The sequence below is a fragment of the Pinus tabuliformis genome, chromosome 3_1 (genome assembly GCF_031772625.1).
Source record: "Pinus tabuliformis cultivar Carrire ecotype Pingquan chromosome 3_1, CPIR1, whole genome shotgun sequence".
In the NCBI taxonomy this organism is placed as follows: Eukaryota; Viridiplantae; Streptophyta; class Pinopsida; order Pinales; family Pinaceae; genus Pinus; species Pinus tabuliformis.
In genome coordinates, this window is record NC_142301.1 from 504,352,164 (window position 1) to 504,496,342 (window position 144,179).

A 144,179-nucleotide genomic window follows, 5' to 3' on the forward strand; every position below is an offset into this window, starting at 1 on the left:
AATAGTTCTGTTCTTCCTCTTGGCCACCCCATTCTACTATTGGTTATGAGGTGCCATCAACTCTCATTTAATTCCTTCCACTGCACAGAATTCCTTAAACTCTTGAGAGATATATTCTCCACCGTTGTCACTTCTCAAGGCCTTGATCTTCTTCCTTGACTCTTTCTTGACCAAAGCTTTGAACTCACAAAAGTTTTTGAAAGTTTGGTCCTTCTTCTACATGAAATAAATCCAGCATTTAAGAGAATAGTCATCAATGAAAATCAAATAATACCTTTGCTTTGTTGTGGATGCCATCAAGAATGGTCCACACAAATCAGTATTAACTTGCTCTAAGATAGACTCTGCTCGACTGTCTCGATCATGAAAGGAAGACTTGGTGTACTTTCCCAAGGTACAACCTTTGCATGTGTCAACTTGCTCAAGTTTACCTTTGGGAAGTCCTGTAGATATGTGTTGCATTATCTTCAAAGCCCCATGATGAAAATGGCCCAATCGCTTGTGCCACAACTCGCCAATGTCTAGGCTTTGCACCAATTCTGCTTTCATACTCAATGTTGCACAATCATATACCTCTAGTTTATAGAGATTCTTCACCTGAATCCCTATCCTCTTGGTCTAACCCATGGCTATGTGTCTTAGGAACACCTTTCCTTCACTGAAGACAACATCGTAGCCTTTGTCCTCCAACATCATGACTGATACCAAGTTCTTCTTCAGTCCAGGCACATACATCACATCTGTCAAGGTGAGAGGAGCTCCATGCTCCCTCTGAAAAGCAATCGTGCCCACTCCTGAAACATTATACCTTCTGTCGTCACCCATCTCTATGCGCATCTTAAGGTATTTCTCCTCCAAGCCAATGAATAAATTTTTATCACCAGTCATGTGGAATGAGGCTCCACTGTCAAGATACCAAACACAACCCATCATCAATGACACCATGCATGCGATGAGGGTAAAGTCCATTTTGAACTGAGAGGCTAATGCCTCACCTTCCGATCCTTCCGAGGATCCCTTCTTGGACTTCTTCGATGGGAAATTAGTCGCATAATGTCCCATCTTGTGACAATTAAAGCATCTTACTTTAGACATGTCACCCTTCTTCCCTCCATAAGAAGAATTCGATTTGAAATGGGAATCCTTCCCCTTCCCTTTCCTTGCCTTACTTGCTAAGGCTAGATTTTCTTCATCATCATTCTTGGATGAAGAACCATCTCGTGTGCTCCTCCTAATCTCCTCCTACATAAGATCTGACCACATTCGTTCCCAATCCGAAAGTTTCTCCCTTCCATTCACAAAGTCCTCTTAACTATTCCAACTCTTTGGAAGGCCAAGGAGAGCAAGGCTGACCATATCATCATTGGAAATAGTTATTCCCACACTGCCAAGCTCATCCCTGCAGGTGGTGAGCTTGTTCAGATATGTGGACATAGTATCACCCTTCTCCATCTTTATTCTTCGAAGCTTATCCTTGAGCGCCAATTTCCTCTAGTCGCTAATGTTTTGGTAGAGTTCCTTCAATGTCTTCCACATTGAAAATGGAGTATCCTTCCCATGGAGACTCAAGACAATATGGTCTTGAACTCCCTCAAGGATGATCTGTCTCACCTTCACCACACACTTTTTCCACTCAGCCAACTCTTGTGCATTATTTGAAATTGACTTTGGGATTTCTTGATCAATGAATTCCTTCAAGCCATTGTCTTCTAATACAACCTCCATTCTATATTTCCATGCTATGTAATTCAAGCTACCTTCCAAGGCATACTCGAGTCTGAAGCCATAGAACGCCATTGGCCAACCTTGAAGTATGATATGAATTCGATTTGCACCTGCAACCCCAAACTTCAAACTTTGAATTCTCTTCTCAGTATATTGTTCACAGCTCCGATACCATGTAGAAAATCTGTGATAGGTTAACCCAATAATGCAATATAAATCAAAGAAGAATACTATAACCTACTTCTACTATCAATTTGCGAAAGCTTAAAGATCGATCTGAACAATATAACCAGAAGAAGAAGAATCAATGGCACAATACACATGAAAATACTTTGGGGAAAGTCTCATACAAAAACCCCACACTATTGTATTATCATACATGGTGGAAATACATAGGAATTATACAAAGCCTTAGCTCTCACAACTAGCCAGCTCTCAGTACAATCCTCACAGATGATCATAGGAAACCTTGGCTTCTCTCCAGCCTTCCTCTCTGCCCTCCAAGCTCCTATTTCCTTGCGCTGTTCCTTGTGGATGATTAGCCTATTACCAAGTGGAAAAACAAGCCTTCAAAACTGCGCAATCCTCAAGAATGAATCCTTGACTGCATGCATGAGTTTTCTTAATGAGAAAACACAAGCAAATGATAGTACATTGTCCTTGAACATTAATCTCAACTAGGTCTTTCTCAGAATAGATATGCACGAGTTTCTGATGAGGGAATCTTCAGTTAACTGGAGTAGCACTAGTTGAGTGCATTAATGCATCAATTGACTATTAACTCACTATTAGTTCCTCAAACAGTTTGGAACTAATTTAGCTGGACTTAACTCAGTAAACTGAGTTAACTAATTACAACTCAAATATAACTCAATATTATCTACTTAATTTAAGGGATAACAATTGCATGACTTTGTAAAGACTTCTAACTTAAATTTCTCCAAATAATTAATTTAAAATTAATTAATTAATTATTTCCAAGTAGCTGTTAAGACTAAATTCGATTTTAATTCACAATTTAATTCAAGGAAAAATTAAATTGGAATATTCTTGTTGCCATATTTCAACATACATGATGAAGATTAAACAATTTAGTTTCTCCTAAGGTCCAAAGTTTGTAGGGATAAAAAATTGAGGACATCGTGGTTATTTCTTTGATATCCCCCCACGCGTGTAATATCCTTTGAAAGTCGTGCGGTTAAAGAAATGGATGACTCAGCAAATCCAGGGCCACTCTACACACTTGGAGCAAATTTCCTAACAGGGTCTCAATCCAGGACAACCGAATTCGAGTCACGCTGAATAAATGAAGCCCTCAATGGAATCATCTTGCCCAACTCATGTGCCATTATCATGCATGAACCAAGGGAAGATGGATTCAAAAATTATATATAAACATGCCATGGGAGAGCCAAAATATGAGACATTGTTATGCTGGCCAAATTGCTATTAGAGAAAACCACCATTCCATTGTTGAAGCCAAAGAAAGTAAGAGCACTAGCATGTTGGCCATATTTCTTCTAAGAAATCCATCATCTTAGTGAGAGAAGAGGAATCCACCATTGGAGAGTCTTCATACTTCTTTGAGAGAGAGGAGAAACTTGCAAAGAGATTGAGGAAAAGAACCCCCCTTGCTGAGGATTTTTGAGCACCACAGTTGAAGGAATTCTCTTCAAGTGCTTGTGATTCATCTATTTTATTCAACCTCTACTACCAGCAATCAATAAAGGGAGTTTTTTCCACTATTTTTTTGACTTGTTTGCTCCATTGAGCATTGTTTGTGTATTTACCTCTCTTTTTTAGTTTGTGTTTATTTATGCATTTTTTCCACTATTCACAATGTTTTTCTTATCTATGTCTATCCACTAACAACACCAATTCCACCTGTGATCATTTGCAAGGAACAACCAACTATTAAGGAGGTGTCTTTTGGTACACCTTTTCCACAAAAACACTACCACAACACCTATCCTACAGACCTTCTGAGACTTATGACAACATTTTACGTTAGCATGACCAACTTCAATGGGTCTATAATAGACTCAAGACTTGACATATAGACACATGATTACATGACTTCAACAGGTGACATCAATGGAAACACAAACAAGCCAACAAAGAATCGCCCTCAATATTATGAAATATGAAGCAATCAAAGGGACAAAAATACATAAAATCACCACCAAGCCATCCATGTTCCCATACTATGACATTGTAAGCTAGATAATCTCAAATATCCATATTTAGACATGTTTAATTATTGATCATAAGAAATATTCTATTTCTTGCTGGAGACCTAAAGTTCTACCATCTATCTACAAACTTAATCCTCCCAAGGTTTTCTTGAACAAAGATTATTTGACTAGTTTTAAGAACAATGTGCTTAACAAAAATAATATGGATTATGTTGAAAATATTAAAAAATGGCTTGAGGATCCTAAGGGTTTCAAAATGAAATCAGTAAAATCCCATCCAACATGACAATTTAAAAACCCTCAAATATTTATAACTAAAATGCTTTCGAGACTATATGGTGAGTCAAACCCTGAGCACTATGAATTGGGGTGGGTTCCACCTATTTTTGGCATTCTAAAATAATCCAAGGGGTTTAATTTGGAAAATATTATGTCCAAAAATCTAACTGAAGCAATAAAACTCTCTCAAGTTTCCCCTCCAGGGTTTGGACAGGGGTTTTTCATGTTAGCATATATTGTAGATATTTTCATTGCATCTATTCCTTTTATTTTGATGGAATGGAGTTATTCTCTAAATTATCAACAACCTATTCGTTAGTTATGTTCGATTTTATGGGAATGTAAGTATAAAGATCATTTTTATGAAATATACAACAACATTACTCTTCATTTTCATGAAGTTTTGTTTAGTAAAACTCTACCAAGGGTTAGTAAAGAAGTATAGTGTGCATTGAATAATATTGGTGATTGGTTTATTGAAGAAATTTGTTCCTATATTAGAGTTTATGGTAGTGAAGTAGGACCATATTCTATATAGACTTGTTTTACGGGAAATTTCAAACCAAACATAACTCAATGGAACTACCCAATTCCTGCATAAAGCTCAAAAGCAGTTATGGCCCAATTTTCCCATTAAAATTGGCCAGATGATGTTAAAAGACATAGGACATGTTATGGTAGACGCAGATGGTTTATAGGAAGTTTGGTTACATTATCTTCCCCATTTCAAATATGATAATAAAAATTTTGTTTTTAATCATTTGCAATTATTCAAGTATTCAAATAATCATGTTCATCAACAACTTCCTTTTGACTATGTTTTTGTAAATTTTGATCAATTTATCTCAAAGGCTCGCTTTATTGGTATGGAGCAAAAACTAATTTTGTAAACTCTTAGGAAAGATACTAATTATTATTATTATTTCAAGCAGAGAAGTACAATTGGCTTCATTCCTCTTGCAAAGTTACAACTCTTGGACGAAATAAGCTTATCCTTCACAAATATCATTACATAATTCGATGTTCAATTTGCATTTGAGGAGAATGTTAAGGAAATGGATGTATCAGAATAAATTTGATCATAATGGTTGATAAATCAAACTCATACTCAATCAAGCCTAGAGAGAATAGATAAGGAGTCAGGTCAAGCAAAATGTCAGAAAATATGTGAGTCAAAGAACGATTAATGGCTCAAGAAAAGGTGGCAGGCATTATTCTTAAGGAGAAAGTAATAATAGGTCGATATCCACTAATTTGGTCCATCTTATTAATAAATATATATCTATAGTCTTATTGAATCCATGGTTAAGATGGATATATACTAGATCAAATTGGAGAAGGAAATTATCTTGTTGATCAAATTATGATTGATCCTTCTAATACAGAGCAAGTTAAATAATCAATTCAAGCTCAGGAAACTATCCATGAAATTGTTCAAGAAACTAATAAGGAAAATGGGAAGAATCCAGAGCTTCAACTCAAGAAACTGAAATCATTTATCCTCAATCAATTACCAATCCTAAAGAAACAACAACTTCTCAATGTTAATTTTCCTCTGCTCTATGATATTTCAATTACTTTAGCCCAATTCACTTCCTCAATAAATAATATTTTTTAGTAACAATTTATTCTTCCAATTCAATTCAGTAACTAAAGATACTACACTAAATGTAATGGCAATAGGAGACAATCAACACATAAACAAGAGACATTGATTTGATCAAAGACTAGGGAAAACTCCCACAAGGGGGGAAACCTTTTAAAAATTCTTCTTCTATTAGATTGTTATAAAATATTCAATAGAGAGTACAATGGGCCCAAATCCATCAACAAGAGTCAAAGTCAAAGCCTTGACTTATCCAACAAATCAACCAACTAAAAAACTAATGTGCAAAAGATGAAATAGTCAAATTTGGTCAATTGTTATAAATCTACAATCTTGGTCAATGGTTAACAATAGTCAATGTACCCCAATCAGTCCCAAGTCTACAGTCAAATATGTCTTTTATAAGCTCGATCAACTATCCTCAAACTCGATCTCAATTGTTGGTCAAAGTCAAACAAAAACAATTCAATAATACTCAGTCAAACTCAATCAAAGGAGAGAGAAAATTTTGCGGTCAATTCTGCAATTTATCTTGCGGTCAAAGTGTTCCAAATGCCTCAGTTTTTGTACCCAAAAATGCATCCTAGATAGATAGAAATATTCCTAGAAAATTGAACCAAAAAATTAGCCGACAAATTCAAATTCAACATTGTTCAACCTGGTCAAAGTTGCAAAACAGCTTCATATTTCTGCCACCTATAAGTTTGTCCTTCTTAGCCATGTGTGAAGAGAATAGCTAACTTAGACTTGTACGAACAAATCAGATTGAGAGAGAAAAAGAGAATTTGTTGTGTGTTGATGTCCAAATGAGATTGAAGTCACTTGTATTTATAGGCATTGGAGGAGGGGAATTTTTTCCTTCTGCTAACGTGATCAAATGTGTCATTGTGGGCTTCACTTCAAAAATACACTTCCCCTTATCCAAATCCAATGCTTCAAAGGTCAATTTCGGTCCTCTAGGAATGAGGAATCTGGTTCAATGATTGGAATTTGTCACTGAGCTGCCAAATTAATACTCAAGGTATCCCAGAAGAGACAATTCAAGAGATATTGCAAACCCTTGTTTCATTTATTCAATTAATGGATAAAATTTCTCTAAGGGTACCAGTTACTCCCATTTTAATAAATATTCCATTTTTTTTCTATTTTTAAACCAGTTTTAGAAGTGGATCCAGTAGTAGAAATTGTTGCATCATTAAATGATTTTTTTATAATTTTCAAATTAAAACAGATGTTAAACTATATAAAAAGAGAAAACATGATTCCATGGAGAAAAGTTTAGAGTTAAGTTGGAAAGAAACAATGGGGGGGATAAAGATAAAGCAATTGAAGCAACCTTAGCCCTAGGGGATTTTGTTACTTATAATCAAATCACAATAGAAGAATTGTCTCAAGTATTTGAAACAAAATATAAATAGGATAGAAGAATTTGAGGTTGAATTAGAAAATATCATCATCTTTGGTGAAAAACAATGGCAATCCCATGTCATTGTTCTCAGGGAAGGATTTAATTTGGTAATGCAACAGATGGAGAAAAGGAACAACATGGAGAAGGTAAGGCTAGATCAAAGAAAAACCTTCTGCTAAAATGATGGATGGCTCAAAATAAATAGTTGAAATGGAGGATGAGAATTGAATGATCTGCCCAGTGAACAAAAGGATTTAGACAAATCAAAAAGATTTTATATGTTTCTTATTTCATGGAGGAAAATATTTGGATTTTCTATTTTTAGAAAAACAAGTATTATATTATTTATTATAATTTTAGTACTTATAGAATCCTTTATGATATAGTAAGTGTTGGAAATATTTGTACTTAATGATACTGGTATTTTGAATCAGAAGTTATAGCCTGAATTTTGAAGACCACTTGGAATTGAAGTGTCTGAGATATCTTTTGTGGAATACAATATGCTTTGAAATTTATTTAATGCATTGTTGATGTTTTCATTATTATTATTTTAATTCATTGTTCAATTCCTATTGAATGTTTGAATACACTTTATTTTCTTTCTTATGGAACAAAAAAGTGTAATGGAATGTTGATTTATTTAAAGGGTTAGGACTTTTTCAATGTTTTTATATAAATGGATATTTTATTTCTAATATTCAAAAGATAGCTTTCTGATTTTCCCTCATTTATGAGATAGGTTTTCTTTTTTGAATAAATAGATAAGTTTATTGCATGCAAGTTAAATTACGTAAACACACACAATCATAAGAGACTTTTTCCTAGGTGCCCAAATCTATTTAGCGACTAACTAAGCCCATATATTAGTCTCAGAGATCACTATCCTAGACATTTGCACTACTTTCTAAGTATTTAATTTGGGTGATTTCCCTCCCTTTTATTTAAATTACTTATGCTCATCTCACACACAACAACTGTAAAAATTGTTTATAGTATATTGTAAACATTTTATTATGTCATATGTTTTCCCTAGCTTCATTTAATTTTTAACATTTATTTAGGTTAGTATATTATAGGAAATAGGGCCTTTGCTCCAGAGAGTACCACCAACCCAAATGAATAGCAGTCTAACTAGGGACTTGAGTGGGTGATAACTCCCTGCAACATTTTTCACTTATCAACAATTGGCGCTAGAAGGAGGGTTGAATATGCATGGATGATTCCTCATCAAACACAAATATTTCTTTGACATTAATTGTTTGTAGTACCTCTCCCATTTATATTCACTAAGGTGAACCAAAATTTACTTTTTCCATAATCACACATGTCTCATAATCTTCTACTACTGTAAATTATCCACTTTCATCTGAATCTTCCACTTTAGATGTTGTATTTGCACCCATACATCCTCAATTACAAATTTCTAGAGAATTCACTCATTCTCAAAGTGAACATTTGGGTATATCCCTAACCTTATTTACTTTATCTGAAAAAAGAAAGCCTAAAAGGGAGACACATCCTGAATTTGTTTCCTCATTTCAAATAAATCCTAAACCAAAAGAAAAAAATTCAACTGTCACAAGTCATTTGCTTCCTTTCAAGAAATTAGATTGGGATACTGAGGTAGTGTCTGTGCAACCAGTGTGACCAAGTTGCATCTCTGTCGAAACCACTTCTATTGAATCACATTCATCCACCTCAGTTCAAACTTCTTCAACTCAAGTCACTCAACCAATAGTATTACCATTACCACCTCCTCCACCCCCTCTCATTGTCATGGCACACCCTTGGCTATCTATAGGAGTTATTAATGTAGTAGGACCAAAGAATTATTTTCCTAAACATATTGAGATATTTCTTCCTAAATCCAATATTGAAGGACCTATATCCTTAGAAGAGCATATAAATTAGTTTATGCTTCCTTTGAAGCTCTAGGGAGTTCAACATGAAGTTGTTGTTTGCAAGCTTTTCCCCTATAATTTTGAGGGAAAAGAAACTACTGGGCACTTTTCTTTATCAGATAATTCTATTACTAGTTGGGATTCTTTTCAAATCAAAATCCTTAAAAAAATGGTGAGGGAAAATCCCCAGCATCCTTAGTAATATAAATTTCAAGCATTAATATGAATCCAAGCAAATCCATTAAGGACTTCAATCAAAGTTTTTTTTTTAATAGAATTCTTGTTGGTTCTAGACCTAGTGAAGATGTGTTAAATGAAATTAATATTACTACTCTACCCCATCAATTGTTATAATTATTGTTTCCCACGGGGCTTTGGATTGACGATGAATTACTGCACTGTTAAGGCACTCCTTGTGATAGGTCACTGGTTCAAATCCCCCATGGGTGCTTACCTACCAAAAAAAAATTTTGTTATAATTATTGTTTGAGAAAACAAAACAACATTACCAGATAATTTTGATAAGTCTTGAAACTTTGAAAAACAATTTCTACATATAGCTTCTAAATAAGTAGCAATTCAAGAGAAAAAGTCAATATCAATATTAAAAAAGAAACTAAAACTAGTAAAACAACTAGTGAAAAGAAAGAGAAAGTAGTTGTAGACTTAGAAAGCCTTCAGAAGATTATAAACAAATATCTAATGAAATAACATATCTCAAGAATATCTCCTCATATGGGCTATCAACCAAAAGTCCATGGAGACTATTCAGAAGAAATATTGTTCCTACATCAAATCAACCACATACTGAGGATATAAACATAAAATATTATGCATAAGATGGCTTCTACAAAGCACACAATGCCAAACATTTAGAAAATACATGTTCCACATTTGTAAATATGTTTAAATCTTTTGTAGGTAGTGAATAAGTAGAAATAATAATTGAAGAAGAGAATGTTGAACTAGAACCCAATAAATATGTTAATGTATTGTGGGATGTATCTCAAGGAAGTATTATTGATGCTAAAGATAAGGAAGAAAATAAAGTTAACGTTGCAAAAACTAGAACTAAATCACAAACTTCTACCTCCACTGCTCCTTTAACTCTGAATCTACTAAATCCTTCGAAGAATACACAAACCATAGATAATTCTTATTCCTCATCAATTAAAGTTGTACAAATGGAAAACATAAAGTATCATTTAGTTGAGGATATGAAAAATACCAGGGCTGACATTTATTTGTTTGAGTTATCCAAACTAACTCAACAAAATAATAAATTGCTCAGGGCTTTAGAGGTAAATCCTCCTAAAAATCAACCTTCCACTATAGGTAATGCTCAAAATGTCTCATCAAAGAAAATTTAAAATATTAATGCAACATTAATTGGAGACGGGTAAGTTTCTCATACTTCTTCTTTTCTCTAGACTTTGAAATTTGCAATATAAATGTACATAATTATATAGTAGATTCAAGGGCTTATTCTAATGTTATACCATACTCTATGTATAATAAATGTTCATTCTTCTCTATTTTCCCTAATGATGGGTGGAGTCTCCATTGTTAACTTTTTTTCATGGCTATATTATTCTTTGATTTAGATAATTTCATTTCTTCATTTACATATTAATTTCACCCCACAACATAATGTTATTACATTTTACAACATTATTCAACAATAAATGCAATTATATTGAAAGAACAATATCACCATCAATGTAGTGTAACATAAAGGAACAACAGAAGAAAATCATTCACACATTGAGACACCGGGATTGGTCAGAGACTAGGGAAAAACCCCACAAGGGGGGAAACCCTTTCAAATTCTTCTTCTTATTATATTTTCATTGAATGTTTCAGCAAAGAGAGAGTAAAATGATCATATATTCAACCACAAAACTATATATAAAAATAAAATTAAAAACGTCCAAGACATGAACCCAACAATGTTAATAATCAAAGCCCTGATTTAGAAGCCCGCAGTCAACTGTCATCAATTGTCAGAATCTCTAGTCAACTACAATAAATTGTCAAAATAAAACCATAGGTTCCAACTGCACCAAGAGAGAGATGTGCATGCGATTGAAATCCTCCAGCCACACTCATGAGCCTATGTGCCTATGGTTGTGATGGAAAATACCTTTTAGCATCCCTATGGCCAAGAACCAAAAACTTTGATCGCACGTTTGAGCTTCATACCCTGCAATTTTGGACTTGAACGAACCAACTTCCATGGACCAACCTTAGACTTGTGTGAGCCAAAATAAAGAAATAAGAATGATTGATGATCTCAAAATGAGGGTCACTTGACTTGTATTTATACCCATCCCATGGTGTCCAATTTCGTTTTGGGCCAACCTGTGCTTTTTATGCACATGGGGGTTTCCATATTGAAATATATTTTTCCTTAACTAAATTAAATTTTTCCTTGATGAGGAAGATTGTTCAAAGGAAGGAATTTTTCCCTGAGCTGCCAAAATTAACACTCCCTCTTAGCTAGGGAGAATTTATCAACTACAACATATGTCCTATTATAAATATTTCGTCATCATCAAATTTCATTAATGCATATCTTAGATCATCTCTGCTCATGTGATCATTTGTGCTCATCTATGATCATTTGCCCATTTTTTCTTATATTACTTTTCTCATTATCTTTGCTCATATGTTGAACACTCTCAAATCTAAAAGAAGAAGAATTTGACATTGGATGGGAGTCCAAGCTACACCCTCTATTCATCGGGGAGCCATTTCTACCACCCATAATCACTTCCAGTGGGGAGCTCAATGCTACTACTAGTGAAACATTAGAGAGATTATCATCATGAAGTTTTTTTCAACCTGGAACCACATCAAGGAGCACATATCAACCTGGAATCAAATGACAATGAGGAAGGTCCTATGGGACACACTAGCCTCATGTCTTCTCATAGGGGAGCATACATCTTCCACACTTTGTTTATATTCCCAACAATGACCCTCAAGAGTCATGTGGTAGAACACCTTAAATCATAAGCTTGGGTGAGATACCCAACTTACCAAATGTAAGGATCACACACCCCCAATCCCTCTCAACCCATTGGCGAGATGGGGAGCAACAATCCCAACAAGCCCATCTTGTGGGTATGATGCAAACAGGGGTATAATTTGCTAGACCAAGATAGGGGAGAAACATCTTCCACCCTATGGGTGACAGATAGGGATGATATGCTATTTTCTAGAGATCCCTCAACCCTGGGAGCCCTATGTCTCAATTCCTCGCCCTGGGAGCTTAGACAAGGGGGAAGAGCTAGCTCAGTGTCCTTGATCAACCCTGCTCTCTGTAGACCAGAAACATATCAACATGCTCATATATGGTAACATCTTACTAAATAGCTCAATCATACTGCCTCATATATTACCAAGAGCTGTAATCCTTTGATTTCTTTTTCATGCAGTTCACCAGATAAAATATTGTGTTAAAATAAATACATGTCACAAAAGGATACCTTATTCATCCTCCCTCTCACAGAGGCAGCAACCACAAGCCTAAGCTTATCTCATATAGCAACATTGTCTCAACAAAAGGAAATATCTCAGCCAATATATGGGATTTTCTACCAATTAGATCGCACTTCTTATTGTTGCATTATATCACTATCATATCCATAACCTACTCAAACAACTCTCCAAAGAACTTCCGTAACCAAACTTCCCCAGAATTATCCATGCTAGCAACAATGTACTTGTTATACAACCAACTCACAAAATAGAAGAAGATATAGATCAATGGCTTCAAAATTAGCCTCTTTGAGGGGGGAACCTCCTTTACATTACACAAATGAATAATTCTTGGATGATCCAAATGAAAAAACCTCATTTCTATATATAGGAGCCTAAGGGGTCACAATATAATCAGGGTCGACATAAAAATAATAATGTAAGGGCACAACAATAACACTAATGGGCGTCTATGGGGAAAAATGATAACAATATGTGGACTACATTGGCACAAAAATAACAATAAGGGGGCTACACTGACAATAACAATGAGGGGATACACTAGTACTATAGGGACCTAACATGCCCCTCTCCTTCAAAAAAGTAGTGTCTTCAACGCTTGAGTAGTTATGGATGCTTCTATATAAAATTCTCATCCTCTCATGTGGAATCTTTTGTGGGTAAGTTCTTCCACTTAATTAGATACTCTGAAATTGATCAATTTTGTAGTTGTCGAGTTCTTATTTCCGTGACTACTTCTACTTCCAATATTATTTTTCCTTCCTCGTCAAGTTCTCACAATATTGTTTAAACTAGGCGCTTGTCACCTATAACCTTCTTTACGCATGAAACATGGAAAACTGGGTGCACTCGGGAAGATGCAGGGAGCTCCAATTTGTATGCCATAGTAACAATATTTTGCAACACCTTGTAAGGACCATAATATTTTGGTGATAATTTATTATCCTTCTTAGCTTGCTTGAGGGACATTTGTTTGTATGGTTGTAGTTGTAAAAATACCCAGTCACCTACATCAAAACTTCTTTCATTGTGATGTTGATATGCATGTTGTTTCATTCTATTATGTGCCAAAGTGAGGTTATCCTTTAAGAGTTGAAGAACTTTTTGTTGATTCTCGATGCGATATTCCACTACTTGAACCTTAGAATGATTGTCCAAGACTTTTTGGAGATCTGGAGAAGTAGATGATTTCGATGTTTGAATGTCTAGTGAACATAATTGTTCAATTACGCCCTGTTGTTATTTCTTCCTTTCCTTCCTAAAAAAATTTCAAGAAAAGTTCTCGAAAATTAAAAGATATCGTACCCAAATATTGTAACCATTGGACTCCTAGTACAACATCAGCACCACACATTGGAATTGAAAGCATTGGGCTATTCAATACATATTCTCCCATGGATAGCTTGATATTATGGAACTTTCTCAAGCAATTTATGGTTCCTCCATTTGCAACCATCACTTGACACTCTGGTGTTGGATATAAGAAAATATTCAATTCCTTGGCTATCTTACAATGAACAAAATTATGGGTACTACCCAAATCAATCAACACTATTAGCTTTTTCTTCTTGATATGTCCTTCTATCTTGAGAGTTTGAGGAGTGGTAATTCCCACCAATGCATTACAAGATATGTTTGGATTCATTTATTATTTATTTGGGGTTGGTTCCTAGTGTACATCCTCTTCTTTTGACGTTTCTTTTTCCTTTTCTTCCTCCTCTTCACAATCTATGTAAATTAATTTCTTCTTAGCACACTTATGACCTTTAGTGTATTTTCTATCAGAAATTTATCAAAACCCTTTTGCTCTTTTTTCTTCCAATTTTGTGGTGTCAACATTGTAGGTTTTAAAAATCTAGGGGAAACAACACTTCCATATTTATAGTTGTGAGTGGTAGGCTTCCTTGTTTCCATAATTTTGCTTTATATTTTTCTTGCCAACCTGAATGCCTTCTCCAATGAATCAGGTTCCCAAAGGCAAACCTCATGTTGGATGTTATCATTTAAAATCCATATGAAGGCATCCATCATATGTTCCTCTGGAATATCATTTACCCTTATATTCAATTTTTGGATGTCCTCAATGTGCTTCACCATTGAACCCCTCTGTTTGATATTTATCAATTGGATAAAGAAGGTGTTTCTCTTTGTATCCTCATAATGTACTATAATTTCTTCCGTAAAAATTGACCAAGTGATAAGTGGATTATGATAAAAAATCCATCGATACCATACAAATTGATGAGGTTCTAAATATAAAGTTGCAATATGAGTACCTTTTGTGTGTTTTTCACATTATGGAGATCAAAATATTGCTCCATCTATAGTATCCATGTTACAGGATCCTTGCCATCAAACTTCCTTATATTGATCTTTGGAATATGTTGGGTCTTCAATCCAATGCTAGATTCTATGAAATTATGATTAACATTTCTTTTTTTCTCATCATGAGTTTCCCATACTACCTTTTCACCATTAGGAAGTCTTTCATGTAGCAACTTTTTCAAACTTTCCTTCAAACCTTCCATGTCTTTCTTCAAATGTTCCATGTTTCCTTTCAGTTTTTCTTCTATACCATTGATCTTAGCTTCCATTCCATTTTTAAAACCACTTATAATATATTTGATTCCATTATTCAAACCATCCATATTAGCTTCCATTTCATTTGTGGTTACCCTTTGTGAGAGCGAAATTTGTTGCACTTGGTCTCATAATTTTGATATATCATGTTGCATTTCTTCTTCTTCTTCATGCGTCATAGTAGAGACTTTTGGTTGCTTACTAGGGTTTTCCATTTTCTTTCTTTGATTCATTTTAAAATCAAACAATGATATCTATGCTTCACTATGCCCTTTAAATCACTTCGAACTGATTTTTCAAACAAAAGTTATGCAATTTTTAAAAATATACACACCTTTTTTTTTCACTTTGTAGGCACTCGATATTGAATCTATTGTATCTCTATAATTTTGGATCTCAAAGGTATGAAATTTCTTTGTATTTTATCCCTCTTAGTCCTCTTTCCAACTCAACAAGTCTTATCGAGATTTGAGTCTTCAATAAATAGTTATGCCCAATCTTCCATGATGCCCTAATTATAGACTAGTTCAGTAGAGCGGGATTGTAAGGAGTGCCACGTGTCCCTTTTTTGACCTCAGGTCCTGTAAATGATACCCAAAAAACTTCAGCTCGTCCTCTTTCTGTCACCTTTTACTAAATTTAAATCCAATGCTCAAAGAAAAATTTATGATGAGTTTCCCAAGGTCACATGTTTGAGGTGGAATTCTGGAGCCTGTAAAAACCCTAACTTCCTTAGATCATATTTACAAAAATATAGCGAGGCAAAATCTAAAATGTGTACATGAAGTTCATCAAGATTTTGGCTCCACATGGTTTCAATTTAAGCTTCTAAAGCTTCATAGGAAAAACATTATAGCGAAAATTCCACAATGACCTATTTGAAGCAACGAAACCCTAGAATCCAAAGCTCCGATACCAAATGTTATGCAACCAACTTAAAAAATAGAAGAAGAGATAGATCAATGACCCTAAAATTAGCCTCTTCGATGGGGAAACCTATATTACATTACACAAATGAATAATTCTTAGATGATTCAAATGATAAAACCTCCTTTCTATATATACGAGTCTAAGGGGTCACAATATAATCAGGGCCGACATAATAATAATAATGTAAGGGCACAACAATAACACTAGTGGGCTTCTATGGGGCACAATAATAAAAATATGGGGACTACATGGACACAAAAATAACAATAATGGGGCTACACTAACAACTTAAATGAGGGAATAAACTAGTATTATAGCGACCTAACAATACTCAACCTCGGTCGCACTTAAATCTATGGACTTTGATTTATTGCTCATCAAAATGCCATGGAAGATCCCAAGCTAAAGAAACACCCAAATGTGTTATTTCTATAAATAATTATGTCCATCCCAATCATCATTAATGTGTCTTTGCATTCACACATCCCTAGAAGTATATATCGAACCAAGATTGATCGTCCCATGCAAATATCTCAAAAAGTGCTTGTCGACAACCCAATGTGTATGAAGCGACTTAATCACGAATTGAATTAGGTTTTTATCTATAAAATATATATCTAAATGGATTTTACAAGGAACGTAAATGCTTCAATAAATTGTCATTTTCCAAGTCGGGTCCAAAAATATCTCTGCATAACTTCTTGAAATTCAATTCTGTCATGGTGTCCAAGGATTTGTATGCCAAATAACTTCAAAACATCTTTTCCTTTCCAAAATTCTAATCTCAGAAAGTAGTGCATCATGCCAAGGTATTCCATATTGATCTCAAAGTACAACTCTCTCTTTCTTTGATCATCAGAGGCGTTTTACCTTCCAAGAATAGATCGTCAACATATAAAACCAAAATCAAAGGCATATCTTGGACCACTTTGAAGTAGAGGTTCAGATCGGCACATCTTCCAGGCTTCACTAGGTAACTGCCAATGTGGACATGTTAGGCTCAAAAATCTTGCTTCATAACATACAATTCTCTATGCAATCGCAATACTACTTAGCCTCAAACAAATTAATATTGCGTAATCAAATCAACTAAGTCTATTTATAAAGCCTTAAATTCAAAATTAAAACTAATATCAAAGTCATAAAATTTTATGCCTATATCACAAACTCTTCGGACCATGTGCCAGGAAGAGCTCACACCCAAATACCAGATTATAACCTTATCTATTTTCATGTCCACAACATGTTATTAAGCAATATCAAACCCCATCAGGCCATCCACATAATCATAATATGAATTCTTTTTTGTCATTATACATCAAGGATAAGTCATATAAGTTTCATCCATTCATTGTGAGATCACTGCATACTGAATCATGACTATTTACACTTGAATCAATGTGTTGAATGCTAATGATGTCAATATAGAATCAATATTTAATGCAAATATTAGTCATTTAAAGTCACTATGCCCACATACCACTATCATTTCACATCAATGAACATCACCATTATGAAATACCAAATCTGATCAAAATTCAAACTTGGTATCACTATGAATTCAGTCAATCCATAAGCCAAAATATATCTATGAATTATCAAGCATCATGACAAAATTTAAATATTACTCATCTATATTAAGTCAAGTCCATAAGACAAATCTTGCTAAACCCTTGAAATTGTTACGAAATATTGTCATATGCTAGCTCAAGTGATCAAGTTAAGGCAAACAACATACTGATATGCATATTTCAGTCCCTTTCAAACAAAAGATTAGCCAAGACATTCACATTCTCTATAATGAGTCAAAAATTATGTAGCTTTTAAAAAAGTCCCTACTCATAGAATTCTCCACCATCTGGTCCTTGTTTGTAGGTCTGTCGTACTCCTAGTGTGCTCTTGGTCTTGTGCATAAGATTTTAGTTTTTGAATCCTACAAGCTCAATCGCACCCATAGGCCTCTTTTGTGTTGTTGGGAGGCTTATTACCGCACCCTTAAGCCTTTCTCCCAGTAGTTGGGATTGGATTAGGAGAAACCTTCTCTTCTCAAATCAGAATTTGCCAAAACATCTTTAACAACATCAAATGGCTATTCATGACCAAAATTCTTCCTTCAGCATTCATGTGTCTTCTTTCCAAATAATAATACGTGTTGAGATATCATGGAGAGTTTCTCCCTCTAAATGGGAAGTCACTTTAGTCGTCATCATTAAAAACATCAACCTATCTATCATAATACTATCATTCATTAGAAAAATTGTTATAACATGAAATCAAACTACATCAGGTTCTAAAACATATATTCATCATGGTCATAACATGTTAGCATCAACTACCTCATCATCACATATTAACATGACATCAAACTTTCATCAAGTATTAATGTCATATAATTATGACAACTAAAAAAATGTATCATCATACTTCAATTAGGATCATAATCACTACATCACTTCTTTATCATATCAAGTCAGGGCATCCATTCATATTTTCTAAGATTTATCAAAAAACAAGGTCAACAAGAAGATATTGAGTATCCATCTTATTGTTACAATTTTATCATTAAGGTTACCATGCTTATCACAAGAAGTATCAAGTCACAATCTATAAAAAATAATGCATCTAGGAAACTCACCATGTCTAAAGCATAAAATACTTGCGAAATATCAAGAGAGCCAATATATCACATGTCCCAGAAATCAAACTTACTTCCATATGTATGCATGATTCATTTATGATGGTGGGATACCTTAGGGCTTATCTTTCCTTCCAATCTTACAACTTAATCACAACAATGAAACAATACACTATACATCCCTCGAAGTATTCAGATACGTGTGCAACTTGTAGTTCCTATTTTTCATTGGCAGTTGTAGCACTTGCATATTGTGATTTCTGGATGCTACTTTGAAAACTTCCAAAAAAATTATTTAGGTACTTCTTCCCTTTTGTAGCACTAACTCTTTTGTTCATGCATTAGCTCTCTTTTCTTCCTACGCATTAGATTATCCTCAATAAGGATATACTTGTCACACATCATCTATAGGTTATAAGCATTAAACACTCAAATGTTCATGTAATAAGCATAAGTAATAATCAAAAAAATAAACCCAAACAAGAATAGTATCACAAAGAGTTAACATAAATCTAAAAAGCACTTATCTTTCAATAAGAAGTGATCATCTCCTTCTTGAACCAATGTTCAAGAGTCAATACCATCCATTATCCATATAACAATGTTTCCTTCAATATATCCATCAACTTAGTCAATATCCAATGCCTAATTGATACTTAGCCCAACTAGGGTTACATCAAACCTGTCACAAGTGCTATAACATCTTCACACTAATCGTGTTAGGCTTTCTAGATTGCATATCTCAAACCTTTTTCATAATCTAGGATTTCTTCCAAACCCTAACCTCATAATATCCATCAAACCCTAAAATTATTTTAGGTCTCCTCCATCTTCTCATGCTTCCATAAATGGTGTCTATATAGGGGTGATATTCAATGATAATTGTTCTTTGCTTTATATAATTGCATTTCTTCATTTACATTTTAAATTCACCCCACAACACCATAACATTATTCAGAAACATATGAAATTATATAGAAATAACAATATCATCATCAATGCATCAGAACGTAAAGGAACAATAGAAGAAAATTATTCACACGGTGATGCACCAGCATTGGTCAAAGACCATGGAAAAACCCCAAAAGGGGGAAAACCCTTTCAAATTATTCTTCTTATTAGATTGTTATTGAATGTTTCAACAAAGAGAGAGTACAATGATCCATATCTTCAACCACAAATCTATCTAGCAAAATCGGCTCAACAACATCCAAGAGATGAACCCAACAATGCTAATAATCAAATCCTTTATTAAGAAGCTTGTGGTCAACTATCATCAAATTTAGGAATTTATGGTCAACTATGGTTAAATGTCAAAATCAAACGCTAAGTTCCTTTTGCAATGAGAGAGATTTGTGTGCGATTGAAAGCCTCCAACCACACTCATGAGCCTGTGTGCTTGCAGTTGCAACCAAAAATTCCATGTAGCATCCCTACAACTAAGAACCAAAAATCGTAATCACACATGCGAGCTTCGGACCCTGCAATTTCGAACCTTCGCAAACCAAATTTCACAAACCAACCTCAGACCAATGCGAGACAAAACAAAGAAAGAAAAATGATTGATGATCTCCAAATGAGGGTCGCTTGACTTGTATTTATATCCATCCAAGGGTGCCAATTTCCTTTTGGTCCCACCTATCCTTTTTGTGCACATGGGGGTTTCCATATTAAAATATATTTTTCCTTAACCAAATTAAATTCTTCCAAGGGCTAGTAGGGGTTTTCCTTGATGAGGAAGATTGTTCAAAGGAGGGAATTTGTCCCTGAGCTGCTAATCCATATAAATATAGATAGTTGATTGCGACTCTGATGTTCCTAGTGAACATCTGTCCAGACATATTCTATGCAATGAACACGTTGAGTCAATTCATGAACGAAGGAATGATCATAATGGAAGAGATGTAACATGATATGACGACATGATACATATGATTATCACATGATGAATTTGGAATTTCTCCCTAGCTAAGAGGGATTTTTAATTTGGTAGCTAAGTGACAAAATTCAACCATGGGACTATATTTCTTTTTTTGATAGGACCAATTTTGACTATTGAAGCACTCAATTTGGATAAGGGGAAGTGTATTTTTTAAGAAAATCCCACATGTGCACAAAAGGACAGGCCAACCCTAATAAGAAAATGGGAACCCTTGGAAGCCTATAAATACAAGTGAAATCAAGCTCTTTTGGAAATCACCAAGCATCTCCCTCTTCTTTTACTTAATAATTGGTTCACATAGGTCTGAGTCTGGGTTGCAGAGATTGGTTCGTATAGGTTCAAAATTGCATTGTTTGAAGCTAGCATGTGTGTTTAAGGTTTTTGTTTCCAACCACATGCTTGACACAAGAAAATTTTGGTTACAACCACAGGCATGCAGGCTCATATGTGCAGTTGGAAGCTCTCAACCGCATGCATACATCTTCCTCAATGCGGTTGGGATATATGTTTACAATTTGACATTTGATCGTAGTTAACCGTAGGTAGTGTTGTCACTCACTGCTTTTTTAGTCACCAATTTCTTTAAATGCACAATAGCAGTGAAGTTTGATGAAAAATTATGAGCCACATAAGCTACCAGAGATATATGGGACCCTCTCCATTACGTAGTGCTAGAAAACAACTTTCTGGTGATATATAGAAGTCTAAAAAGGGGTTCCTAGATCAGAAGTTAGACCATATTGAATAATTCCTTTGAAAAACTCAGAAAACAAGAAAAATGGCTAAGTCTAAGGGAAAAATTGCAATTGGGACGAGGTTCATCACAATCACATATCGACATTCAGCAGGTCTGGGAAGCGTATATATCGCAATCGGCCATCGACGAAGTCCCAGGGCACAAACTTAAGGATTATCGGCGATTCTTGATGCCGAAGGCCGATATCATAGTCTCGCAGTCACACGGTATCAGATATCGGTGGGGTTTCAACTTAAAAGACTCACAAACCATCGATCTTGTGTTATAATGGAACATCGTCGGGGAGGCCGAGAAACCAAATAAAAAGGAAAAGCATGGAAAAAACAAGGTCAAGCTACCCCCTTCTCTCTCCTCCACGTGGTGGTACGGTAGTATGGCAATTAGCAATCGGTGGCTTGGGGTTATTGGCTATCGGCGATTAGTAGGGGTCACAGCTCCAAAACAAGGTAAACTATCGATATTGCGATTTAGTGCAAAATCACCGGGGAGGCTGAAAAATCATTTACAAAGGAAATGTTTACGAAAAAAGGGTCGAGCAGGCCTTTTTCTCTCTCCTCCAGGGGGCCACGTGGCGGTATATGATTGGTCCTCAGAGTTGATGTGGCAGTACAGAGGACACATGTCAGTACGAATGCTGATATTGTGGGCGGACACGTGCCACTCACTTTTAGTGTTTTCAGGAGTCTTATGGGGCCATTTTTAGGTGACACGTGTCACCCTATGAGTGGTGAGACATGGTAGTGATGACGTCACCCCAGGATCGGCGATCGACGATCGTACGATATGAAATTTCCTTCCTCATTGATACTCCTCCTCGGTTTCGATTGTGATTTAAGGAAGAAGCCCCCAGATGCGATAATTTATTGAGGTGTACTATATAAAGATTTTGCGTCCAGGAGATCAGTCGATGCAGTGTAAGGGGCTATCGAAGTTGTTTCAAATTATAAAGGAAAAGGCCCCTCCAAATAGCAATTGAGAGCCTTAGCGCTAGAAAGGGGTAAGTGCTTAGTTCAAGCCCCCGATCACATGAAAGAAGATGCAGAAAGGGGTTGTGTTCATGAGGGTTGAAGGGAAGTCGAAAACTCGCTTGTTTTCTCGTATTATTCTAGTAATAAAAGCTCACACCTTCACTCGACCGATTGTTTGCTACACCGCCATCCATATCCCTAGGAAAATCAGGGCACCTATTGCGTTCAGCAGGACGTTTAAGGCTAAAATGACAAAGTCGATGCCAATGGTATCTTTAATAGTAAATCATGGGACGTAACATTCAAAATAAGTATGAGCGCATTCAAGGAAGGATGCAATATGCCTCCAAAGTCAGCACTGAAAGCATTTAAAGGAGAATAGACAGTGAACCACTTCAGCAGTAGAGAAGTGCATCACAGTAGGGATGTGGCTCAAACAGAGGCCTCCACTAAAGCAACAAGGGGACCCCCCTCTTTCCTCTCTAAATTTTCTTTCTCTATGCATTTATTTCTATATTTTTCCAAGAAATGGATTCGATCCCTGTTGTAATATTTAGGTAGGTGGTAGCAAAGCCTTACAGAGGTTGACACAACTAGTCTAGTATGGCAGCTGGAGCCCTGTACTCTGAGATATTTTGATTGTAACTCCTGCTCTCCCCCTCTTCCTATAAATATGGGAAAGAAATCTATAACAAGGGCTCCGGAATTTCTCACCCGGGAGGGCTGAACTCCGTGATGCCATTTTGGTTCTAATTTTCTTGTTCATGTGGGTTTCACTGATATCATTACTGATTTTATGGAATGGTTATTGGACTCTTGGAGTTAAATGGTATTTTCCTGTTGATTCATAACATTATTAATGTGCAGTAATTTTTCCCTTCTGTAACCTCATTTCACCATGTATTTCTTCCTTAAAACAATGTTAAGGCAATTGTTATGTTTTTGGCTGATAAATGGATTTGTCTTCACTGCTAAATAGAAGATAGTACATGTGTGAGACCACATAATTACTTATGTTATCTTTATGCTTGCATTACCTGTCATCCTTCAGATTTACTCATGTCTGTGAGTAGCTTATAGTACCTGTGGTGGCTCAGGCTTACCTCAACTGTTGAACAAAGATTGATACCCATTACTATGCATGCTTTAAACTGTAAAATCAGGTCCCTCTATTTCTATCATTTCATCATAAAACCATGGTTTAGGATTCTGTGTTGCTCACATCCCTATCCATCGAATTACACTTTCTGATGGAAATTAGTGGCTAAAGATTATGTTGTCACAACCCTCTGGACCTAATTTCCTCCTTCTCCTCCCCCTCTCCTTCACCACTTCAACTTTAGTTCAAGTTGTCTCATTTCCATGTGTAGGCCACCAGAAGAAGAAACCATTTCTCTTTGAGATTTCTCCATATACCCCCAGCATTTGGATCCATGAATTGGCTTGAATCTACCTCTTTGAAAGCTAATTGAACCAACCCCCTCCTATTAATTTTTACGTGACAATTGGAGTGTTGCAAACCCCTCACATATAACCTTACAAGAACTCCTCTATTTAAGATGTCCTAGGCACTAGTCTACAATCAACCTAGAGGTTGTCTCTAGGGAGCTTTCTTGTCTCATGTTGCACTTGTGTTGCATGGTGCAAGATTTAGCGACAACAAGCAGGAAAAGTTGTCTCTAATAAATATTGATGTTGGGAACATATTTCTGAATGTTTTTGGGTTAATTTTGATGGATGGTTTTGTATTGGCTCATTTTATTCTCTATTGAACATTTTATGACAATCTAATAGAAGAATAATTTTAAAGGGTTTTCCCTGGTCATTGACCAAAAATATAGTTTATCTTGTTGATGCGTTAATTTTCTCCTTTGTCATTCCATTTACTATTCTATCTTCAATTACTATTGATGATTGGAAATAACAATTTTTTTGAACTATTACTAATTGAAGAATTGAATTGGGCTAAAGTAATTGAATCATATGGACACCCTGAGGTTGCAATAGAAATGTACATAAGTTTATAGTAGATTCAAGGGCTTATTCTAATGTTATGCCATACTTTGTGGCTAAGAAATGTTCATTATTCTCTCTTGTACCTAATGATGGGTGGAGTGTCCATCTAAAACATTGGATGGATTATAAATCCTATTCATAGTTTTCTCCAAAAATATTCTCACAAATTAAATCTAGTTCCCATAAAATCTACCACTTAGATTGTGCAGTTAAACAAATCTAGTGTCAAATTTTTGGGGGAAGTCAAAGATGTTTTGATTAGGCTTTCATTCAATCCTAGAATTTATCAAAACTTTGATATGTTTTTAGATATTCCTTAATCATATGGACTTTGCGAAGTAGAGATTGGTTTTAGAAGCATAATGGGTACTTTTCAATAGATTGGTCGCACTTATGTTACCTCCTAATGGTAAGCATAATAGAAGTAAGATTGAAAGGGAAAAACATATGAAGTATAATTATACTAATTTGAAAAATCAAAACAAACCCATTATGTTCACTCAGACATCACTCAGTAACTATTCTTTCGATTCATATATTGATAACTTTGCATCTAAAGAATCTTCTTTAGAAGAATCAGATACGAAGAGTTTAAATTTTTTTACATTAGTAGTTCTAATTCAAATTATTCTTATTCTTTTTCCTTTAATGTTGTAAATACTATTTCTTGGATGTTGTACTTTAATGGTTCAAAATTAGCAGAAGGCGTTGGTGTCAGTTGTGTATTAATAAAGCCTCAAGGTAACAAATTATTTATCTTGTAGACTTGAATTTCAATGTACTAATAACATTGTTGATTACGAAGCCTTATTACAAGGCCTAATAAAGGCTATTGATATGAAAGTTAAGAATAGTAAAGTTATATGTGATTTAGAAATCATATTTAGACAATTCAATAACACCATTCATTATGTTTCTAATCACCTCAAAATTTACAGAGAGGAGGTTTGCAACTTAACTCAAAACTCTGAAAGTTTTGAATTAAATTTTGTATCTCGTTCACAAAATCTTGATTCTAATCTTTTAGATAATGTAGCTTCTAGTCTTTTTCCAGTAAAAGCTTTCTCAGGATAGATTTTTTGTGGAAATCCTTTTTAGGCCATTTGTTCCTAATAACATATCCAACTGGAGAGTGTTTGATGATGATGACCAAATCAATGATTTTCTCACCAATGATCTGTTGTTGAATGTTAGGTTGTGCTAATTTCAACTTCAGATTTATAAACAAATGTTTGTCAATTGCTTCATGTGCATAGGTTCCCTTATGGTGTTTGTGAATGAAAACAGGTAAATTTATCAAGTTTTATGTTAAGTTCATGAGAAAAATAACATGAAAAACAAGTGTTGAATAAAAACAATCAAAATGTACAGAAAACTATCAAATTAATACTTAACACAATGTTTTGATGAAGGAGTTCACCCCTCTTGGGCTACATCTCCTTAGTCCAAATTCCATGGCTTGGGCCTCTGTATTAGCTAAATAATGGAAAAAAGTATTGTTTACAATGCTCTACTACTCCTAAAACCTGCTTCAATGTGCTCATAATGCCCAAATCAGCAAGGAACACCTTTTTTTTCATCTCAATTTGGTCGAATTTTGCCCAAGTTATGGTCAAAATAGTTTCTCCTAGTAAACCTCCACTAAAACTGGAGGAACTCCAGTTAACTCCACTAAAATTGGAGTTTCCACTGAATTTGGAGGGTCCGCTAAACATGTCGCTGAATTAAACTCCAGTTTAATTAAATATAAGTGTGATTAATTAATCACTAATTGTGATTAGCACAAATCCGCGCAGTTATGTAAAACCGTTAGTTGGTGGCTTAAGCGGAGGAAGTCACATGGTGGCATTGAATCTTATGGTTATGGTCTTTGTAACAGCTGGATAGATAAGCCACTAGATGTTATTGTCACATATTTGGTGTGTTCACATGGGAGGGGGTTGGCTCGCAGGCTGTCTCCCTCCTAACCCCCAATCGCAACCATAATACAATTTAATATAACTTGAAACTATATATAGTTAAGACTCATGGTGTGGGTGTAACAGTAAGACACGAAGTTTGTTGGTGTGAGGTCAAAAGTTCAACCTTTGCTCGTTATTTTTCCACATTGTACGCTGATATATGTAGTCCTTTGGGGAGGGACATGTGGTGGCCTCTGGGCTTGCCACTTGTCCCCTCCTCGTTAGTCCACCTCAAACCAATGAAAGCTTTCCACATCACCACACCTGCAAACCAACCACAGGATGCCACTTGTCGAACTCTGATTGAGATTTGATCGACCTTTGACCCTGCTTAGTCACCTGCCACATCAGTAGTATAGACTGCTAATTGTACAGTGACTGTAGTTGTTTTTCAAAAATTCCTCTATTTGGCAAAGCGGATAGATCATGATATCTTCCTCATACAAGCTCGGTTTTCATTGAAACGAGTTGTGTTGGGATCGTATCGCCGAGACGGACGCAATAGTTCAGGTTTCAAGAGATTATGAGAACTACTAAGCATTATCCAAACTCAAACATGAACGCAACAAATTATAGATATAACCATAAATACAAAGATGCAGAAAAAATAACACTTCCTTTGATTAATATCAAATAATGAAATATGCTTACAAACAGTATGGAAATGAGACTAGCTCAGCGATGGTAGCTTATCTCTGAGAAGAGATGTGGTGGCTACATGCCTCTGAACTCTGTTACAATGAGGCTCAAGGGAATTTTTATTATTGAATAATAAGAGCAAACCCTAAACAACCAAAACCCTAACCTAAGGAGATGTAACACCAAGAGTTTATGGGCACCGTTAGGGTTAGTTGGGTAGTCAACTTCCTGGGCTCATGACTTGGTCATATTATCTCTGTTTGATGCACATGATGTCCCATTAGAAATATCTCTTCAAGGACTACGACAAAAAAATTGACTTATGTAATGTCGTCGGTGGTACATTGCCAAAAGAACATCGTCTAGGGCCTCAAAACGGCTCTCGAAGTTTAGGACCCGAAAAAACTCCTAAAAATAGTAAATTGTGCTACAATTAAGGAAACTAAAAAACTAAAAGAAATAATGGTGGGGGTCCAAGTGGAATTGGTGGATGGCCACCACTATCCACCTGGATCATTCCACCTCCCTTATAAAGAAATGGTCCCTATTGCATTGAGTGCCTCCATGAGATGGGGAAACTTCTGATGAACTTGGTCCTTGGTGAGTTGTTATGCAATCTCTGATGTGTCCAGTAATGGTAGGAAGCATGGTCGAGGGTGATCCACATTGAACACTCGGTGCAAGCCAAGGAATGGGGGAATGTTGTGTTCCAAAGCATTGTTTCCCACATCTTTTTTAATGGTGTAATGCCATATCAAAGTGGTATGAGCTTCTGATGGGCTCTGATAAGGAATTCTTTCTGCAAATGCAACCAAACTTTGTTGCGCACCTCAAACTTGTGTGACACCTGATGTTGATCATGTCACTGCTTGTACTTGGCATTTTCCAAAATGGAGCAGCGATATATCAGCCCATTGGGTAGAGGTGCTCCAGGAGTCAGATCGAATGAATGCTTGACCTAACAGTGTAGCGGTACCCCCGTCGGTGAGGAGAAGATGTCCATGTATCATTTCAAGATTGTATCCCCCTGCTTATGCTACATGGAGGAACCCTTCTCGGGGGCCATGGATGTGGCTACGATATTCCCCTTACTTTGAGAGTGATCCAAAAAGAAAATAAACTTCCTAGTCTAGGAGATAATCTTACTGCCTTTCTTAGCAGAGATCAAAGAAGTGGTGGTAGGTGGGGCTACCTCCAGTATCCTGTATAATGTATTACACAAATAAATAATAACAACACAAGGCCTTGACTCAGACATAGTATGTCTCTTCCACAAGTATAGTTGGCCTAATAATACATCGCAAACATCAAGAGGTGCAACATCACACAATACCTCATTTGTGAAGGGCTTGATGTTGTAGGGAAGGCAGCACTTCTGTCGAACTCGGAGATCTCATCCTTGTTGAAGCCACATGATGTTGTATGGTTGTGGGTGTGGTATGGTCAGTAGTCCCAGCCACTTCATGACCTCTGCTGAAATGAGGTTCTTTTGGATCCCACTATCAATAATGAATTGCAGCAGCAAACCCTTCACCCACATTTGTGAGTGGAAAAGACATTCCCCCTCCTCTGGATCTTCGAGCTTATTCTTTTGGATCTTGGTGGTAGCAACAGTGGTGTTGGGCTCTACATCAATGATTTTCTTCACTTTGAAATTCCTCTTGTCACGTTCTGACTCAGGGTCGAAACATGCATCTGATTCTGAAGCCTTCAATTCAACCACCAATGACTGCTTGGCCCGACACTCACTTGTGTTGTGAGTGGGGCTCTTGTGGAACTCACACCACTTTCTTGTGTCCTTCTTTGACTTCATGGTAGTGTTCTTTTCTTGCAACTTCGACGAGTTGTCTTGGGTCACACCGTCTTGGCTTTGTCCTTGGTTTTGCGGTTTGGGGAAGCTGTTCCCTTGCTTTGGATTTGCGAATCCAAAGTCTCGCTTCGTATGTTTAAGCTTCTTCTCGATCTTGACAGTGTATCAGTACGTTGTGCCGAGTGAGGAGATGTCCAAGAACTCCATCTCGTCATGGATGTATCTATGTAGGTAGTCGTAGTACTTGAGTACCAAATGTTTCATAGAATCCTCGATACCCAACTTCATGCTAAGGGTATGAAAAACATTGGTAAACTCCGACACATCTTGGTTTGCTCCCTATCGCAACATGGTCCACTTTATGTATTTGTCCTTGTAGTTCTCGACAGGGTAGTACTGCCCCTTGATGGCATCCCGGAATGAATTCCAAGTGGGAGTGGCTGAAAATAGTGAGTTCATACTTTCATCCTTCTGTTCACAATAGGTTTCCCACCAGTCCTTGACGTGGGGGGCAGCTTTGAGAAGAGAAAAGTAATCTTTTCTTGGCTAGAAAAATCATGAACATAAAAATATCCTTCTGGCAGATTCAACCATTTATCTACGACATCTACATCTATTTGACCCTTGAATATGGGGATTTCAAATTTAACTTGTACCTTAAAGGGTGTGGCGTTTCTAGAGTAGCTGTTGGAAGCAGTTGCGTCGCCCCTGGGTAGCCGTTGAAGGATCTGGGCAAAGTTGTCCATCATCACATTCCTTTGTCACTTGAGGGCTTCTTCGAGCAATATATTGATAAGATCTCCTACCCCCTCATCTTTCTTTTCATCTGCCATGGGAGGCCGTCGAGATTTGCGAGGCTGGTCTTACAAAGGTTCGACCAGTTCAATCCCACACTCCTTATATCTCGACCTCGTCGGGGACATGCAAAGAAAAACAGAGAAAGAGAAGACTGCTCTGATACCATTGATTTGAATTTAGACAAGAACACAACAAATTACATATATAGACATAAATACAGAGATGCAGCAGAAAAAACACGTCCTTTGATTAATATCAAATAATGAAATATGCTTACAAACAATATAGAAATGAGACTAGCTCAGCAATGGTAGCTTATCTCTTAGAAGAGATGTGGTGGCTACATGCCTCTGAACTCTGTTACAATGAGGCTCAGGGGCCTTTTTATTATTGAACAATAAGAGCAAACCATAAACAACCAAAACCCTAACCCGAGGAGATGTAACACCAAGATTTTTTGCACCCTATTGGTGTTAGTTGGGCAGCCAACTTCCCGAGTCATGACTTGGTCATATTATCTCTATTTGACATGCATGATATCCCATTGGAAAGATCTCTCCAAGGAATGTGACAAAAAAATGAATTTTTAAATGTTGCTAGCGGTAGATTGCCAAAAAAACGTCGTTTAGGGCCTCAAAATGGCTCCGTAAGTTTAGGACCTGAAAAATTGCTAAAAATAGTAAATTGTGCTACAATTAAGGAAACTGAAAGAAACAATGGTGTGGGTCCAAGTTGAATCAGCAGGTGGCCACCACTATCCACCTGGATCAAAGCACCTGATGATTCCTCCCCACTGCAAGCCTTTTGGACCCCAAAAGATACTATTAATTGTTCAACAGGTGAGGGTATAGCTGACTCACCTTCTCGATCTGCAACTATTTTGCCTTAGAAGGCTTTTGTCCCTTGAGTCCCACTCTAATGTATTCAACATTCCCTCTCTATGAAGTTCTGGTTCTTCTATCAAGTATGAGATATTGTTGAAGTTCATCAAGATATTCTGGCGAGAAATCATCTATTGATGGTAGCTGAACATGCTCTCCTTAATCATCAATCAAAGGAGGCTCAAACTAATCCAAGTGAATATTGGTGGCCACCCACCTATTTCACTTGGACCCCCACCATTTTTCTTTCAGTTTTTCAGTTTCCTTATTTTTAGCACAATTTACTATTTTTGGCAGTTTTTCAGGTCCTAAACTTCTGGAGCCGTTTTGAGGCCCTAAATGATGTTTCTTGGGAAAACCGAGAGCAAAATGGGTCCTGGACCAATGTTGCTCACTCAAAAGTTGTAGTCCTCGGATATATCTTTCTAATGAGGTATTGTGCGTGTCAAATGAAGATATTCCACTGAACAGGGTCTACAACAGGCCTGAGTGAAACCCCTTAGCAACAAAGGCATCCCCTTGAAGCCAAAACAACTTTGATTCCAAATATAGGTTTTAACCTCATACAAAAATTACCTGCATAAGAATTCTAATAATAGAAAATAAACAATGCGAGATCATAACACATAAAACACATATACATAGATATTTTTCCCTTGGATCCTAAAACTGGGACTACCAGCTTGATTTTTCATTATGTTCTTTTCAATGTTACAATACATATTTATACATGTCTAAGCATCCAATACCATGGACCAAAAACCATCGTGTCCAAAACCATGGACTGAAAACCATCGCGTCCAAAACCATGTGTGAAAACCATGCACAAAACCATAGGTAGGTCTGCCCAACCTAATATATGGTCCAAAAAAAATTTCCCTGGGGCGCAGCCCTGGACCCCGTAGGGGGGGGCTACCCACCCCCCTTAAACCCCCCTGTGACCCCCCCCCCACTGTGCAGCAACGAAGGGGGGGCTTCGCCCCCCCTCTAACCCCCCGGTTAACTACGTGGGCTAGTCGTGGAAACAATATAACACAACCCAACATTCTCCCACTTATTGTTTTCTTTCCATAGGGGGCCATAGGAGAGCTTAGTCATTTATCCAGCCCTAAAACACCAATTGTTTCTCTACACCAAGAGAACTTCTCAGAGCTCACAGATTTTGTCAATGCATCTTCAGTATTCTTCAAAGTTTCCACCTTTACCAACAACACCTTTTTGTCTTCTATCATATCCCTCACAAAGTGATACTGAAAATCAATGTGCTTTGTCTTTGAATGGTAAGCAAGGTTCTTTGCCAATAAAATTTCACTTTGGCTATCACAGTCTATCCTTATAGTTCCCTGTACTAACCCCATACTTGAACACAATCTCTACAACCAAATTGCTTCCTTGCTTGCATGAGTGGCTGCCATGTATTCTGCCTTTGTAGTTGATAGTGCCACTACAGATTGTTTCTTACTCATCCAACTGACTGCACCTGCAAATAGGTTAAACACATACCCACTTGTAGATCTTCTATGATCCAGATCTCCAGCCCAGTCTGCATCAACAAAGCCATGAATATCCAACACTCTGTCCAATCCTGGTCTTCCTTAGTAGCACAAACCATAATCAATAGTGCCACGCAAATACCTGAAAACCCACTTCATTGTTGTCCAATGCTCCTTTCCTGGTTTTGACATAAACCTGCTCAATACTCCCACTACATGTGCAATGTCTGGTCTAGTACAGACCATTGCATACTTCAGGCTACCGATTGCACTTGCATATGGAACACGGGAAATGTCCTCTTCATCTTCTTGTGCCTTGGGACACTGTTCATCAGATAACTTCACACCTACAGGAATAGGAACCTTCACTGATTTACTATCCTGCATATTAAACCTTTGCAGTATTGTCTCGACATACTTTCTCTGGTTTAACCAGAGCTTCCTCTTTGCTCGATATCTTTTTAATTTCCATGCCCAAAATATAGTTTGCAGCACCAAGATCTTTCATGTCGAATTTGGAGGACGATTGGGTCTTCAAATCCTAGATAATTTCTTTGTCATTTCCAACTAGCAACATATCACCCACATACAAGGCCAAATAAATAACATGATCACCAATTAATTTAAAATACACACAATGATCTACTTCGCTTCTGGTGAAGCCAAGTCCCCATATAAATGTATCAAATTTCTGATATCACATCCTTGGTGACTGTTTTAACCCATACTGAGGCTTCTTTAACTTTCATATCATTTCTTTCTTACCCTTCACTGCAAAACCTTCAGGTTGCTTCATGTAGATCTCCTCTTCCATATCCTTGTGAATAAATGTTGTCTTCACATCCATATGTTCTACCTCAAAATCAAAAGCAGGAGCAATAGATAAAAGTAATTTAATAGAATCTACCTTGGCAACAAGAGAAAAAATATCACCAAAATCAATTCCCGACACCTGGGAATAACCTTTTGCTACCAACCGCACTTTGTATTTCTCCACCTCTCCTTTTTTTCTTCTTCTTCTTGAACACCCATTTGCTGCCAATGGGTTTACTTCCAGCTGGAAACTCCACCAGATCCCAAGCCTCATTTTTGTGCAAAGATGCCATTTCATCAACCATGGCCTCTTTCCAGAGTTTTCCATCCTCTGAATCTACTGCTTCCTTCACAGTTCTGGGATCATCATCAGTAACTGATATAGAAAAATTTGAATAGAAAGTAGATGGACTATACCTTTTTGGCTGCCTTCTTTCTCAAACTCATCTTCTCACAACCGGAGTTTGTGGCTCTTCATCTTCAAATTCCTCTTCCGTTGTAGAGTCTGATTCTTCCTCCTTTAGCTCAAACTCTATCTTCTTAGGTTCCTTTGATGGGACTTCATGTTTAATAACATTTTTCACCTCTCTAAACACCACATCTCGGTTGTACACAACCTTCCTTGTTATTGGTTTCCAAATTTTATAACCCTTTAAACCATCCTTATACCCAATAAAGATGCACTTTTCAGATTTACTATCCAACTTTGTTATTTTCTCCTTTGGAACATGTACATATGCATCACATCTAGATACCCTCAAATGTGAAAGAGAGGGTTTCTTACCAGTCCATACCTCTTGTGGAGTCTTATCCTCCAACGTTGATGAAGGTGATTTGTTGACCAGGTAACATGATGTCTCCACCGCCTCTACCAAGAATTCTTGTCCTAACCTGGCACCACTGAGCACGCTTCTTGGCCTTTCCATCAACGTCTTGTTCATTCTTTCTGCAACTCCATTTTGCTCAGGTGTATATGGAGTAGTCTTCTACCGTGCTATACCACACTTCTAACAGAATTCTTCAAATTCCTTACTGCAAAACTCTCCACCGTTATCTGTCCTTAGCACCTTTATCTTCTTCTCTGTCTAGCTTTCCACCAGAACCTTAAATTCTTTAAACCTGTCAAAGACTTCAGATTTCTTCTTAAGGAAATATATCCATGTATTCCTTGAGAAGTCATCTATAAATGATACATAGTACACAAAATTACCTAGTGATGGAACCTTCACAGGTCCAAACACATCATTGTGCACAAGCTCTAATATTTGTTTCGCCCTCTTACCACCAAAGGGGAAACTCACCCAATTCTACTTCCCATATACACAATTCTCACATAAATCAAAATCCAGAGAGCTATTACTCATACCTTCTACCATACCTTTACCATGAAGTATTTGAAGGCCCTTCTCTCCAATATGTCCAAGCCTTTGATGCCACAACATGGTCTTCTCTCCAGAGACCACTATATTTTTTGCTCCACTTTCAGGAACCATAGAACTGTTGCACCCATCAACAACAGTGCTACCTTGCAGCTTGTACAGAGTTCCAATCTGAACTCCCTACATCAATACCAGTGCTCCCTGAACCATATTGTAGGTATCCTTCTCGAGCATTGTTTTTACACCTGTATCATCCAACTTTCTCACAAAAATCAGATTTCTGTCCAATGCAGGAATATGAAAAACACCCGGAAGTGTTCTAACCCTTCCACCTTGCAACTTCAGCTTTACTTTTCCACGACCAATAATTCTAGCCTTCCTGTCATCCCCCAAGAAGACATCACCACCATCATATTTCTCATACTCTCATAACCACTCTCTATGGGGAGTGAAGTGAAAGGATACACCTGAGTCAATCAACCATGCCTCATGATCTACATGTGTACTTGAAGAAGCCAAGTACACATCCCCACCTTCATCTGAGGTGGTTTTTGCCTCTGCAGAAGGAGCATCATCAGATCCCTTTCCTTTGTCAAGAGCTTTAGATTTACAGTCCCTTTTGTAGTGCCCTTTTTTTCCCCATTTCTAGCACACCACCTTTACAGGTTTTCCTGGAGATTTAGATCTCCCACTCAATGACTTATTTTTGTTTCTGTTCTGGGACCATCCTCATACAGACAAGGCATCACCATTTTGGTTCTCCATATTTTTCCATCTCATCTCCTTTGTCAGCAAGGATGAGACTATTTCATCAAACTACAAGGTAGTTGCATTGCTACCTATTGCAATAACCAGACTATCCCATGAATGAACACAACAAACTGATGCACTTAAGTTCATTTGAAATTTTAATATTATAATTGACTTACCACAGTATTAAATGCGTTCAAATGCTTTGTCACCGAGTCTCCATCTTTCATCTTCAAGTTATATTGTTTTTTTCGTAGGAACAAGTTATTCACTAGAGACTTAGATTGGTACAAAGTCCCTAACTTTTCCCACAAAGCCTTAGTCGTAGCTTCCCCTTATACATTCAGCAATACTGAATCTGAGACACACAATCGTATTGTGCTCTTTGCCTTCCTATCCAACTTTTTCCATTCTTCATTAGACACTCTCATTGGTTTAGTACCTAGATCTACCGCGATCCACTGATCTTTATCCACCAACAGATCCTCCATCTTGAGTTTCCATAACTAAAAACTCTGACCATTAAATTTCTAGATCTCTATCTTTCCACTGCTCGCCATCTTCTTTAACCACCAAAATCGATCCCATAGATCTCCCACTAAACAGGGTCTACCACAGGCCCGAGAGAAACCCCTCAGCAACAAAGGCATCCCCTTGAAGCCAAAACAGCTCTGATACCAAATGTAGATTTTAACCCCGTAGAGAAATTACCTACATACGAATTCTAAGAACAAAAAATAAACAATGCGAGAGCATAACACATATACACAGAGATTTTCCCCTACATCCCAAAACCGGGACTACCAGCATGATTTTTCATTATGTTCCTTTCAATGTTACAATACATATTTATACATGCCGAAGCATCCAATACCATGGACCGAAAACCATCGCGTCCAAAACCATGCGCAAAAACCATGCACAAAACCATAGATAGGTCTGCCCAACCTAATATAGGGTCCAAAAAAAATTTCCCCGAGGCGCTGCACTGGACCTCGTAGAGGGGGGCTAACCATCCCCCTCAAAACCCCTGGACAAGGGGGGTTGCCGCCACCCCTGTGACCCCCTTGCTACATAATCAGCGCAACGAAGGGGGTGCTCTACCCCCCCTCTCACCCCCCGGTTAACTATGTGGCCTAGTCGTGGAAAAAATATAACACAACCCAATACGGGTGGCCACCACTATCCACCTGGATCAGAGCACCTGATCATTCCTCCCCACTATAAGCCTTTTGGACCCCAAAACATACCATCAATTGTTCAGTAGGTGAGGGTATAGCTCCCTCACCTTCTCGATCTACAACCATTTAGCCTTAGAAGGCTTTTGTCCCTTGAGTCCCACTCTAATGTATTTGACATTCCCTCTCTTTTAAGTTTTGGTTCTTCTATCAAGTATGAGATCTTGCTGAAGTTCATCAAGATATTCTGGCAAGAAATCATCTATTGATGGCAGCTAAACATGCTCTCCTTAATAATCAATCAAGGGAGGCTCAAACTAATCCAGGTGGATATTGGTGGCCACCCGCCTATTTCACTTAGACCCCCACCATTATTTCTTTCAGTTTTTTAGTTTCCTTATTTGTAGCACAATTTACTATTTTTGGCAGTTTTTCAGGTCCTGAACTTCTGGAGCCATTTTGAGGCCCTGAACGATGTTTTTGGGGAAAATCGAGAGCAACATGGGTCGTGGACCAATGTTTCTCACTCAAAAGTTGTAGTCCTTATATAGATCTTTCTAACGAGGTATTGTGCGCGTCAAATGGAGATCATATGCCAAAGTTACGACCCCAAGAAGTTAATGTACCAATTTACCCAAACAGGGCCCATACTTTGGTGCTTCATCTCCTAGGGTTAGATTTTTTGATGTTTAGGGTTTTCCATTGTTTCTCAATAATAAATAGGCCTTGGAGGCTCATTGTAACATAGTTCAGAGGAATGTAGCGGCCACATCTCTTCTCAGAGATAAGCTACCATCGCCCGAGCTAGTCTTATTTCCATTATGTTTATAAGCATATTTCAGTATTTGATATTAATGAAATGAAGTGTTATTTCTATTGCATCTTTGTATGTATGGTTATATCTATAATTTTTTGTGTTCCTTTTTAAATCTGGATCACAAACAATCTCAAATTCTCAACATTAACAATAGAGTATATTTGCATATAAGGAGGAAAATATAGCTTAAATGCATTGTTACCAATCTTTTCCAGAATTTTAAAAGGACCATAATGGACTGGCTTAAGCTTTTTACCTTCCCCTTGAAGTCTCTCTTACCTAATATATAACCAAACTTTGTCTTCAACTTGAAATCTATGATCAAAACAATCTTTGTCATGCCTTACCTTGTAGCTACTCTGACTCTTTTCCAGCTGTTCCTGCACTGTGTGATGTATCAACTGAATTTGTTCTATGAACTTCCTTGCCTTATTGATGTCTCTATGACCATCGATGAAGACATCTTTCTCAAAGATTAAGTCCAATGGAAATTCTTTCAAGTACCCAAAACATGCCACAAATGGCGATGTATTTGTAGAAGAATGCTTTGCCCTGTTGTATGCATATTTTATGTAATGCAATTGTTCATCCCACAACTTGGGATGTTTGCTGCAATATCCGATAAGAATATGAATGATTGTCCTATTGACCACCTCAATTTTTCCATTTGTTTGCAAATGAAAGGTTGTACTCTTCTTCAACTTAGTGTCCATCATGTCCCACAAATTTGACCAAAAATTCCCAAAAATCAAGAATCTCGATCACTTAAAATGGAAGTAGGAAGACCAAAATGAACCCAAATATTTTGAAAGAAAATATGAGATGTTTGTTCAGCTATAATTTTCTTTTTACATGATGTTAGTATACACATCTTGTTGAACCTGTCTACAACTACATACAAGTAATCATGACCTTTCGTTGACAATGGAAGACCTCCTACCAAATCCATTGAGATACTCTCCCATGGACTTGAAGGTACTGGAAGTGGAGAGTACAATCCTAGTTTCCTATTTCTAGGCTTACTCTTTTCACACAAAGAACATCCTCTAATGAAACGAGATACATTATCAAACATGCATGGCCAATAAGAATACCTTTGGAGATTTGATATTGTCTTTCCTACACCAAAGTGTCCAGCAATTAATGAAGTGTGTGCCTCCCTTATGATAATGTTTCTTTCTCCCTGTGGAATACATAACTTGCCCAAGTGATACAACAAACTGTTATGTGCATGGTAATCTAACTCTTCAATTTGGTTTCCCTGCCTCAAGCTTGCATACACATCTTGAAATTCATTATCATATGCATATTTCTCAATGTAACTTTCATGTAAAACAGAATTGTGCTTGAGTATAATAGATGATTTTACAATAGGCCTAGAAATAATATCAGTTACCTTATTGTAGATTCCCTTTTTGTATTTGATAAACAAATGAATCTGTTGTAGAAAACCCATCCATCTGAAGTGTCGTGATTGCTACAAATTTGATTGTGACTGTAAGTACTACAATGTTTGATGGTCAGTATGGATAATGGTCTCCTTCCCCATTAAGTAGTGTTTCAATTTTTTGACACTTTCTACCAATGCGTAAAGTTATTTTTCATAAATGGGATAGTTAGTCACAGCACCATTAAAAATTTTAGAATGAAATGAAATAGGCTTACCATGCTGCATAAGAACTGCTCCCATGGTGTAATCACTAGCATATGTTTGAATCTCAAATGGCTATCTAAGATCCGAAAGAGACAATACCAATGCTGAACTAATCTTTTGTTTTAAAGCATCAAATGATTTTTTTGTACATCTCCCCAATGGAAGACTTTCTTGAAACTAGTTAATGCATGTAGTGGTGCTACAATGGAAGAAATATTAACAAGAAATTTCCTCCAATATTGTGCTACCCCAAGAAAGCTTCTTACCTCTATAACTGTATTGGGCTTGGGCCAATTCAGAATGACCTCAACCTTAGAGGGGTCGATCTCCAGCTTACCTCCTCCAACAATGTGTCCCAAATACATTAAATAAGTCTTGTCGAATTCACACTTTGACATCTTTAAAAACAATTGTTATTTTCTCAAGACATCAAATACTTTTTTCACATGCATGACATGTTCATCTCTGGATTTTCTGAATATGAGAATATCATCTAAGTAAACAATGACAAAGTCATCTATAAATGGTCTCAATACATCATTCACAACTCTCATGAAAGTAGCTAGATCACTTGTAAGATCGAAAGGCATAACAAGCCACTCAAATAATCCTTGTTTAGTTTTAAATGTGCTTTTCCAAATTCCCTCTTCAGCTATTCTAACTTGATGATAACCACTTCGTAAGTCTAACTTAGAGAAATACTTTGCATACCTCAACTAATCAAGAAAGTCATCAATTCTTGGGAGTGGATAACGATTCTTTACCGTGATTTTTTTCAATGCACAGAAATCCACACACATGCGCCAGATCCCGTCCTTCTTTGGCACCAAGACAATGGGTGAACCACATGGCGAAGTAGATGGGCATATGATACCTTTTTTCAGCAATTCTTGAATTTGCTTCTTGATTTCCATGCTCTCCATAATCGACATGCGATACATGCCAATGTTTGGAAGTGGAACATCCTGTTGCAGTTGTATCTCATGCTAAATTCCCCTCTTGAGAGGTAACCCCTTTGGTTCCTGAAACATATCTCCATGCTTTCTTACCACATCAAACAAATCATATTTTAACTTTTCATCACAACCTTCAAAAGATTCATAATCAATATCATTATTTTTCTTGATCATGAGAAGCACAAAAATTTTACTTGCATTTACTAGTCTCTTCATCTGCCCTACATTAACCAAAGAAATGTTTAACTTTTTGCGATGGGCTCTCACAATGTACTCCACTCCATTCTTGAGAAACAGATATTTGTTTTCATGGTGATAAAATACTACTTTCCTATCATACAAATAAGGACTTCCAAAAATGATTCATGAGATGTCAAATGGAACTACATCTAACTCAACTTCATAAATGAATTTTCAGTAATGGAAAACTTGAATAAGCATTTCCTTATAACTTGTAAATTTGCATTATTGACTATCCAACCCAATGGATATGGCTTATGATGAGGTACAGTTTCATGGTTAAGCTTTTTGACCAAGTCTTCTGAAATTAAGTTCAATTGTGACCCACTATCAAATAATGCATCGATCTTTCTATGATTTGAAATTACCCTTACATGAAACAACTATATTCTTGATTCTTCATTTGGAGTGTTGTTATGACTATGTGAGGAACTAGTTCTTGCAACAAGTTCTTTTCCTTTTGTAACCGTGGCTGAAATTTTGGTCTCATCACCAGAATCTAATCTAAGATCATGTTGTGTGGTAGCGGACGTCTTTTGTTTTCCCTTATTGTTTGGTTTCTTATGCCTTAGTTCGAGATGTAATTTCCAACAATGGGTTTCATCATGCCCAGCTTTGGAAAAATGTTGGCATATAATTTTCTCCCCTTCTTTCTTCACACTTGCATTCTTCTTTCCCTTCCATTTTCCTACCTTCTCTTTCTCCTTACCCTTGAATGGCTTCTTCTTACTGCCCTCTTCCTGAATGTTATTTCCCCTTGCTTCAAGGTGTGTGGCTTGCACACATACCTCATCCAAATTGGTTGGATTGAACATAAGGATAGTATGTTTTAAATAGGTATTTAAACCCCTAATATATTTCAACAGTGTATCTTGGGAATTCAAGTTTACTCCTAACAACAAATCCCTCTTTCTAAACCCCTGGGTATAGTCTTAAAATGTTTGGCCCTTGAGTTTCCTAAAATTTTGCTAACTCATAATGGCTTTTTTCATATAGGCTAAAGGATAAAACTGGCTTTTAATTGCAAAAACAAATTCAACCCAAGAAATGGATATCTTACCATGAATTTACATTTCCTCTTGAGTCTTTGCTTCCCACTAGACTAATGTTGCTCCTTCTAGCCTCAGTGAAGCCAACTGGATCTTTATGTCATCTTATTTAAGGTTATGAATTATGCAATAAACCTCCAATTGTCGAATCCAATTATCTAACTTTTCTGCATTCACCTCACCATTGTACATGGGAAGTTCAAACTTAATGTCCAATTTGAGTAAGGGAGTTTTTTCCTTTGGGGTTTTTGAATGAGTATGAACAGTTTTTGTGGTGGAAGTGGAAGATGATGTTGTTTGAGATGTTGAGGATGATGAATATGATGAGGAAGATGAAGATGGTGGAGATGGAGGAGGATTTCCTCCATTACCCTTTGAATCCTTCTTTTCATCTTTTTTATCTCCTGAGATTCCCTCTCCATGTGGAGGCTTAGAACTCTCTCCAGCCATTTTAGTGTTCCTCTCTTCATAGAGGACTCTAACCATGTAAGTTAAATCATATAAATATTTCTTGAATGCTTCCTCTTCTTAAACACCTTCAGTCTCTCTTGCTCTAGACATGATGGCTTTGGATTCAAGCTCATCTTTTGGTACTTCTTGTACCTCCTCAATCTCAATTCAAGGTAAAACTTGAGGTGCTTAAAGTGCAGCATGGATTGGAACTTTGGTGGAGATTGTGGTGTTGTGGCTCTCCTTCTTATGCGCACTACCTCAGGAGTTGCAACCAATAGTTTCCCTTCTCCTCTCTGCAACTTTAACCTTGTAAGCATCACAAATTTGCAACCATTAAAACCCTACTTGCACAAAACTCAAGCAATCAAGCAAATAAACTTTTCTCTGATACCAACTTTATATGTTTTTTATTGTTAGTTTTTATGTGCTAATTTCAACTTCAGATTTATAAACAAATTCTTGTCAATTACTTCATGTGCATAGGATCCCTTATGGTGTTTGTGAATGAAAATAGGTAAATTTACCAAGTTTTATGTTAAGTTCATGAGCAAAATAAGATGAAAAACAAGTGTTGAATATCAGCAATCAAAATGTATAGCAAACCATCAAATTGAACACTTAACACAGTGTTTTGATGAAGGAGTTCACCCTCTTGGGATGCATCTTTTTGGTCCAGCTTCCATGGCTTGGGCCTCTCTATTAGCTCAATAATGGAAAAAGTGTTGTTTACAATGATCTGACACTCTTGAAACCTACTTCAATGTGCTCAAAATGCCCAAATCAACTAGGAACACCTTTTCCTTATCTCAATTTGGTTGAATTTTGCCCATGTTATGGTCAAAACAGTTTCTCCTAGTAAACCTACACTAAAACTGGAGAAACTCCAGTTAACTCCACTAAAATTGGAGTTTCCGCCAAATTTTGAGGGTCTGCCAAACATGCAGCTGAATAAAACTCCAGTTTAATTAAATATAAGCATGATTAATTAATCATTGACCATGATTAGCGCAAATCCACGCAGTTATGTAAAATCATTAGTTGATGGCTTAAGCGGAGGAGGTCACATGGTGGAATTGAATGTTATAGTTATGGTCATTATAGCCACCGGATAGATAAGCTGCTAGTTGTTACCGCTGGATGTTTGGTGTGTTCACATGGAAGGGGTTGGCCCACGGGCTAGCTCCCTCCTAACCCCCAACGTAACCATAATACAATTTAAATATAACTTGAAACCATATATAGTTAAGACTCATGGTGCGAGTGTAACAGTAAGTGTGGTGAAGTAAAATTATGAGTGCGGACACAAAGAATTCCTCTAGCCCAATAATGGGTCTTACCACAACTGATAGATTCTCTGGAAGATTTCCTTAGGTTAGAACCAATTAATAGGGCCTACCTCTTAGTACGCCTATCCCGTTTGATGATGTCCTTGCTTGCTCGCTCCAGCTATCTTTCGCTTCCTTATTCAAACACCTAAAACAGGTAAACAACAACAAACAACAATCATGATAATAGACAAATTATAATTCAACCTACTTAACAAGTCAAGAAACATTAAGCCATGAACATGTAATATGACACATCATGTAGGAAATCAATCGATAGTTGCACATATATTGAATCAAGAAGAGATTACAACCATTGTCTTGATGTTGCCATTCTCCTCCAACAAAACCAAGTTTCCACACACTTCTGCAAGCATTCCATGATGGCCTCAACAATAGTAGTTTTAAGGTTCTTCCCTTTAAGCTTCACACTAAACCAAATTCACACTTCTCCCTCACACAACTAGAGAGCTACAACTATGAATAGCTTGTTGTTTACTCCAATCTTAATTAACACTAGCACACCAACATTAACACTAGCTTATGCTTGGGAAAAAGGGAGATTTATATAGGATGAATGGATGGGAGATGGATCCTCTTCTCATGGGAGAAGATCTTATCTCTTGAGATAGTTCCATCATTATAGGGGAAAGGAGCCCAAACTGACATCCTCGACCCCATTCGGCCAAACCATTTACCAGAGTTCCGTTACGAAGCTTCTAGAGCTAGAAGCTTCAGATCTCTATTTAAAAACTTTCCATAAGAGGACCGGTGTGACTGGAACAAAGCTCAGTCGCTCTAGTCGACACTAGGGACAGTGTTAATCCCTGCATATCGGTGCGAGAAGGACAAAGGCCATTAGCGATAGTCTTGTAAACTGGGAAAAACAGAAATTTTGGGGAAATGGTGCAAAAGGAAATTGTTCTGCTCATGAAGAGGGACACAATGGGAGTTTCTTCATGAAGGGTAAGCATATAGGGTTTACTATAGAGGTCCTCTAGGATTAAGGAATGGGGAATACAGGGATAGTGACAAAATGTTGTGTAACAGATGCCCCCTAAAGCGTGAAGGCCAAACTAGAGTGAGGGATGAAATGCTTTACGAATCAGTGCGGGGAATCATAGTTTTCCGTCGGAAAACCTGCAACCAAGTATAGATACATATACATAACTAAGAACTCTGTCAAATGATACATGAACCATGGCATGGATGCAACCATCCAGAGAATGATCATGTGAATGGATCCATGTATGGGCGCAGCGATCTGTCAAAGAGGATCATAATGAAACCAATGTATGGTTGCAACCATCCAATAATGAGAAGGATCACAGATGATAACTCATGGTATGGTCACAACCATCCATTTGAAAGAGACATTCATATCAACATAACCATGTCACATCACTTCGTAACCTGGACTTTTATGATCTGAGCCCAGGGTCTTGCGCTCCACCACGACCCGATCAAAGTACAAATTCTAACATGTGAATAGATATGTTGACATCAAACATGCTAGAAAGTCACTTGATTACCAGCCAATGATGTAAACTGTTAACAAGCGTGAGAGAAACCACCAATAATGACAATGGTCCTAAAGGTACTATCAACACAATCCACGGAATGTGAATAGAGGAACTGAAGTCGAACACCCATGAAGTCACTCGATCGAAAGCTAATGATGTGAACTTGCTGCCGAGTGCGAAGAACTTTCCATTAGGGCATGCAAGCTCTAAGGTACTAGAGAGGAGTCTCTCAGTCAACTTCCTGGATAAAGAGTTGAAGTTGACAGGAAGCGATCGTGTCGAAGGAGGGCCATAATGAATCCCACATCATCGACACGAGACAAAAGGATGAAAAATGATTTTGGATGACACAGAGAATCAGAGATAAATGTAACTGCAGAAGGACAACTCATGAACATATCGGCGACACGACTGGCAATTTGGCAGCTTTTGGATCCATAGGATCAGTGGTCATGATGACGTGGCAGAGGTCAAATGGAAAGCAAAAATGAACGACCCAACCCAGGGAGGTCAACGATAAAAAGGAGAATATCCCATCCCGACACAAAGCAGAAACTATCATGTTCAAGAGTGAGCTGCCGATATAGCCGATTAGATTTCCCAATTTTCCCCCACCATTTCTGGCAGGGACCCCAATTATTTTTTAATCACAAGCTTGAAGGGGATAACATATGCTTGCACTGCAAGCTCATCCTTCAGACAAATCTGACCTAGTAATTTTAATGAGCCCTAGGAAGGAGAAGCTCATGTTCGTCATGGTGACGATTTCGATGTCGTTTAATATTTTAACAAGTCTGACAAAGGTGTAACTCGATATCTTTTTCATGTTTAGAGAGTTTGAAAAAGACACAAAAAAAGAAAACTCCACATGGTCCCTTTTCATACGTTTGTGTCTCTCGAGCCAGAAAAGGTAGAAAACAATACTTGAGAGAACCACTTGACCATGTCAATCAAGGAGTACCATTTTTGTACATAGTGCATCCCAGCCCGAAAAAGGGGTAAAATTATACTAGGCACACAACATTTCGCATCCGTTAATGAGTTTGAAAAAACAAGGGCTCGGCTATATTTTCGCTTTTAAAGGGTTGGAAAATATCTTGAAAGCAGACCCCCCATTTTATTCTCTTTTACGAGTCAAAAGGGAAAATACTCGACAATCTTTTCATATGAGTTTTACGAGTCGAGAAAAGAGTTGAAATATGACTCATCGTCATCGTCGAATGTCCATCACCTGTCGCCACGCAAAAAGGTAAAGTGCATTATCCAATTCTTGAGGCAAAATAGGGTAAAATATTTACAAAAACCTAATATTTTCATGAAAAATTGAATAAGAAGGAGGAAAAGTAAATATTTCTTTACCATTTACCATTTTACCTTGTTGTGAAGACTTTTTACTCACTTTTTCCCTAATTGTTCTGGAGCAGATTGCGGGAGATCTGGGAGGTCATTCACCGAGCTGTCAGTTACAGGTAAGAGCCAAAGTCCTAAGCTTTATTTGCATGCCTTCTATTCCTAGTTTTAACAATTTTTAGGTTTTTTGAGGGAGGATTTATCAAAAAAAAATTGCCCTCGATCTGTGCAACTTCCGGGCACAGAATCACGCTAGCCGAGGGTAATTAACACGGCTTATCACACCATTGATGCAACTATTTTTAAAATAGGTGCATCGGCGCCGTGAATAGGGAAAAACCCTATTTCCTCTAAAAACCACCATTGAAACTCAAAATTTATGGGCCAAGCATGATTGTTGACTCAAATCTATGGCTTTTGTAGGAAATAATTGTTGAAAATGGTAGACTGGAAAGAACGGGAACATGAAGATGTGGACACCTAGGCACTGAATGATCCAAATTGCCTGGAAGCTTTGAGGGCTTGTGGGCTCCTCAAATTCTTTCTCACACCAAGGATGTGGGCCCAACCTGAGTTGCTTTAGTACCTGATTAGTCTCTAGGACATAAATCGGGAAATATTTGTCATTAGTGACTAGGAGATGGAGTTAGAAACTTCAGACATATATTAGATATCATTTTTGGGATTCAACTGCGTTAAGTAAGTCATTCAAACGTATGACCATTTCCATGAGAGGTAGTCGTAACTGACTAATTTCTCATGATTTTTGAATAGTTCACTTAGCACTCATTGCATCGGGTGATGCTCACAGGGGTGAAGAAGTGGGATTGAAACTAGTGAAATGTGGAGAACGAATCACATAGCATCAATCATCACTTCCGGGGCTTGCACCCGGTAACCAGGACTTCCCAGGAGGTCACCCATCCCAGAACTCCTCTGGCTCAAGCACGCTTAACTGTGGAGTTTTTCCCCACAATCAAGCCCACTTAGCTTGCTACCCCATTTGCAAAACCTTAGCAAGTATTGTGCCTCATGAACCATTCAAGTAGAGATCCCTTGACTCTTTTTGAATTTAAGTATGGGGGAACCAGTCAACTTATACAGGCCACGACTGATTGGGGAAAGCATATCCATGTTTCTCGCTGAACATTGCCCTGAGGCCCTCAAATCCAAGAGTGGGAAGATTGATATTTGCACTATTCGAGATCTGACATTGAGAGTGTTGTTGTTGACTATCAATATAGTGGCATGGTCCCAGGTAGTGCATGAGACTAACAAGTCAAAGTTCCTATATTCTATCGACTACACAACACCAACAATATTCAACTGGGTTGAGGCCATGAATATCAACATAAAACTCCAATTGACTAAATCTAAGGCAGGGAATCTGAAGCAATTTTGCTTCCAATCCGTACTAGTGACCTTTTTCTTGGAACGAGTGCCACTTTTCCAGTACTAGTTGACTGAGATAGATCCTCCCATGCCACGTGTCCCGCAGATGGCCCACTAGAGTTGTTTGATGCCCAGGGTCACTAGGGGCCAGCACATGTCGTATAAACCTGCATTCTTTTCATGGCTACGACGACAGAAGATTTTCATGGAGGACTAGCCATACAGTGGCACCGACTTTTGTGGAGATCTGGACATGCCGCTACCAGATGGAGAGGATTCTGACAATGAAGGTAAAAAATCAATTTTTTATTTTTGTGATTTTTTAATTGTTTTTGGTATATATGTGTTTATAACATTTTTCTTTGTTAATGCAGACGTTGGACCAGAGTGCCCTGCTAGGATGTCCCCAATAGCTAGGTGTGTCACTCGCTCGATTGATGTCATCACTCCTTATCAAGAGGGGAGTGACAACGAGGAGGAGATCGCAAGGAACCTTGATGGGTTGACTCATGGTATCCCAAAGTATGCTCGGGTGGGAGACATTCCTCGCCAGTACCAGAGACACACAATGGGAGTATCGGATTGGATCCACCGATTGCTTACTCATGTTGCATGAGTTGTATCATGCTACCATAATCACCATGTTGATTAATTCCTAGGTCCAACACTTACATTTTTTGAGGCCTGCGTTCCACAGATATATGAGGTCTGCGAGCCGCCGATGTTATTTGGGACATACATATTATTTTTTGGGGTTTGATGTATCAAACATTATCACCATATATATATATGTTGTATTTTCTTGCTTACTATGGTACAAATGGTTTGTTTTATCTTTTCACATGTTTCGTAAATGTCTATCCAACACATAATTAGCTAATGCATCTATCAATGTATTCATGCATCTAGGAATATGATGATATTTAATGTAATCAAAATGTCTTTCCAGTAGATGAATACAGAGATACATTCTCAATATTTGAGAGTTTCTGATGGAATATTGCCCGTTAAGTTGAAGTATGACAAGTTGTGAATCCAGGTTGACAACCAACTCTAGAATATCAAGAGCAATGGCTTCTGACAACAGTTCAATGACCGCACAGTATTCAACAATGTTGTTATTTGTACAACCTAAATAGATACCTTGAAGGTCAATTAGCTCACTATTAGGGTCACAAATAGCCCATGCCACGAATGACAGGTTCCGGGTACTACGGCAAGTACCATCAGCGAAACCGATGTGAGGAGTCACAAACATCTGCAAAGCAAGGAAAACACAGTAGACAGGAAATATGTTTGAAAAATAACACACCAAACCACACTACATAAAAATGAATGACACACTAATGTAAAAAATTAACCATGCAAGAAGACCTAAGCATAGTACTTCTTGAGGTAAAGCCCGTTCCGGGGCTTATCTAGAGGATTGCCTTCATAATCAATAAGCTCATAGGCCCCTTTTTGCAAAACATGTTTCACAATGTAGAGCCCATGCCACATGGGTTTGAACTTGCCTACACCCAGCTTATCATTAGCTTGGTTGTATAGTAAGACCAAATCACCTCAGAGAATGTGCGAGGGGAGACCGATTGATCGAAATGGGACTTGACCCATTTCTTTTGTGCTTCGATAACCAATGCAATGAGACGATGAGTCTCATCCAGTCGTTCTAAATATAAGAGGCGTTCTTCCTGAGGTGATGTCTCAGGGAGAAGTTCAACAGCTATATTGAGTGAAGGAATCTCGCATTCGAGTGGCAATGGTTCTTCCATATCATGGACTAGCTAGAATGGTGTGAAACCAGTTGCATCTTTGGGTCGAGGTTCGGTAAGCCCACAAAGTTGAAAAGAGCATGAGATGCCAATTTGACTTGTGCATCCCAATATTATGTTGAAGCATTGTAACCAAAACCTTGTTTATGGCTTCAACTTGGCCATTGTCCTGAGTGTTATAGACATTTTTGTGCCTTACAGCACTGAGCATGAAATGTCCATAATCTAAGGGATCCAAATTCCCTAAACATGTTGTTCCTACCCCTAGAGGAATAAGGCTAACAAACCACAGCAATTCACAGAAGTTCTCCACCAAAAAACTGCTCAAAAACAAGTCAATTCAGGATCATGTCAATGGCTCCACTGACTGTCTGCGCTGAATGTCAATGGCAACACTAGCTACCTGCGCTGAATGTCAAAGCCAACACTGGCTACCTGCGCTGAGCGAGATTGGACATGTGGCAAGCTCATTCCTCAAGGTGTCAGAACCCAGGAAGCTTCCAAAATGACACTTGCCTCAGGGAATTCGACTGGTGATGAGTAAGAGGTTCCAAATCTCCAAGTGGAAGCAAGAACCTCCAAGTGGAATCAAGAACTGACAGAGGGAGAGGACACTAGTCAGATCTCAAGCTGACTCATCCTCTCTCCAAACATCTATATATGGATCTCTCCTCCATGAGATCTGGGAGGCTGGAATTTTGTTATTGCAAAGAATTGTTGTTGGTTTGAGATTGGAATCATTGGGTGCTTAATGCTTTGAAGGGAGGTGAAGATAGGAATTCCATTTTGCTGGGAAGGAGATGCTGGATTGGAGCCCTCTGGGTTGTATCTCTTCCTGAACCTTGTTATTCATCAATAAAGCTATCTTGGTTTCTCCTATATACTGGTGTATCTTTGATGTATGATTGCATTAGTATGTTTAGTTTACTTCTAATCCTGAACTAGTTATGAATATGAATCTATGTCTTGTGTAGTGTTCTTCTCTTGTGATCTTGCAAAAACCTGTTGAAGCTGGGCGAGCGAGAAGGCAAGTAGCTGGGAACTCTCCAAGAGAAGAGAAACTGGATCGAGGGACAAACGGAAGACACCGGTTAGTCCATCCATCTCTCTTCATCCTTAATTCATAAAGGAAGAATACTAGAATAGCTGTCTCTGTTTGTTGCTAAGGCACTGTAACACCTTAGGTGGATAGGATCGTCCTGCATAGGCATTTTTCCCCACAACAAATTGGCGACTCCACTCGGGAGATTTGTTTTAGTCATTTTATTTGTGTTTCTATCATTGTTTGCTTCATAGACTCAACAGCAACAATCGAACTGCTTCTGCTATTCACAGTTGCAAAGTAGACAGTTGCTGCCTTGATCCAATCACTGGATTTGTCTATGATCTGAACAATGGACTCACAAATGATTTGATGATCCTTTGTGATAGATCTTAGTACCCCCTCAAAGCATCCCTTTGATTGTACCTTGCTTGTGTTTTTGATTTGGCCTGAAACTGTTGATTAATTAGCAATCTGTGACCCAGAACCCAGTGAGAAACGAGAGTTTCTCCTTCAGCGCAACCACTGTGAAGGCATTCTGCATTTCAACGCAGGTCCCGTGAAGGCTACCTGCGCTGAATGTCAAAACCACAGTGTTGAGGTTGCGCTGAACCAGTTTGGCCTTGTGCAGCTGGGGTTCTCTGCTCTCTATTGCCCTGTTTTGATCTCTGTTTTTTGCAGCCTTTAACCAGCATAGGTACCAGTCTGATAACTCCTTTTCTCTGCTTAGATTCTGCCTCCTTTTGTACAAAAATACTGTGAGTGTTTTTATGTGTTTGTGGCGTCATTTACAGTTTTCCTTTGCATGAGTGAAATAATCATCCTGTAGCCCTTGATTCAGATCTATCGATTGTGATCTTAGGAGAGAGTTCATTGGCTGTTTACAGTTGATTATACATTTGCTTTTGCTTATTGGTTTGAGTTTGTCTCTTTTAAGTTTCGAAACAAGTGTTCATTTCGAAAGTCGTAAAGTGTTGTAATCTCTTCTACCCTTTCTGATTTCGAAAAAGTAAACTTGTTTGTATCTGTCATTTAAAAGCAAATTCAAAGTTGTACAAAAAGCTTTCTTTATAGGCATCAATACTAAGAGAGCGGAAAACAAACACCTGCATTGTGCATTTGCATTTTGATAGTTTGCATGCTTGATTTAGGAAAAAGTGCATTAGAGTGTGCTGATTGCTCTTTGAGAAAAGATGGTGCCTTTCTTTTCCCTTAGTAGCTAGGATTTTCAAAGTTGAAAAGATATAAAGCTTACTTATCATCTTAGACTGCATTTAGGAATTGTATCATACATCTCGTGGTGATCCAGAAAGGCAAACTTCTAAAAAGATCAACTTAAAATAAACTGAATGAACTTAACAATGCTTTACAACATAACGCACAACATAGAGGTCTAGGCTAGAGACGTGTTCCGGCGTCGTTAAGCCTGGTGACTGTCGATCTCGTGGAAGGTGGGTGATTCCTCCTGAGGGACGATAGCGCCAGTACGGATTGTGCTCCCACGTACCGTCGCGTATATATTGGGAGACCCCTATAGGAATACAACCTTTATCCTTAGGAAGCCGTGTCGGCCGCCCTACTGATCGCAATGCACTGAACACAGCATTCAGGAAGATCGACCGCCCGTACCCTAAAAAGTATTCTGCGGTTTTGCGAAAAGTTTGGCACACCCTCTGCCTAGAACTCCAGAGCAGTTTCTTTTGGCCTTTTTTAGACTCTATAACAGAAAAAGTCCATCCGAGCATTTGTCACTTCGAGCTCATTAAAACATCGAAGGAGACTAGAGTCATCTTTAGCTTTTTCTCGACTCTTTAAAAGTGAAAAAGCAAGTTGTGTCTAAAGCGTCGTTAACAATTTATTTTAAACGGAACAATCACCCTTTATTCCCGTGTTGATCTTTAGGTTGAAAAGATGGAGCCCACCAACCAAAGAATTCCCCTTGGTGGAAATCCTAGTCCCTTCTCCTCTTGGGGAGATGTTGGTGCGCCCCACATGGCCACATTGTCGCTTCCAGGGCTGACAATTGGCCTACCAGTCTGGCTCTTTTCAACCGATGTCATTCAGAACACCACCATTCCTGAACAGTCGAGTCAACAGTTAGACCAGACCAGAGTTTCCCACCAGCCTTCTACTTCATCTTCCTCTCCTCCTTCCTCTTCGCTTGACGGAACTGGTAAAACAAAAAACCGAGTTCCTAAGGAGAAGAAGGAAAAGAAGAAGAAAGAGAAGAAGAAGAAGGAGCCAAAGGCGACTGGGGGCAAACAGGTGTCGTCTGACAAAAATCCACACACAGCACTGGCAAGGCCTAAATCGCCATGCGTCATATGCAAGGGAGACCACTTCCACAGAGATTGTCCCTGTATCCCTCGGATACTAAGGGACTAGTCTCCCCGCTTGCACAATTTGGTAGCGTCGACCTCTGATAGCCATGTTGACTGCTCACCGTCAACTAGTGGAAGTGAAGCCATAGGACAAAGAGGGAAAACTAGATTTCCCTACAAACTGTGTGAAGGCGATCACGCCATCCACCGTTGTCCCTTCTTAGACGAGGCAAAAAGAGTTCTGGAAGATCGCCCAATTTTACGAGCGCAACTTCCTCCTGGATATCAAAGACTCCTGCCAAGTCCTTCGCTAGTTGAGAACCCGGCTGGCCCGCTCAAGTGGTCAGCCGAAGCGCCTGTCATTGAAGATGAACCATCTGAATCCATACCTGACGAAAGTCTAAAGGTTGAAACGGCAGTTGACTCGGTTTTGCCTTCAGAGGCTCTATCTTCGAATGATACCATCACAGAGGAGAATAAAGACGACACCGTCCAAATTCTCTTCATCAACACTGACTCTGATGAACAAGGGGGCAATGCTCCCATTCCTTTATCGCAGGAGGGAAGTTCGTCAGAGCGATATCCGGCCGTCTACTCGGTCCCACTGCCAAGCAACCTAGTTGTCTCGTTCGACTGGAACCAACTAGGCAGACCCCGCTTGCCAGCTAGCATACCATTCAGAATTATCGTCCAAATATACAGAATGGTAATGGCTGGCACTATCATTGATGAGGGGGCATCTGTGAGTATCCTTTCCTCTATTGCTTGGAAAGCGCTTGGTTCGCCAACGCTTTTGCATGAAATGAGAAATCTATCAGGCTTTGATAAAGGAACCAGTCGACCTTTAGGGATCCTCCCCAATGTGCCCATAACATTGAAAGGGAAGACCGTTCAAATGAACGTGATGGTCGTTCAAGGACCCTTGGATTATAACCTACTCCTTGGACGAGACTATATATTGCATGGCAGCCATCGTCTCATCACTCTTTAGAGTAATGTGTTTTCCGCATGAAGGAAGAATGGTCAAGCTCGTGGACCAACTTTCATTTCCCGGATCACACATCGCAAATAGTCATATACCATCCCTAAATGGTCTATTCACGCAAGAAGTGTCTCAACCCACGGTCCGTCCTCCTGATGAGCGCGAGTAATCCGGGAGGATATGACTGGAACCCAGGGGGCATGCGTTCTGGTCTGCTTCGGTAGGGAAACTTTGGGTATAGGGTAGGTTTCCGCGGGAGAATATGACTAGTCTGTACCCCGTCCGGCACGAAAGAGGGGTTGTTCTAGGATAAGATTCTTTTGTCAAAGTTATGTGGGTTGGCAGGCATCGTCACTCACCTTTGTTTATTTCGGTAGACATCGCCGAAGAAGTGTCTTATTCGTAGCCGCGAATGAGACAATCTTTGGGTAACCTGAAAGAGGTAAGCCTCTCTCGTTAGAACAAATGTTTTGACGGAAAAGAAGTAGAGGTAACCTTGAAACTCTGTTTTATACCTGGGGGCATGCAAACCTTTTGGAGTGCAAGCAAAGAGCAGTTATTTATTTGTTTTTTGGGTTAGTCGTTTCCTAACTTGCATAAAGAAAGGTGCGGGGCAAAGCTTGGTTAGATGAAGCCCCATAAAAAATAGAATCTCCATGAGACACTCTTATCATATGACTGGGTTAATCGAGCAGTTTTAACGCGGACTTCATGCTCGCTAAAAAATAAACATAAGCATCGAGTAGTTTTAGCACAAAGTTCATGCTCGTTAAAAAATAAACGCAAGATCCGAGCAGTTTTAACGCGGACTTCATGCTCGTTAAAAAATAAACATAATCACTACCCAGTAAATGACCACTGTGAATGTAACCTTATCAGCCATTAAAGCCTTGGTCGTGTTTGCACCGTCACCTCCACTTTTCATTTGGCCGATCGTTCACCTCCATATGATTGTTTACCCATTTTGAGGAACAACTGCGAAGAGTGATTTCACCTAGCCATCCTTGTGACACTGCCGTGATTGGAAAATTCCAACCTGTACCTGGAATCAGCTGCTAACCCTGTTTATCACTCGTTCCTCAAAAGACGAGTCTTCTTTAAGCTCTTTTCAACTGACTCGTAAAATATGAAAAGATCGCCGAGTCCTTGGCCTTCCAGCTCGTTAAAGGGACAGGAAGTGCTATCCCTCCTCTAGATTTTAATCTTTTTGGACCTGAGGGATTATTGCACAAAAAGATCGAGCGCTTGTTTTGTTCGGCTCGTTAAAACTATCGAAAACTCATCCCTTTTGTATTGTTTTATACTTTTTCGGACTAAAGGGATTAGATGACGAAAAAGGACTTTTGGAGTTAACTTTATGTACCTTTTCAGACTCTCTAAAAATGAAAAGGACCGAGTTATCCTTGTCGTTAGACTCGTTAAAATCATTAAATAGTGACAAACTTGTCTTTAGACAAGAACGAGTTTCACTATCGCTAGGCTCGTTAAAACATAGCGATGGGCTTGCCCGAAGGGCAGGTTATAGAACAAGCATATGTTATCCTCCTCAAGCTTGACAAAAATAAAGAGGTACTGGTCAGCAATGACTGGGGAAAAATTGGGAGAAACTAAAGAAAACTTTGATGGTAGCAAGTCGCTCTTGAACATGACACTTTTCCTCCGTACCACAATCGGGTTGGGTTGTTTCATTCACCGGTCACATCACCATGATCTCGCCATACCATCCATATTTGGGGTAATGCTACCGATCCATCGCATCAGTGTCGCCATATGTTCAAGAGAAGTCGTTCAGAAAGAGTCAACCGTGTCCCATCCACTGCCATACATTATCCTTCATCCGTTCATGACCGCCACCCTGAATCATATGTCACAGATCGTTTTCACCTCCATCAAAATCATTAGCTCCGTTCCGTGTCATTGATGTGGGATTCATTAAGGCCCTCCTTTGACGGATCACTTCTTGTCGACTTTAGCTCATTAACCAAGAAGTTGATCTAGGAACAACCCCTTCAGTACTTTGAAGCTTGCATGCCTCAATGGCAAGTTTCTCACTTCCGGCGACAAGTATACATCAATGACCTTCGACCGAAAGATTTTGCGTGGTGTTCGACGCCAAGTCCTTTATTCACACCACGTGAATTGTACTGCAGTACCTTGAGCGTCATTATCATTATCGGTGATTCCTCTCGCGCTTGTTAACGGTTTACCTCATTGACCAGTAATCAAGCGATGTCTTTCCATGTTCGACTTCAGAACAATTCTCACATGGATCGACTTGTACTTAGAGTGAAGATCGAACGAGTTTGAAGACCCCGGATCTAGTTTCATCCATCCGGGCTGCGATATATATTCAGGAAAGATAAAGACATTTGACATGTACATCATTGCAGCAGATGATCATCCTACTCAAAGGATGATAATTTCATCAAAATTATCAGTCTACCATCAGACGATTCTCTGTTCTATGTACAGAAAATGAATTTGTAAAGTTGAGCATGGGAATGCCCGCCTCAGCTAGATCATGAAAGCAATATGAAAAATAATGTATTGTATTGTATCTTATTACAGGTCTCCTCCTAGCATTGGATGAACTTCTGACCCTCCTGGATAAAGCATTTCACCCGATAAACGGCCTCATACTTTAGGGGGCAATTGTTATAGACATTTTTGTGCCTTACAGCACTGAGCATGAAATGTCCATAATCTAAGGGATCCAAAGTCCCTAAACATGTTGTTCCTACCCCTAGAGGAACAAGGCTAACAAACCACAGCAATTCACAGAAATTCTCCACCAAAAAACTGCTCAAAAACAAGTCAATTCAGGATCATGTCAATGGCTCCACTGACTGTCTGCGCTGAATGTCAATGGCAACACTGGCTACCTGCACTGAATGTCAAAGCCAACACTGGCTACCTCCGCTGAGCGAGATTGGACATGTGGCAAGCTCATTCCTCAAGGTGTCAGAACCCAGGAAGCTTCCAAAATGACACTTGCCTCAGGGAATTCGACTGGTGATGAGTAAGAGGTTCCAAATCTCCTAGTGGAATCAAGAACTGACAGAGGGAGAGGACACTAGTCAGATCTCAAGCTGACTCATCCTCTCTCCAAACATCTATATATGGATCTCTCCTCCATGAGATCTGGGAGGCTGGAATTTTGTTATTGCAAAGAATTGTTGTTGGTTTGAGATTGGAATCATTGGGTGCTTAATGCTTTGAAGGGAGGTGAAGATAGGAATTCCATTTTGTTGGGAAGGAGATGCTGGATTGGAGCCCTCTGGGTTGTATCTCTTCTTGAACCTTGTTATTCATCAATAAATCTATCTTGGTTTCTCCTATATACTGGTGTATCTTTGATGTATGATTGCATTAGTATGTTTAGTTTACTTCTAATCCTGAACTAGTTATGAATATGAATCTATGTCTTGTGTAGTGTTCTTCTCTTGTGTAAATTTACAATTGCCTCAACTTTAAGCATATCAAGGCGAATACCGTCCTTGGAAATGATAAAGCCAAGGAGTCGTCCAGATTCTACACAGAAAACACATTTATGCAGGTTAACTGAATGTTGTAGTGTCTATAGCATAGAAAAATCTGTCGAAGATGGTCAGGGTGATCTTGGCACTTACAAGAATGAGAAGGAAGGTCATCCAAGTAAGGGTGGACAATGTTACTAATACCATGAAACGCATAGGAAATTTCCCGCTGAAACATAGCCTCAACATTTTTGAGGCCAAAAGGGAGCTTTTTGTATGCGAACGTACCCCATGGACAGATAAAAGTCCTCTTTTATTGATCGATCGGTGCAATGTTGGTCTGGTTGTAACCAGAAAAAACCATCCATAAAGGAAAAAATCTCGCTCCTGACACAATCATCAATGATCTGATCAATGAATGGAGTACGATAGTTATCTTTAGGACAGGCACGATTGAGATATTGATAATCAACGCAAATGTGGATCGTGCCTTATTTTTTTGTCACTGGAACAATATTGGACACCTAATCTGTAAGAGGGATGGGATAGATGAAACCAACTATGAGAATTTTTTCAACTTCACCCTTGATAGTAGTGACCTTCCTAGGGTGCACTGGGCGGAGCCATTGGTGAACAAGCTTCGCGTGCGGATAAGTTGGCATTTTTTGCACAACAATGCTAGGATCAATGCCAAGCATTTCTTTGTAGGACCACACAAACACATCATAGAATTCTTGAAACAGATGAGTATAAGTCTTGATCTCATCCGGAGAACAAGATACCCCGATATGGACATGTTCAATGATACCAGGCTTGATAGAAATATCAATCGGCATCGTTTGGGTAATATTACCCAAATTTCCTTCCGACCATACTTCATGAGTCATGATCAGTGGCGGAAGTAGGAGGGAAGGAAATGGAGAAGAGGACTCTTCGAAAGCGGTAGACGTGACCATCGGGCGAAGCAAGAACGAGGAATGATAATGAGTATTGGTCCAAGGTGGTTCCTCTAGAGACATGACTTCCATGATACTTTCATCAGAAAGGAAGGTCTCAGCTAAGGGATCAAGGGATTCCAAAGCGGCAAGCCATGGGTATTGCGAATACGTATCGAGAGAGGTCTTCAAAACAGAATAATCAGAGGATGTGGAACTTGAAGCTAAAACAATTTCCACGTAATTGATTTTGGCCGGGATAAGCGGCATAACCTTGCCCCAAGTATCAACAAGATCTGGTGAATTTATGACCCAAGGATCATATTTGACCGAGACCATGTTGATAGAGGCAACATGAGGAGGTGGGAGCGGAAAAATTCCCATTAAGGTAGAATCTTTGAAAATACTTCCTCCCACACTCTCATAGGGGGCACCAATGTGCTTGACATATGGAACATTGCCACCTGAGGAGGAAGAGGTAAAGAACGATAGTTGGTCGATAGTGACAATCTTCCCTTGATGGGGAAAATGAATCACACGAAATAGGTAGGAGGCTACAACATGCATAGTGTGGGTCCAACTCCGCCCGAGTAGAATATTGTAATTGAGATTTGCGTCAACAATCTCTACCTTGACTTGCACTGTCTTTCCTTCCAGAGTAATGGCAAGGTTAGGTAAGACACTGAAGGGTCGCAAACCGCACCCATTAAAAGCTTCCAAAGTTTTCAGGGATTGGTTCAAAGCAAGAGAACCAATAGCCTTCCAGCGTGCGATTGATAGGATGTAGGTGGAAGCACCTTCATCAATGAAAGTCATGTGGATGGTCTTTTCATTGATGATTACCTGAATGAGAAAGCCAATCTAATGAGGGAGATGAAAAACATGGTTCTCTCGATCAAAACATATCAAATTGGAATTGGTTGGATCGATACCCTTGATAGCTGATAGCAAATATTTCTGCTACGATGGGAAGCTTTGGAGCACCTCGAGAGCTGACATAGCTGATGGCGCCTAAGCCAAATCCTTAACAATATTATAGTGCTGAGAAGCTCAGGCGTTAGGATTGCACGAGGATTTTTGTAGCACACCTCGAGAGGGCGGTCGTATAGTGGAATCACGGTTAGGGTGCTCAATATGAAGAGGGCTAGAACTCGGGTCAAAAGAGAAGGGGTGGCTTCTTTCTCTTTCCCAGTTGTTAGAGTAGGAGTTTGGTAATGTTTCAATCTAGTAGCCACATTAATAAGCATACTCTTCATGAACACTTGGGATCATGAGGAAGCAGATGATTGAGGTTGGCCTACCATTTGGGTCTGCTGAGATGGAAATGGATCTTTGAGGACAGCAGGGGTCCCTTTGAGAAAATGACTAACTTCAAATCATCGGGGAAAATCCTCAGTGTAGTGATCCTCCTCACAAATGAGGCATGGATACTTGGGTTTCCATTGTGAAGATTCACCAGCAGACAGTTTGGGAGGACCCTGTTTTGGGGCATCGGCTTTACCCTTGCCTTTGCCTTTCTTCTTACCTTTCAAGGATTTGTCTGCTGCAATAGACTGGATAGCGTTGACCTCTGAGGTTTTACCAGGGCTAGGTGGATTCTAGGAAGAACTATTAGGAATAGCATTTGAGACCAACTTCTATTTGGAAGAAGATTTAGTAGGGGTCTGGGATACTAAACCAATAACTCCATCAACAGGAGTTACAGCTTGTGACTTTGATGTCATGAGATTGGATGATGGCTACGGATCATTGGGTAATAACTCATACAAAGTTCCAGACTGAAAGTAAACTAGGTCTAAGTACTGGGCACGAGAAATGGCTTGTTCTTCAGTAACGCATCCACCCATATCTATATCGCGAGAAATTGGGGCCATGAATGATTTAGTGAACCATTCAGTGAGCAATTGATCAACAATCTTGAATTTGATCAGGCGACATCTACATCTCCATTCATGGATGTGATCGGAGATGTGTGTCACAATATTTTTCTTAAGCAATGTGAGCAAATAGGTGCCAGTTTCATAGTGAACCAGGAGTTGAACATGCGTGAGGAAAGCCATGGATAAAGATTTAAACTCATGGTAAGTACTTTGAGGAAGATCGATGTACCACTTGGCTGCAGCACCTGTGAGGGTTCGTTGGAAAAGACAGAGACGAATGGAATCGTCAATGTAAGAGTTCGAAGAGCACCAGAGGTGATATGTCATCACGTGGGCTTGAGGATCTTCTTTTGCTTTCCCATCAAACTTTGGACAATCACTTGGTATCTTGGACGGCACCGGAGGCCAGTATGGCGAATGAAGAATTGGATCATTCATAAGGCGAGACACATTTGGAAACTCTAGTGTGGCCAAGAATGGAAATTGAGTATTAAAAGGCATAGGAGGTCGGTAAGCAAGTCCGAGTGGAGGATCCCATCCCTGCTGGTAAGGATTTTGGCCCCACAGTGGGGGATTTTGGCCATATGGCATTTGATGTTTCCCCCATTGCGGGTTACCTTGGCCATAGGGAGGATTTTGACCTTCAATACCCTGGAACTGTCCAATCATAGTTTGTTGATAAGAAATGTATGGTTTAAAAGGTTGTTGATCCTGTTGACCTTGGACATATGGATATTGTACATGTTGTCCCTGAACATACGAGTGGTGAACTGTTGTCCCTGAACAAGAGGATTTTGGACCTAGTGTCCTTGGGCATAAGGTTGATATACTTGTTGCCCTTGGACATAGGGATTTTGTACCTACTAACCTTGACCAAAAGGATTTTGAACCTGTTGACCTAGGACATTAGGGTTTTGTACCTGGTGCCCTTGGCTAGAAGGATTCTGGACCTGTTGACCTAGGACATTAGGATTTTGGGCCTACTGCTGCAAGACTTGACCCTGGCCTTGCCCTTGGAAGGGTTGACCCTGCTGATATGTATACAAGGGTTGCTGCTACTTGAGTTGGTTTTGTTGCTGCAAGGGTTGGCCTTACGGCTGCAAAATTTGTCCCTGGGGCTACAAAGGTTGGCCCTGTGAGGACATGGGCTGGGAGGTTTATGGAGCATATTGCATCTGCTGCTACACAGTTTGCTGCAATTTTTGCAAGGGTTGCCCTTATGGTTTTTGCAGTTGACCTTACTGCGAGATCATTTGCCCTTGTTGTTGCATGGATAGCCCTTGCTACAACAAAGGTTGCCCTTGCAGTAACAAAGGTTGTCCTTGTTGTTACAAGGGTACTTGAACAGTGCTTAGAAAACTTCTGAACTGAATCTGGCCATAGCCATCCTGGAAAGTGGATGAGCCAAGCTGAATGTACTACCCAGACTGAAGGGTGTAAGATTGATTAACCATTTCTTGAGAACCATATGGAACGTAAGGAGTTTGGTATTGGACCTTAGCATCATAGTGCTACTGATACTGGACATTGCTCGACCCAAACAGACCAACGGGATTTTGAAACTGTTGGTACTGGACATTACTTGATCTAGTAGGATCAGCAAGGTTGTGAATAACGCCAGAAGAAGGTTGGTTCATAACATGCATGTGAGCTTGTGAGCCACTCACATTGGTGGCACCTAACACCATAGAAACATTCACGTTCCCCCCCCCCCAGGCGGTGGTACAGCTTGGCCACTGACTAGAGGGATGGAGGAACTGATAGAGACATTCCTCGAGACTGTTGGTTGAATCGGACGGGTGACTGGGACTGACGATACAAGAGGGTTCAGATCGGTGGGTTGCACCGAGACTGAGGTAACAGCCTGTTGAGAGGTGGAGTTTGCAATGAATGGACCTGAAGTAGGCATGGTGTCTGACGCCCAAACAGGGTTATGGTAAAGTGATGAGGCACTAGGTGTACCTGAAACCAACTATGCCAAAGACACATAATTAGGCGGCAAACTGGCGGGAATGCTACCTGTATAGGGGAAACATTCATGAGGAAAAGGATGTTCTTCCCCTCGACAGTGTGTGGAGTATAAACTTCTAACTCCTCCGGAGAGGTGACTGGAGCATTGCCTTCAGGTTCCATATCTGGGAACAAACGACCGAAGAACGACCGAAGAATTATGAGGGGATAGCTCCAAAGGAACACCCGACTAATCGTACAAACTGTAAGGACGCTGCGGTGATTTCACAATAGGGTCAAACAAAGGATTCGAAGGATAGATAATGGTCCAGATTGTCCAGAGATTCTGGGCCAAGATCAGCAGATGACCCAGTATCTAAAGTAGGCGGAGGATGAGATGACAAAGGTTGAATACTCAGACCAATTTTGAGTTCAACACCTTGGTCCTCGAGTGATTCTGGTAACTTAGGAAACAACTCCTCAGGAAATCTTTCATATGGAGGAGAGGAAGAGGAACAAGGTGAACCAGATGGTTCAACCACGATGACCTTGTCTTAGTTAACAGAAAAGAGATAGGTAAACTTCAAGGCTTTAAAATTTTCTTTAAGGGAAACTCATGACTTGGTCTAGAAAATTCTAACTGGATGTTATCGAATCATGGGCAATCAATTATTAAGACGCATAAATAGACTGGTGCTCTTTCATTTTTTAAGACTCGAGAAAGAAACAAAGATGACTCTATCAATTTCGATTGGAAATGAGCTCGAAAAGACAAGTGCTCGGATGATATTTTAAGTTTAATGAGTCAAAAATATCAAATGACTACTCTGGATGATCTAGGTAAACATGATTACCAGGCAACTGTGAACTACAAAATACCTCCCGCCGAACCGAGAAGTATGAGTAGGCAATCTCGCCGAATGCTGTGTTCGGTGTATCACGTTTGCAAGGATGCCAACTCGACTTCCCATGGATAAAGGATTGTAGCCTAGAGGGCTCTCCCATTATATACTCGACGGTACGAGCACAAATCCGTACTAGCGTTGTCTAATGCCGAAGCTAATGACAACTGCTAGGTTTAAAGACATCGGAACAAGTCTCTAGCCTAGATCTTCTAGATATGATCGTTAGATGTCAAATGCGCCTTTGGTTAATTGAGTTGATTTTAAAGTTTATCTTGAGCTATGTCTCAGTTTTCAGGCCTTAGCGATGTGACTCGAAAAACCTTGAATGCAACTAAATGAGACAAGACCCTTTCAATTTGATGAATTGCCTACACTAGAGAGGGTAGAAAACACACAATCAAATGAAAACAACCAAGCAACTGAAAGGAAAATGATCTTTCACTACTTCACTTTTTGAAAAAATAAGCTAATGGAAAATGCATTCCAATTCCTAATTTCTTGACAAGTACATTTCTAACAGTTCTTTCAAAAGCAAAAAAGTTTTTTTCCTTTTCAAAGGCCAATGAAATCCTAGTCTTTAACGATGCTGATTGCGGTAGCATAATTATGCTATAAACTAGGATTTCATACTTTTTCATGAAACCACGAAATGAATTTTTCGCATGCAACACTTCAACGAAAAATTTTCGAGACAATTAGCTCTTCAAGCAAATGAAAACATGAAAAGAGAGACTCATTCAGACTAATGAAGCACCAACTTTACCAAAAACAAGACAAGCAATGTAATCCATGCCAGAAAAGAAACGTTTAGACAAGCAAACGAAAACTTTTCAAACTTGTGTAATGGAGGTCAAAGTCATAAAAGGACCACAAAAAAAATGCGAGTAAGCACACCAACAACTCGACTTACTGAGTTCACAATCAGCTGAATGTATGACAATCTAGATTCCCTAGTGTCACTAATCATCCAATGACCCAATAAACAAGAAAGAAGATGCCAAACCAACAATAAAACAAAACCAAATGAAAATCAGCTTTCTAGTCAGGGAGAAAACGGTCTTAAAGGCTTACGGGGTCGAAATTATGAGAGAAAAACATACTGGCCAAGATTGGGGACAAACCCTAATCTTCACTTACAGGCATTGGTGCGACTACCTAACTGACAAGTGCCAGAGGTCGATTAGTATGACTGTTTCTCAGCATATCGCGTTGATCAGTGCGACTGTCAGCGAATTAAACGAGCTGAGCAAGGGAGCCAAGAAAAAAAAAAAAAATAGGGACCAAATCTGCTACTATGAATTTTAAACTTAGACCAATAAGCAGAAGAAAAGAAACATAACCAAAGGGAAAAATTGAAACTAGAAAATTTCACACAAAATCATGAAATTTGAAACAAGACAAACAGAAGGATTGGTTCCCCAGTATGGTCGCCAATTTGTGGTGAAGTAAAATTATGAGTGCGGACACAAACAATTCCTCTAGCCCGATAATGGGTCTAGCCACAACTGATACATTCTATGGAATATTTCCTTAGGTTAGAACCAATTAAGAGGGCCTACCTCTTAGTACGCTTATTCCATTTGATGATGTCCTTGCTTGCTTGCTCCAACTATCTTTTGCTTCCTTCTTCAAACACCTAAAACAAGTAAACAACAACAAACAACAACCGTGATAATAGACAAATTGTAGTTCAACCTACTTAACAAGTCAAGAAACATTAAGCCATGAACATGTAAGATGACACATCATGTAAGAAATCAATCGATAGTTGTGTATATATTGAATCAAGAAGAGATTACAACCATTGTCTTAATGTTGTCGTTCTCCTCCAACAAAACCAAGTTCCCACACACTTCTTCTATCATTCCATGATGGCCTCAACAATAGTAGTTTTAAGGTTCTTCCCTTTAGGCTTCACACTAAACTAAATTCGCACTTCTCCCTCACACAACCAGAGAGCTACAACTATGAATAGATTTTTGTTTACTCCAAACTTAATTAGCATTAGCACACCAACATTAACACTAGCTTGTGCTTGGGAAAAAGGGAGGTTTATATAAGAAGAATGGATGGGAGATGGATCCTCTTCTCATGGGATAAGGTCTTATCTCTTGATGTAGTTCCATCATTATAGCGGAAAGGAGCCCAAACTGACAACCTCGACCCCATTCGGCCAAACCATTTACTAGACTTCCGTTACGAAGCTTCTAGATCTGGAAGCTTCGGCTCTTTATTTAAAAACTTTTCGTAAGAGGACCGGTGCAACTGGAACAAAGCTCAATTGCTCCGGTCAGCACTAGGGAGATTGTTAATCCCTGCATATTGGCGCGAGGAGGATAAAGGCCATTAGCGTCGGTCTTGTAAACTGGGAAAAACAGAAGATTTTGGGGAAATGGTGCAAAAGGGAATTGTTCTGCTCATGTAGAGGGACACAATGGGAGTTTCTTCATGAAGGGTAAGCATATAGGGTTCACTGTAGAGGTCCTCCAGGATCAAGGAACGAGGAGTACAAGGATAGTGACAAAATGTTGTGTAACAGTAAGACACAGAGTTTGTTGGGGCGAGGTCACGGGTTCGACCCTACTAATGTGCCCATTATTTTGCCACACTCCGCATCGATAAATGTGGTCCTTTGTGGAGGGACACATGGTGGCCTCCGAACTTGCCACTTGTCCCCTCCTCATTGATCCACCTCAAACTAGTAAAAACTTGCCACATCACCACACCTGCAAACCAACCACATGATTCCACTTGTTGAACTATGATTGAGCTTTGATCGACCTTTGACCCTGCCTAGTCAACTACCACATCAGTAGTATGGACTTCCGACTATGTGACTATACATTTTTTTTCAAAAATCCCTATGTTTGGCAAAGCGAACAGAATGCGATACCTTCCTCATACGAGCTCGATTTTCAGTGAAACGAGTTGTGTTGGGATCGTATCACCGAGATGGACGCGGTCGTTCAGGTTTCAAGCGATTCTAAGAACTTTGATTTTTGAGCTAAATACTGAGCACTTGATCAACCAAACCTGGATATAATATGGATTTCAAGAAAGGATATTTCCTTATTTCCATTGACATTTTTAGTGGAATTTCCATTAGAGAAATTTTGGGGTAATAAATGGGCCACAAAACAAAAATGTATAACAAAAATCAACTTTATAAGAACCAATAAGATTCAATATGATGATGTCAACCATGGGGGATGATTCACCATTTTTTGAGTTAAAAAGTCAAAAGATTAAAAAACAAATGAAAAATTAAAAAAGTTACTTTTTCAACTAGTGTTTACAACTTATCTCCCTAATTTTAATCAAATTTTGAGCAGTAGCACTCGTTGGACATGGAACTTAATTTTACATCCAAGGAGTACCCATGTTGCACGCTTTCTATGGAACCTACTACATGAAAAATGTGAAATATGTGAAAAAACATTATTGCAATCATATTTTCCATGTATTTCACATTTTTCATGTAGTAGGGTCCATTGAAAGCATGCAACATGGGTACTCCTTGGATGCAAAATTAAATTATGCATCCAATGAGTTCTCTCGCTCGGAATTTGAGTAAAATTGTAGGGAGATAAGTTGAAAAAGTAGTTTTTTATTTTTTATATTTTTTCTATCTTTTGACCTTTTTACTCCAAAAATGACAAATCGTCCCCCATGTTTGACATCATCATATTGAATCCTTTTGGTTCCTATAAACTTGACTTTTGTTGTACATTTTTCTTTTGAGGCCCATTTTTTACTCAATTTTTTTCTAATGGAAACTCCACTAAAAAGAGTCAATGATGATAAGGTAATATCCTTTCTTGAAAGCCATATTATATACAGGTTTGGTATATATTCACCTTTTGTATTTGATAATGCTTCTTATTTATCATCCCTCAAAATGACTGAGTTATGTTTGGATAAAGGTATCACAATTGAGTTTTTTTTCTAACTATTATCCTTTGGTTTACAAATTAGCATAATCCACCTATAAAAACCTAATCGAAATAATTAAGAAATTTTTCCAAGACCATCAAAGGAATTGGCACAAACAACTCCCCAATGTTTTATGTGTTGATAGATTGATTCCAAAGAAAAAATTAGGGAACTCCCCATAATTCCTTGTGTACGGAAAGAAAGTTGTCCTCCCACCTATTATAGTTGCTACAACACCCTCCAAAATTTGGCCTATCTTCAAATTTTGGAGACTCATTAGGATCATTCCATCCTTCATTTCAATCCATTAATGTCATGCTTGTTCATGTAACCTAAGAGTTCAAGTCTTCCTTAAGAAAACCGAAGTGTGAAACTACTTATTTACACATTCTTAGCTCTTGACGTCCTCACAAACACACTTTCAAGATAGGTTGAGTGCACTTCATAGTGAAAGTGTTGCACAACCCTTTCTCACTATGACTGTGCAATGCTTGGTCACAATCAATGCACAACCCTTTCTCACAGTGACAATGCAATCCTTGCTCATAGTCATTGTGCAATCCTTGCTTGTAATTACTACGCAATCCTTGCTCACAGTCATTATGTAATCCTTGTCAACAATGATTACACAGTTCCCAGTAAGAGTGTAAGGGGATCCTCGACATATAGTGATTGTGCACTATTTCTTGATAATGAGAGTGTACTTATTCAAGTTAGTATTTTCACACCTCCCAGTGGCAGCCAATTCAATATCGTCCCCTAGTTTCCTGACATGCACTAAGTGCACTCACAAATATTAACCCTAATTGAATGTATGCTCTTCCTACATAAATATTCTAGGTCAAAGCTCATTTTCACATTCATATTTCACTTTTGATCTCAGCACAATTTTAGAGTACAAGGATAATTCTCTCACTCATGGTTATAAATGCCTAATCTTCCAGGCGAGTTTCTCAACTATCGTTTTTTCTTTTGCAAGTGTCATTTTTCTTTCTTTTTCTCATACATATGTCATTTTTTCTTGCTCTTTCTTTTTCAAGTGTTGATTTTTCTTTCTTTCACTCGTGCATGTGTCACTTTCGCTTGTTTTCACATATCCTAAGAGAACCTTGGTACAACTTCTAGAGGCAAATCCAATGCACTCTCTTGCACTAGTTGATGTTGCCTATCATAAGAACATGTGTTGGATACTCTCCCATAGCATAACACATAATTTTCTTGTAGCTGACACTTGTGTCATAAAGGCTTACATCCTAACAATTGCACTTGGAGATAAGTGTCGTTTTATTATTGCTTCAATGTATACATGTTGATTTTGGGTACTGTGTTGTTGGGCCCAACCCAACTTGGCTAGATTTTGGGCAAGGAATCTAAGTTTTGTGGAGTGCATAGTAGAAAGGATGTCATAGAGTGTGAAGTGGACCACAACGCACAACAAATTGACCGCACAGTATAGGGGCTCCATGGCGAATCCCCTCCCTTTTTGTAAAAGCATATAATATTGTAAAAGTTGAAGGGTTTTGGACCATAGTCCCTTGTATTTCTGAAACCATGGTATTGGGTCAATGGTAATGTAGTGATGTAATCCCTCAATGTAATAGTATTTATAGGGATGAATAATAAAGAAGGAAGGAATCTATCTATCTATGAATTGGATCCATATCTATGTTTATAGTTTTATATTTCTGATCTATACTTCATAGAAAGGGGAAAGGCTCCGTGGATGAGTGCACAAAGGCCTAGGTCTGTAGGTTAGTGTGCAGGCTATCTGTAGCTTAGTGTGCAGACAACCTGCAGTTGTGTGCATAGGTGAAGAACTGTTTGTTGTACCAAATTCTTTGTTATAAGCAACATTTCTTGTGGATCTAGTCCCACATTGGGATGAACCACGATAAAATCTGTCTTCATGTGTTTTTCTTATTATCTGCACTTTATTTTAGTACTGTGAATTTTATGGATGTTTATGATATGTTTAAGTGATTGATCTACCTCAGTTAATTAACTATTGAATGAAGGTATTACAGACTCATGTGTTGGTGTGTGTCCATGTTATTTTAGGCAATGGATCGATCAAATTGCAAAATACACAGACACTAGAGTATGGAAAACAGCAGAGAAACATAGTAAGAAAAAAAGAACACAACAATTAATAAGGAGTTCACCCTATCCTCTAAGGCTATGTCTCCGGCCCAGCTTTCAGTGGTTTCCTTCTTTTATTGTGTCTTTAAAGTAGAGAATTAAAATGAGGAGCTCAACTCAGTCGCCTGAAACAGAAGTGCTTGGTAGGGTGGTTCTTGGATTCCCCAAGCCACTAGATTGCATAGACTCTTTGCCTTACTAGCTCTTGACCTCTCTGGTCTTTAATGGGAGGAGCCCAATGTGGTGCTCAGTTCCCTGACAGATCCTCTCAGGGATGGCTCGATGCTGTCTTATGCTACAGGTCAGCTCGGCTCTCTATCTTTCTGCTCTTTGCTTCACTGTCTCTTTGTTCTCTGTCTTCGTCTTCTTCTCTTTGTTCTCCTTGTGTTATGTTCTATCTGTTCATGGCTTTAACGCCAAATGATCTCATGATTGCTCAATTCCACTTCCTTCCTCCGTCGAATCGCCTGTTGTTGTTCACTTGGAATTCCCTGTCTTCTGCATCATCATCAGTTATGGCTCATAGGGAGTGGCCACTTGTCCTCTTGTGAACAACGCCAGCTCGTCCCCGTCGGTTCGGTTTTTCCGTTACCTGTGGAATGAGTCATCCACCATCTCAGTGTTCAAATCAGACCTCAAATCCTTATACATCACGGCTTATTCCCCTGTTAAATCGGTTCCCCCATCGGGCGCGATCTCAACCGTTAGATCTGGAGCCCCCAGATCCGACACCATTCACTCATTTCGCGCGGTTGACTTGCTTGACTATTAGTGCACGATGAGCAGCGGTTTTATCTCTCCTCTGCTTGCCACACATCGGGCACTAAGTGGAATCGTTCGCTTTTCTTCAAGTCTGCTTACCGCCCAAGGGTGCCCCCAATAAATACTGTCGGTTTTGGAGCGCGGGTCCCGCCTTTAGCATTTAGCATTTTCCCCACGGTTTTCCTGGCTCCCATGTGACCAAGCGCTTCGTGGTTTTCCTTCTCGAGGGGTTTTTCCCAACGAGGAACTGCCCTAGAAACTGCCTCCTTTTCTCGATCCGGGCTTCCTAGGTGCTAGTTTCACCTCCTGCGCGGTCTCCATGGGCCTCGGTCAACGCGCTTTGACCGAGGTCCTTGTTGTTCCTCGCTGGCTGCCAACTGCCACTGTTCAAAGGTCTTCCTGATCGCTCTGTGCTCATAATTCTTTGAAGTATGTCCTGTTGATATAGTCATGGTGCTTTGATTATTCTTCATGGATCCAATTCAGATCACGGCCTTCCCACTGAAAAATATTTTGGACCACCAAAAGTTGGTTTTCAAGCTTTGACTAAGTGAGGGTACAACAATCTCACTTATCCAATCTCAATCCACTTTGCACTACTTGGATTTGAACCTTTGAGCCCAATTCTGAGGTACTCAACATCTCCTTTGTGCGTTGTCCTCACCTTCCTATCCAAAACTGTGTCTTCCAGCAATTCATTAAGATATTCAGGTAGCAAGTCATCAATAGAAGGCAACTGACTCTACTCTTCGGGATCCTCAACCAGTGAGGGTTCAAACAACCTCAAGCAATTTGCATCTACGATTGAGTAGATGTGCATGTAAGTTGTTAGATCAAGGTGAAAAGCATTTTCACCAATCTTCTCAAGTATCCTGAAAGGTCCATACCTGATAGGCTTCAACTTCTTGCCTTCACCTTGCATCCTGTCTTTGCTGATGCACAACCAAACTTGGTCACCAACTTGGAAACTATGCTCCATCCGATGCTTGTCATGCCTTGCCTTGTATTTGGCTTGGCTCTTTTCTAGTTGTTCCTGTACTATCAGGTGGATCTCCTCGATTTGTTCAATAAACCTAGTTTCCCTATCCACATCACTGTGTCCCTCAACTATGGTATCTTTACCAAAGACAAAATCCAAAGGAGACTTTGGTGTGAAACCAAAACAGGTCTCAAAAGGAGATCTCTGTGTAGAAGAGTGTTTTGCTCTGTTGTAAGCATGTTGCACATAACACAAATGTCCATCCCAAAGCTTAGGATGTTTGCTGCAATACCCTATGAGTAACTGGATCACTGTCCTGTTAACTACTTCTATCTAGCCATCAGTTTGTGGATGAAAAGCTATGCTTTTCTTCAGTTTGGTGTCCATCAGTTCCCACAGAGTTGACCAAAACTTCCCCACAAATTGGGCGTCTCGATTAGATACAATGGAAGTGGGTAATCCAAAATGAACCCATACATCGAAAAACAATTTTGCAATTTGTTCAGCTGTAATCTGCTTATTACAAGGCATCAAAATACACATTTTGTTGAACCTATCCACAACAACATATATATAATCATGACCTTTCCTAGATTTAGGCAGTCCTCCAACAAAATCCATGGAAACACTTTCCCAAGGGTGAGAAGGAACTCGTAGTTTGGGAGTGTAGATATTTAAGTGGTTGATGATCAGTATGTATTACTGTCTCCTTGCCCATTAAGTAATATTTCCACTTTTTCACACTCTGAACTAATGCATACAATTCTTTATCATATGTAGGATAGTTAACTACTGCAGAATTAAATGTCTCAGAATGATAACATATGGGTTTACCGTGCTGTGTCAACACTGCTCCCATGGCATAGTCACTGGCATTTATTTGGATCTCAAATGGTCTTTGAAGATTAGGCAGTGCTAGTACAGGTGTTATACTAATCTTTTCTTTCAAGCCGTTGAAGGCTTTTTGCTGTTTGCCTCCCCACTGAAAAACCTTGTTCAATCCTGTCAAAGCATGTACGGGAGCTGCAATTGAGGAAAATTTAGAAATGAACTTCCTCCAATATTGTGCTGCTCCTAAGAAGCTTCTCACTTCTGTAGCAGATTTGGGTTTAGGCCAGTTCACAATGGCTGCCACTTTAGAGGGATCTATTTTCAATTCACCACCCCCTACTATATGACCCAAATAATTCAGAGATGTTTTGCCAAATTCACATTTTGAGAGTTTAACATGAAGTTTTTCTCTTTTTAAAACATCTATAGTCTGGTTACCATGCTTTAGGTGTTCTTCCCATGTTTTACTAAAAATCAGAATGTCATCTAGATACACAATAACAAAATCATCAAGAAAAGGTTTGAGTACATCATTCATTAATCTCATGAAAGTAGCAGGAGCGTTAGTTAAGCCAAAATCCATAACCAGCCACTCATACAATCCCTACCTTGTTTTGAAAGCAGTCTTCCATGCATCTTGTTCTGCAACTCTGACCTGATGGTATCCACTGTGCAAGTCTAGCTTGGAAAAATAAACAGCTTCCTTTAATTGATCTAAAAGATCATCCATGCAAGGAAGGGGATAACAATTTTTTATTGTTATCTTATTAAGTGCTTGGTAATCAATGCACATTCTCCATGAGCCATCTTTCTTTCTCACCAAAACGAATGGTGACCCACAAGGTGATGTGCTAGGTCTAATGAACCCTTTCTCGAGCAACTCTTGCACCTGCTTCTTGATTTCAGCATTCTCTAAAGCAGACAACCTATACATTCCAATGTTAGGCAATGGAGCATCTTGTTGCAAAATAATATCATGTACTATTTCCTTTTTACCGTGAGTGCATGAGGCCTTGCTTTTCTATGCAGTGTTAGCCTTCCTTGCTTTCCACTTCTGCTTTCTTTTCTCCTTATTCTTGCTTGCAGTGGGTTGGGATGGTCCCCCAACTTCTGGACTTCCATTCTTTCCTCTAGCTTCTAGATGAGTAGCTTGTACAGATACCTCATCTATACTAGTGGGATTAAACATGAGGATGGTGTGCCTCATGTAGTTGCGTAGACCACCAATGTACTTCAACAGAGTCTCTGGTGAGTCTAGTGAGATTCTTAGAATCAATGATATCTTTCTAAATTCTTGAGTATACCCTTGCACACTTTTCCCTTTCAACTGTCGAAGAGTTTGTCAACTCATCATAGCTTGCTGCATGTAGGCCAATGGATAGAACAGCTTTTTGATTGCAGAAACAAATTCACTCCAGACAGAGATAGTCTTACCATGTCTCTTCAGGTCAACTTGGGTCTTGCCTTCCCACCAAACCAAGGCAGTGCCTCCAAGGCGTAGGCTTGCCAGCTGAATCTTGCTCTTGTCTGAATCAATACTTTGCACTCTGCAATAAACATCAATTTCTCTAATCCAATTGTCCAACTTTTCTACATTCAACTCTCCATCATATATAGGCAAATCAAATTTAACATCTAGCTTAATCAAAGATGATTTCTTGTTATGTACAGGGCTATTAGGAGGTGTAAGAAAGCTTTCTTCTTTCCCTTTTCCCTTTGAGTGGTCATGGAAATGTGACTCATCTTCTCCTTTGTCTTGTTTAGAGCCTGATGAATCTTCATCCTTGTGTTTTCTAAAGTCCCTATACATTTCTTCTACCATGGACTTTATGGCTAGGAAACTTTCTATGAATTGAGGGTCTGGTCCTACAGAGCCTTCTTCTAACATTGTCTTCCAAGAATAGACTCTCCTAATTTGAGGATTAGTTTCGACCAACTCTCCTTCTACTAATTTGAGCTTTGATCTAGTTAGCATTCAACAGCTAAACCAACACAAGCTTGTCTAACCTTTATAGCCTAGAGCTCTGATACCACTTGATCTGAAAATCACCCTTGAGTGACCTTAGTTAATTAGCTATTGAATGAAGGTATTACAGACTCATGTGTTTGTGTGTGTCCATGTTATTTTAGGCAACGGATCGATCAGATTGCAAAATACACAGACACTAGAGAATGGAAAATAGCAGAGAAACATAGTAAGAAAAACAAGAACACAACAATTAATAAGGATTTCACCCTATCCTACAGGGCTACGTCTCCGGCCCAGCTTTCAGTGGTGTCCTTCTTTTATTGTGTCTTTAAAGCAGAGAATTACAATGAGGAGCTCAACTGAGTCTCCTGAAACAGAATTGCTTGGTAGGGTGGTTCTTGGATTCCCCAAGCCACTAAAGTGCACAGACTTTTTGCCTTACCAGCTCTTAACCTCTCTAGTCTTTAATGGGAGGAGCCCAATGTGGTGCTTAGTTCCCCGACAGATCCTCTCAGGGATGGCTCGATGCTGCCTTATGCTGCAGGTTAGCTCGGCTCTCTATCTTTCTGCTCTTTGCTTCACTGTCTCTTCGTTCTCTGTCTTCGTCTTCTTCTCTCTGTTCTCCTTGTGTTTTGTTCTGTCTGTTCATGGCTTTAACGCCAAACGATCTCATGACTGCTCGATTCCACTTCCTTCCTCCGTCGAATCATCTGCTTTTGTTCACTTGGAATTCCCTGTCTTCTGCGTCATCATCAACGGCTCATAGGGAGTGGCCACCTGTCGTCTTACGAACTGCACCAACTCGTCCTCGTCAGTTCAGTTTTTTCGTTACCTATGGAATCAGTCATCTGCCATCTCAATGGTCAAATCAGACCTCAAATCCTTATACATCACAGCTTATTCCCCTGTTAAATCTAGTTCCCCCATTGGGCGCAATCTCAGCCATTAGATCTGGAGCCCCCAGATTCGACGCCATTCGCTCATTTCGCGCGGATGACTTGCTCGACTGTTAGCGCGCGATGAGCGGTGGTTTTCTCTCTCCTCCGCTTGCCACACGTCGGGCGCTGAGTGGAATCGCTCACTTTTCTTCAATTCTGCTTACCGCCCAAGGGTGCCCCCGATAAATACCACCGGTTTTGGAGCACGAGTCCCGCCTTCATCCTTTAGCATTTTCCCCACGGTTTTCCCAGCTTCCATTCAACCGAGCGCTTTGGGGCTTTCCTTCTTGAGGGGTTTTACCCAGCGATGCACTATCATGCATCAAAAACTACCTCCTTTTCCCGATCCGGGCTTCCCAGGTGCTAATTTCGCCTCCTGCGTGATCTCCATGGGCCTCGGTCAACGTGCTTTGACCGAGGTCCTCGTCGTTCCTAACTGGATGCCAATTGCCATTGTTCAGAGGTCTTCCTGATTGCTTTACGCTCATAATTCTTTGAGGTCTGTCCTATTGATACAGTCATGGTGCTTTGATTATTCTTCATGGATCCAATTCAGATCAGTGATGAATGTAATTCTGCGAAGTAATATATATGTGTGAAGTAGTTCATGAATGCGAAGTAGTTTATAAGTGTTAAAGCATAAGAAAATAAAAATTTCCACATCCCAGTATCTCTCAAGGCTGCAAAAACCTATTTCTACAACCTCCCATTGTCACTTCGGGTGAGACTGCAACTTGCTTGCGGGTCGTTTTCGAAAGGGCTAGTGGTTGAGGGTTTTGTTGGTGCCTAGTAAAATCCAAACCTAGGTTAGCCCAACCTAAGTCAAAAAATGTTTTCGTTGCTAGGACCGAGATCTGTTTGAGAGATATGTTTATGTGGCATCCTTTGAAGAAAGAAATTCAAGATTGGATAAAACAGAAGGAACAAGAATTTGCAGAAAAATAAAATAGAAGCCCTCGTTTGTCAACTGAAAGGTGGTTAGAGAAGCATATTTTTGAAGATCAGTACAAAATATTCTTTGGTTCATTTCATTTGGAGCTATACGAGCAAATTTCAAGGTTGAATGAGAGAAAAAATTGTCTTAAAGGAGACGAACCTAAGGAGTGGACTCCTTAATTGATACAACGAATCAAGAACACTGACAAGAGGATCTCAAGAGATGTTGATTTATGGATCGATAGCATCTTGGGAGGATTCATTACTAAGTTTACGGTAAACTCAATTATGTCCTATAGTGAAGCAGAATGGAGATTTTTCAAAGGATCGTGAGGTAAGTTCTTGAGATCTCTAAAACTCTGGATTAAAATGCTTTTGTGTGAAAAGGGAATTTTACGAATGTAGCCATATTATTAGTTACTTATGTTTGGGAGAAGATCTGAAGAAGAAAATGGAACAACGCGAAGTGGAAAAATATATAGAATAGACACTAGAACGAGATATCTAGGACAAGATCCAAATACTTTTATAGAAACTGGCTATAGCCCTCTTTTAATTGAGTCTGAAAGTGAATAAAATTTCCCTGAGAACCTTGAAGTAAATCTACAGTATTCATAATTCCAACCTGAAAATTCATTGAAGCTAGAATCAAGTAGTAATCAAGGTGCTTTTGGGTTTCCACATCCCCCTACACCCCATCCCCCTCCCCTTACAAATCCCCCTCCCTCCCCCCCCCCCCCTCCCCAAAAGAAGAACTATGGTCAATGATATTAAGCTACATATATTTAAAGGGACTAGATCAGAGGATGCAGAGTAGTTTTGGCTCTTATGCAAAGTAGTATGGATAGTGAAGTAGGTCCACGGTGAAAATATGAAGAAATCGTAGCTTGCCACAAAATTCTGAGATAGAGCACTGACATGGTACATGAAGTATTTGAGCAATCAGATCAGATCATTTGCAGACGTTAGAACAAGGATGGTAAAAGAATTTAAGAAGCCGAAATATGAGTCGCAGTGTATCACAAAGTTTAAAGAAATAAAACAAAGGCCTAATGAGTTTTTTTGGGAATTTTAAAAACCAAAGATTCAAGATATGCTTGGATCAGATGAGTCTCGAAATAGCTTCGCAACAACGTAAACAATGGTTTATAGTTATGCTGCTTCCACATATAAGATTGCTTTTGTCACAACAGAATATAGAAACTCAAGCCGAAGTTTTATAACTTGTGATGAAAGTAGAAGCTTTGCTTATAGGGGATACCAATGCAGGTATGCAGCAGATCTAGAGTTAGCTATAAAATTTGACTCTGTAGATACAAGATATGAAGAAAAGTAAAGAAGTTTGCAAAGAAGTGTGGTGTACAAAGTGTAAATCAGAAGGCCATTCTAAAGAACAATGCCCACTCTTCAGAAACTACATGGCTAGTGGAGCACCGAATACTTTGAATCCAGGATCTAGATTATTGTGTGAGATATGTAAAAATAGAGGAGAACATCGCGCAGAATATTGCTACCTATTGCAGAAGTATTTCTGGACTCTAAGAAACTTATATTGCAAATTCTGAAAATCCGCAGGGCATGATGAAAACAATTGTCCAGGTTATGAATTGATGATGGAGTGCAGTATTAATGCCTGTAGAATGCAAGATGAAGAACATGGACAAGAAGGAAGTGTATAGTGTGGTGGTTGAGGCGGATATCAAGGAAGAGGTCGAGGTGGTGGAGTTGGTCGAGGTTGTGAACAAATTATTTTTACAACTATGGGCAGGCAGATCACTTTGCAAGAGATTGTTAGAAACCTACCATGACATGTAAGTATTGTAAATCATTTGATCATGTAATTGAGGAGTGTCTGGTACTTATGGAAAAAATGAAAGAAAAGAAAAATCAATAGCCAACACAGAACATTCATATGATGAATGCGAAACCAAGGACCAATGAGCCTCACGTTAATATTGTAACGAGTGGAGTTGCGACTGGAGGTGATAAAGAATATGGAAAGAAGGAAGTTGAAGCTACATGGGTTAGAAAGACTACTGAAAAAGCCCCTATGTTTGATATTCAAAATGAAAAAGAAGTCTTTATGGAAGTGAAGAAAAACTTTATGGATGCAGGAGCTTCAACATCTAGCGCACAACAGAATCAGAAGAATAGTTGCAGTGTATCATCTTCGACACAAATCCAAGCTCTGACAATACAAGAACAGGATGCAACATATAAGGTAGATACTTTAAAATATTTTCTTCAAACTTGTATGAAATTGTTGCAAGATCAAAGAGTTGTAGAAGGACTTCAGGAATTGATAAATTCTTGCGCATCTAAAGAAGTACCGCAAAGTGAGATGCACAAAGTTAACAATTTACATAGACAAAAGAGAACTAGAAAGGAAATGAGGCTTAGTGCACAAATAGGAGAATATGACATGGACCAAGTTATTTTAGATCTAGGATCTAAAGCTAATGTCCTGACAAAAAAAACATGGGAGTTAATGGGTAAACTGAAGTTGCAATGGTCACCTATTCAGCTAAGAATGGTGAATCAACAAAATATTGTTCCTCTAGGAAGATTATCAGGCATTGAAGGGGTGTGCACTACTACTAATTTTGAAGTAATAGAAATTGTGGATGACAGTAACCCCTATCCTGCATTACTTGGACTAGATTAAGAATTTTCCAACATGGCTATAATCAACTTAAAGAAGAGGCAAATGATATTTCAAAGCAACAATATGAGAGTGAGCATTCCCTTGGATCCATCAGAAGGAGAAAGGTATATTGAACCAATTAAAGAGTAGTACATCGTAGCTGATATAGATAACATATATCAGATGAAAGAAAAATAACAATATTGTGTTAACCCTACTAAAGGCAAGTTGATATTGGAGCATGATATTTCATGTCCTTCATATTCAGAGGAAGAATTAGAAAATTGGCAAAACAGGTTACATAAAGTGTCTACAAGGCAATGCACAAGAGTCACTAAACTAGTTCGATGTATGATAGTTGAGGTGTGTGACTTACCTTTTTATGGTGGTTTGGGTGATATAAATACTTTTCTTGAATAAAATGAAGAACAGGTATTAGAGTGTCAAATATTATTAGCTCTAGATATAGCCCTAAGAGCCACCCTTGCTAGATGGTGGGGTACACATAAGAAGAACATAGGAAATTGGAAGAATGTCGAAGGTGTTTATGGATAAGGTTTGTTCAGGTAGAAACAGAGTTGGAAGATAAATATGATTATCAAATTGATCCTAGAGAGCACATCTAGCTCTGCATGGTAGCATGGAAGGAGATTCCACGAGATGAGTGGGTGCATGGGTTCATTCATACATTAGAGACAATTCCTCAAAATAGTACCTAAAAACATAACTTCAACATGGTACTGCGAACTGGGAAGAGATGGTTGATGGGTTTATATTGACATTTAGATTTGAAGATGATTGCCCATATATAGATTTAACCCTTCAGATAATTAAAAAGAATATTTTTGAGAATGAAATTCCACTCACTTGGAAACCTGATTGGGCTACGCAGCTGCAAAATGTATTCGAATGCTACAACATCATTGCAAAAGAAGATGAATACCATCGCAATATTGACATAGAAGAATCTAAAGGTTACCATGAAGTGAATGGACCTAAGTTAGAAATGCCTGATATAACAAATCCATTGAAGACAAAGAAGGTGAATATAAGATCAGAAGAGGAGTCGAAGTTTGCAATGATAGGAGATTATTGAGATGAAGAAACAATCAACAAAGTGACAGATCTTCTGCATGAATACAAGGAGTTATTTCCCACTAAGTTTTCATATATGAAGGGCATTGTAGGAGATTTAGGAATTATGAAGATTCCTCTAAAGCCTGATGCAAAGCCAGATAATCAAAGGACTTATAGAATGAATCAAAAAATACAAAGAAAAACTGAAGAGAGAACTTGACAAAATGATAGCAGCTGGAATCATTGAACCTGTGGAAGAATCAGAGTGGGTTAAGTCCTAGGGTGGTACAAGAAAAGAAAACACAAGGAGAAATCAAGATCTGTGCTGATATAAGGAAGTTAAATGATGCGTGTCTACATGACCCATTCCCTACTCCTTTCACTGATGAAGTATTGGACAATGTAGGAGGTCTAGAAGCCTATTCATTTACAGATGGATTTTCAGGATACCATCAGATTAGAATTGCACCAGAGGATTAACATAAGACCACCTTCACTACAAAATGAGGTTCATATCAGTATACAGTGATTCCTTTTAAACTGAAGAATGCCCCTGCCATATTTTCAAGAGTGGTGGTTGCAGCTTTCAAAGGATATATTCACAAGTTTTTAGAAGTATACTTCGATGAGTGGACATTATTTGGGTTATTCAAGAAACATGTTGTGAGCTTAATATTGACGCTCGACACATGCAGGCAATATCATATTTCTCTGAATATAAAAAAATGCATATTCTATGTACCTTTTGGTATATTGTTGGGACATATTATTTGAAAACAAAAATTGATGGTGGATCCTGCGAAGATTGCTATTATTGTGAATTTACCTCCACCAAAGACAGTGAGACAACTTCGCACCACATTGGGACATATAGGATATTACAAAAAAATTATCAAAGGATATGCACAGATCACTGCGCCTATGGAAAAACTGTTGAAGAAAGATGTAACATTCCTATGGAATGAAGAACGTCAAAATAAACTCAACACACTAAAAGATAAGATGGTAACTGCTCCTATACTGGTATTCCCAGATTGGAATAAGGAGTTTCATGTTCATGTGGATGCTTCATGCATAGCTTTAGGAGTGGTATTGGCATAGCCTGGTGCAGGAGAAATCGATCACCCTATAGCTTTTGCAAGTAGGAAACTGTCTAAAGCAGAGAAGAACTATACAACTACAGAAAGGAAAGGATCGGATATGGTATATGATTTATAGAAGTTTAGACATTATTTGTTGGGATCACATTTCAAGATTTTCACAGATCACTCTACACTAAAATATTTGGTCAATAGCTTATTTTAGGAGGAAAAAATTGCAGATGGTTGTTATTATTTCAAGAGTATGACTTTGAAGTTGTTTTTAAGCCAGGAAGGCTAAATGTTAGACTTGATCATTTGTCAAGATCGAAGACAGGAGAAGAACCAATGAATATAGAGGATAATCTTCCTGATGTGCAACTATTTGTGATCAGAATAGCGAAAGATGACTTCACTGATATTATTCAGTTCTTAACCACAGGGATGGATCCTTCAGAATACACTATGGAGCAGAAGAAAGAATTGGTGGTTAAGGCAAAAGATTTTTCATTAATAGCAAGACATTTGTATAAGACATGACCAGATGAAATACTGTGTAGTTATGTTCATGAGCACAAAAGATAGATAATTTTAACAGAAGCTCATAATGGCGCAGCTGGTAGACAATATGCAGGGAAATATACTACGCAGAAAATTTTAAGAGCGGGATTATGGTGGCCTACACTACATAAATATGCGAAGGAGTACTGTCGAGCTTCTAATGTCTTCCAAAGAATAGGAAAACCTTCAAGAAGAGATGAAATTCCATTAGTACCACAAGTAACATTGCAGGCTTTTGATAAATGGGCTATTTATTTTTTTGGACCTATCAAGTCACCAAGAAAAAGGACTAGTGCGAGGTATATAATCACTTTGACTGATTAGTTGACGAGGTGGGTCGAAGCACAACCAGTGAAGGATTGCAACGCAGAAACTGTTGCGAAGTTCATTTTTGAGTATATTTTGTCCAGATTTGAGTGTCCAAAGGTTTTGAAAAGTGACCAAGGATCACATTTCTTTAATAAAACCATTGAAGTGTTAGGATATTCTGACACATAGGAAATAGTTAAGTATAACTTGGTCTAGTCTAGATTTAGGTAAAGTGTGTTTCTTTACTATGTACTTTTGTAACTTATAATCTGACGGTCACGATATGTAGTGATCCAACAGTTCATTTTCTCATCGGTATTACCAACACTTGATCCGTGGCTTAACACTTGATTGGTCCATGATATCTATTTAAAGAGCATGGAGGTTCATTTGTAGGGTAACCATTCATGAGAGAAGCTTATGTAAATTTTCATTCTTTTATTAATAAATTGCCTGAAGTGGTCGCGTTGGCTCAGGTCGTGGACAGTTTCCCTCTTTGAGGGTTCTAACCACGTCAAAAATACTGGTGTATTGATCTGTGATCTGTTTGTGAGCTGTGTCCTTTGGTGTTCTATCTGAGGAACTTACCCTGTAAATTCCTACATGGTATCAGAGCTATTTGAGGGTCGAATCCTTTGGTGATCCAAATCTAAAGCCGATGGAACTGCAACCGACTGTTGTTTCCAATATCTATTGTTTCTAAATGCTTTCGGGCCGAGAGGACTACTCTATTGTGTTAGGATCATCTGTTCCAGTGAGGAACCCCTTTCGTTTTACGTGAAAAGGTTTCTGGTAGCCCTAGCTACATCATTTTTAAGATCTGGAGCTATACAGTGTTTATTTGCAATTTTTAGTTATTTTCTCTCTATTTATTTCGGTTTATTTATCTCTTTGTTTTTTATTACCGGATATATACATTTCATCTCTGTGTATTCTCTTTTCCCCACGACTCTGTGTGATCTAGGCAAATCAAAAACAGAAAGGGAGGATTTTTCTCATGTGTATGCTCTTTTCCGCCGTATTTTAGTGTGATCTCGAAAAACCAAAAACATTGAGGAAATTTTTTAGTTTTCGAGTAAAGCTAACTTCAAACCATAAGGCTTTTTTTTTTTTGTATGTCCGTGTTTGGTTTTGTGGCTTTTGTTTTGTAGGAAAAAGAGTTTTCTCAAGTAAGCACGCATCCCAAAGCTTCAGTGACTAAAAAAAAAAAAAAAACCCTTTCCTCTTTTCCAAAAATTACTAACCTTTTAAACTAGATCACTTGGTCCAAAGTTACTTTATGAGAATAGAGGTCTTGGGTTCAAGTCTTTCTTTTTGTTGAGTTAATTTTTCAAAAAGCACATGTAGCTTATGTTTTAAAGTTATTTTATGTAAAAGTGTTCTCACCCATTATAAAAAGTGAGTCACTTATAATTCTAAAGTCTCTTTATCTTTTATTTAAGTTACAATTTAGTGGATAGCTCATAAACTATCATTGTAAAAGTGACTTTCACTTATTTATAAAAGTGAGTCACATAATTTTTTTTAAAAGTTAGCTAATTAGATTTATGTTTGGAAAGGGGGTGGGGGTTTTTTTTAAATATAACATTATCATTCATTTCCGCGCATTCACGCACTTCGTCAGCATCTTCAACAACTTTTCTTCAAAAAGCCATAATTTCTTCATCCAGAAGCCGTTTTCAAAGCTGTTTTTTTTAATCATCCTAATTTTTCGAGATCTTTCCATTGGAACACTTAGTTTCAGAATCTACAGCTTCAGTTTCTATTAAAATGGAAATTTCATGCTAAGTTATTCTTGATAGCACCAACTACTTCCAATGGTGGTCCTACATTGCAAATTTACTTAGAAGTAAAGGTCTTTATAGAATAGCCTCAGGCCAAGAAACCAAACCTCAAGATGAAGATAAGGCAGCCAAATGGAAAAATAGGCAAGATCAAGCACGGGTTGATAGGGATGTCTATTTCTCCATACCTTAGATTCCATATTGCAGAACTTGATACTCCTAATGAAGCAATGAAACAACTCACTAAAGTTTTTGGAATTAAAAATGAAATTAGAGCCCATCAACTCGAAAATGAGTTGCTTACATTGGACCCCAATAATTTTTCTTCCATTGAAGATTTTTTGTCGAAGTTCAAGACCCTTAGACTTCTATTGGAAGGTGTTAAGGTTAATAAAGAAGATGGTAGCCTTATCTATTCCATTCTTACTAAGTTGTAACCAACCTACTCTGTGTCTGTTTCCACCTTCCATTCTACAAGAGAAGCCTTCATTTCGCAAGGACAAGACTACAAGTCCCCTTCCTTTGATTCCGTTTGTGATTCGTTAATAAGAGAACAAGAAAAATTCTTACATCTTGGTCTTCGTAATCTTGGAAACTGTTCTAAGAAAGCCTTAGCCGCCCAGAAGTAACTAAATTCAAAGAATCCTAAGAAGCCATATCCTAAAAAGAATGGTCCTAAACCAAACAAGGGTCCTAAGCAATTTCAGTCTCAAAATTAAAAATCATTTCAACAAAATGATAAGACAAATAAAAACAAAGGGAAGAAGACTGATAGACATTACCACTTTTTTAATCGAGATGACCACTTAGAATCCAAATGCTTTAAAAAGATGGAAGCCTTGGAAGAAGTAATGAAGAAGCATAATATCGATTTGGGGCACTCTTCTACTTCAACTTCATCTTCAGGAATAGCACTTTCTGAATGTGGTTGTCAAGCATCTTGGTCTGGTTATGCACTAAATGTATCTTCTTCTTCTCATTCTCATGAGTGGCTCATTGATTCTAGAGCTTCTTATCACATGGCCAAAAACAAAGCCATTTTTTCTTCTTTAAATGATTGTAACACCAACAATATATATGTTGGTGATGATAGATCTCTTAATGTTGTTGGGACTGGAACTGTCCATCTAGAAAATGGTCAATTTAATGATGTATTATGTGTTCCAAGCTTATCCTGCAACCTTCTATCTGTATATCAGATAACTCATTCAAGTGAAGGTAAAATCATTGAATTTTCACCTTACAATGTTGTAATTAAGGACCTAAGAGATCCTAGACAGAATTTAGCTACTGGCATTGCTGATGATTCTACAAGGTTGTATAAGTTTAACAACTTTGGGTCATCAAATCTTCCCTCGGTATTTGTTGCTCATAATGATGAAGTGAGCAAACTTTGGCATGAGCGATTTGGTCACTTAAACTATCGCTATCTTCAGCATCTATGTAAAGAAAATATGGTGACAGATCTTCCAATGGTATCTTGCAGAGATGGTCTTTGTTCCAGATGTGTACTCGGAAAACATCATCAACATAGTTTTGAAAAATGTGCCTCTTGGCATGCCTCAGCCCCTTTACAGCTTGTGCATAGTGATTTATGTGGTCCACTTCTAGTTGTTTCATTCTCTAGCTACAAGTATTTCTTAACTTTCATTGATGATTTCTCCAGACGCACTTGGGTATGCTTCTTAAAACTCAAGAGTGAAGTATTTAACATGTTCTTGGCCTTTAAGTCCTTTGTTGAAAAACAATCTGGACATCAAATTCTTAAGCTAAAATCTAATAATGGCGGAGAATATTTTATCAAAAAATTCAACAACTTTTGCACTGAGAATGGAATTCAAATTCAACATATTGTTCCATATACTCCATAACAAAATGGTGTAGCTGAAAGGAAGAATCACACCTCAAAGGAAATGGCTAATTATATGCTTCAATCTAAAGGACTTAGTCTTAATTTTTTGGCAGAAGCAATTAACTATGCAAATTACATAGTAAATCACACTCCTATTGAGGCTTTAAAGAATATCAATCCAGAAGAAGCATGGAGCTTAATTAAACCAGATGTAAGTCACTTTTGTGTTTTTGGAAGTGAAGCATGGGCCCATATTCCAGATGAGAAACATAAAGCTTTAGAACCTAAGAGTGAAAAATGTATTTTTGTTGGATATTCTGAAGAAGGATATAGACTTATTCCACTTAAGTCCAAAAATTTTATCATTAGAAGAGATGTAAATTTTGTTGAAAATATATCGGCCTACGAACCTAGTTCGGCAGATGTGCCACCTCTCTCTATCCCTTCTACTTCTGAAAATATTTCTTCTTCAGATGATGATAGCGAGGATGACAATCCTCCCCCACCTTCTCAGGATCCTCCTTCAGCTCCTCAGCTTCCAAAATGGGTCCATGCTACTCAGGATGCAGTAGGTTCTCTTGCCGATGATCCTACAGATCAGCGACATACACATTCTCAATTTGATAGAGCCTCTTCTTTATTGGCTCAAGCTTCAATGAATTATGATCCTAACACCTTTGCAGAAGCTTCAGTCCATCTAGATTGGGACGCAGCTATGAATGAAGAATATCGTTCATTATTAGCAAATGATACATGGGATCTTGTTCCTCTTCCAAAGGGACAAAAACTTGTTAGACACAAATGGGTTTACAGAACCAAGTATGGACCAAATGGAAAAGTTGATAAACATAAAGCTCGTCTTGTTGCTAAGGGTGTTTCACAAGTTGAAGGCATTGACTATACTGAAACCTTCTCCCCTGTTGCCAAAATGAACTCTATCTGCCTTGTTCTTTCCCTTGTTGCCTCTTTCAAAGGGGAAGTCCATCAGATGGATGTTAAATCTACCTTCTTGAATGGGAACTTACACGAATAAATCTATATGGAACAACCTACTAGCTTTATACAAACAGACTCCAGTCTTGTATGTCAGCTTAAGAAATCCCTTTATGGTCTCAAGCAAGCCCCTTGTGCTTGGTATGCCAAAATGGATAGATTTCTTTTAGAAACTGGCTTTTCTAGGTGTCATTTTGACACTACTGTCTACACCAAGAAAGTGGGCAAGTCTCTTATCATTCTTGTTCTTTATGTTGATGACCTTATCCTTACTAGTAGTGATCCCAACCTTATAAACCATGTGAAGTCTAGCCTTAAAAAGAAGTTTGAAATGTGTTATAGATATGATCTGAAAATATATGAAAATAATACCAATATACCCAATAACTACAAATAATCACCAAAAATAACCAAATCTGAATATAGAATTGCTTCACTTTATTAATCAAAACCCTTAAGGTAGGGAAACACCATACATTCACTCCTTAAGGAAGGAGAGCACTCCACAAGCCATATGCTTGTTCATACAATACTCCTTCACATCTCTCAATGGGGAGTCTCTAGCCTCTATATAGGCCTCATACATACAATACCCCGGGTCATTACCATGGTTCCCTCAATACCATCTATCTAATACCATGGGCTTATTACAGTATTGCTAACTACTTGTGGTCCCTTACATGATACGGGTTAACCACCTTATTTATTACTATTGCCCATCCCATTATTACATTATTCCCTTGGGTACCTCCCTTTGTACCCCATATTATCCCCCCTAGGTATACTACATTCCACCCCCCTTAACATGTTTTGTCCCCGAAACATGGGAAGAACACAAATAATAAGATCTACTCAAAAGAGTAGTCCACTAGTACCATGCACGTGCATCTAGCCATCCAAGAGAAAGGTGAACCCTCGATCTCGTTGGTGCCTCACTCACTTGAGATGGAAGTTGACCTTAGCAGCTCTTCTGTGTTGATGTGTAGTAGGTGGATCTTCACTTCTCTCTATTTGTCATGCGGGGATTGTTGTCCTTGTGGTTAATTCATTGTCGTCTTGTTGGTTGTTTTCTTGTGGGGTGATGTGGGTAGTGATATGCTGAAGTGTTAACCAACGATGTATCTTTCTTTAATTCACCACCTAATGGAGCCTGATGGGTATCTGGTACCTGTTGTGGTGCCTGTTTTTGTTTCTTATCTTTCAATATTACTTCAACCACTGAGTCCCCCTCTGATGTAACATTTTTTGCTTTAGCCTCTACCTATTTTTCTAGTACCTGGTTTGATGTTTGTGTGTGGTTGTCAACCATCAATGGCTCATTATCTGATATGTCACTCCCTGGAACATCTTCTGCTTCAACCTACGTGGACTCTACCTGTTTATTGATGGAAATATCTTGTAATGTAGTTTTCTTCTTTTTATACCAGAGCTTCGGGAATTTCTTCGGCACATTAAAATTGATAGTACCCACGGATTCCATCCAAGGATATCCCAAAACCACATCCACGTCATCCAGATGTGAAATATAAAAATCACCATGCAACACATACTTATCCATAGAAATATTCAAATCCTTATAAACTTGAACATCCACATCATCAACCTGTGTGTTTTCAATGTGTTTTGTTGGAACTTGCAATTTTTTTGCCAAATTAACACTAATAAAATTATGCTGACAACTAGGATTTATAGACATAATGATCTTATCCTTCTGAATGAATCCATGAACCTACAATAATGATATACCAGTAGAAAATAACCCCTTACATGTCTCATTCTTCTATTTTTTAGCATGAGACCATTTTTCTAAAAGGACTCTTTCAAATTCTTCATCTAACAATTTGGTCACCTGCTTGTTGTCAAATGAGCACAACCGTTTGGACGCCTCATATTGGAAATTAAGCAGTACCATAGCCCTCTAAAATTTCCCATATTTGAACTTTTGTCTCTGTATGAATTCTTCAATAGTAGGGCTATCATCTTTTCCTGTAAGATATAGCATCTCTATGAAGAGGGTTTGGGAAAAACTCACTTACTTGGCGAAAATTTTAACTGGCCACCACAATTCTGTCAATATTGCTCAGAATCCCTATTATGCCCTGTTTTCGAAAATGGAACAACCATTCTACATCTTCCCATGTGGTAGAAATTCCGATCTAGGCACTGGAATTTCAGATCCGCGTTGCAACTCTCCCGCCATCACAAAAAATTTCTGAAAAAAGCGTTGATTTTAAATCAGCGATATCTCCTTCATCCGGACTCCGATTCGATTGATTTTTTTTTTGAACTTGGGTATTTTTTCACAAAAAATCCATATCTGCAATTAGATTCTGTATATTTTGTACTAAAACATACAGATATGCGCTTCAAACTCGCCGCCCTGAAAAATGTCTGCAACACCACTGATATTTTAGATCAGCGATATCTCCTTCATCCAGACTCCAATTCGGCCAATTTGTTTTTTGAAATTGGGTATTTTTTCACGAACCATCTAGATATGCAATTAGATTTTGCAGATTTTGCACCAAAAATTATAGATCTGATCTGCAAACTCACCGCCCAAAAATTTCCTGCAAAAAATTAAAAAAAAAAATTCTCTACTTTGCCCAAGAAAGGGCTCTGATACCACTTGTTATAGATCTGATCTGAAAATATATCAAAATAACACCAATATACCCAATAACTGCAAATAATCACTAAAAATAACTAGATCTGAATATAGAATTGCTTCACTTTATTAATCAAAACCCTTAAGGTAGGGCAACACCATACATTCACTCCTTAAGGAAGGAGAGCACTCCACAAGCCATATGCCTATTCATACAATATTCCTTCACATATCTCAATGGGGAGTCTCTAGCCTCTATATAGGCCTCATACATACAATACCATGGGTCATTACCATGGTTCCCTCAATACCATCTATCTAATACCATGGGCTTATTACATTATTGCTAACTACTTGTGGTCCCTTACATGATACGGGTTAACCACCTTATTTATTACTATTGCCCATCCCATTATTACATTATTCCATTGGGTACCTCCCTTTGTACCCCATATTATCCCCCCTAGGTATACTACAAAATGACAGACTTAGGATGCTTGCATTATTTTCTTAGTTTTCAAGTCTTGCAATCCAACGAACGTATTTCCCTTTCCCAGTCCAAGTATGCATGTGATCTTCTACGCTATTTTCACATGGAAGACTGTAAGCCATCCCCTTCTCCCTTTCAGTCTGGAGCCAAACTTTTAGTCACTTGTACTTTGCCTGAAGTTGATGCTACCTTATACCATCAACTTGTAGGAAAACTTTTGTATCTGACCCATACTTGTCCTGATCTTTCTTATGTTGTTGGCCTTATTGCTCGGTTTATGAAAAACCCACATGAAAGTCATTGGAAAGCAACTAAAAGAATACTTCATTATGTTTGTGGTACAGTTCAGTTTGGGATTCATTACAGTGTAGAAGCATCTCCTCTATTGGTTGGTTTCACTTATTCCAATTGGGCTGGTGACCTTGATGATTGGAATTCTACTGCAGGGTATGTGTTCACTCTTGGTTCAGGAACTATTACATGGTCTTACAAGAAACAAAGTGTCATTTATCTTTCTTCAGCAGAATCAAAGTATCGTGGTGTCGTAGAAGCTAGTAAGGAAGCCCTATGGCTTCGTCAAATCCTATCAGAGTTTGGCTTTCAGCAGCAGCATCTGACTACACTTTGGTGTGATAATCAAAGTGCCATTCAACTATGCAAATATCCAGTCCAACATCAATGCAGCAAACACATTAAGTTGCACATGCACTTCATTAGAAAGCTCATTCATGACCATGTTCTTGAAGTGCAATATTGTTCAATAGATGATCAAGTTGCAGACATCTTTACAAAGGCTCTCACAAAAGTGAAGTTTACTAAACTTCGATTTATGGTTGGAGTTCACGAAGTTGTCACTAAGGGGGGATAGGCTCTAATGCTTCCTTCCTTCTCCTATTGTATCATATTTGTACATCCTTCAATCCTATCCCAATTTGTTCTTAAGGGGGATGTTAGGATATTCTGACACATAGGAAATAGTTAAGTATAACTTGGTCTAGTGTAGAGTTAGGTAAAGTGTGTTTCTTTACTATGTACTTTTGTAACTTACAATCTGATGGTCACAATATGTAGTGATCCGACGGTTCATTCTCTCCTCAATATTATCGACACTTGTTTCGTGGCTTAACACCCGATTGGTCCATGATCTCTATTTAAAGAACATGGAGGGTCATTTGTAGGGTAACCATTCATGAGAGAATCTTATGTAAATTTTCATTATTTTATTAATAAATTGCCTGAAGTGGTCGCGTTGGCTCAGTCCATGGACTATTTCCCTCTTTGAGGGTTTTAACCACGTAAAGAATACTGGTGTATTGATCTGTGATTTGTTTGTGCACTGTGTCCTTTGGTGTTCTGTCTAAGGAACTTACCCTTTAAATTCCTACATGAAGCATTAACTGGGGCATTTCAAGTTTACCACCAAAAGAGAACTCCTTATCATCCTCAGAAAAATGGAGTTTTGGAAGAATTCAATAAAATTTTGGAGAATGCATTGACCAAGGTATGTAATGTAAACAACGACAATTGGGATCTTAGGATTCCAGTATTATTATGGGCTTATAGGACTATAAGCAAAATTTTGATAGATCAAACACCCTTTAGGTTGGTTTATGGGCAACAAGTTGTGATGCACATGGAATACATTGTCCCTAACCTAAGAATTGTAGCTTTTACAAATATGGTAGACCCCGACATAATGGACAAAAGGATGTCACAATTACTTGCTCTAGAAGAAGACAGGTTTATAACAGGATTTCATCAACAAGTACAAAAAGCGAGAGAAAAGGTTCAGCATGACAGGCACATTAAGAAAAATAAGTTTTAGGTAAGAGACCTTCTTCTCCTCTATGACATTAAGTTTGTGAAATTCCCACGGAAATTCAAAACATGCTCTAAGTTAGGCCCATATATTATTAAGTATATCACTGATGGAGTCGCAGTGTAGTTAGCAAAGTTAAATGGAGAAATAATTGAGGGAAAAGTAAATGGCAGTAGGTTGAAGTTGTACAGCGACAAACCTGCCCCTACAACTTTGCCCTAAAGAAGAAAGAAGGAAAGTCTTAGTGTCACATGTAGTTGAAAGTGAGCACTAGACTATAAACCACATTGCAGAAAGAGCTTAGACGAAGAAAGTACTTCGCTACATTTTGAAATATGTTGAAGTTCTCAAGAAGCCGCGATGTAATACAGAGGTGCGCTACAATAAGGGACGTGTTGAATTTCACCGGGAAAGTAGAAATATGACCGTTAAATGGAAAAGACACACATAAATTTGCATTTAAGGTGACAGACTGGCAAAATTCAAGGATAGATATGCATTTAATGACAAAATTGGGACAAAAATATAATGATGAGGTTCAAAGGGTGAAATTGTTATAAATAGTTGACTCCCTCTCATATTAAGAACTTTTCTAAATCGAGAGCTCGAGTGATTAATAGTGCGAAGAAGTTGCAGGAGACTTCGTTGTGTATGTCATCTGAGCAATCTTGGGAGGAGATTGTGCAGAATTTTTGTGAGCAGGTATTGTTGGTGTCATGGAAGTCGCTAATATGTCTACAACAGTAGTTGAAACACCCACAGTAGCATCACCTACAGTAGCAGCACCGTCGCCACAAAAACAACGGAAATCACCAAGGATGAAGAAAACCAAGGAATAAAGAACCAAGAAAAAGCAAGACAAGAAGCCTGTCAAACCTGTGAAACCTTAGAAGCAACCTAAGCAGGTCTATATTAAAGAATAAGTGGAGGAAATATAGGCAGAGGAAGGTGGCGCAGCATTCAAATCACTTATGCCCTCATATATCCCGCCGAGGAAGCCAAATTCCAAACCAGCAAAGGATTCCAAAGACGCGAAGTATGGGACATTCACACCACTATTGTGGAAAGATGTGTTGCTTTTAGGAGAGATTTTAGGAAAAATATCACAGCTCAAATTTACAGATTATGATTTTAATGACTGCAATAAGTACCCTCAGTTTGTACCAGACTTGTACTTGCAGCAAGTTCACTACCCAGATAGCAGAGTGATGAGATTGGAACCACAACAGTGGGCGAATGGGTTGGCGCAGTTAGGATTGATCAATATGTTGAATGTCTCGCACTTTGGTAGAAGTTCAGCAAACACACCGTGTGTTCACCAATTTTTGGTATTGATACATGATGGACACCTCTAAATGGGGAATAAAATACCCATAGACCAAATGTTGATCTAGAGGATCACAAGATTACCATACCAAGGGTGAAACCCCATGGAGGAGTTTGTAAAAAATGACCAAGACCGCACTTTGGTGGAAAATATGAAGAAGAAGTACGACTCGGTCAAAGGAAAAAGGGGCTAGACATAAACTCGATCAGCGACCAAGCGGTCTGCTTCGCTGCACATATTTTGGTCGGAAAAATCATGAGGAAATGCCATGCAAATGAAGTTCCTACGTTGGTGGTGTATTTATTTGTGCAGAGTGCAAATGGAGTCTAGTATAACTGGGCTAGATACTTATGCAAGGAATTCCTGGATGCCTGTCACGAGGTTCAGGAAGAAGGTACATATTTCCATTACACCTGGTTAATCTTGATCATTGCTATGTTGGCATGGAAGAAGTTGGAGGTTCTGTAGTTTCCTCCGATAGAAGTAGATGTATGTGAGGTCGAGAGGTATGTTTTGTTGTGGAATACCACTCAAGCATCACAAGTGCAAGAGAATATAATATTATTCATATTATATCAAATGTATCTACACATGTTAGTAAAAAAACATCCATGCCTTTCGTCGAGTTTGCACAAACAATACAACCCTATGGCGAAGTTCAAGACATATTTTCATAAATTGTACATACATGCATGCAGATACATGAAGAAGGAATGGAATGCATTTCCATATATGGTTAAAGATGATGATATGGTAGAATTAATACAGACATGGCCCACAGAATGGATGACCCTGTTGGAGGAAGCAAGAGACAGTGAAACAGAAGAAGAAGATTTGGACACGTCACACCATGTTGAAGCCAGTGGAAAATACAAGGAGCAAGAAGCAGAGGAAGAGGAAGAGGAAGAAGAACACCATGATGAAGAACACCATGAGGAGGATCCTCAAGGAGGCAAGGATATGACTAAGGAGACAAAGAAGGAAGAAACTGAGAAAATTGTAGTAGAGAAAAGAAAGATCTGAGGCGAAGCTACCATTAAAAGAAGAAAGAAGCATAAGGTGGATAAAACAAAATAAATCACACCAATGGTTCTCACTGAAGGTGACCTAAATCAAATCAGAGACAAGGTTCAAGAGATAGAAATGGAATCCTAGAATAGGTTGGAATACCACTATGGTGAGCTAATTACAGGTGTGCAATATAGTATTGCAGAGCTAAATACTTGGGCACAAACATCTAGACCACCGGCGCAGATAGGCCAAGGACTCCATTGAGAAATATTGATAGAAACAACATTTGGGATGAGGATAATGCAAAAACCTGTTGGAGCTCTACAGTTCGACTCCATCGAAGTCAAGTGGAAGGCAAAAGGTTGGGACCATGTCAATACGAACATGGTAGCATTGCCCACCCTAGTCCTACATGAATTGCACCAAGGTATCACAAATCAGCTCAAGGAGTGTGAACATTGCACCTCACACTTAAACATTCAGATAGAACAAGAGTGTGTTTCACTGAAGAAACAGCTCGACCATGCCATCAAGGACAATGAACAGGAAAATCTACAATAGCAAAGACTGAAGGATGTGGTCAAAGCCACTTTCATGGAAGTTTTGGACATGGATGCCCACGAGGATGAATCAACAGAAGATAAGGTCACGAAGCTCAGCCTTGTAGTTAAGAAGTAGAAGGATAAAATTGCCACAATGAAATTCAAGTATGAGATGTAGATCAGTAAGTCACAAATGAAGTTGTAGCCAACCACGTCACCAGAAGTGCACAAGTAAAGGGATATTAAATTAAAGAGTGGGATGGACAGCATCTCCCCTACATTGGCAGACTGTGGAAAATTTCTAGATGAGAGCACGAAAATTTGGACTTCGTTGTAGGAATATCCAAATGTTCAAAAATGGCAGGAGGAAATGCATCAAAAGAAGGATCAATTGGAGGAGATTCAAGTAGTTTCGAAGACTTTTCCAATCTTCCTGAGGCTCGCAAAAATTAGTGAGTCAAAGGAGCTACAAAATAAAATCGAAGAATTGAAGAAGGAGGAGTAGAGTTTGATAGAAAGGACTCAGCCTTGGCAGGATGAGGCCCTTCACCTATCATAGTCATTGTATGAGAAGCTTCAGTAGCTTCAACAGAGGGAGATAGAATTGGTAAAGAAGGCTTCAGAACATGTCACAAAAGCATTATTAGAAGAAGTGTGCAACGAGGAAAAGTAGCTGGCAGAGATTCTACAACAATTCAACAAGGCATACAACAACATTACAAAAAAGATCAGCGGCAAAGAAGTTGAGTGACTTGGGACAAGTCACATGTGAGTTTTGGGGGCCTGTTGGGCACAACCCAACTTGGCCATATTTTGAGTAAGGAATCTGAGTTTTTTGGAGTGCGCAGTAGAAAGGATGTTGCAAAGTGCGAAGTGGACCATGTAGCAGAGCAGCAAATCATAATGAGGACCACACAAAAAACTCACCGTGTAGTATAGGGGCTTTGCAGCGAATCCCCTCCCTTTTTGTAAAAGCATATAATATTGTAAAAGTTGAAGGGTTTTGGACCATAGTCCCTTGTATTTTGGAAACCATGGTATTGGGTCCATGGTAATGTAGTGATGTAATCCCCCAATGTAATAGTATTTATAGGGATGAATAATAAAGAAGGAAGCCATCTATCTATCTATGAATTGGATCCAAATCTATGTTTATGGTTGTATCTTTATGATCTATACTTTAGAGAAAGGGGAAAGTCTCCACAGTTGAGTGCGTGGAGGCCTGGGTCTGCAACTTAGTGCATAGACCATCTATAGCTTAGTGTGCAGAAAAACTGCAGTTGTATGCGCATGTGAAGAATTGTTTTTTGTACCAAATTCTCTATTATAAGCAATAGTTCTTGTGGACATATTCCCACATTGGGATGAACCATAGTAAAATTTGTGTCTTCATGTTTTTCTTATTATCTGCACTTTATTTCAGTAATGTGAAGTTTATGGATGTTTATGATATGTTTAAGCGATGAATGTAATTCTACGAAGTAATATATATTTGTGAAGTAGTTCATGAATGCAAAGTATTTTATAAGTGTTAAAGCATAAGAAAATAAAAAATTTCCACATTGCAGTATCCCTCAAGGCTACAGAAACCTGGTTCTGCAACCTCCCATAGTCACTTCGGGTGAGACTGCGACTTGCTTGCAAGTCATTGCCAAAAGGGCCAGTGATTAAGGGTTTTGTTGGTGCATAGTAAAATCTGAACCTGGGTCAACCCAACCTAAGCCATCATGTGTATATCCTTAACATGTGTTTGATTATGAATCTATGTGTGATCATGTTTGGGACCTGTTCATATTCTCTTACTCTCTCCTTCTTGTATCACTAATATAACACTTAGTCAATTTTGGGATTCTTCCTTGTCCTCACATTATGCATAATTTATGAACACCTTTAAACTTCAAAGAAGTGATGAGCACATTGTGCACTATCAATCCTTAGTCAAGAACCTCTTGCTGATTACACATTCCCTATACACCCATCTTGAGGATAAACCCCTTCACCTAGACCCTTCTCCTCAAGCACTGCACACTTTGCATTCTCAGTGAGTAAGCATGCCATATCTACCTCCAAGACCTGCACAATGCACATAATCTTGTCTCTTCCTTCCTTTCCACTGCACACTCCTAGTGCCCAATCCTTCACTTATTTCCTCCTAATCTTTCACATTGTACCCAAGAAGGCCTCTCTCTTAATCCTTGTGCATTATCCCATCACAGTAAGCACCTCACATGAGAAAATAAATATAGAATAGGTGATTTTGGGTTGATGTTTTCTTGTCATGAGTGAACTTCATTTTCAGTTGTTATCATCCTACCATGGAAATATGATGCTCATGGAGGTCATTAATTGGAGGGTACAAGAATGACACTCGTGGAGACAAGACACAAAGATGATATCATGCAAGATTAAAGGAATATTGTACCGCAATATAGAGATGGAAACTCATGTTGACTTAGAACGTTTGAATACTTATCCAGACCCTTTGGAGGGTGAATATTAAGTACAAGTTTAATCTATCATGAATAATTAAAGACATAGAATCAAAGAGAAGAACTTGGAATTGATACATTATAATGAAGTCTTATGTCACAGTCACCAAATTATGGCTTCTCAAAGTGTCATCACAAAAGTATTATGGTGTTCGTGTATTTTGCCACGATTTTTGGAATTTAATTTTGTATTTCCAAAAAAAATGAGAAAATTAAACTTGTGTGGAAGCGCAAGGGTCACACATGGAATGTGGAAAGTCACTAGGAAGTCCTAGAGTCATGTAGGAGCTCAAAGGTCACATAGAAGCTCAAAAGTAATATGGGAGATCAAGAGTCATGAGGGAAGTCAAGAGTTACATGGGAGGTGAATAGTCATCTCATTTGCTATAAATAAACGCTCATAGGTCAAGAAATGGACTTTCACCTTAGCTTCTCATGTTAGGCATAAGAGAGAAGATCATTCTTTGGAGGAGCAAGTGATGGCTTAATGTTCCATTATTGGGGCTAGTGTTGCATCATTGTAATTGTGTATATTGGAAATTTCACTTAATATTTGAAGCTCTCAGAGCTGGCGCACTTTCATGCATGTATCGTGGATGTTGTAAGACTATTATTGTAATGTTTTTGTTATATTTTTATGTTCATACATACTAAAGAAAATGAACTATTTCGTTGGATTTGGTGTACATCTTGTTGAATGTGCATTGTTACTTGTTTTTATGATCGTTGTTACCTTGTGAAATATTTTGCAAGTTAACTAACGATTCTTTTTATGCTCTCGTGTGTCTTTACTAGAATAGTATTATTACTTTTCTCTTAAAAGTTCACTCTTTCTACTCCGTTCGTGAAATAATATTATATACATTGCAATAGTATGCTTCATAGTGTCAACTTACTTGCTTATCTCAATGTTTATGTATGATCTCGTATGTTGCTAATTGCACCCAAGGAAAATCACTAAGAATATATGGAAATTGGGCCTTTGTTCCAGGTTGGGATCCTATCCTAAACAGTGTGAGGCCTAGTTGGGACTTCATATCCAGGATACCCCCTGTGTTGGAGGACTTCCAGCACCATCAATAATTGGTGCTAGAAGGAGGGCCAGATGACTAGTATCATTGATTTTGTTTGAATCTTCATCTTGAAATGGTTCATCCCCAAATCGTAATCTTGGGAAGTATTTCCAAAGAACTTGATATTACAATCCCCATGGAAATTATTCATCACTTGTCTCAATTTAAATTTGATGGTGAGGGTGAACTAATTGTTCTTGGACATACAATTCGATTTTCTCATTTCTAACTTTCTAATGGAATACATTGTAAGGATTTCATGGCCATAGTGTTCACCCTCACACTTGAAGGTTGTTTCAAGTGTTGGTGTCATACATGACCAGTTGCTTCTATTCATTCATTTGAGAAACTTGTTAAGGAGCTTCATGAATCCTTTGATAGATATGATTACCACTATGTATATAAAAGGATCATTCTTCTTAGAATGAATCTCGATGAATCATTAGAGGATTTTCTTGATCGATTTATTCACCTTTGCTATGAATTTTCTAAGGAAGATATAGATTGGGATTTCATGGGTGAAAAGTTTCAGTGTTTGGTTCAAATATCTTTGAAAAAATTTGAGTTTGAGTCCCCTATTCATTTTCCCTTTTGACTTATATCGATCATGAGGCACCTCCAATTTCAGAGGAGGAACATGCCACCTCTTTTGTCCCTTCTCCTCTTCCTTTCTCATCACCAAGTAAAGTGGCCCCTCATATCATTATTGGCATTGGGAAATCTAAAAATCAAATCGTTGATCCACTTATACCACCTTCGTTTCCTTCCCATATTCCAGATCTTATTTAGTAAAACTTTGAATGTTCTAATAAATTCATGGAGCCTGAAACAAAGTTTGATCCCATTATTTATCAAGGTGACATTAACAAGCAAAATTTAAATATTGAATTTGATATGATTGAAAGTATTTCTTCTTCAAGAGATGCTTGTCACCCTTTATAATTTACACCTCATGGCTCCTTGTACATTGATTCATGTGATCAATATTCTCCATCACCATTTGCTTCAGATAATCTTGATTCTCATGTTGTTGGCTCAAACAGTGATCAGGTACGAGGTGCTAATATCGAACAGGTAGAGGAGTAAAAGGATGAAGACACATTCCATCTCTCTTCCCTTTTTCAAAGTCCTCTATGTAAATATGATGTTTCTACATTCCTGGTTGATCAAGAATCTCATGGTCTCGATAATCAGTCAAGTGTGGTCAAATTTCTCAACCAAAATGAACCCTTGGGAAACCATCACCCTGAAGATGATGACTCTACTAATATTCATGGTGATAAGTGTCTGGGTACATCTATTGGTCTCCTTGTTTCTCAAGAAAATCTAGATTTTCAAGGCTTGGATCTAGAATATGATCTTATAATAGAGGAGTTTCTCACAAAAATTTCTTCCTCGTGACACCATCCATCTTGTCTTGATGTGTGTAATGAGTCAACTGATATATCATGTTCTTCCAATTCGCACGTTGGTGAATTAGATCTCAAGTCCACACAAGGTGTTAAGGCTACGCATTATGAAGAAGGTGACACAATAATCATTGAACATCTTTCTTAAAATTTTGGTAGTCTATTTGGTGATGTTGATACATCTAATGAAACTATTTAATCCAACAATTGTTGACTGATTAATACTAATCTTGTTAAAATAATTTATTATAGTTGTCTTAACACAACTATTGACATGACCATGCTTTCAAAATTCAATCATCCAACATTGGAAAATTCAGGGACTTGTCGAGAATTCAAGGCACTTCAACTCTCGTTGATGGTTGTGTCAGGTTCTCGTGATCCTAATGAGGTACCCTAACTAGGTCAGATATGGATTTTCTCATATATTTCTTTTCTCATCATTGTTTCACTGGATGTAAACTCACACTTGAAGGATTTTCAATGTTTTCAATTTAATTTTCTTAATCCTCAAGATAGAGTCTTTGATTAGATGGAATATTATTGTTTGGTTAATTCATCTCCATGCAAACCTCTTGTATTGAATCTAGGTTCAAAGTGCATACCCTTCATGGATTTACTTAGCCATGAGACCAACCATTTTGATTATCAATAAAATGATTATCATCGGGACAAATATTTCTACTTGTTGAACTCTTTCGTGAGAAATCAACTCCTTATCCTTCTTGTCTATGTTTTGGAGTTAATCATTTTTTCTCTAGTACAATCTATCCTTTTCAAGGTTAATAAATGCTTGATTCATTCGGTAAATGTTGGGAGTAGGATCCCCCAAGGACATTTTTGGGGCTAAAAGCCCAAGTTTTGGTCAAATTTTGTAATAAACTTGTAAAGACTCTGAATTTTGTGGTCGCAGAGCACGAAGGTGTCATAAGTCATAAAGGGTTGTTTGCCCTTAGTTTTGTAAAGTAAAGTTGGCTGTAAAAGATCTACCCATGGTCCGCGGACCATGGGATTGTATGAAAAGAGATAAGCTCTAGGTAGTTTTAAAGACACATAAGGTAATGAAGAATATATTCATAGCTTTGAAGTAAGAAGTCTAAGTTTCGGATCGTAGCATAGGTAGAGGCTTTGCAGCTGAGTGTGCAGAGGCCTAGGGTGGAAGTCTACCGTTGAGTTTGCAGACCCCTGCAGCTGTGTGTGCAGGGTAGATAGCGTTTGTAATCACTTGAAGATATCAACAAAGAGAATTATTCTGCAAATTCTATGTCTTTGTTCTTATTAATGCATCTTGTCATATTATGTATGAATTTCCTTTATAATTCTTATGTGGTGCATGAATGTGTATAATTGTGTTGGATAACTGAATGAAAATAAGAATATATGTTTACACGGTGCTAACTATGAGTATCTAATAAGATAAGTAAGACACTTAGACTCGTTTGGGAATCTACATGGTACACTACCCTAGCAATACGAAAATATATGAATCGAAGGCAAGGGTTGCGCGAAAGACAGTCGTACCCTTTCGCAGAGGTATTAAAGGGCGGAATAGAGGGCTCGTCTGGCAAGCCCTAGAGCGAAGCGACCTGCGCGAAGGCAGGAATAGAAGGAATAAACCAACATCACAAAAATCTCAGGGTGCAGAAACTTGGTTCCAGCATCCCCCCATACTGCTTCGAGTGAGAATTCGGTCCATGCTCCGTGGGCTAATGCCGAAAGCGCCAATAGTATAGGGATTTGTTTGGCTAATTAACGTTGAACCTGGGTCAGGCCCCATCATGCCAACAAATGGTTCCGTTGTCGAGACCGGAATTTGCATAAGAGATGTGTGATGTCGTATCAATGGAATCCAACTAAGAAATAGATCAGAGACTGGTTGGACAGGAAGATCCAAGAATTCGCGGTGCAGGAGAACATAAAACCATGACTAACAAAGGAACAGTGGCTGGACAAGTACCTATATACAGAGATCCACGAGATCTTTTTCTGCTCCTTTCCAGTTGAGCTATACGAGTGGATCCCGAAGCTAGCAGACAGCCAAGGAAGGTGGAAACTTGACGGTCCTATTGTTGGACCCTGGAGCTAGTACAGAAATTGGAAGCATTTGAGGACAGGATCGCCCGCATTGTCAATCATTGGCTCGATCACGTCATAGGAGGATTTTTGACTGAATTCACGATCAACACCTCGGTTAGCTACAATGAGGTGGTGCAACGCTTTTTCAAAGGACCGTGAGGTAAGTACGCGAAATCTTTGAATACCTAGATTAAAATGTTATTGTGCGAAAAATGGGTTATGCAGCTACCTTGATGTTCGGAGCTACGCGAAGTGGAAAAACTTATAGGAACGAAGGAAAAAATGGTCCTGAATATAGTCAATTGATTTCATCTCCATGAGGTGATGAAGAAGGGATAGCATAGGCTTCTCTACAATGTGCTATTCAGTTAATAAGACAAGGATTCCCATGATTTCCACCTCCACCCACACCACCTCCAACTCACCACCATCACCTGTGATTTTTCCCGTACCACTCCCACCTCCACCGCAATTCAGTATGGAAAATTCAATGAAGCTGCCTTTGTTCAAAGGCTTGGGAAATGAGGACTCGGACCAGTTCTGGTTCGTTGTGAAAGTCGTATGGGAAGCTCAGGGCATTACAGATGATCGCATAAAGAAGGCAACACTAGTTAGTGCTCTGCAGGATCGCGCGCTAACCTGGTATATCAAGTAATCTAATGATAACACGAATGCTAGGGTGGCAGACATCCAGACTGCACTGAACAAAGAATTCAGTAGGCCTAAATCTGAAGCACAGTTTATTGTGGGGTTCAAGGAAATCACGATGCAGCTAGGCGAGACACCTTGGGAATTAGGTCAGAGGTTGAAGTGTAAGATCCATGAAGCTAATATGAACTTGACAGACGGGCAGCATCGTGAGTGATCTGTGGCTTCGCTACTGCCACACTTAAGGGTTGCGCTATTGCAACAGAAGATAACAACTCAGGCGAAGGCCTTGCATATTGCCATGAGGCTGCATGAGACACCAATGCAAGATACCAATCTAGGGGTTCAACAGATCCATGCGTAGTTAAAAAATATTTGCCTTGAGATGCAAAGTTTGAAGTAGGACAGAATAGTTCAACCACAGGTGCGCAAAGAGTTACGGTGCCTGAAATGTAAGGGTCAGGGACATGACAAAGAACATTGCCCAGTCTTTGCAAGCTACATTACAGGAGGATGACCGATGCCTTTGAGGCCGGAAGCTCAATCAGGACCAAGCTCAGGGCCTGCATTGTGGTGCGCTATATGTCATGTAGTAGGAAAACATGCCACAGATAACTGTCATTTGCTGCAGAAGTTTGTACAAACACCACAATAGCTGTTCTACAACTTTTGTAGGTCATTAGGGCATGATGAGTGTAATTGTAGGAGTTATGAATTGCTAATGGATAGAACTCCCGCCTATAGGGTTCACGAAGAAGCGAATCCCCCTTACTAGAGTGTAGGGATGGCGTGAACAGGATTTCAGGGGCATGGATGAGGCCAAGGCGGGGGAGGACCTAGAAAAGGTCGAGGATAGTTGATTTGCTACACTTGCGAAGGACCAGGACACTATGCCAATGATTGCACTAACCCAACACGTTTGTCATGCAAGTACTGCACTTTGTTTGATCATGAAACAGAAGACTACCCTATGCTGATAGCAAGGATACGTGACAAAGGGGCGCTACCACCTTCGTCGACTTAGAAATTGCAGATGATGAAGTCTGAGCCACGTGAAGAGGATCCAAACGTGAATATAGTGCTCTGGATCGCAATAGGCGATGACAAGGGGAAATAGCTAGAAGATAATACATGGGTTCGCAAAGCTCCAAAAAAGGAGGCCAAGTTCAATTTGGAGCGCGCATGTGAAACCTTCATGGAAGCGAATAAGAGCTTCACTGAGGCCTCCACTTCAGGGAGCAAGGATAAGACTGATCAAGAGATGGACCCTTCTATGCGCACAACCTTCCTAGAGACCTGTATGAAGTTACTGCGTGATAGTAAGGTTGTGAAGGGGTTACAAGAGCTCTTAAATAGATGCACAAAAAATGCTTCGGGTGAGCCACGTGTAGTACGAAAGATTGGCAAGCATAAAAGAAGGACGAGACAGTAGATGAGATCGACCGCACAGATAGGAGAGTATGAAATGGATCAGGTTATTTCAGACCTGGGATCAGATGCGAATTTCCTACTGAAGCAAACTTGGGAACAAATGGGGAGACCCACGCTGCAATGGTCTCTGATTCAGCTAAGGATGGCTAATCAGTATAATATCATCCCCATGGGGCAGCTACAAGGGGTGATCGTAGATATTGAAGGTGAAAGTGCACAAGATGACTTTGAAGTAATAGAAATTGTGGATGACAGCAACCCCTATCCTATGCTCCTGGGAATTGATTGGGCTATTGATATGAACAGGGTAATCAACCTAAAGAAGCGAAAGATGATATTTGCGAAGAAATCTCTACGCGTAATAGTACCCCTAGATCCTACTGAAGGATTGCGCTATACTGAACCAGTCCATGATTATGAGAGTGATGAAGATCTGGACTGTATCTATAATATATAGTGCAAGATCAAGACTGGGTGAATCCCACCGCAAATGGACGAATTACATGGGATCGCAAGAGTTCCTGCACCTCGGACTCCGATGAAGAGTTAGAGTGCTGGCAGAATCAGTTACATGAAGTGACTACGCCGAGCTGCAACATGATGACCCGGTAATTGCACTATGTGTCCTCAAAGGTAAGAAATATGCCTACTTATGATGGTCTGAATGATGTAGATATCTTTTTGGATGCATTTGAGAGGGAGGTACCAGAAAAGCAGCGCTTCCAAGCATTGCACTGGGCACTGTGCGCTACACCTGCAAGATGGTGGGGTATGCACAAGAGAAGCTTTGATGATTGGCATGAATGTAGGAGGATGATGAGAACACTCTTTGGGAAGCTGAAGATACGAATGACAGACAAGTATAATGGGAAGGATGATCCGCATGTGCATTTGGCCAAATGGGCTCAAGCTTATGGAGAGAAGACCCAACCTGAATGGGTGCACTTGTTCTGTCCAACCTTGGACGTTGTCCTGATGAATTGGTACATAGAAATAGAGCTTCGCCATGGTACAGGTGAGTGGGATATTCTGCACGAGGGATTCATAATGATATTCAATTTTGAAGATGGGTTTGATTGTGTTGATGAGGTACTACAAGAGGTGAAAGCAACAATCTTTAGGATACCATAGGATCCTGTGGACCTAATTCAGCCTAAGTGGGCTACTCAACTGAGTCATGCACTCGAATGCTATAATGTAAACACTGCAGAAGAGGATGAGGATCCGTGAAAGATTAATATTACAAAAATAGAAGGTCACCGCGAGGTTGAAGGACCACAGATTGAGAACCTTGATATAATCGCGCCATTGAAAACGAAACAAGTAAACATTGGTATGGAGGCAGAACCTAAATTCGCAAAGATTGGAGACTACCAGGATGATGCGACGGTGGATAAGGTCGCTGAATTTCTCCGCGAATACCAGGATTTATTCCCTACCAAATTTACAGATTTGAAAGGGTTAATCGGGGACCTGGGTGTTATGAAGATCACATTGAAGCCCAACGTGAAGCCAGTTAAGCAAAGATCTTACCATCTCAATTTGAAGTATAAGGAGAAGGTCTGCTTAGAGCTAGACAAGATGCTCGCGGCAAGCATCATTGAGCCTGTGGAAGAATCTGACTAGATAAGCCCAATGGTAGTACAGGAGAGGAAGCAAAAGGATGAAATAAGGATATGTGTGGATCTCAAAAAGTTGAATGACGCTTGTGTACATGATCCTTTCCCAACTCCATTCACTAATGAAGTGTTGGGCAATGTAGGTGACCAGGAAGCATATTCCTTCACTCATGGGTTCTCGGGGTACCACCAGATCAAAATCACACTGGAGGATAGGAGCAAGACAACCTTCGCAAATGAGTGTGGTTGTTTTTAGTATACTGTAATGTCGTTTGGATTGAAGAATGCGCCTACGATTTTCTCGCATGTAGTCATTGTTGCATTCAAGGAATTTATTCATAAGTTCCTGGAAATATACTTTGATGACTGGACTGTGTTTGGGCTGGTAAAACGCCATGTAGCAAGCTTGCACCTGATGTTGGATACCTGTCTAAGATACCAAATCATGATAAATATGAAGAAGTGTCTGTTTTGTGTTCCTTTTGGGACCCTGTTGGATCATGTGGTTTGCAAACAGGGACTGATGGTAGATCACGTGAAGATCGCGGTGATACTAAACTTGGAAGCGCTGAGGAGTGTGAAGCAATTGCACGCTACCTTAAGACACACAGGATATTACAGAAAATTTATCAAAGGATATACCCAGATCACCGCACTTATGGAGAAATTGTTGAAAAAGGATGTCACATTCTTCTGGAATGAGAACTATAAGAAGAGCTTGGATGTATTGAAAGAGAAGATGGTCACTGCATCGATTCTAGTCTTCCCGAATTGGAAGAAGGAGTTTCATGTACATGTCGACGCATCAGCAGCACTAACACAGGTTAGCAAAGGATACTTGGACCATCCTATCATGTTCGCAAGCCGAAGACTATCCAAAGTGGAGAAGAACTATTTCACCACCGAGTGCGAAGGGTTAGCCATGGTGTATGCACTCCAGAAGTTTGGGCATTACTTGTTGGGTGGCCATTTTAATATGTATACAGATCACTCTACGTTGAAGTACCTAGTCAATAAGCCTGTGTTGGGGGGGAGAATCTGCAGGTGGCTCTTATTGTTCCAGGGGTATGATTTTTCATTTATTGTGAAGTCTGGATGACTGAACACGGGACCAGATCATCTGTCGCGCATTGAAACAGGGGAAGAACCCACTAATTTGGAGGAGGGATTGCCTCACGCACAACCATTTGTATTGCGCATCGCGGATGGTCATTTTGAGGATATAATACACTTCCTAATGACAAGAAATACCCTAGAAGGATACACTGTCCAGCAGAAGAAGGAATTAGTGGTGCACACGGAAGATTTCTCTGTCATTGCTGGGCATATGTACAAAATGGGGTCTTACAAGATACTGCGACAATGTGTACCCGAGTTTGAAAGAAGCAGCATCCTCGCGGATGCTCATGGGGGCATCGCGGGAGGGCATTATGCAGGAAGAGAAACTACGTAGCAGGTTCTATGCGCATGGTTGTGGTGGCCAACCCTCCATCAGAACTCAAAAGCATATTGCAAGGCATGTGATGTGTGTCAAAGAACTGGCAAGCCATCGCGGAGGGATGAGATGCCTTTGAATCCACAGATGACGTTGCAACCCTTTGAGAAATGGGCAATAGATTTTGTGGGACCCATTCATCCCCACAGAAATACGGGAGCAAGGTATATTATCACCATGACAGAGTATTTGACTCGTTGGGCGGAGGAAGAGCCTGTGAAGGATTGCACAGGTACAACTGCTACAAAGTTCCTCTTTGAGTATGTACTGACGCGATTTGGATGTCCAAAGATCTTGATGAATGATCGGAGTACGCACTTTCTGAATGAGACGATCAACACGTTGATGGAGGAATTTCAAGTATATCACCAGAAGAGCACGCCTTATCACCTAGAAGCTAACGGGACAGTGGAAGCATTGAATAAAGTGCTGGAGAACGCGCTGACCAAGGTTTGCAATGATTAGCAAAGTGATTGGGACCTACGCATACCTGCAATACTATGGGCTTATCGAACGACACGCACGAAGTTGACTGGACAAACCCCCTTTAGGCTTGTCTATGGTGTTGAAGTGGTAATTCCTATGGAATATATTGTGCCTAGTCTACGCATAGCGATGCTCACAGGTATGATGGATCGTAGAGCCCTAGAGGAAAGGCTCACATAGCTGGATGAGCTTGAGGAAGAGAGATTTTTGGTTGGATTTCACCAACACTTCCAAAAGCAGCGCGAGAAAACATGGCATGATCGGCACATTAAGTTGAGAACCTTTAAGGTAAATGACCTAGTTTTGTTATATGACAGCAAGTTTGATAAATTTCCAGGGAAATTCTGGATGCACTGGTTAGGGCCCTATGTCATTAAGGAGATTACTAACAGAGGAGTGGTATAGCTGGTCAAATTGAATGGAGATCCCTTCCCAAGAAAGGTGAATGGTAGTCGATTGAAGCCATACATTGGCAGTCCATCCATGTGACTAGATGAAGGTAGCATAGTCTTAGCACTCCAGGTAGTTGAAAGGAGGCGTGGGACTATAAACTACACTACCCAGGTTGGGGAGTTGCACGATTGGAGAATTTTGCGAAGTAGGGAAGTGTCACAGGGTTCGCGGCAGCGCGAAGGGAGCTGCGCTACCCAGGGAGAAATCATGCAGGTTGGCCAGAAAGTGACCGTTAAAGTCATTGTTCATGATTTGACAGTTGAAATACGGCCAAATGGATCAGGATGCTAGAATTTAAGACAAAATTTAAGGCTCAGATCCTTGAAAATTTGCTGCCAATCCGACATTAATGGACCGAATTTGGGGGGAACGGTCAAATTTGAATTCAAAATGCCTTATAAATTACAAGTGGTTTTCCAAAAAAAAACACGTGGCATTTTGAGAATTGAGTTGTTGAGCTTTTAGGCACTCATGAACCGAGAATTCTTCAAGGCTTTGAAATAGACTCTAGCATTTGCAAACTTACCCGAGATGTCGCGAGTACTATTGGAGAGTGTTATGTTGGAACTCGCAGAAACTATAAATACCGAAGAAATAGTAGAGGAGCTGGTGCCGGAAGTTGAGATGGAGGCAGAGGAAGTTGGTCAAGAAGTGGCAGAAGTATTGGCAGAGGTCCCTAAATCATCGAGGACGCCAAGACCAAAGACGACCCCCACCAAGGAGACCGCCAAAGATAAAAATGGCAAGCAGCTTGCCATACCGATGCGCGCAATCGCCAAGGAGAAACCCACCGAAGCCCATGGCATAGGAGAAGGGAAAAGTTATAAATTTGGAGCCGAAGGAGGAAGACTTTGAAGACATATCAATGGATGATGAGGATGTGGGAGTCGAAGTAGAGGAGTTTAAAACCCAAGGTGCAGACCCTATTACTCAGCTGTCGGAGTATGTCCCTCCGCGCAAGCCCAAGACCAAAGTGCCAAAGGACATCGATGAGAGCAAGACCCCCTTGAAAACCCCTCTACTACTAGATGAGATTTTTTTCGAGGGACCACACTTGGCACGATTGCCACTGTTGAAACTTGAAGATTGGGACTTGGCCGAGCACAAGAAGTTCCCACACCTGGCAACCAAGCAGCTGATGTGCCGCATCATTGATACAAATATGGGAATGACCAGATTGGAGCCGTGGAGGTGGCTCAAGGGAGTAGACAAGGCAGGCTTGCTCAACCTACTTTGGGTGCCACACGACAACCGCACCTCGGTGACAGTTTTGGTCATCAAGCAGCTATTGTGGTTGGTGCATGATGGGTGTCTATGACTAGAGGTGCCAATACCCATCACGGATAGATTGATTCATGAAATAACGTGATTGTTGTATATAGGAGATAATCCGGCCATGATATTTGGTAGAAAAGGCGATGAGTAGGCTCTCGCAGAATCTATGAAGGAGAAATTTAAGTTGGTGAAGAAGTTGTGTGGATACGCTATATCTAGCATCTGTGACCTTGCTATGAAGATAGACACATAGATCTTAGCAGGGAAGGTGATGAGGAAGTGTTGCACTAATGAGGTTTCAGCACCTGTCGTTGCGCTCGTAGCCCAGCGCGCTGACGGGGTCCAGTTCAACTTGTCAGACTACCTTCACGGAGAGTTCTTGGTGAACTACCGCGAAGCACAAGAGCTCAGCAAAACATTCCACTATGTGTGGCTCTTGCTCTCAATTGTGATGGTAGTGTGGGAGCTACCAGAAGGCAACCCGTTCCCTTTAGTCACGCCAGACCTCCCTGAAGCAGCGAAGTACGCTTCACTGTGGGTGACCAAGGATGCGCAATGAGTTAAGGACAGCAAGATATTCTGGATCTTGATGGAAATGAACATCTGCATGGCTATCAATCGCAAACCACGATTATCGCCTATGGTGTATGCCAACCTACAAGGCTATGTCGAATTTAAAGTAGACTTCCATCATGTATCCATCAGGGCACATAAGGATCCTGCGCAGAAATGGTACTTTTTGCCTTATCTGGGAACAAATGATGCCATTGATGCAATGCTTGATCAATGCTCAGCAAATTGGTGTGCTACCACAAACTTGGCAGTGGGCTGGAGCAAGTCCGCCATGCAAAAGAAAAAGGAGGAGGCCAAGCTTAAGATGACACAGCTGGCCGAAAAGAGGAAAAAGGAGGCCACTGATAAGGCCCAGGAAGAGTGCGAGGCCGCGCAGCAGACCGGGAATCAGACAGGTGAGACAGAGCGGGGCTCTAAAAAAGGCGGGAGGTTGCCTTCACATAAGACAGAAGAGGAAACAGAACAACATGACGTGGACCCTTAGGAGACATCCGCCTGCATCAAGCACCCTAGAGAGATGGAGAAGGGAGGTTCCATAAAGAAATCAAAGCCTACTAAGACATCCCTGGACCCTATCACGTTAACAGAAGGCGACTTGCATGATATCGGTGACACAGTGAGGGATGTCACCGCGGAGTCCCAACAACAATTTGAACAACAACAGCAGATCATCCTGGGGGCTATTCAGACAAGGTTGCAGGAGCTGCAAACCCACGCATCACAAGCTAGCGCAGTGTCTACCAGCTTGGCTATCGGCACTTCAGAGGTTGCCGATATGCTGCGCGTGAAAGCCTCTAGTGCGATAGTGCTACTTGATGGAGCACTGACTGGTGGGCTCCAGTATTGTAGCAATAATGCTACAACTCCTGGAGCTTCCTTCTTTAATTTTATCAACCAGGTAGTTCGTAACAAACTTGGAAGCGACGGTGCTGTATGCACAAGTACTAGCTCTTGCCGCAGCTGTCACTTGGTCAGCTGGCACAAGTCCGCTAGGGGCTCAAGCCAACTTCTATGAGCTCTTAGAAGAAGGTTTTTAACTGATGGACGAAAGCTAACTCAAAGAAAGCCAATCTACTTGCAGAGAAGAACTAAAAGCCAAAAAGAAACGCAAACCCTAGCAAACCCTAATTCTACCAGCTAGTCCTACTGGTGCAGAGATGGGAATGCAAACTATAGAAAGAGATGCCATTACTTCTACAAAGGTAATATGCACGTGTCTAGACTACTTCTACTTGAAGAAAACAACTTTTTTTTGTATTTTTGTTTCAATTATTAGAATTATCATGCATGTGCTTTTAACTAGCTTTTTACTGTGCAGAGGTGGATCAAGGAGGAGAAGGGCTTGGAAAAGGTTGGGAAGGTTCAGAGAGGGTCTAAGGGGTCCCTAACACCCTTCCAGAGAGTTTCACAAAGTTTGGCTGCCAAAAACCGAGTTTATGAGCTTCTACAGGAAGTCTGCAGGGGTTCTACAGGATGTTTCAGAATTTCTACAGGATGTTCAGTAATTCCTACAGGATGTTCTACGATTGGATTTTGGATGATGGGTGAGTAGAAGAGGCTGCATGGATGGGTAGGGAGGTAGGAGAGGGGTTTGTAATGACTTAGTGACAGAGAGATGAGATGATGAGGGGGTGTGCAAAGCTAGTTTGTCTGAAGGAGGGTAGAGGGAATGGAAGGCCGAAAAGGTAGGATAACGTGGGCAGTAGAGTAGTTGTGAGACGAGGGGTCTAATTTGGAGATGAGTAGTTGGCCTGGATGAAGCTTAGAAGAACAAGGGAATGATGGAGATGCATTGCACAATATAAACTGAACCAAATCATCAACGTCCTGCACATAATCAAAATATTACTAACCTATCCTAACTGTTTAATGAAACCAATGAGCAGCAACGTTATTTCTAAAGAAAACAATGTATGGTACTGAAGCAAAGAAACATTCCAAGAGGTCTGAGCGCATGGACAACTACTACAAACGAAAATATTGCACCAAAGATTGCATGAGTACATAAACCAATGTTTTTGGTGGGTAACACTGTCTGCAATTCCAACCCCTAGAAAGAGGTGAAAATGAGAGTGCAGGCAACCCTTTTCTGGAACTTTTATCAATTCTAATCTCTTTACTCTATTCTACCATCTGGAGCAACTCTATCTTCTAACAATGACCTACTTAACCATACCAAGAAATCTAACTCAACAAACTGTGTTTCAAATGCATGTAAAGAAAACCATAATGTTGAAAGGAAAGATATCAATACAAAAGAAGGAGGCCTTAGGCTCTCAGGTTGGGCCCAACCCCGAGAGCTATGGCTCCTTTAAAAACTCAGAACTGAGATCAAATCTGACTGCTTCCCATTAAAAAATAATAATCATAAGTCAAAAAGTATGCCAATGATGGCTACAAAGGAACAACAAAAAAGCTATCAGCTCATAGTGCAGAATGTGCAACAGTGTTTCCAAAAGTCCTCCTCGAAGGCTAAAGCCTTATCATTTATACATCACGAGGCTCCAAGATGGCCTCCTAAATCTGTGGGGCTTGGTTGACCAAACTGGGAGTGAACAGCTGCTTCCTCAAAATCCATTTGGCTGCCTTCTAGATCCGGTTGTGGTGGCTGTTGGAGCTCGGAGTTGGGGGTGAAGATCCCGAGGAAGGCCATTTAATGCCGTGGACAACCCTCCTACGAATCCTCAACCCCATCTTGGTTGTCTCCTAGCCCTTATCTGCTCGGTTTTGCTCCAACATGTGTCAAAAAACCTGAAATGAGTACGTGTTAGCCACCTAGGAATAGTGACTGCCCTTATTCGTACAAATGACATAAACATACTAAAAAATGATGCATAAGTTATGAAAAATGAAGGGTTGAGCAAGGGTAGTTAGGCCAAATGAGCCCAAAATGTTACCAAATTTGGGGCTCATCATCACCTCCCAGCTAAAATGATTGCTCATCCCTGAGCAACTAATCCAGCTCCTCGTCCTTCATTGCTTTCACCGCCACCCTCACATCCCAGGCTTCAGAAGTAGTCTCCTCCTCACTAGCATAGAACCCAGCCTTCCTTTCCACCTCTTCCCACTGCTTACGCTCTTCTTTTTCTGTGCTGCCTTCCATCAATCCTAACAGCAGAGGTGGGCTTAGCTTGAGGCCAATCCAGCTGGCTTGGAGGTTCTGTATGGACTTCTTGTAGAGGGGCACCCGTGCTAGAGCTTCCCTCATTCGATTTGGAGTGTGATATTCTCTGATTTTAAGGCTGTGGGACAATGTGTTCCATCGGCGGGTGCAAGCATGAACACAGTTGTCCCCTAATAGTCGCTCCATATCCTCGAAATGTGCTATGGCCTGAGCCTGCTGATCCATGTATTTCAATAAAGTTTGAGGGTTGGTGGCTAAGTGTTGGTGGGCCGATATCAATGCAATGGGATCCCCTGGCTCTGCTCTAATCAGCAGTGGCTCATGTAATTCTCAGTCCATGACCTCTTTGACCTCTGCTGCCCTCTTTTCTTCATGGTTCAACCATGAGGCAAATGCCATCAACTGCATATCCCCTACAACTGTGTTGGGATCCCATGAAGTCACATTAGGAAGGGCCAAATTATGGAGATAGAACTCTGATAGTTTGGCCTTATCCTCTGATGAACTGCTATTGCATAACTCTGTGAACTGCTGGGGGTCTTGGATTTGGGAGATACCCCTCTGCGCCAATGCATTAATTTGAAATTGCAGCCACTGGTCCCGTAAGTATAGGCCATAAGATTTGGCCGGTTGTCTACATTGTAGAGCATCCATGGCCCAACTGGCCATGCAAGCTAGTTGTGCCTCTTTTTGCTGCAACTGTTGTTTGAGAGCTTGTATCTCGATTTGTGCTTGCAGTTCCCTTTCCTATAGATGCGAGGTTGGCTCCCCAAGACCAACTTGCAGTCCTTCTTTGCCTTGATGTTCTGCTGTAGTGTCCCCTGATGATGTGCCCTTTTCTTTCTTCAGTTCCTGTAGCTGCAGTTTAAGTTTCTCATTCTCTTCCTGTAGGAATACCCGCTGGCAGTTTGCCACGTGTTTGGCCATAGCTAACTCTCTTCGTGCCTCCTTGAGTTGTTCCTCCAAGGGGCCTATATCTGCCACTCCTTTTGATTTAGCTATCTTCATCCACGTGTGGGTTCTCACTCTCTCTTCCTCCAACGCAAAGAAAAGCGGCACTGTGAATTTCTGTGGAATAATTTTCCCAGCCTCCAAAAAGTTATAATACGAGCTCAAGCTTGGCTGGGGTCTAAGTTCCGGAATATGCTCTTTCTCTTCTTCCCTCAGTGGCTCTACTCCATCTTCCCTAAGTGGTGATGTGGGTGCCTCTCCCTCCATCCTCTCTGTCTCCTTGAGTCAGGCCAATGTTTCCTGTAGAACGGCCTCAGCATCCTGTAGCCAGGTTTTTGAAGCCAACCTGTCCATTCTTTCCGTCCAAGCAGTTGTCTTTGGGCTCCCCCACTCATAAGTGACTGATATTTTTGAGGGGGACCTCTCCCTTGGCGAGGTAGGGGTGTCTTCTATAGTAATTGGGCTGCTAGATGGAGGTTGGGGCCTGCCTGTTTTGATTCTCACACTTCTCCTGGCTTTGAAATACAGAGGGATCTCCCTCTTTCATTTTTCCTTCGGCTTAGGAGGGGTACTAAGGGTGGCCAGCACGGCTGCTGCCTTCCTTGCAAGAATTTCGGCTGTCTTCTCCTTTGGTTTTCCTTTCTCAGGGCTTCCTATAGAAGGCCCTGTAGCGGCTGATTTCTGGCTTCCTGTAGAAGCCATTTTGGTTTTCCTGTAGAAACAGGTGGCACCGTTTTAGCCTGTTTGGCTGAGGGTGCTTTGCCTTTTGACTTGGTTGAGGCTGCTTTCGAGGTGCCTTTACTGACGTGGACTTGTTCAGTCCTTTCCACCCTACTCTGTAACCTTTTCTCCCTGGGTGTCAATGTGGATTTGTCATCCTCCTTTTCGGCAACCTGGTGTTTCTCTTGTTTCCCTTTTTGTTCTTTCTTCGGTGCTTTGGCCGCGGTTTCTTGGCCTTTCCCTTTCTTCTCTGTGTGTATTGGCTCCTTCTCCTCGCTACTGGAGGAAGTGAGCTCCTCGGTCAACATTTTGACATCGCCATCCTTAGTCAGATTTCGGAAGGCTTCCCATGAAAGAGGGACGGTGTATGTGTGGAGTGCATCCTCCACGAGGAGCTTAATGAGCCCATGATGGGCTACCTGGTCTGGCGTGCCCTCTCGTAATTTGGTGGCACATTCAGTCATGGACTGTAGGAGGAAGTAAGGAATACTTAGCTTGTTTTCTGAAGGTAGGTCCATTTGGTGCCTCAGTTTCGTGAGCAGCCAGAAATGGTACCCATATACGATGCTGAATCGTCCTTCGCACGTGATATATTTCATAATTTGGAGGCTGACCTCACTCCAAATCGGTTGTAGGCTAGCTCTGCGAACCCCATTCTTATCCTCTGAGAATTGTTCCTCCGGTAAAAAGAACTCCATTTTAGCCTTCTGGCCTAGTTTTCTCTCCTCCTTATCCCACGGTACCCCCATTGGGAGATCAGTGACTCTGCTGATGAACTGTGGGGTGAGTTTGAGATTCAAACCCCTGAAATTTACAACGGCCAGCGTTTTTGATTTTGGCTTCAAAGCTCGCAGGAATTCCTCTGCCACCTCATCATCATAACCTTGAAGCTTGTCGCAGAACGACATCCATCGTGCACGAGAGAACAGTTCTACCACCTCAGGGTTTTCCCGTAGCTTCTTTGAGTCTGTCGGTTCCTTCCTAATGAATCCACCCGGCATGGTGAAAGCTTGGTATGTTAGCCGGAGGTGGCTGGTGCGTATCAAAAGATGGGCCTTTCGGATTTCTTGAGACAGAGCGCAGAATTATGCCTCTGTCAAGCACACAATTCGTGAATTCTCGGCTATCTACAGGTGAGCCTTGACAGGGGCTCAATTACGAACCACATCCTGTAGAAAACCCCGCATATACTACGACGACAATTTTCATGCAAAAGGAAGACGACGCTTGCAATTTTATGCTCAGACTGTAGTTTTACTTTTTTTTTAGGACGTCAACTTCGCCACCCTTCAAACCAATTGCATGGGAGGAACAGGTTCAGGCTTACCTTTTCCAATTCGCCACCTTTGACGTGAATAGATTGATTTCCTCCGTAGCGGCAAGCTTCCTGTAGCGCAGCTTCCTGTAGAAGTCGCGCACAGGTTCCGAAGAGCACATCAGTGGTTCTGCGCCTTCTGTGCAACCACCAGATGTTTGAACAAGCCAAGGACTTGGAGTAACGAGCTTCAGAGAAATTCGGACGCTTACTCGACTGCAAAACGGCTGATGATAAATGAGTGGAGTGACGATCTAGCCGGTGGATTTGAATCCCGGCCGAACTCATGGCGCGGGGGTGAGTTGTCCCTGCCGGACCGTTGGACGACGTCACCTATTCATTTCACTGCAAGTCTTCCTGACTGCCGCATCATTCCCTACATATCTGCCACCGCCATTTCCGTTAGATCGCCGCTTCTCCCCGACTGGACGCTTCTCACGTGTCCATTACCCGTTTTGCTTGACACGACCAATACTTTCTGAATCTGACGAGACCATCGGAATGGTTGTGGTGGCCAGTTGAATGGCTACCCGACTGCTCAACCCATTCATTTCCACACTCATGAATTTGACGAAAAAAGGGTGAGGCACTTACCTGTGTGGCCACGATGTTTTTTTCAGGTTTTAGGACGAGGGTGATGGATTAGCTTGCTGCTGCTTCATGCACGGGCACGGGGGTTCCTCCTTGCAGACTTCTGTTGGTTACGAAGCTTATTACCTGGCTACGGATGGTGCATGTGCCCGCTCTAGGTGTTGCAGGTGCCTTGATGGTGTACACTCTAGCTGGATGAACTGCTACGGGATTCCTGTAGGATGTCCTGTAGCAGTTTGTCCTCCTCGGGTGCATGCCGAAACGGTGGAGACGGTGGCATCACGGTCACGGTCGCAGGGTCCTCGGATGGCTTTGATAAGTATCGCATGGGGTCTCTGCATCCTTTATTCCTTTTGAGAATCGCTTCCTCTGATAATTCAATGTTCTGATTTGACTGTGCAGGTATTTCCATTGCATGGCAACTGGGGTGGTAGAAGGAGGCGACAGCAGTGGGTGATGGAGAAAAACATTAGCTTTCATGCCTTCATGTTGGACTTCGGGCTTCAGATCTTCCCACATAGTCGGTTCTGGGCCGTCCAAAGATTCTACAGGAAGTTTCCTGTAGAAATACATAACTTCCTGTAGAAAGTCCTGTAGCTTCCTGTAGAAGGCTAAACTGTGATCAAATCATGCCCAGACCTTGGAAGAGATGAGTGTTTCTGGAGGGAGTGTTGGTGAGGTCACCTGGTATCATAGTAGGGACCCTTGTCCTTGAGTTGAGGGGCCTCTTTTCCTGCATGGAATACCTGCAACCTGCATGAATTGTCAAATCTTGAACTTGTTTTCCCTGTTTTTTTTTTTTTTTTTTTTTTTTTTGAAAGACAGCAGGGGCGCCTCCATGAGGTTTTCACCCTCACCATCTGCCTTGAGCACCTCAGAGAGATTTTCACCCAAGGGTCTTTTTTCAAACATTTTCAGAAAGACAGCAGGGGCGCCTCAATGAGGTTTTCACCCCCTACCATCTGCCTTGGGAGCCTCAGAAAGGTTTTCACCCAAGGATCTTTATTTATTTTTTTTTATTTTTTTTTCTTTTTGGAGATGTTCAAGGTATGCCCAAAACAGAGGCAGAACCCTTCTCTATGACCAGCACTGATTTTTCCATAGTTTTGATGAATTCTTGCCTTGAAAAAGGTTTTCTGTAGATCTTTAGTCGATGCCCACTGACGAGCATGGGGATGGCCTCCTCATAAATGGTCCGAATAAGAGCAGACCCATTGTCATTACATTTTTCCACTGCATATGGTCCCAGCCATCTGGTTCTCAGCTTCCCCTTCAAATCCTTATGCCTGGAATCATACAACAGCGCCCAATCTCCCGGCTGAATTTGCTTGTCATTAAGGTGTTGGTCATGCCACACCTTCCTCTGAAGTTGAACCACTTCTGAGTGGAGAAGGGCCTACATTCGGTGCTCGTCCAATCCATTCAGTTGCAATAACCTTTCTTGTTGGGCATGGCTGAGATCCAGGTCCAGCTGAGCTGCCATCCTCAAGGTGTTGTACTCGAACTCAATTGACAGCAAAGCTCTCTTCCCATAGACCAGCTCATAAGGGGTGAAGCCGGTTGTGGTCTTCCAAGTGGTGTTGTAAGCCCACGTGGCCTCAACCAGGCGATCTGCCCAATATTTTCGACTTCTGCTCACCACCTTAGTCAAGATCCCTTCCAATGCTCTATTGGTGACTTCCACCTGACCATTTGCTTGAGGATGATAGGGGGTGGAAGTGCTATGCTTGATTTTGTGATGAGCGAGTAGGTCTTCAATTAAGTTGGAGGTGAACTGGCTTCCTTGATCGGTGACTAGCTCTCTTGGGTAGCCAAATTTGTAGAAGATGTTCTCTCTTAAGAACTCGGCCACCTTTTCTTCTGTCGCTACTTTGATTGCCTTGGTTTCTGCCCACTTTGTCAGGTAGTCTATGCACACAATGATGTAAGACCTTTGCCTCGAAGGAGGATTGATTGGACCCACAAAATCCATACCCAACTTCTCAAATGGCTCAAGAGTCACTTGAGGTTGGAGAGGAATTTCGTCCCTTGGAGTCGGTTTCCCCATCCTTTGGCATCGGTCACATTGGCTGATATACCTTCTGACATCTTGATGAAGCGTGGGCCAATAGTAGCTTGCCTGTAGGATTTTGAAGGCAGTCCTTTTGGCTGCAAAATGTCCTCCACAAGGCCCGTCATGACAGGTTAGGAGGATATCAAAGACTTCCTCCTCCCTTACACAATACCTTAAGATCTGATTGGGGCCAAGCTTGAACAGGTTGCCCCCGATCCAAGTGAACGAGGCACTCTTCCTGACGATCCTGCTCTTCTCTCTTGAGGATAGGTGCGGAGGGAACTGTGCTAAGACAAGGTAGTTTGCTATATCAGCAAACCATGGAGAGAGTACTGAAATAGCAAACAGATGTTCATCTGGCATCTGGTCATCCACTGTTCCATCCTCTCCTGCAGATAAATCCAATCTAGACAAAAAGTCAGCAACAACATTTTCTTTACCTGGTTTATCGACGATAGTCAAATCAAACTGCTACAACAAAAGTAACCATCTAATAATACGAGCATTCACATCTGGTTTATTCATTAAATATCTAATTGCAGCATGATCAGTATGTACAAATGTTTGATAGCCGGTGATATAATGTCGGAACTTGTTCAGTGCATGGACCACAGCCAAGAATTCTTTCTCGGTAACAGTGTAATTCAATTCTGCCTTGGATAAGTTTTTGCTGACAAAGTATATGGCATATGGAAGTTTTTGTTCAACTTGTCCTAAGGCTGCCCCTATGGCTTTGTTCGAGGCATCAGTGTGGATGTGGAAAGGTAGGGCCCAGTTTGGACCTCTCAAGATTGGGGCAGACACCAACTTGTCCTTCAATTCATTCAGAGCTTTCTGACAATCGTCAGTCCATTGAAACTCAACATCCTTTGCCAAGAGGCTAAACAATGGCGAGGCTAGCTTGCTGAAGTCTTTAATGAATCTCCTATAATACCCTGCTAAACCTAAGAAACTTCGAACATCTCTTACCTTCTGAGAAGGTGGAACCTTCTTGTTGAGAGCAATTTTGTTAGGATCCACCTGTAACCCTTGGCGAGAAATGGTATGGCCTAGCACGGTCCCTTCAGTCATCAAGAATTCACACTTCTCAGGACTAAGGGACAGGTTCATCTCAATGCACTTGGTTAGGACTTTTCCCAGATTGGACAATGCTTCCTGGAAGTTGGACCCATAAGGAGTGAAGTCATCCATATAGATTTCCACCGAATCATGGACCAGCTCAGAAAAGATGCTCAAGACGGCTCTCTGGAAGGTGGCAGGAGCATTGCATAGTCCAAAGGGAAGAACTCGGTAAGCAAAGGTACCCCAAGGACAAGTGAAGGTGGTCTTATCTTGGTCTTCCGGGCTGATTTGGATCTGGTTATACCCGCTAAACCCATCTAGGAAAGAGAAAAACTTCTTTCCTGCCAGTCCATCCAACACTTGATCTATGAAGGGTAGAGGAAAATGGTCTTTCTTGGTGGCCTTGTTCAGTTCTCGGTAGTCCACACAGATTCTCCACTTCCCGTTTTTCTTGGGAACCAACACCAGAGGGGACACCCATTTGCTATCTGAGATGGGGTAAATGAATCCGGCATCCAAGTGTTTTTGCAATTCCTCCTTGACGATGTCCTTAAGGGCTGGATTCATTCTCCTTTGGGGTTGCCTAACCGGTTTACAATCTTCTTTGATGTAGATGTGATGGGTACAGACCGAAGGATGGACTCCTTTCATTTCCTTATAGCTCCAAGAAAAAGCATCTAGATGACTGGCCAACAGACTACACAACTCCTTTTACTGGGAAGGGGATAGGGAGGAGTTGATCTTTAACGTTCTCTCAAGGCCGAACTCCACATTTTTGACTCTGGGAGCGACACGGTTGGTCACACAAAGGTCCACTAAGGTGCTGGCTTGGGCATCCTCCACCAATTCCTCTAAGGACAATGCACTGGGAGGTGGATTCTGGATCAAGGTATCAATCAAATCATCCTCGGTTGGGGGGCCTCTCCTAGTGGTGTCTAGGGTGCACAAAGGTGCTGAGTACACCTCATCCTCTTCTCCTTCCTCCAACCAAAGTGGTAAGTCATGCTCTAATAAGGGTTGGGCAGGAGGGTACAGGACTAGCTGCTTGGACATAGGACCATTTTTGATGGTCATGTTTCCTGCACGGCAGCTTATGTAAGCATCTGCAGTGGCTAACCAAGGCCTTCCCAAAATAAGGGGGTATCCAGTAAGCTTTGCCTTTGGTTTTAGAACCAAGAAGTCTGCAGGGTACTCCCAAGAGTCAACAGAGACCAAGACATCCTCTACAATCCCTTCGGGAGTCACGATGGAGCGATTTGCTAGTTGCAGGACTGTCGAGGTCTTTCTCAAGGAACCCTGAAGGTTGAGTTTGAGCATGGTATCCCTGGTCATCACATTAATGGCAGCCCCCAGATCAATCAATGTGTGTGGTATGATGGTGCCATTGATGTGGACATCAACTACAGGACTCCCAGGATCCAAATACTTTGGGCAGATGACTTGCCCCAACATAAGGTCAGACAGTTGTCCTATGACACTGATGGTTGAAGCGTCTCTTTTTCGCCTGCCTGGGTGTCTAAAACACTTTTCCTTAACCAGTTTGTTGTATATCGGTACATCTTTGATGGCTTGGAGAAGTGGTATTCTCACACACAACTGTTTGAGTTCTCCCAGAAGCTCATCCTCCTCTGGGTTGGGTTGTGTGGTGGCCGTTAGTCTCTCAGGAAAGGGTGGAATGGATTTTGGTTCACTTTCCTATTTATCTTCCTCGTCCTTTGGGGGAGGAGGTTAGCGATCCGGAAGAGTCTTTCCAGATCGCAGGTTGATCTCCTGGATCTCCACAGCATAGGTAGGGCATGAAGTTTCCCCAGTATATACCTGCTGGGCCTGTCGGTTGTTGGGGTTCGGGTTCAGTTAAGAAGGCATTTGGGGCTCCCTTGGAGGAGCAGGAGGTAATGGTTGTGGTTGAGCTGGTGGTGGAGGCAAAATGGTGGGAGGAGTATTGTACTGGGGCCTCCACCCCGGTTGAGGTGCATTCCACTGAGGCTGTGGCTGGGCATGTGAGTGAAACGAATGAGTAGTGGGCTGAGTATGGTACTGAGGTGGGTAAGACCATGGAGGAGGCACAGACCAGGAAGGATGAGCAGGGGGACCCCAGGAAGGCATAGGAGCAGATTGGTTGGGGCTATAATAAGCTTGAGGTGTCCCTTGCATCCCCTGTTGGTAAGGTCTAGGTCCATGTGGCCTCCTTTGGTTGAGGAAATAGAGAGGTTCAGTGGGCGCTTCTGTCCCTTGATACATGGCTTTAAGCCCAGGTAAGGTTGGACATTGGTTTGTGGGGTGGTCCTCCTCACAAACAAAACATACCTCAACCGAATGTAATGGGCACTCGTTCTTAGGGTGTTTCCTTGTACACCTAGGGCAAAAGATAGCCAAAGCCCTCTCAGCTTCCTCTTTCTTCTGCTGCATTCGGAATGTATCAAGTTGCATGGCGATGGTCTGTCTCACCTCACTCTTGAGGTCCTCTAATTTATTTGCAAACTCATGTTTGGAGAAAGGAATACCAGCTGAGAGGAATTTTCCTCTACCTCTTTTCCGGGCTGCCCTAGAGTGGTTTCTAAACACAGTCTTTATGTCCTCATAAGATAATTGGTAAATATCTCCCCCAGCTAGCATGTGAAGGGTATCTAAGAGGTCTTCAGGGACTCCTCGGAGCAGGACCAACTTGAGGGATTCAGGGTCAAGTGTACACCTGGCCCGTTTATAGCTAAGTTGGAACCTCTCCTCGTAATCTTCTAAGGACTCATCATTCCCCATGGTCATCCAAAAGATTTCTCCCTTGGCTTCCTTGGACCTACAGTAGTCCCGGTATTTGGTATTGAAAGCTTGCTACATCTGAGCCCAAGTGGTGATACTGTTCCCAGGTAAGCCCATGAACCAGCATAATGTTGCATCCTTAAGGGTAGAGGGGAAGAGTTTCAGTTTTTGCTCATCTTCGGTATAGTCATAGGTTCGACAAAGGATAGCAAACTCAAACAGGAAGGTATCAGGGTCTTCAGTAGTCAGTCCATAGAAGTGAGGTAAAGCGGAGGGGCTGATGTTCTTCATTTTCATGTCTCCATTAGTCTCTCGAATGGGGAAGGCACCTTCAATTCTCTCATCTTCTCCCCTATTGTCAGCCATAGCTTCAGATGGAGTGTTCTCTAACTCTTCTTCTGCTATAGGATCTTCGTATATCTCAGGAGGTTCGCCTATAGGTTCTTCTAGATCACTGTCACCAAAGAAGAGAGAAGGGTGACTCAATGATGTGGTGGGGGTGTTGGGTAGGAATTTGCCTGTTTTATCCCGATTTCTACGAGGCATGAAATGGAAAGACTTTTGATTGCTTTTGTTTTTTTCTGGTACCTGCAAAACTAAAACAAATTGAACTGCAACTAACTATCTTACTGAAATGGGAATGCGGAATTGAAATGAAAGCATAAAAGAACTAATCTATTTTGCTCAAATGAAATTGCAGGAATGAAATGCTAGGCTACGCTTGCGGAATTGAAATGCTAATCTACGCTTGCAAAAATGAAATTGCGGAATTGAAATGTTAATCTATGAAAGCAGGAAATGTCTATGCTACTTTTGCAGAATGGAAATGAAATAAACTACTTAGCAGAAGGCGAGAGTAGGAAAATAGAAGAAAAGCAACAATCACTAATACTCTGACGCTTCCCCGACAACGGCGCCAAAAAGATGGTGGGCTCCAGTATTGTAGCAATAATTCTACAACTCCTAGAGCTTCCTTCTTTAATTTTATTAACATGGTAGTTCGTAACAAACTTGGAAGCGACGGTGCTGTATGCACAAGTACTAGCTCTTGCCGCAACTGTCACTTGGTCAGCTGGCACAAGTCCGCTAGGGGCTCAAGCCAACTTCTATGAGCTCTTAGAAGAAGCTTTTTAACTGATGGACGAAAGCTAACTCAAAGAAAGCCAATCTACTTGCAAAGAAGAACTGAAAGCCAAAAAGAAACGCAAACCCTAGCAAACCCTAATTCTACCAGCTAGTCCTACTGTTGCAGAGATGGGAATGCAAACTACTGAAAGAGATGCCATTACTTCTACAAAGGTAAGATGCATGTGTCTAGACTACTTCTACCTGAAGAAAACAACTTTTTTTTGTATTTTTGTTTCAGTTATTAGAATTATCATGCATGTGCTTTTAACTAGCTTTTTACTGTGCAGAGGTGGATCAAGGAGGAGAAGGGCTTGGAAAAGGTTGGGAAGGTTCAGAGAGGGTCTAAGGGGTCCCTAACACCCTTCCAGAGAGTTTCACAAATTTTGGCTGCCAAAAACTGAGTTTATGAGCTTCTACAGGAAGTCTGCAGGGGTTCTACAGGATGTTCGGTAATTCCTACAGGATGTTCTACGATTGGATTTTGGATGATGGGTGAGTAGAAGAGGCTACATGGATGGGTAGGGAGGTAGGAGAGGGGTTTGTAATGACTTAGTGACAGAGAGATGAGATGATGAGGAGGTGTGCAAAGCTAGTTTGTCTGAAGGAGGATAGAGGGAATGGAAGGTCGAAAAGGTAGGATAACATGGGCAGTAGAGTAGTTGTGAGACGAGGGGTCTAATTTGGAGATGAGTAGTTGGCCTGGATGAAGCTTAGAAGAACAAGGGAATGATGGAGATGCATTGCACAATATAAATTGAACCAAACCATCAACGTCCTGCACATAATCAAAATATTACTAACCTATCCTAACTGTTTAATGAAACCAATGAGCAACAACGTTATTTCTAAAGAAAACCATGTATGGTACTGAAGCAAAGAAACATTCCAGGAGGTCTGAGCACATGGACAACTACTACAAACGAAAATATTGCACCAAAGATTGCATGAGTACGTAAACCAATGTTTTTGGTGGGTAACACTGTCTGCAATTCCAGCCCCTAGAAAGAGGTGAAAATGAGAGTTCAGGCAACCCTTTTCTGGAACTTTTATCAATTCTAATCTCTTTACTCTATTCTACCATCTGGAGCAACTCTATCTTCTAACAATGACCTACTTAACCATACCAAGAAATCTAACTCAACAAACTGCGTTTCAAATGCATGTAAAGAAAACCATAATGCTGAAAGGAAAGATATCAATACAAAAGAAGGAGGCCTTAGGCTCTCAGGTTGGGCCCAACCCCGAGAGCTATGGCTCCTTTAAAAACTCAGAACTGAGATCAAATCTGACTGCTTCCCATTAAAAAATAATAATCATAAGTCAAAAAGTATGCCAATGATGGCTACAAAGGAGCAACAACAAAGCTAGCAGCTCGTAGTGCAGAATGTGCAACAGTGTTTCCAAAAGTCCTCCTCGAAGGCTAAAGCCTTATCATTTATACATCACGAGGCCCCAAGCTGGCCTCCTAAATCTGTGGGGCTTGGCTGACCAAACTGGGAGTGAACAGCTGCTTCCTCAAAATCCGTTTGGCTGCCTTCTAGATCCGGTTGTGGTGGTTGTTGGAGCTCGGAGTTGGGGGTGAAGATCCCGAGGAAGGCCATTTAATGTCGTGGACAACCCTCCTACGAATCCTCAACCCCATCTTGGCTGTCTCCTAGCCCTTATCTGCTTGGTTTTGCTCCAACATGTGTCAAAAAACCTTAAATGAGCACGTGTTAGCCACCTAGAAATAGTGACTGCCCTTATTCGTACAAATGACATAAACATACTAAAAAATGATGCATAAGTTATGAAAAATGAAGGGTTGAGCAAGGGTAGTTAGGCAAAATGAGCCCAAAATGTTACCAAATTTGGGGCTCATCACTGACCACAAAGAATGAGGCTGACAGGCCCATAGTCAATGCCCTAAAGGGAGTAGGGTTGAACCTGGTAGCACTCCCATGAGAAGTGCTCCACCTCTTGTAGGATGGAGTGATTGTGGAGTTGAGGGCCCGAGAGCACTGCACCCTCCAGGTGATCAGTGAATAGTGGATCAACAATGAGCAGATGGAACTACAGCGAGATGTTGCCATCGCCGTTGAGACCGAGGCAACCAATCAGAGAAAGCGCATTATGCAGTTCATCGAGGAAGCATGCCGAATGGTCCCAGAGCTAGCCATTCCGGAGGAGGAGCCAATCGAGGTACGCATCCATAAACTGACCACAGGTGTGTGCGACACTCACACTGAGATGGCATGGGTTCAGTTGGAGTTGAACCTACAAATTACGGATTTACAGTTGAAGGCCCAGCCTTCAACTCCGCCAAAAGTGAAGGAACAGCGGGTGACCATTTTCACAGAAGCATTAGCAGAGGTGGATAGTGCAATAGCAGACTGCATGCAGCTTTTTGATCAGTAATTTGAGGTCTTGACCAGCTTCCAGGAGGACCCCAATGTACAACGACTAGAGACAGAATCACGTGAGCTACAGTAGTGCTATGATGAGGTTAAGGGCATAGCCCAAACCATCACACTAACATAATGACTAGCGAAGCTGCAAGAGGCCAAGAAGCTGAAGGAGCAAGTGGATTCGGAGCTGCATAAGGAAGAAGTGTTGAAGGAAAGACTAAAGCCCTGGTTGGATGAGGCTTACATAGTGATAGGATCTATCGAAGGCAAGCTTGAGACTCTGCAAGTGATGCAAAAAAAGCTTCAGGCCGATAGTGCAGGAGTAGTGACTGAATAGACAGTGGAAAACGCGAAGCAGGAGGCTGCACAGTGCACGACTGAGGTTGTGGTCATACGAGTCGAGTTGGAAGGGCTTTGCACAAAGATCTCCATGCCTACCAAGTGACTCGAGGGTGAGTCACGATGTTTGTGTTGGGGGCATGTTGGGAGCGGGATCCCCCAAGGATAGTTTTGGGGCTAAAAGCCCATGTTTTAGTCAAATTTTGTAATAAACTTGTAAAGACTCCGCATTTTGTGGTCATGGAGCGTGAAGGTGTCATAAGTCATAAAGGGTTGTCCGCCCTTAGTTTTGTAAAGTAAAGTCGGCTATAAAATATCTACCCATGGTCTGCAGACCATGGGATTATATAAAAAGAGCTAAGCTCTAAGTAGTTTTAGAGACACATAAGCTAATGAAGAATATAGTCATAGCTCTGAAGTAAGAAGTATAAGTTTCGGGTTGTAGTGTAGGTAGAGGCTCTGCAACTAAGTGCACAAAGGCATAGGGTGGAAGTCCGTAGCTGAGTGTGCGGACCCCTGCAGCTGTGGGCGCTAGGTAGATAGAATCTGTAATCACTTGAAGATGTCAATAAAGAGAAGTATTCTACAAATTTTGTGTCTTTGTTTTGATTAATGCATCTTGTCATATTATGTATTTATTTCCTTTATAATGCTTATGTGGTGTGCGAATGTGTATAATTGTGTTGGATAACTCAATGCAAATAAGAATATTTGTTTACGTGGTGCTAATTGTGAGTATCTAATAATATAAGTAAGACACTTAGACTCGTTTGGGAATTTGGACAGTACGCTACCCTAGCGGCGCGAAAGTATCTGAATCGAAGGTAAGGGTTACGTGAAGGCCAATCGTACGCTTTCACAGAGGTATTGAAGGGTGGAATAGAGGGCTCGTTTGGAAAGCCCTAGAGCAAAGTGACCTGCACTAAGGTAGGAATAGAAGGAATAAAGCAACATCACAACCATCTTAGGGTGTGGAAACTTGGTTCCAGCATCCCCCCATATTGCTTCAGGGGAGACTTTGGTCCATGCTCCGCGGGCTGATGCTGAAAGGGCCAGTAATGTAGGATTTGTTTGGCTAATTAACGCTGAACCTGGGTAAGGCCCCATCAAGCCAACAGCGGATAAAAACCCTCATGCTAATATAAATATTCAATTTGATTTGCCACATTCTTCTAATATTTTTTCAGCCTAGTATCCTAATTGGTTTCCTAGATTTACAATGCCAGCAATTGTTTTCAATTCCCCAAGCTCTCATATTGCTAGTCTAGTATGTAATCGGATAAAAAGGAAACCAACGGAGAATCAATAATCTTATATGCCAACCTACCAATCTATTCATAACACTGGTTCTAACAACTGTCACGCAATTAATCATTTTCCGACTCATACATCTGATGATATTTGTTTTATATCAGTCGATCTAGTTGAGCCCATTAATCTTTATGATTCATCCTTTCACTATTTAAATACTTTTCAGATAGCTAAATAATTTTGGCTTTTGTTGATGGTTATGAACAAGATTAGGTTATTATTCCCTCACAATATTCTCTCCATAATTCGATTGCATTAAATTAAAGTTCATCATTGCAAGAATTTTGGGGTTTTCAAATGGGTTGTTACAAATATTGTGATCCAATCGCTAAATGGTTATAAGAATCTTACTTGGAAAGATCCATTGTTAATTACAAGTTTTGGTCCTTCTTGATGTTTGCTAAGACTAAAAAAAATGAATGAATTTACACTCACAAACAACCTTCAAGGTTTGTGTGATCGTTGTTCTAATAAAAAAGGTAAAGTTGCAAAATGGTTAAAGAAATTTGTTACATCATATTTTTCTACCTGTAGATGTGACCTTCATCCTTATGTGCAAGTGATTCATGCAAGTATTTTATTGTTTTACATTATTTTTTATTGTTGTTGATCATTTATATCTTTCTGCTTACAGGTCAGGAGCAACTCTTATGGTTGCATTGGAAATTTGAGTTCACATAATTTTGACCTTTTAATTTAGATATATTAGGATTTGGTTTTAGTTTTGTTCTTTTTCTTATTTGAATTCTAGTTACTTCTACATTGCTTTACAACACTCTTCCTGCATTCCCCTTTACATTTGAATTTTTTTCTTTGCATGCCCTTTACTAGTTTTCCATGTTGTTTTTGTTTTTATGTTCTCCCTTTTATGTTATGTCACTTTTTTTAGTGTCATTCAGTTCATCCTGTCACTAGTGATCAAATATTCTCTTCAAGGCTTGTTAGGGTCTCGAGGTCAAATTTTATCATTTCATTAGGTTTCAAAATAAAATTTGGTTACTGGTTGTTGTGTCTCATTCACTGCTACTCCCTTCACCTACTCATGGTATTCATCACTCATCATGGTCATTGTCTTCTTCTAGGTATCGTATCTTCATTTAAATGTCTTGGGTCATGAAATGGTTAAATTCCTAATTTTAGGTCATGGTTTAGGGTTTCACTCCATGTGTCATCATGATACCATATGTCAAAACAAAAACATGTCCATCATGTGATTCATTGGGTAAAGTGAGTTAGCATCTTAGGGAAAGAAAAATAAGGTAAAGGTAATGTTTTATTTCAAATAGGACAATGTCGCAGTACACTACCTTGTCTCATCATTTCTCAGAGGGACATTTTTTCTTAAAAATATGTTTCTGACCAAATGCAAAAGAGTTTTACAAAAGTGAAGGAGATTTTTGTCAATGATAGGCCAATGAACAAAACCATCCTTCATTTTGTTCACAAATATTATGATTTGATATAAATTACCAAACTACACTTGCAACAGGAGAGTTGTTACACTTCTGGACAGTGTGACTTCAAGACAGTTTTGCAAGAATTTGGAGCAGGTGTTGGCAGTGCTTCAGGACTCTATTATGTATCAAACATCATAATATTTCCAAAAATACCACTTTCAGCCCAAAATTCCTCCAAGAAGGCAGTCAAAAGTGATATGCAAGTTGGCAATGTTCTTTTGTTAGAAGCACGCTGTGTTTTTGGAGTGACCTTGGAAAAACTCATTTTCCTCAGCCTTGGAGAGGCCATTTTACATGCTTAAATACACTATGGACAACTAGATATCATAATATTTCCAATGGTACCTTCAGATAATGATTTGGATTAGTGGAAGGCATCCACAAGTTGGTGTTACGCTTTTGTCCGAGACACCCTGGGTCTTTGGAGTGACCTTGGGAAAATCAATTTTTATCCCTACTGGAATGTCTAAATTACATTCTTAATGAGTCCATATTGTATAAAACGACAATAGCATTCCAACGAGCTATTAAGTTTTCAATTTGGAGTAGTTTAAGGTCTCAAAAAGCTAGTTTCAAGTTGGAACTGTGTTTCTGGAGGTGGCACTGTGCACAGAGACACTGTGTTGCATTTTGGTGCTGCGCACCGGAAAACTACGTTGCACACAGGAGAGAGTCTCCCAAAATTCATCAAAAATCACTCAAATAAAAACTTCAACCCTGAATTCCTGACTCTTGATCCTCTAAGCCTCATAAAAAATAAGTACGCTCATTTTCATTCACTCTCTTCCTTTGGCAAGACAAACAAAATGATGGTGAGTTTAGTCCTCTAGGTTTTTCTATGAGTTTCATGTTTTGAGCTTGAAAATGATTAGTTGGAGCTTTGAAACCTAAAATCACTATCCCTATACCTTTGTTTTCATGCAACTCATCATCCCCATTCACCAATAAACTATTTCCCTTCATTCCACTTCATCTCCCTACAAAACCTGGCCCTAATCTATCAAATTGGGCAGTTTCCCTAGCTAGGACTGTGTTTAAATTTCCTAGCTCATATCCCTCATTCATTTCCTTCATTTAAATTCATAATTATTCCTAAAATCCCTGTACATCTCCCAAAATTTCCCTATTCCCATCTCCCTTCCCTAACTTCCTCATTTCACTACTTCAATCACTTTTCACTGTTTTTTCCATTTTCCTATCATCTAGGGTTTCAAAAATGGAAGGATACTCTTCATCATCAAAGAAAAGAAAAAATAATAAAAGGGGGAATATTCTGAGGTATGAGCCCACAAATTGCAATGAGATCAATTCTTCACCATTCATAAGACAATGCTTTGAAGATGTCAACTGCCTAGGGTTTTGTCAAAGAGTGGGAGAGGTAAGTTTTCATGAGCAGCTCACTGATTTGATTGCCACCAATCTGAAAGGAGAAAAGGCCACCATCACAGGGATTGATTTAACCTTCTCATTTGATGCCATCTCTCTTGCCACGAGGATAACCAAATGATTAGGGACATAGCCCACCACTACCAAAACAGAAACAAGATTTGCAACATCAAGGTCAAACAAATGCAAAACAAGCTGAAGGAAACCCTAAAAGGAAAAGATGAGAAGGACAACTTGGATATGCCTACTGAGGTATACGTGATAGCATAGTACACCTCATTTGGCTCTTCTGAACCAATTTTGGGAATTTTTTTAGTATTTTTGGTTTTTGGTGAAATTTGGTGCAAATTCAAGAAAATACACTAGTCTCAGAAACGCAGTGCCTTGGCGCTATGCTTTTTCCTCAAGGATCTAAATGAAAAATGGTTTGCATTTTTGGAAATATGATGGCCTCCTCTCAAAACCCATTTCCTCTTATTTTTCAAATAGAGCTCAAATTTTGAGAAAAGTAACAATAAGGGATCAAAAATCAACATTCTACCCTCTTTTTGATAGGAGTTGCGCTTCTGGAGACACCTTGGGAGAATGAGTTTTTGGAGGCCTTCCCATGGGTAATTTTCAAAACTTCAAGATTTTATGGAAACTAGACAGACAAGGCTAGTTTAATATTCTTTTATATTTCAATTTTGACTTCAGGAAGGCACCTCAAAGTGGCCTCAATCTTGGTACTACGCTTCTGCAATTTTCTGAGATTTTAATTAAAATTTTCACTATGTAATTTCTCAAATTTTCTAGTTTGACTTGGGTAAGGGTAACTTGATGATGTAACTTTAGTAGCTAAAAGTCTTGATGATGTAATAATGAATAAATTAGCATGATATTTTGTTTTTATAGTTAATTAGGCCTCATAAATGAAGAAAAACCCAAATCAAAGTCTAAGAGAAGAGTTTGTTTTTTACCTTCTCACTCTCGCTTGTTGGTTGAGATATTCTTGGAAATTGTTCCACCATTCATGGATTCAACCCCTGAAGGTGGGGAAATTGTTTATCTTAGTCTATATGTATCATTTCTCAGTCAGATAGAGGGGTTGGACATTTAAGGAGAGAACTCTTGTAACTTGTGTTTCAACATTTTCAAGAAATCAAAGAAAAGTTGCAGCTATTATCTAGGAATTCATGTGTAGTGAGTTTGTGGTATTGTTTCTTCTTTGTTATAGTTTCATATGATAGATATTAATCTCTTCTTTCTATTCATGAGTTTCTTTAGTGATTTTTCCTAAGTTTATAAGAAGAATTCTTTCCTTAAAGCTTTGTTTTGATGGAATTTTCACTATATGTTATTTGATTTCTAGCTTAATGAATTCATGACATATATGCTCATTAAGTCTTCTTATTTCTTCTGAAACACTACACTACATTGAAAAACCCTAAGCTATCACAAAACTACTGCTACCTTGCTCCTTTATATTTTTGTTGCTACTACCCTTTGATCTTTTGACCTAGTTGCTTGGTTTTCATCCCTTGTTCAGCATCAAAACCCTAAATTTTCAAACCTATCTAAGCCTAACATACCTAGCCTAAAATCCTTTTATATTCCAGTCAAATATTTGGTTGTGATCTCATAGAGAGAGCCCTCTCTGGTCTGGTAGGGCTAGCTACCAAACTGAAAGCTTGGTCTGTGGTTACCTCCATCGATTCCTCTCAGCCTGGGACATTGTGGGGGATAGCACCTTTCTTTTGTGTATTTTCTCGTATTTTTTTTTATAATACCATGTATGAAATTTTTCTTGTTTGGCTCTATGGTAATGTGACAAAATTCGAAACTACAACTATGAAAATTGGCAACACTTGGCTTACCTTTGGTCTACTTCTTTGTTTGGGCCTAAATAACTTTTAAGGTAAATGATGCACATACGGAAAATAAATTTCATCCTAAATGAAAGCTCAATTGAATATACAATGCTCATATATCAAATGGGATATTCTTTCCTTGAATCATATTTCATATTGATTAATGCTAATGTGTCAGCTCAGTCGATTAGAAAAGGGAAAGGATGAAGAACTTAAGTGAGCATACTAATTTCAGAGGTGTATATACAAGAGTCTCTACAAAATAAGGAACAACCTCTCTTGCTCATAAAATAAGTCTGGATCCCTATTATGCCTGTGGAGATATAAACGCCTATTAAATTCCAATGGGCATAAAGTAATAAAATAAATGAAGGGTAAAAGAAGAGAAAAGATTCTTGCACAGAGGGGTGAAGCAAGCAACTTCACTAGGGTACTAAACAGGCTTATTGGCAGTGAAGCAATGCCTGTGATTTCTTGAAGTGACTACATCAAGGTATTGAAAAGACCTTATGGAAGTAGAGAAACACCAGAGAGGATACTAAAACTTTGAATGTCTTAAACTAGTGGAACTCATATACTCCTACTCCCTAATCGAAACAATTAAAGTTTGACTAGTCTTAAGAATTGTGTTAAGCCAATAAGAGGAATAGAAGGGACTACATATTTAATCGGGATAAGTAAGGAAGTTAGGGTGATTAATAGAGTGAGGAAATACTTCCAAAAGGTTGGAACTTGTGCTCAAGATTAGACCTAAACAAAGAAGCTAGGGTTCTTCTAGTGTGTTGTGAAGTGTTGTAGTTGCTACAACCCCCTCCAAAAAAATCCCTATCTTCAAATTTTGGAGCCTCCTTATGACCATGCCATCCTTCGTTTCAAGCCATTAATTCCATGCTTAGTCATGTTGTCTAAGTGTTCAAGTATTCCTTAAGAAAACATAAGTGTCGAACTACTTGTTTTCACATGCCCAACTCTTGATGTCCTCACAATCACACTTTCAGGATAGGTTAAGCACACTTTATAGTGATAGTGTTGTGCAACCCTTGTTCATAGTTACTACGAAATATTTTCTCATATTCATTATGCAACCTTTTCTCAGAATAATTGTGCAATCCTTTCTCACAGTCACTATGTAATCCTTGCTCATAATGACTGCGCAACCCTTGCTCATAGTTACTGCAATCCTTGCCAGCAATGATTGCATAATTCCCAATGACAGTGTAATGGAATTCTCTGCAAATAATGATTGTACACTCTTTGTTGATAGTGATAGTGTACTTATTGAGGTTAGTACTGTCAAACCTCTTAGTGGCAGTCAATTCAATCTTGACTCCTAGTTTCTTGACATGCACTAAACGCACTTGCAAATATTAACCCTAATTGCATGTCTTCTCTCCCTATATAAAGAGTCCAATCCATAGCTCATTTTCACATTCATCTTTCTCTTTTGAGCTCTATGCACTTTTGGAGTATAAATTTCATTCTCTCACTCGTGGTTATAAATGCCCCATATTTTGAGTGAGTTTCTCAGGTGTCAATTTTTCTTTCTTTTTCTCTTAAATGTGTCAATTTTTCTTTATATATCTTTTGCAAGTGTCGCCTTTGTTTAATTTCACTCTTTCATGCATCACTTGTGTTTTCTTTTGTTTTAACATGTGTCACTTTCACTCTTCCATGTGTCGCTTTCACTTGTTTTCACATATCCTAAGAGCACATTGGTACAACTTCTAGAGGTAGCTCTAGCACACTCTCTTTCACTAGTTGATTTTATCTATCATTAGAACATGTCTTGGAAACTCTCCCATAGCATAGCGCATCTTTTGACTGCAATCGAAACTTATGTCGTAAAGGCTTACATCCTAACTGTCATGACTTGGAGATAAGTGTCATTTTATTGTTGCTTCAATGTATGCATGTTGGTTTTGGGTATTGTGCATATCCTTGACATGTGTTTGATTGTGAATGTGTGTGTGATCATGTTTGGGACATGTTTGTATTCTCTTGCTCTCTCCTTCTTGTCTAACTAATCTAACACTTGGTCAATTTTTGGATTCTTACTTGTCCTCACATTATGCACAATTTATGAACACCTTTAACCTTCAGACAAGTTATGAGATTATTGTGCACTATCAAGCCTTGTCATGAGCCTCTTTATACTTACACTTTCCATTTGTGCCCATCTTGAGGATAACTCCCTTCACATTGTGCATTGTGCATCTCTAAAGCACAGTCACTCAACCCTTTCTTCTTACATTTTACCACTACGTAAGCTTGGACCAACCCTTCCTTAAATTTGATTTTGCATATTCTAAATGGATAGTAAATCCATTTCTAGACCCTTCCAGTGCTCAATTGCACAATCCCTAGAGCCTCCTCCTCATCCATTGTGCACTACGCATTTACAGTTCCCAAACTTGCCACCTTTGTCTCTTAAACGTTTCCTTTGCGCAATGCCTAGACCAACCTTGCCTTCACTGTGAACTACACAATTTTAGTGAGAAATAGAGCCATCGTCATCCCTTGTAGTTCTCAATTGTGCAACAAATAGACCCTTCTCCTCAAGTACTGTGCACTGTAAATTCTCAGTAAGAAGGCATAACAACACTGCCTCCAATACCTGCACAATGTGCATAAGCTTGTCTCTTCCTTCCATGCCACTGCACATTGCATAGTCCTAGTGCCAAGTCCTTGACTCCTTGTCTCTTGATCCTACGCATTATGCCCAAGAAGGCCTCTCTCTTAGTCCTTACACATTGTCCCATCACAGTCAACACCTCACATAAGCAAGAAAAGATAGAATAGGTGATTTTGTGACTGATGTTGTCTTTTCATGAGTGAACTTCACTTGCAGATGCTATTGTAGAAGTGTGGTGATACAATTGCAAATTCTCAAGAAATTTAATCTAAATCAAGAGGCACAATTCTACTCTATTGCTCTATGGAAATTAATTCATAATTTACAACAACATGCATAAACATGAATCAATCATATACACAAGTACACAGACTTATCTAGGCGAAACCAACTGGTAAAAACCCCTTAATCTTTATTTCATTAATCATATGGATAGAGAATGTATTACAATTGCTTGCTCTCTCTGAGCTTAACATGCAAGTAAATAATTGTTCTCTCTACTCAATGAGAAGATCTGACCCAGACTTAGTCAATTTCTGCCTCCACCCAAGCTCCTATTTCCTTGCACAAATCCTAAGGAAATTAGCCCTTATTCTTTATGAATTTCCTCCAAATTGATTGCGTAATTCCGAATAATTGATCATTAATTACATGCAACACCTGTACACTCAAAACTAGTCTACAACTGATGTTACACTGCCTTGGAATTTCCACCACAGCTAAGGAATTCAAATTCCTTGCAAGCATGAGTTGTTTTTGGTTGATTGATCAGTTAAGTAGATGCTCTCTGAGTTAGAATATTGCCCTACTGCACAATTGACCTCCAACTCATTCTATTAACTATTAGAACTCGTTTAGTTGAGTACAACTATTAATTTTTTGGATTGCTAAAAATTATCAACCAACACATGCAAAATGAACACCAAGCCCACTAGCATGAATTTACTGAGTTAACTGAGTGACAAGAGCCATGTCACCTCATTTAACTACCTGCAAGTTGTCTACTTATGTTGATATTTTTAATTTTCTCAATTTTACCAAGGCTAAGTCAAATTGAGCCTTTCTTACTACACTTCTCAACACTCCCTCTTAGCAAGAAAGGGATTATCAACCACCCCTATCCTACACCTGTGGAATTTGAACTTCCCTCTTGACAAAGCCTTTGTCAAGATGTCAACATCTTGTTCCTCTGTCGGAATGTATTGTAGCAACATTATCCTCCTCTACACACAATCCTGTAAATGATGATACCAAATATCTATATGCTTGGATTGATCATGAAATATCATATTCTTAGAGAGCTTAATGCAACTCTGATTATCACAATAGATCATAGTTGGATCCATCTCCTGACCAAATAGCCCATAAGTATCTTTCTCATCCATATCGCCTCACATGTTGCTTGACTTGCAGTCATGTATTCAACATCTGTTAGGCTTAGCGCCACAGACCTCTGATTCATGTTGTACCAGGAAATCGTTGTGGACCCAACACTGAAAATTCCACCTAATGTAATCTTTTAGTCAGATGGACTCCCTATCCCATATGAATCTGTGAAGTGACACAAATTCACTCCCTCTATTTGTTTTTAGCATAATCCATACTAGGTAGTGCCTTTGAGGTATCATAAAACATGTTTTTCTTCCTTCCAATACAATTTGGTCAGCCTAACCATTGCTTGAATTCGCTAGTTCAATGCATAACACATATTTGGTCATGTGTTCACAAGATACATTAGTGAACCCAATAGTTGTCAGCAAATGGTTGCATTAACCTCTTCACCTGAGGTGGCATTCTCCTTCCTCTATTTGGTTGCTAGAGGTTTCTCCATGGGCTTACAACTCTCCATGCGGAATCTTTGCAGTATCTCGGTGGCATACTTTCCTTGAGAAACAAACAATTCCCCATCACCTTGACATACTTCTAGCTTGATGAAGTAATGCATGAGACCCATGCCTTTCATCTCAAATTCCCTTGAAAGGTCCTCCTTGTAAGAGTTTATCAATTTCTCATCACCTATCAATATTAAATCATCAACATATAAAACAATGATAAGCAATTTACCTTCTATCAAAATATGATAGAGGTTCACATCCGCTTCACTTTTGGTGAAGCCCAATCCAATGAGATAAATATCAATCCAAGTGTACCAAGGTCAGGGTGCTTGTTTGAGACCTTACAATGCTTGCCTGAATCTACACACATGAGACTCCCAATTAATTCCTCAGAACCTTCTAGTTTCTCTATGTACACTTTCTCCTCAAAAACACCATTGAGAAATGTTTTTTTACATCCATCTGGTGGATCTTCCACCCCATTTTCACATCCAGTGAAATAATTGATCTAATGGATGAATACCTTGCTACATTATCAAAGGATTCCTCATAGTAAATTCCCGCAACTTGAGAGAATCCTTTGGCCACAAATCTAGCCGTATACTTCTCTCTACTTCTATATGTTGCATGCTTAACCTTGAAGATCCATCTTGAACCCACAACTGATTTATCTGACAATCTTGGGACCACTTTACAATCATTATTCTTCATGATGGATTCATATTCTTCCACCATTGCATCAACCCAAAATTATTTCCCAACTTCTTCCTCAAAAGAGGATGGCTCAGTCTCTACAAGATCAATCATTAGATCCATGGAGCTAGTATACCTCTCAAGTGACCTCCTTTGCTTGCGTAAATTTGTAGGATCTCCCACATTATCCCTCACATACTGAACTAATATATCATATTCTATGGTTATCTTTCTACCTTCTTTGGATGGTTTTTCTTGAGTGGATATCTCCACTTTGCCTCCTCTTTGCTCCTCCATTTGTGGTTGTTCCACAACTTATTGAGGCTCCTCCTTTGGAGCTAAAATCTCCTCTTCTAGTAGGATTTTCTTTCTCCACATTAAAATTTACATCCCTTCACACAACTCTCATTCAAAGGGAAGGTAATTACACCTAGTAATTGTGTGGAGTTTCGGTGTAACCCACAAAAATTCCCAACTCTGTTGTCAGCTCAAGTTTCTTCCTCGAATCTTTGGAGACATGGTAGTAAATAGAGGCTCCAAAAATTCTGAAATGAGACACATCTGACTTTCTCCATGAGAAATCCTCCTCCAGTGTAATCATACCAAGAATCTGATGAGGACTCTAATTCTACAACTAGAATATTTTTTTGCATGCCTCTACCCACAAATGAAGTGGAAAGCCTTGGTCATGTAGCATAGCTCTCACATCTCCCACAATTCTCTGGTTCTTCCTGTCAGCTACCCCATTTTGATGTGGTTTGTGGGGAGTTGTTAGTTCTCTTTGAATTCCTTATCTAGCACAAAATTCCTTGAATTCATTCGAAACATACTCACCTCCATTGTTGCTCATTAGAGCCTTCACCTTCTGTGTGGTCTCTTTCTCAACTAGTGCCTTGAATTATACAAATTTTGAGAATGTCTCATCCTTCTTCTGCATGAAGAAGATCCAACACTTTCTTGAGAAATCATCAATAAAAATATCATAGTATTTATGTTAGGTAGTGGAATCTATCGAGAAGGGTACACAAACATCAGAGTGGAGTCTATCAAGAAGGGTACATAAACATCAAAGTGGATTCTCTCCAAGACTTCATTTGCTTTGTTGTCTCAATCATGGAATGTGGAATTTCCATACTTCCCCAAGGCACAACACTTGCAGACATTTTGCTGCTCAAGTGATACTTTAGGGAGGCTAGTGGTTATTTGTTGCATAATTTTAAGGGTGTCATGGTGCAAATGGCCCAATATCCTGTGCCAAAGTTCACTGACATCGATAATTTGCATTTTCTTTGCCTTACTACTTAATGCAACACAATTTTCCACATCAATTTTATATAGGTTCTTCACATGAACCCCCTATTTTTTTCACATGCCCAATAGCTATGTGTCTCATAAAGGCTTTTTGTTTAATAAAGATCACATCATAGACATGGTCTTCCAAAACTTCTATAGAGATGAGTTTCTTCTTCAGGCCTGGTACAAACATGAAATCTTTGAGGTGAAGAGGGAATCATGAATCCCTCTTAAAGGTTATTGTACAAATCCTGGTAGCACTGTACCTTCCATCGCCCCCAAGCTAAATATGCATCTGGAGATCTTTCTCCTCTAGGTCATTGAAAAACTCTCCACACTTTGTCATGTCAAACAAGGCAATTGAGTCCAAGTATCATACACTCTCCATCACAGTGCTGGCCGTGCATGCGATTAGGGTGAAGTCTAACTTAAACTGTGAATCCAATGTGTCACATGTTGCTTCTCCTAAGTTCTTCTTGATAGATTTTTTGTGTGGTCACTTTGTAGCATAGTGCCTAAATTCATGACAATTGAAGCAATTTATTTTGTACAAGTATTTCTTCTTTCCCCCTTGGCTATATTCTTGTTTAATTTGAGATTTCTTTCCTTTTCCCCTCTTTCCCTTTCCAACCAATGTAAAATTTTATTCATCCTCTCCCTTGGATGAACTTCCATCTCTAGTATTTCTTCCGATTTCTTCTTGTACGAAATTGAACCCTAAGCATTCCCAATTCAATAATTTCTCCCTCTCGTTCACTGAGTATTGGTATCTATGCAATCCTTTGGGAAGGCCTATAAGAGCTAGGATCACCACGTCATATTTTACAACATTCACACCAAACCCTCCAAGCTCATCCCGAACTTGTGTAAATCTAGTGAGATACTGCATAATAGTATCATTCTTCTGCATATTAATGTTTTGAAGTTTTTCTTTGAGGCCATTTTTCTATGGTCACTGTTATTCTCGAAAAGCTCAGTCAGTTCCTTCCACATTGTGAAAGGATATTATTTTCCATGGTTATTTGAGACAATGTGGTCTCTCACTCCTTCCACAATTATTCTCCTCCCCTTGGCTACATCTTTCTTCCATTTGGCTAGGTTTTGGGCATCAACTGATCCTAGTTTTGGAATGTTTGTATTGACATATTCTAGCAATCCATTGTCATTAAGAACTGCCTCCATGTGATCCTTTCAAGCAATGAAATTCTAGCTACCTTCCAAGGAATACTCTAATCTCATTCCATTGAAGGCCATTCTCCCAACTTTGAGGAAATCATGCTACATTGAAGCTGCAAATTTGAACCTCCTAAGGAAAAACTTCGAAATTATTGTTCTAATGTGAATCTTGATTTGATACCATGTAGAAATATGGTGATAGAATTGAAACTAATCAAGAAATTTAATCTAAAGAAAGAGACACAATTCTACTCCACTACTCTGCGGAAATCATTTCACAATTTAGAACAACATTCACAAACATGCATTAACCACATACACAAGTACATGTATTTATATAGGGGAAACCAACTAGTAAAAACCCCTTAATCATGCTTTCATTAATGAGATGAATAGAAAATGTAATACAATTGTTTGCTCACTCTAAGCTCAACCTACAAGTGAATAATTGTTGTCTCTGCTCAATGAGAAGCTCTAACCCATAGTTAGTCAATTTATGTCTCCACCTAAGCTCCTATTTCCTTCCACAAATCCTGAGGAAATTAGACCTATTCTTTAGGAATTTCCTCCAAATTGATTGCGCAAATCCCAAGGATTAAGCGTTGATTGCATTCAACACTTGTACACTCAAAATTAGTCTACAATTGATGTTATACTACCTTGGAATCTCCACCACAACTGAGCAATTTGAATTCTTTTATTGCATGAGCTATTTGTAGTTGATTGAATAGTTAATTGGATGATCTCTGAGTGAGATTGTTGTCCCATTGCACAACTGACCTCCAACTAGTTCTATTAATTATTAGAATTAGTTTAATTGAGTACAACTAGAAATAACTGCACTAGATTGCTACAAATTAGCAATCAAAAAATGAAAACTTAACTCCAAGCCCACTAACTCAAATTTGTTGAGCTAATTGAGTGACAAGAGCCATGTCACATATGTTAACTGCCTCCAAGTTGTTTGTTGATGTGGAAATTTTTAATTTTCTCAATTTGACCAAGGCTAAGTTAAATTGAGCCTTTATTACTACACCTATCAACAGTTATTATCCTACCATTACAAGATGATTCTCAAGGAGGTCATCAAGAGGAGGGCACAAGAAGGACACCCATGGAGACCAGACACAAATATGATACCATGTAGGAGTAAAGGAATCTTGGACCACGATAGAGAGATGGAAACTCATGTTGACTTAGAAGGTTCCAATACTTATCTAGACCTTTTGGAGAGTGAAGATACAATACAAGTTATATCTATCATGAAGAATTCAAGACATAGAAGCAAAGAGAAGAACTCAACATTGATACACTATAATGAAGTCTAGTTGGGACTTCATATTGGGGAGACCCCTTGTGTTGGCAAACTTCCAGCACCGTCGAAACCACCAAACATATTTTTACCATCCATGTAGCTAGCTCATGTTGTTAACAAAGATTCAATCAAAGACATGGATGTAATAATATATACTTTATTGAAACTAGAGGAGGAAAGGTATAAAACTAAAGCCAAATTCCATGAACATCAATAAGTTATTAAACGATGGTTTGAAAAACACTTAGTCATTGATAGGGATTTTCCATTGGTGATTTGGTATTAAAATATTACAAGATCCTTGAGGAAAAATGAAGTCATTCCCAATTCCAACCTTTGTGGCTTAGACCATTTCAAATTTCTTCAAAACTTGGCCCTTCAACATATATTTTGCAAACATTAGAAGGTGAGGTTGAAAAGTTATCTATGAATGGAAAAATTCTGAAGAAATACTTCCCATGAGAATTCATGAGACCATATGTAAATAATCCATAATTTACTAAAGGAAGTTGATTTCCTTAGAAAAAATATATTTTCTTTTGTAAATTCACGTTTCAATTTCTTATGTAATTGTTTACCTTTTATTTTATAGAAAAATTATTTTTAGTTTCTTTAATAATTTCAACTAAGTCTACATTTTTAGAAAAATGTCTGTCATTTTTTTTATTTTTGGTTCACCGACATTAAATATTGGTAGCCACTACATCTACAAAAATTACCCGGGAAGATCCACCCAAAGGGATCACTTCCCATCGGATCATTAAAAGATCCTAACCCCAAGAGCGTCGAGTATAATTGACCCCATGACCTCCCATTAGCAAGGTTCTTCTAACGACGAGAACTCGACTAGTTGAGCTAACCCTTGGGGATTTTTTTAGTGTGGTTCACATACACCGAAGATCGATGACTGCTATGTTTATAGAAATATCCAAGAAAATCAATTCGAAGGGATCCCTTCCCACTGTCTCATTAGTAGAGCATAACCCCAAGAGTGTCGAGGAGAATTGACCTCATGACCTCCCATTAGCAAGGTGATTTTAATGATAGGAACTCAATTGATTGAGCTAACCCTCAGGGCTTTGTATTTTCCATATTATTATTTGTTGTTTAAATAAATCAAAATATTAAAGGAGAAGTAATATTTAATTATATGAATATTTTCTTCTTGATATTACATTACCTGTTAAAAGTTTTCCTTAATTAGGAAAATAATTGTCTGAGATTTTCTAATTCATCATTTTCACATAAAAAGGAGACTTTATATCAGTGATGATGAATAATAAACTACCTAGTTAAAATCATTAATACATCATGACCTTTTCTCATTAAAATAACTCTCCTATCACCCTGCGTCTTAAATATCTAAAAATTGTAAAAGCAATACAAACATACAAATTCAAAAGATATTGACTAAATAAGAAGTTGTAAGCATTTCAAAATAAATGTGAGAAGTATAAGTAAACTCGTCAGGGCTATGGATGCTTGTTGGGAGCGGATCAATTCTTATATGATACTAAGGCACCTTCATTGGGCCATGGATGCTCACAGGCCGCGAAGCAATGTCGGATTACATGAATATGAGGAATGCATGTTTGCAAATTGTTTTGATAGTCTTAAGATTTAAAGTTACTGTCAAAAATTCAAAATCAACTAGATTAAAGTCCTAAAATAATAAATAAACCCCATAACCATGCTCTTCAAAAAAAATATTAGATAAGTCATGAGTACTTCTTTTGATTACCTACTTTATTTTTCAAACATCTAGTAATTTATAGATTAATTATAATTTTAAACAAAAATCCTAAAACTTCATATTTATTTAAATTCTAAATATTAATTGCTATTTCTCCCATTGTGTGACCTTTGTGGTTAGCCCTACAACAACCACCTAATTTATTTAAAATAATATGGCGAACTTTAAAAAATTCCCATTTTCTTATTATAAAACTTTCACTATATATAAACCCAATTTGTTTTTCTTGTGAAATAATTGAACAAATCTAAAAAAAACATTAGGAAACTCCTCTAAAAAAAATCTTTGTATTTGGGCACCCGTATGAGTTTACATTTTTATTTCAACGAATGACCCATCTACTTTTCTCTCGAACCTCCCAAACCACGTTGCTAATAAAATATTTTATTTTAATTATTATTTTATTAATATACGTTTAGTTCGAAATTTCAGGACTTATTTTGAAACTCATTCATTTTATCTTGAAATTCCGAACATTCGAGTAAAATAAAGATTTTTATTCGTGATTTTTACCTATTTCATAAATAAAACCCATTGAACCGTGAGTGATATTTCAACCAAACAAATTTCATATTTAACCCTGAACCTTTCAGATATACACGAATTTGGATTTTCCTATAATAATTTTGTTTCTAGTTGCCATTATTCTTGCAACAAGATTTTATTATTTATTTATTTCTTAAATAAACGCTCGACTTTCCATTATGAAATGTTTTTTAACAGAAAAATCATGTGAAAGCCCCGGACTTTCAAATTTTGTATATATTCTTCCAAAACTTAAATAAAATAAAATATTCTCGGGTCTTTCAATTTTAGTTTAAATTTTTTTTTTTCAAATACTACATTCAAAGCTCAGAATGCAGGTTCTACCTCTCGGGAAGGGATTTATGATTTCTTTGAAGACGGTGAATGGAAAGACCTAGAATTTCCAAATCAAGAATCGTCCCCAAACGCTATGAAATATGAAGCAATCAAAAGGACAAAGCTACATAAAATCATCACCAAGCTCATTGTGTTCCCATATAATGACATGGTAAGTTGGATAATTTCAAATGCCCATATTTAGACTTTTCCAATTGTTGATAATAAGAAAAATGTTTTTACTTCCTAGTGACCTGAAGTTCTACAGACAATCTACAAACCTAATCCTCCTGAGGTTTTATTGAACAAGGATTATTTGATTGGTTTTAAGAACGAATCACTTAAAAAAAAAGAATAGGAATTATGCTGCATATATTAAAAAAATGGCTTGAGTATCCTAAGGGTTTCAAAATGAAATCAATAAAATCCTATCCAACAAGGCAGGTCAAAAACACTCAAATATGTATAATTGAAATGCTTTCGAGGTTGTATGGTGAGACAAACCCTGAGCACTACAAATTGGAGTGGGTCCAACTTATTTATGGAATTATAAAAGATTCCATGAGGTTTAATTGGGCAAATATTTTGTCCCAAAACATAATTGAAGCAATCAAACTCTCTCAATCTTCCCCTCCAAGGTTTGGACAGGGGTTTTTCATGTCAACATATCTTGTAGATATTTTCATTGCATCTATTCCTTTTCCATTGATGGAATCGAGTTATTCTCCAAACTATAAACAACCTATTCATCAATTTTGTTCCATTTTATGGGAAAGTAAGTATATTGTCCATTTTTATGAAATATGCAACAACATTATTCTTCATTTTCATGAAGTTTTATTTAGTACAAATTCACCAAGGATTAGTAAAGAAGTCCAGATTGTGTTGAATAAAATTGGAGATTGGTTTATTGAAGAAAAAAATTCCTATATCATATTTTATGGTAGTGAAGTAGGACCACATGTCCTTCCTCGTTATATTCCAAATAGACTTGTTTTAGGGGAAATTGCAAACCAAACAAAACTTAGTGGAATTACCAGGTTCCTACACAAAGCTCAAAAGGATTTATGGCCAAATTTTCCAATTAAAATTGGCGAGATTATGTTAAAAAACAGAGGACATGTTGTGGTAGAGGAAGATGGTTTACAAGAGTTTTGGTTACATTCTCTTCCCCATTTCAGATATGATCCTAAAAAAGATGTTCTTAATCATTTGCAATTAGTCAAGTACTCAAAGAATTGTGTTCATTAGTAACCACCTTTTGACTATGCTTTTGTAAATTGTGATAATTTTGATCAAGTTATCTCAAAGGCTCGCTTTATTGGTATGGAAGAAAAACTAAATTTGAAAAATTTTAGGCATGATACTTATGATTATTATCTCAAGTAGAGAAGTATAGTTTTTGGCATTCCTCTTGCAAAGTTACAACTCTTGGAAGGAATAAGCTTATCCTTCACAAATATCATTACATAATTTGATGTTTAGTCTACATTTGAGGAGAATGTTAAGGGAATGGATGTATCAAAATTACCTTTATCACAATATTTGATAAATCAACCTCATACTCAATCAAGCCCAAAGAGAATAGATAAGGAATCAAGTCAAGCATAAATGTCAAAAATATGTAGGGCACAGAAAAATTAATGACTCAAGAATAGGTGGAAGGCATTATTCTTAAGGAGAAAGTAATAATAGATATTGAATCTCCTAAACAAGTAAATCAGTTTGTTAATCAAATGATGATTGATCCTTCTAATACAGAACAAGTTAAAGAATCAGTTCAAGCTCAGGAAACTATCCAGGAAATTGTTCAAGAAATTAGTAAGAAAATTGAGAAGAATCTAGAGCTTTCAGCTCAAGAAACTGAAATTATTTCTCCTCAATCAATTACCAATCCTAAAGCAACAACAACTTCTCAATATATCCCAGAAGAGCCAGTTCAAAGGATCTTGCAGTCCCCTCTTTCATCTATGCAGGTAATGGATAAAATTTCTCCAAGGGTATCAATTACTCCGTTTCAATAAATATTCCATTCTTTTCTTATATTTTTAAACTAGTTTCAAAAGTGGAGCCAATAGTAGAAATTGTTTCATCATTAAGAAAATATTTTTATAATTCGCAAACAAAATTAGTTGTTAAAATATATAAAAAGAGAAAACATGATTCTATGGAGACACCTTCAGAGTTAAGTTGACAAGCGATAGGTGGGCCAAAAGATAGATAAATTGAAGTAATCTCAACCATAGGGGCTTTTGTTACTTACAATAAAGTCACAGTAGAATAATTGTCTTGATAATTTGACAAAAATATAAACAAGATAAAAGAATCGGAGGTTGAATGAGAAAAAATCATAATATTTGGTGAAAAACAATGGCAATCCCATGTTGTTTTTCTTGGAGAACAATTT